The sequence below is a fragment of the Muntiacus reevesi genome, chromosome 2, assembly GCF_963930625.1.
Source record: "Muntiacus reevesi chromosome 2, mMunRee1.1, whole genome shotgun sequence".
Lineage (NCBI taxonomy): Eukaryota > Metazoa > Chordata > Mammalia > Artiodactyla > Cervidae > Muntiacus > Muntiacus reevesi.
This window is the reverse complement of record NC_089250.1, coordinates 61,708,687-61,852,865: the sequence shown is the minus strand read 5'-3', so window position 1 is coordinate 61,852,865 and position 144,179 is coordinate 61,708,687. Positions and strand designations below refer to the sequence as shown.

General features: G+C 43.4%; 2 protein-coding genes and 1 long non-coding RNA gene across 5 annotated transcripts; 2 read left to right on the top strand and 1 right to left on the bottom strand.

Moving 5' to 3' along the window:
• The first annotated feature begins 13,119 nt into the window (after positions 1-13,119).
• Positions 13,120-31,765, top strand: EIF2S2 (eukaryotic translation initiation factor 2 subunit beta). The gene is made up of 9 exons (XM_065921847.1): positions 13,120-13,278; positions 18,072-18,249; positions 19,904-20,007; positions 22,820-22,955; positions 23,666-23,766; positions 24,352-24,500; positions 26,949-27,005; positions 30,548-30,633; positions 31,285-31,765. The coding sequence occupies exons 1-9, from the start codon at positions 13,264-13,266 to the stop codon at positions 31,458-31,460; spliced, it is 1,002 nt and encodes a 333-aa protein (XP_065777919.1). The 5' UTR covers positions 13,120-13,263; the 3' UTR covers positions 31,461-31,765.
• Positions 31,766-39,363: 7,598 nt separating this feature from the next.
• RALY (RALY heterogeneous nuclear ribonucleoprotein) lies at positions 39,364-121,020 on the bottom strand. Of its 3 annotated transcripts, XM_065921841.1 has the most exons (10): positions 120,580-121,017; positions 84,685-84,767; positions 46,953-47,217; positions 45,776-45,848; positions 45,544-45,591; positions 43,385-43,551; positions 42,572-42,685; positions 42,168-42,364; positions 40,913-40,961; positions 39,364-39,717 (listed from the first exon to the last, which is right to left on the bottom strand). In XM_065921841.1, the coding sequence occupies exons 3-9, from the start codon at positions 47,206-47,208 to the stop codon at positions 40,917-40,919; spliced, it is 900 nt and encodes a 299-aa protein (XP_065777913.1). In that variant the 5' UTR covers positions 47,209-47,217; positions 84,685-84,767; positions 120,580-121,017; the 3' UTR covers positions 39,364-39,717; positions 40,913-40,916. The 3 variants fall into 3 exon arrangements, with proteins under 3 accessions (XP_065777913.1, XP_065777916.1, XP_065777917.1); XM_065921844.1 differs by lacking the exon at positions 84,685-84,767 and having other exon boundaries at positions 120,580-121,020; XM_065921845.1 differs by lacking the exon at positions 45,544-45,591 and having other exon boundaries at positions 120,580-121,014.
• LOC136159522 (uncharacterized) lies at positions 40,976-43,442 on the top strand. Its single transcript, XR_010661476.1, has 3 exons — positions 40,976-41,491; positions 42,030-42,124; positions 43,364-43,442. It is a non-coding gene; the product is annotated as an uncharacterized lncRNA (long non-coding RNA).
• Positions 121,021-144,179: the final 23,159 nt, after the last annotated feature.

Genomic DNA, 144,179 nt, shown 5'->3' with positions numbered 1-144,179 from the left:
CTCTTTCTTGGTGAAGTTTTATCTCAACTATCTGGTGATCCTTTGCTGTCCTTTCATATTTAAAAGTGTGTCATTACAAAGGTATTGGGAAAGTCTATGTTAACTGGAAGAGTCTGTCAGCTGGTGGGTTTCATTGCAGGTTAATAAAGTGGGGATATATGTTTTTTTGGGGGGAGACCCTCAAGTATCATTCTTCATAGATATTTCTTCTGGGATTATTCAATTTTAGGTTTCTCTCAAAACTAATTCTCGGCTATCCTGCCTGGAGAATATAAGCCTTGCTGTCAGCATCCTTGGAGTGAAATAGAGCAAGAGGGCTGGGCAAGTTTCATCATTCAGCATGTAGGTATCCCTCTGATCTCTGTTTTCAGTGTGGTATCCTACAGTCTCCTCAGCTGTGATCTTTAACTGGTATCCCAGTCTGGAGACTTTCTTTTCTTTTCTTTTCTTATTTTTCAGTGGGTTTTGTCATACATTGATATGAATCAGCCATAGAGTTACACGTATTCCCCATCCCTATCCCCCCTCCCACCTCCCTCTCCACCTGATTCCTCTGGGTCTTCCCAGCCCACCAGGCCCGAGCACTTGACTCATGCATCCCACCTGGGCTGGTGATCTGTTTCACCACAGATAATATACATGCTGTTCTTTCGAAACATCCCACCCTCACCTTCTCCCACAGAGCTCAAAAGTCTGTTCTGTACTTCTGTGTCTCTTTTTCTGTTTTCCAGTCTGGAGATTTTCAAACTCAATTTTTCACAGAATAAACCAGGGAGATAGAGGAGTAATTGCCTAACTAAGCAGGATGAGGAAGGGGCCTCATAGTCCAACTTCTTAAATAAACTTTCGGCCAATCCTCCACTTTTTAGACCACTGCATGTCTCTGATGCTACAGTATCTTTCATTCCTGGTGTCTCATTGTTCTGCAATGAGAACCTGCTTGCCTCTTGTTAGTATACCCCTCCTAAATATTTGGAATTCTGTTTCCTCAGCTCAACCTTCCAACTTCCAAACTGCTATCGATATCCCTCATCTGCTGTCATCTTTCTTATTTCCTTTCTTTGTGGACTGATAACATTAAAAATATTAACTCATCATTTTAGTGAATGGGGGAGAGAATAGGGATGAAGACATGTTTAATCTGTTCATATACATTGAGAATTGCAGAACTGACAAGATGCTCACTCTTTTGCTCCCATAAAAAAATGTCAGAACCAGAAAACTCAGAGATAAAATTCTGCTCTCATGAAGGTGATACAGGAAAAATATGGGTCTGAGAACTGCAGTATCTATTTTCAAGTCCTGGTATTATTATTTATTGATTGGTTGATGTTAGTTAAGTTACAAATGTTTCATCATCTGTAAACTGGTGATAATCATCCCTATCACAGCCTATCTTACTTTCAATGACTAAGATAAGATAACTGATATAAATGTATGAATATACATAAAATATATAACATTTATCATTAACTTGGCATAGTCAAATATATTTTGAGAGGCAGTGTAACAGAGTAGAAAGAGTATGGACTTCAGAGTCAATACAGACCTAGATTTGATTGCATCTCTGTCATTCATTGTGTGATCTTGGGTAAGTAACTTAACCTCTCAGTTTCATTTCCCCTGTTTATAAAATGAGTATGATATTATGAACCTGACAACACTGTAGTGAGGATTAAATGAGATAATGCATGTAACATGGGCTTCCCAGGCGGTACTAGTGGTAAAGAACTCGCCTGTCAATACAGGAGACATAAGAGACGTGGGTTCAATCTCTGGGTCGGGAAGATCCCCTGGAGAAGGAAATGGCAACCCACTCCAGTATTCTTGCCTGGAGAGTTCCATGCACAGAGGAGCCTGGCGGGCTACAGTCCATGGGTTGCAAAGAGTTGGACATGACTGAGCGACTAACACACAGTGCTAAACCACATTAGTAATTAGGATCTGAAGTCACCAATAGTCCTCATAAAAGCTTTTTATTTGCTCTTTTCCCAGGACCAAATTATAAGGTGAGCAGCCCAAGTTGAAAGAGCCCAGCATATATATTCTTTGAAGTGGTAATAGGTTATTACTGAGACCTCTTTAAGAATATTTTGTTATGAAGTAAGACATAAAATTTGTAATGAATATTAAAGGAGACCAGGGACTTTGAAACACTGGAACTACTACTCAAAAAATTATCTTAAGAGTTATAGGTTTTTTTTTCCCCCCCTATTTGATCCTTACATAAACCCAGAAGCTTGGAAGGCTTTATCATTCTGTTTAAAGATGAAAAAATCAAGGCATGAGTGAAAAAGTGACTTGCTCAAGGTTCATTAGTCATCAAGGAACAATCAGCAACTCCAACCTTGGACTTTTGACTCCCTACTCAGGGCTCTTTTTAAAAAAGAAGTTCTAGTTAAATACACATAAAATTTACCATCTTAATAATCTTTTGTGTACAATTAAGTACATTCACCTTGTTGGGCAACTAATTTCTAGAACTCTTTTTCATCCCGCAAAACTGAAACTCTATACCCACTAAATAACAATTCCCATTCTCCCTCATTCCCCAGACTCTGGCAACCACCATTCTACTTTCTATGAATTTGATGACCCTAGGTGCTACATATAAACTGCTATCTTTTTGTGACTGGCTTATTTCACTTATATAATGTCCTCAAGGTTCATCCATGGTATAGCATGCCAGAATTTCCTTCTTTTTAAGACTGAATAATATTCCATTACATGTATATACCACATTTTGTTTATTTATTCATGAATGGACATCTAGGTTGCCTGACTCTTTGGCTATTGTGAATAATGCTGCTATTGATTCCTGGGTCGGGAAGATCCCCTGGAGGAGGGCATGGCAACCCACTCCAGTATTCTTGCCTGGAGAATGCTATGAACAGAGGAGCCTGGCAGGCTACAGTCCACAGGTCACAAAGAGTCGGACACAACTGAAGCAAGTGAGCACAGCACAGCACACACTGGAATACAAATATCTCTTTGTGAATCTGATTTCAATTATTTTGGATATATGCCCACAATTGTATTGCTGTACCATATGATAATACTATTTTCAATTTCTTGAGAAACCACCATATTGTTTTGGGGAACAGCTATACATAGTGGCTGCACCACTTTACACTCTAACCAAAAAGTACACAAGAGTTCCAATTTCTCCACATTATTTTTTTTTTCCCTAATAGCTATTCTAGTGGGTGCAAGGTGGTAACTCACCGTGGTTTTCTTAAGAGTTTTTTTTTTTTTTTTTTTTTTTTTTTTTAAAGTTTGAATTTGTTTATTTATTTTTTTCATTTATTTGACTGCACCACATCTTAGTTGCAGCATATGGGATCTAGTTCCCTGACGAGGGATCAAACCTGTGCCCCCTGCATTGGAAGCTCAGAGTCTTAACCACTGGGCCAGCAGGGAAGTCCCCATTCTTAAGAGTTTTGAAGTCTTCTGTAGAGATGCCAACATACTAAGTAACCCCAAGTCATATTACAACACAATTTACAGCATTAACATCCTACTAGATTTAAAACACTGTAGGAGGCAACAGTACATAGTCATTGTCTTCAAGGATTTTATAATCTAGCTGGAAAGATTATAAAATTATTTATATGCAGTTAAAAATAAACAGCAGTGCAAACAGCATAGTCTACGTGTGTGTGCTCAGTTGCTCTGTCATGTCTGCCTCTTTTGTGACCCCATGAACTCTAACCCGTCAGGCTCCTTCTGTCGATGGAATTTTCAAGGAAAGAATACTGGAGTGGGCTGCCATTTCCTTTCTCCAGGGGACCTTTCCAACCCAGGGATTGAACCCACATCTCTTCTATCTCCTCCACTGGCAAGCAGATTCTTGACCACTGTGCCACCTTGGAAGTTCATAGTCTATATGATAAGTATTGTCATGAAAATAGAGAAGGGTAAAATTATAATAGGTTGAGCTGATTAGAAAAGGCTTTAAAGAGCACCTCAAACATTTTAAAAGAGAGGGTTAAAAAATAAATAAATAAAAGAGAGGGTTTAAATTATTTGAGATATTTTATATTATTATTTCATTTTTTAATTTATGCATTCTTTCAACAAACATTTATTGTGCTCCACAATAAGGGCTAAATACCGTGCTGGGTGTTGGGTTCCTCTCAAGAGCAAGGGAGAAATAAGATGTGATAATCCAAGGTGCTGACCAAGTACACGGTACACGAAATCAATCCTTTCTAAGGGCTGGCTGATGTACCAAAAAGACTGTTATCACCTACTTTTACAATGATTCACAAAGGGAGTATGAGAAGCACATTTCTTTCCAGACTATGTTCATACCCAATTATTTCAAATTGAATACAGCTGGGAAGTTTCCTATTCTCTCTTGGGAAGAGGGCAACATTCAAGACTAGACTTTGTAAACTAGTTATGAGTGCTCATACCTATCATCCCATCTGGGTTCTTGCGTTCACAAACATGTGCTGGCATCACAAAAGCAAAGAAAGATGAATAAGACACAGATCTTGCCCTCTAGGATCTCAAAGACAGCCACAATATGATATTATAAGGGCTGTAATAGAGTAAAGAGAGAACTTCCCTGCTCCCCCCCACTCCAAGAAAATCATGTGTGTTTGTTTGTGCTTAGTTGTGTCCAACTCTGACTCCAGACTGTAGCCTGCTAGGTTCCTCTGTCCATGGGATTTTCCCAGCAAGAATACTGGAGTGGGTTGCTATTTCCTCCTCCAGGGGATCTTTCCAGCTCAGGGATCAAAGCTTTGTCTCCTGCATTGCAAGTGGTTTCTTTACCACTGAGCTACTGGGAAAGCGCGAGGAAATCATAGGCTTCCTTTAAAATACAACATCTAAGCTGAATCTTGGTTTCCACAGTGGCTCAGTGGTAAGGAATTGCCTGCAATGCAGGAGATGTGGGTTTGATCCCTAGGTCGGGAAGGTCACCTGTAAAAGGAAATGGCAACCCACCCCAGTATTCTTGCCTGGGAAATCCTAATCCATGGGGTTGCCAGAGAGTCAGACATGACTGGGCGACTAAACAACAAGTTGAATCTTAAAGGATGGCAGGAGGAGTTAATCAGATGGGAAGAGAAGGGATGAACATTCCTAGTCAGGAGAACAGCATGTTCAAGGAACATTAAGTGATTTAGTGGAGCTGCACCTTAAAATACATGATTGCTATTGTTGTTCAGTCACTAAGCCATGTCCCACTCTTTGCAACCCCATGGATTGCAGCATGCCAGACTTCCCTGTCCTTCACTATCTCCCTGAGTTTGCTCAAACTCATATTCGTTGAGTTGGTGATGCCATCCAACCATCTCATCTTTTGTCACTCCCTCCTCCTCTTGCCCTCAATCTTTCCCAGCATCAGGGTCTTTTCCAATGAGTCAGCTCTTTCCATCAGGTGGCCAAAGTTTTGAAACTTCAGCATCAGTTCTTCCACTGAATATTTGGGGTTGACCTTCTTTAAGATTGACAGGTTTGATCTCTTTGTTGTCCAAGGGACTCTCAAGAGTCTTCTCCAACACCACAGTTTGAAAGCCTCAATTCTTCCACACTCAGCCTTCTTTATGGTTCAACTCTCACAATTCATGATGAGGAACAGTAAGAAGGATAGTGAGTAGAGAGATGAGGGGAGCTGGAGAGGTAGACTGTGAACAAACAATACACTGAAGGTAACAGAGAATTTACTGGTTTCTAGGAAGGGGATGAGCACGATTTGTTGTTGTTTTTAAGAAAACTCTGAAAGTTTCCCTGGTTAGTCAGACCGTAAATAATCTGCCTGCAACGCAGGACACTGGGGTTTGATTCCTGGGTTGGTAAGATCCCTGGAGAAGGGAATGGCAACCTACTCCAGTGTCCTTGTTTGGAGAATCCCATGGACAGAGGAGCCTGTGAGACTATAATCCTTGGGTACCCAAAGAGTTGGACATAACTGAGCAACTAACATTTTCACTTTCTGCAGTGTATTAGGTTGGTACAGAAGTAACTGCATTGTTGAACTGTGCTGTTTGATATTGGAATACATTCTTAAATAAATGTGGTTATGTTATACATCATTGTAAAGCATATATCTTGCTTTATGTTTTTTTGCTAATGAAATTATTTGCTGTTTATTTTATATTTATTTTAGACTAAGGAAATGATGTTAGACAAAAAGCTAATTCAACCGATTTTCTTATTCCTGTTCAAAATGGGTCGTAAAGCAGCAGAGACAACTTGCAACATCAACAACACATTTGGCCAGGGAAGTGCTAACGAACGTACAGTGCAACGGTGGTTCAAGAAGTTCTACAAAGGAGATGAGAGCCTTGAAGATGAGGAGTGTAGTGGCCAGCCATCAGATGTGGACAATGACAATTGAGAGCCATCACTGAAGCTAGTCCTCTGACAACTACATGAGAAGTTGACCAAGAACTCAACATCAACCATTCTAATGTCATGCAGCTTTTGAAGCAAATTAGAAAGGTGAAAAAGCTCCCTAAATGTGAGCCTCAATGAGCTGACCAAAAATTTAAAAAAATCATCATTTTGAAGTGTCATTTCCCCTTACTTTAGGCAACAACAAATCATTTCTTAATTGGATTGTAACAGACGTTGAAAAGTGGATTTTATACAACTGGCAATGACCAGTTCAGTGCCTGGACAGAGAAGCAGCTCCAAAGCACTTCCCAAAGCCAAACTTACACCAAAAAAAGGTAATGGTCACTGTTTGGTGGTCTGCTGCCTGTCTGACCCACTACAGCTTTCTGAATCCTGACAAAACCATTACATCAGAAGTATGCTTAGCAAATCAAAGAGATGCACCAAAAACTGCAAGGCCTGCAGGTGGCCTTGATGAACAGAATGGGCCCAATTCTTCTCCATGACAACACCCAACCACACGTCACACAACCAATGCTTCAAAAGTTGAACAAATTGCACTACAAAGTTTTGCCTTATCCACCATATTCAACTGGCCTCTAGCCAACCAACTACTACTTCTTCAAGCATCTCAACAACTTTTTGTAGAGAAAAAGCTTTCTAAGAGTTCATCGAATCCCGAAGCATGGATTTTTATGCTACAGGAGTAGACAAACTCATTTCTCATTGGCAAAAATGTGTTTAGGACCATGAATTTTAAATCATTATAACTAGGCTCAAACACACCTTTATTAAACAAAATAGGAACCATTATAATCAACACATTTTTCCCAACGAGAAATAAGTTTGTTTACTCCTATAGTGTAAAAATCCATGCTTCAGGATTCAACAAAGTCTCGTAAAGTATCTTACCTGCAAAAAGTTGTCGAGATGCTTGAAGTGGTAGTCAGTTACTGGCTAGAGGTCAGATGAATATGGAGGGTGAGGAAAAACTTTGTGTTAAGCACTGTTGTAGGTTTTGGGGACAGAGCTGTGATGAAATATTTCCTGCCTCCACAGAGTTACATTCTAGCATGGAATATATTTTTTCAGGGACTAAAATATTTGTGTTTGCTGCCCAGATCATTCCCTTCCCTGTGTATATGTTTTAGGAAATCTCTAAGTTGTTAATCAAAACATTGTGCATTCAAAGATCAGAAAAAAAGAAGTGGATGGTTTTAAGGTCCATTTCATTCAGGTCCCAGGTAAGCCCTAAGAAGTCATCTACGCTCCAGAAAAAGTGCACTTTTCTACTGAATAGCTTAACAATGTTCTTTGCACTTATAATTTCTCTATCTTGAACTTTGCTAGATGGAAAAACATGGCCAAATCCTGGCAGAGTTCTCTTTCTGCATCCCAAGAGAACCATTTCAATTCTTATACATTCTTTCAGACATATTGTAATATTATTGATTTTAATTATGTGAGGTTCAGTCATTTTTACCATATATGATTAAATAAACACTCTAATTTCAACTATCTCACTGTCAAAAATGTGTTAAAATTTTGGATACTATTGGATTTTCATTCATAAATTCAATAAATATTCACCAAATATTTAAGTGCCCATAATGAACCTGGCACTCTGCTAAGTGCTGGGGATTTCAAAATGAATTAGATTTTTTTACCTACCTTAAGCACTACAATACATTATCTTTCACTACATTCTGGTAGCAAAGTAAGATTATTAAATCACAAGTAAAAAACCGATCAATAAATCAAACAAATTGTGATAAGTGTTATGAAGGAAAAATGCAAGTTTCAATACCCAAGAAAGAGATGACAATCACCCAGACCAGGCTAGTGGCAGTAGAGACAGAACTGGTTGACTCAGATTTTAGACACTGACTCAATAAGACTTGATAACAAATTGGATGAAGTGACAAAAAGGAAGGAACTGAGTTAACTTCTGGGTTTCTAACTTAAGCAACTGGGTAGAGAGCAGTGCCTTGTTAATTGAGATAAGGAAGATTTGCAGTGGGAAATACTCAAGTTGTTGTAAACACAGGAACTCTGAGACCTCTGTGAGACAAGCAAATGTAAAGAAATATGCACTTGGACCATGAGGCTAGAATTGAGGAGAGGTCTGGGTTGGAAATAATGGGATTTGAGGATCACTAACATAATGATGATTATTTGGAGCCAGTATTTTCATTAGACTAGATTTCTAAATCTGTGACACAATCTCTCATAAGTCATTTCTATGTATGACTAAATAATCAAGAATTCACTTCTGTTAGCGTAGTTCTTGAAGGATAAACTACATAAGATTTCTTTGGGTGAGGGCATGGTGCTCACAATACCTTCTGTCTAATACATCAATCCCAAAATAAATTTGAGTTACAAAACGCTTTTCATTTCTATCTCAGTGACTTTCTCTTTACTCATCAAAGCTAACTTGTAAAAGTCCCAGGTAATGAATGAAAAGAACTGAATAGGTCTGGATTTCTCTATGGATTAGACTTTCTATCGTAATTATGATTTCCATAATTTAAACATCACCTACAAGGATGTATGGGCTTACTTAAGAAGAGAGAGTACTGAACTAAAGATCATGAGATCTGGGTTCTGTTCAAGTACTGTCACGATTTAATTTTAAGTCATAGCCTCTATAAGTCTGCTATTTTATGAGTCAAGAGAAGAGACTAAGGAATATTTTAAAGCCTATGAAAACATAAATTTAGTATACAATTGAAGCATTATCATTAGTAGCTTACTACTGGGAAGTTGGAGATCTGGGGTGGTACTGAACATCAATAATGGCTCAGAGTGAAGACTCCAGTAGGCTGTTCTGGATTTCTCACTACTTTTTTGTAGACTTCATAATTTAGCTTCTGTATCTATAAAATAGGAGAATCACATGATTTCCCTCACCATTATGATAAAAAAATTAATAAATGTCTATGTTTCACAATTGCACTCATCTCACATGCTAGTAAAGTAATGCTCAAAATTCTCCAAGCCAGTCTTCAGCAATACGTGAACCGAGACATTCCAGATGTTCAAGCTGGTTTTAGAAAAGGCAGAGGAACCAGAGATCAAATTGCCAATATCCGCTGGATCATCGAAAAAGCAAGAAAGTTCCAGAAAAACTCTATTTCTGCTTTATTGACTACGTCAAAGACTTTGACTGTGTGGATCACAATAAACTGTGGAAAATTCTGAAAGAGATGGGAATACCAGACCACCTGACCTGCCTCTTCAGAAATCTGTATGCAGGTCAGGAAGCAATAGTTACTACTGGGCATGGACCAACAGACTGGTTCCAAATAGGAAAAGTAGTGTGTCAAGGCTGTACATTGTCACCCTGCTTATTTAACTTATATGCAGAATATATCATGAGAAATGCTGGGCTGGAGGAAGCACAAGCTGGAAACAAGATTGCCAGGAGAAATATCAATAACCTCAGATATGCAGATGACACCACCCTTAAGGCAGAAAGTGAAGAACCAAAGAGCCTCTTGATGAAAGTCAAAGAGGAGAGTGAAAAAGTTGGCTTAAAGCTCAACATTCAGAAAACTAAGATCATGGCATCCGGTCCCATTACTTCAAGGCAAATAGATGGGGAAATAGTGGAAACAGTGTCAGACTTTATTTTTTGGGCTCCAAAATCACTGCAGATGGTGATTGCAGCCATGAAATTAAAAGACGCTTACTCCTTGGAAGGAAAGTTATGACCAACCTAGATAGCATATTAAAAAGCAGAGACATTACTTTGCCAATAAAGGTCCATAAGTCATGTATGGATGTGAGAGTTGGACTATAAAGAAAGCTGAGTGCCAAAGAATTGATGCTTGGAACTGTGGTGTTGGAGAAGACTCTTGAGAGTCCCTTGGACTGCAAGGAGATCCAACCAGTCCATCCTAAAGGAGATCAGTCCTGAGTGTTCATTGGAAAGATTGATGCTGAAGCTGAAACTCCAATACTTTGGCCACCTCATGCGAAGAGCTGACTCATTTGAAAAAACCCTGATGCTGGGATAGATTGAAAGCAGGAGGAAAAGCGGTTGACAGAGGATGAGATGGTTGGATGGCATCACCAACTCAATGGACATGGGTTTGGGTAGACTCTGGGAGTTCGTGATGGACAGGGAGGCCTGGCATGCTACAGTTCATGGGGTCGCAAATAGTCAGACACGACTGAGTGACTGAACTGAATTGAACTGATGTTTTACAGATTCCTGGATGAAAGAGGTTAGGAAAATACAAATTACTGTTGTGTTGATGTACTTATTAGCTTAATCTAAGCAGAATCTATCTCTTGGAAAACCTGAAAACACTTAGCTACCACTGCTTTCTGACTTTTGCCTGCTTCCCAGGGATTCTTGGCTTTCCCTAGAAAACAAACTATTACCTTGAGGGTAGCCTGAAATCGCTGACAAAAGTCTCTTGCAAGCAGTCAGTTCAGAGAGGCCATACCTGGTACCAGGCTGTAACAGAAAAATCTTTTCACAAAAATGGTCAACACTATTTGCTAAGCAGACCAGCATATTCCAACCAGGGAAAGGCAGTACAGTAAGGCCTCATTAAAACTTTGTGTGCCTTTGTTAATGTGAACCAACTTCATTAGGCCAAACTAAGTAACTTAAGAGTGATTGCCTATGAGCTCCTCTCTACTTCTACCTAATTTCTCTTGTTTTTTCTCACTTGTCTTTTCTTTGTCTCAGATCTTCATTCTCCTACTTGAATGGACTTTTCAGAAACTTCGTTCTTCTCTACTGTTTCCTTCTCTCCTCTTCAAGATCTCCTTGCTCAAAATGATTTGGGTATTGGTCACTGTCATGCCCCAAATATTTTTTACCTCTCAGAGACCAAGAGAATATAAATGGTATTCAACAATGGCTTTCAAGCAGAGGTGATTTGGTAATGTCTGGAGACATGGTTGGCTTTCACAATAATGGGAAGGGTGCCTCTGGCATCGGTAGACAGGGGTCAGGGATACTGCTAAATACCCTACGCTACACAAAAAACAGCCCACAACAACAAAGAACGGTCTAAAACACTGATGGTGTTGCTACTGAGAAATCCTGATATGCAGGTTATCAGTAGCTGAAAATTACTGAGGAGGCAGTGCAGCCTCCTTAGGATACAGATTCTCAAGGTGGGAAAGCAACAGCCACTGACATCAGATTGCCTAGACTTGGATCATTCTCACTGAGTTATAGGCTCCTTGGAGGCAGGAGCCTTATTTTACCTACCATGCTTAAATTATGGACTAGTATGCAATGGAGAGCGCTAACCAATCGTGGATTGTCTCACACAGTTGTTTTGAGGCCTCAAGAAGGGAACAGATACTAAGTGATATGAAGCACAGTGAGAGGGAGAAAGTGAAAGTGAAAGTGAAGCGGCTCAGTCGTGTCCAACTCTTTGCGACCCCGTGGACTGTAGCCTACCAGGCTCCTCCATCCGTGGGATTCCCCAGGCAAGACTACTGGAGTGGGTTGACATTTAAGCAGCTCCTAATTAGGGGGAGCTAGGCTAGTGTTATCAACTAGAATATGCTGTCCTACTGAATACAAACAATTTCAGAAAACACCAACCTCAGACAAAGCCACTCTGTGGCCATGATGGATCAAGACAAAAACAAAACCACCTCCATAAACTTACTGATTACTAACAAACGAACAAGAAGAACATTGCCCCAACCACACGCACCCACACACACCCACACCTCACACACACACAAAGACCAAATATCCCCCTATCCTGGCTGAGGGACTGCAGCTTCTTAACCAATCACAGCTTTAGCCACTCTTGGTTCTTCTCCCTTTTTCAGATAAGAATTACTAAAATACCCATCAGAATTACCTTCATCTCCTTAACAGCATCCAATCCAGAGAGAAGGCCTGCTTCCTGGAACCCTCCCCCAAATTACCTAATACAAGCTCCAACCCTGTAAATTCTCTCCAGCACCGTCTTCCTGGGATGCCCCCTGTGCCTCAGGCTGTGCCTCCACTCCTTATGAGGAGACAATAAGCCCAGCTTTGTTCAACAATATTAGTGTTCTAGGTGGTCTTCGGCTGAGGGGGGCACTGACAATAGTGAGAGCCCCCAAAGGCTAACTGCTTCTATTATGTCTCAAGGGGAATTGCACCCACGCATTCAAAGTCTATACAAACAAGGATTTTGAGGTTTCCGGACAGAATGCCTCTTGCCGGGCCGTTTCTCCTCATGAGACGTCTCCTTTCCCGTCTACAGGGAGGCTTTTGGTTTCCGACCTCCCAAGTTGAAATCCAGCCTGTTGGGTTAGATTTCTGAAGTAAAACCCCTCAGTGAGGTGAGCGCTTCCACTTCCAACTTCGAGTTACTCAAACACTAGCATACCCCACGGGGACACGGTGGAGGTGGTAGCAGAGAAATTAAAGCCCCAAAGAGTGCATACTACTGAGTGCCTCATCCACCTCCCTAACTCAGGAGAAACCGCCCCGAATTCACTCCACAAGAGACGCTGAACAGCCTGGGTTCCCTGCTCCTCCAAAAGCTGAGGTAAGAACAGCCACCGGCAAAATCGAACCTTCCGGGCCGCCTTCCTCAGCGTCGCGCACGCGCAGGGGTCGCTGGGCAGCCGCCGCGCTAGCGCCTGCCTCTTCCGGGCGGACTACAAGTACCAGCTTGCCGGCGCTCGGCGTCGCCTGGTAACTCGCGCCAGTCGGAGCGCGCTAGGTCGGCTTCTCCGCGCGCCTGCGCATTGGCGGTCTCTGCGCAGGCGCGTTTATAACGCTTGGGAGGCGAGGGCGGGGTATCGTTCCCTTTCGCTGATGCAAGAGCCTAGTGCGGTGGTGGGAGAAGTGTCGGCAGGAGCAGCGCTGAAGCCGGGGCCTGGGGCTGACCCGTCAGACTTTCCGTCCGTGCCGAGCCCACTCGAGCCGCAGCCATGTCCGGGGACGAGGTGAGGGCCTGAGACTGGCACTATGGCTAGGGACCAAGGCAGTGAGCCAGACCCACCCCAGTATGGGAGATTGGGCCTGCGGCCTAGCGGCCGGTCGCCGCCATGTGGGGCAGCCGGGCCTAGGCGACCCGGAGCGGTAGAGCCGGCGAGGGCTCCGGAGCCCTGGCTTGGCGGTTCCCGGTTCTCCTCAGGACGGGGGCGCTGAGGCCGGCGTCCTCCCGTGGCCGGCGTTTCCGGAATGGAGAGTACGTAGAATTGCCCTCCAGAAGAGGGCTTGAATACCCGGTTCGTGCCCCAACTGAACGAGACTGGGACTGGCGACTCCTGCATTCCTTTCGATTTGATTCTGCAGCTCCAACTCTCCCTCGCTGGGCGCTGGTGGTACTGAGAGGAGCGTCTCTCGGCTCTAGTAGAGCGACCGCGTTTCAAACTTTGCAGGCTGGCTTGTCCTGCCCAGCATCCACTTTTGTTCTTATCTAGAGCATTTTTTTTTTTTTTTTTAAAGACGTGAGAGAGGGGGAGAAGTCAAGAGGAAAACATCCTTCAGCCTGAAAAAGTGATTAACCTGGGAAAGTTTTAGGGCCGTTGCCCCTGAGCCTGCCTCAGCATAGCTCTCAGCGACGTCAGCGGGAAATCCGGGCTGCAAAGCTGCCTGGGTCTTTTTCTACTGTCTTGCTTGTACCTCAGCAAATTTCCTCAAGAACCTTTTCGGTCAGGTTTATCTCAGTTTATTTAAATTCAAACGGCCTAAAATGACATTTGACTTTTAAGTACCAGCCATAGGTATTGATTAACACTTTGAGAACTACCAATGGAAAACCCCCTTAAGTTTTTAATTTCTGTAAACATTCGAGTGGTTGGCCAGTAGGGCCTTGGAGAGCAGAGAAAAATTCGAAGCTTTTTGAGCTTTGTCATTTGAGGTGCGTGCTGAAAATGCTTTGAATTTCTTCAAGTAGTGGAAAGGATTCAGAGCAAGGAAGTAGAATATTATCCAAGTTGGTTAGAGTTAATTCCTTAAAATATAGGTAATATAATTACCTATAGGTAATTATAAAAATATAAAATTATTAAAATATAGGTAATATAATTCCTTAAAATATAGGTAATGGCTAGTTCATGGAGGAATTTGAAGACAAATTAAGGGATTTGGGTTTTATTCTGGAGGCGATTCCAAGCTCTCATTTGATTCTCATGACGCCCCTTTAAGATGTGTAGTATTGTTATGCCCATTTCAGAAATGAGAATACTGAGGCTTCTAGAGAGTTGTGTGATGCCCGTGATCAAATAGTAAGTGACCGAGTCAGTAGTATTTAGAATTCCAAATCTCCGTTTGGTGCCTCGGAGATTCTCAGGAAAGAAACTGAATCTAAGGGAAGTATGTGATCCTGCTTTGGAGGTCATGGTTAGACGTTGCTGTCCACCTGTCTTTTTTAAAGTTCTGAGAGTGGAGTTGTGTCATGCTTGTTTTGTCTCTACTCATTTTCTAAGCTTTTCATTACCTTTATCAAGTAAGCACCTATATAGCACAGAGTTCTCTGGGGTGCTATTCTGTGTTTTATATGGTAAAGTGCTCACAAGTATTGTGAGAGATCTACTTCTAGTTGGTACAGGAGATAGAAATAGAGCATTAACAGCAATTTGGAGAGCTGGAGGGTTCAGTTTTAAGCGGTGGGATTAGATGGTGAAAGAAGTGGAATATTACTGAAGGGTGAAAAGGATTTTGTCAAGCAGAGATGGCAGAACCAGCATTCCAGCAGAGGACTTTGAAAACCAATAAAGTATTAAAAAGCTTTGCATTTTCAGATCTGCCAGTCCATTTTGTAAACTGGAAATTACTGCCCAGGGAAGTTAAGTTGCCCAACATCACAGAGCAAGTTAGTGGAAGTAGAATCCCACCTTTGCCTTCCACTCTGAAGGTATATGCAGGTTCTGGTTCCTCTAATCCTGTTGGATAGAGAAGTTTTCTTAGGCCAATCCTTAACTTCTGGCTACTTTACAGGCTTGTAAGGATCAAGTGAAAAATCGGTAGGTGTAAATGATAAACTGTTAGGAACATCCTACAGCAGTAGTAGTCCTGCCTGGTAGCCAGGATAGAGGATTAAAGAATCTACTAATAAAAAGTAATTTATTTCTTTTTTCACATTTCCTGTTTTTTTAATTTTTTAATGTATAGTTGCCATAAACTACACACTTCCTTTCAAACCTGGCAAGTAAGCCCACAACTCACATAGCATAATCTCCTTTGAACTGACATCTGAAAAAGCAGTATTCTAGAAATATGAGTGCTGCTATGTGAGGAAAAGTTCCCTAATCTACAGGCATCAAAGTGCTGTCAGTAGCTAAGATTATTGCTTATTACTGGGCCCCATTCACACAGTATCTGAATAATGGGTTTTCACCCAACATGGTAAGGTGTTTTACAAAAGAAACTGAATGAAAAATGGAATGTGTATTGTTTGAAGTATACAAACACAGAACACAATACAAATAAAAATCTCCCAGAATCCTATCACCAAGAGATGACCACACAGCATTTGTTCTGCTCAACTTGCCTCTCTGGGTTCTTTTGCAGCTCATTCCTGCCTTCTTGGTGTGGTGCCTTCTAGGCCTTAAAGTTATCTTGAGTAAGGTATGATAGATGTGAGTAGGCTTCCAATTTGCTGAAGCACTTTAGTCTGTTGTCAGGGTAATTTTTGCTGTTATCCCTTTTCCTCACCTTCTTCAACCCAACCCAGTGTGGGAAGTTAAAAAGAGAAAACATTTGAAGACTTTGTTGTAGACTTAAAAAGATAGCTCAAAAGAGTCTGATTTTCCGTAAGCACACTGTGAGCAACTATTGCTTCTCAGATCCCAGCTAGTCTCATAAAACATCTGGATTGTGATAATTTGTTAAATCAGATGTAAAAGTCTTTTTAAAAAAAACACATTTAAGTCAAGACTGACCTTGTGGTTTGAGGGAGGTCTACTTTGGGTACTGTTTGGGAATTCCTGGTTTCCATATTTTTAAACTCTAGTTTTTGCTGAGTGGTGTGAATAAAATGAAGGGATGAGTATATGTCTTCAGCATCCAGAGACAGTAATTGGGAGAGATACGTCAGTGTATAATTCTTGCATATTTATAACTCTTTTCCAGGCTACAATCATAATGTTTCCCTGTGGACCTATATGAATGTTTTTCAAAGGATAACAGGGCAGTTGTGAGGATGTCCCTCTCATCTTTGGTCTGTCTTGCTGAATAATATAGTTCAAAGATAATTAATATTCTAGGCAAACTTGATACTGAAAAAAAAAATGCAATAAATGGCATGTAAGCCCTGCCAGACAACCAGATTTATAGTGCTTGGAGTGTTATCTATCCTTTTGCCAAATCTCCATATTTCAGGAATGAGGATGGATTATAGCTTCTTCCCTGGAATGATTACAAGACTGTATTTAGGGTAAACCAAGACCCAGTAGGTCAGCAGTGGGGAGCTCCTTCCTCCTGACTCTTCTGTTTACTACTCTTAAGTTTGCCAAACTATGTTCCTCAGACTGCTTTCCAGAATTAATCATTTATCCGGTTAGAGCATTCTTAAGGTAGGAGGGGAAAACTTTGAAATGAGGCTGTATCAATTTCCAGAACTCTTGCAGATCCTTCTTTATTGAGTGAGGATGATACTCTACCACTCTCCCTTATTACAGACCATAGTTTGGTTTCATTGTAGCTCAGTTTCCTTAATGTACTTGGGACATAAAGGAATTTAAGTTAATTACAATCAATTTGGGAATTTTTTTGAGTTTCATGATATGTCTTAAAGATTAGATCACCCTGAGTTGATGAATTTTGGTGATAGGAATCAAGACATACCATGCTTTTGTCACCTCTAAAGCATTGCGTATAAATTGTATAATAATTGCTAACGTTTATTGAGTATTTTTGTACCAGGTACTGTGCCAAGTGTTTTATGTATATTTACCTCTTTTTGCTGTGCTTAGTCTCTCAGTCATGTCGGACTCTTTGCCACCCCACGGACTGCAGCCTGAAGTGGCCTCTGTCCAAGGGATTCTCCAGGCAAAAATACTGAAGTGTGTTGCCATGTCCTCCTCCAGGGGATCTTCCCATCCCAGGGATTTAACTCAGGTCTCCCACATTGCAGGTGGATTCTTTACCGTCTGAGCCCCCAGGGAAGCCTATTTACCTTTTTAGTCCTATTCACCTTTTTAGGTTTGGTTTTGGTTCTGCTACTGATCTCCATTTTACAATTGAGGCGTGAAGAGGGCAAGAACTTATCTGGGCTAACAAAAGTAAAAACCAGAATTAGGATTTGAATTCAGTCAGTTAGGTTCTGGACTTGTGCTTTTAAACATTTTATCTTTTAATGTTCTAGAAGGAAAAAGCAGAGTAAAAGATTGTATAGAAGTTTCTTTTCCTCAGATAGAGATTTGTTATATGAAGGGTTGATGATGGATTTCTTTAAAGGTTTGTCTGAATTTCAGGATAAAAAAACATTTTTAAGTTTTTTTAAAATCAGGTCAAGTCTCCTGGTGTAGCAACCCAGGTTACCAAACTTAAATAAAACATGTATGACTTGTCTGGGCTTTGGTTTTCTCATTCATAAAGCAAGGGACGAAGCTTGGGTTATTATAACGCTAAACTTCCTTTTCTAAATTCTATTAATGTTGTGATAATTTATAAATTAAAAAACAGTACATGTGGCTTTTTTAAGAGTATATCTTTTAAGACTGCAGCACGTTTGTTATGTGAGCATCATTAAAAATAATCACATGGTCCTGATTTCTTATATTTTAAATAGATGATTTTTGATCCTACTATGAGCAAGAAGAAAAAGAAGAAGAAGAAGCCTTTTATGTTAGATGAGGAAGGGGATGCCCAGACAGAAGAAACCCAGCCCTCAGAAACAAAAGAAGTGGAGCCAGAGCCAACTGAGGACAAAGATGTAGAAGCTGATGAAGAAGACAGTAGGAAAAAAGGTAAGTGGTAAATGTGAGAGAGCCAATATTGTTCTGGAAGACCTCGTTCTCTTCCATCAGTGTTTTGAATTTTGTGCACACAATGACCTGAGAGGCTGTTATAGTGAAGATGAGGCCATGAACAGTCTGGGCACATGGGACCTTGCCAGATTTCTTGTAGACTTGTTTCAGGGAAGATTCCACCAAATCCACAGGACAAAGATGATAAAACTTTGTCACTCCAGGGCTGGTTTTCCAGTCTAGCCTGTCCAGAAGTCTCTTCCAGTTTTTTTTTTTTCCCCTGTCTCTTTTCCAATTTTAACAGTGGTTGTATTTGAGTGTAGGCAGAAAGAAATAGGACCAAGATAGATAGTTTTATGTCTTAACAAGTTGGAAAATATATAGAAGAAATTAAAATTACAGCCAGCATTTAGTTACTCACGCTTGCGCTCTAACATAAACACCATTTAAATGATTTAGTAAACATGTTTGTGTCTGTTGAATAGAAGACACTGTACTAGGGGTAGAGAAAATTGACATTCATTGAGCATCTGCCATGTGCTAAGCATTTTGTAAACGTTTAAAACAAAGTTGGAAAGTAAATCATTCTTTTAATAAGAATTAATTATGAATTCATAAATAGCTCCTTGAAAAACTTTGTAATAGAAGCATGTTAAAATATTCCTTGTGTACAGTAGGGCAGAACAAATGGAAAACTTACTGAACCAAACCTATTTTTACTCATTAATGGTGGATAAAATTTCATCTTGTTCATATTGTAGTCTCATTTTCATGAACATGAAATACTTTATAAGGCCTTTTGTTGGTTGATTGATTGAATAACTTGTTGGACTAGACACAGTAATTTGGGTGAGAAAGGCATAATCCCTTGGTATTTCATGGGGAGATAGACAAGCAGCAAGTAAACACCTCTGTTGGAGTGACAGAATGTACTATTATCAAAGCACCTACAGGATACCTAACCGGGTTAGGGAATTGGAAAGACAGGCTTAGAGAAGACTTCTTGGTGGAGGTAACTCCTAACAAAGATCCTGTGAGATGAAGGTAAGGGCTATGGGAGAAGGGCCCATAGGAAGGCTTCAAGGTGAGAGACCACACATACTGCACTAAGAAGTGGAGGTAGTTCCGTTGAGCTGGAACTAGGAATTAAGGTGGAATATGAGAGACTAGGCAGAAGTAGATAATGCTGGAGAGCCTTGGAAAATTATGTTAGATCCCTGACTTTGTTTTGGGAACAATGAGGCATCATATGGTCAGCTACTATATAAATACCCCCTACATGGTCCCCTATTTGATCCCTGGATCTGGAAGATCCCCTGGAGTAGGAAATGGCACCCTACTGTAGTATTCTTGCCTGGAAAAGTCCATGGGCAGAGGAGCCTGGTGGGCTGCAGTCCGTGGGGTCACAGAGTTGGACAAAACTAAGTGACTGAGCACAGCATATGGTCCTCTAGCCAGGTAGTTTCCTACAAAGCTTTGAGTTGACCTGCCATTGTGTTCTTAGAACCATAACCTTTGTAATTGTGGAGGAATGACTGTTCTAATTAATATCAATCTAATTCTGGTGACTTGATTAATAACTGAAACATTGGTTTAATTTAATGTTTTGCGTTTTGCTATTTGTTAATAATTGATAATCTTAATTATCTTTTAGATGCTTCTGATGATCTAGATGATTTGAATTTCTTTAATCAGAAGAAAAAGAAGAAAAAATCAAAAAAGATATTTGATATTGATGAAGCTGAAGAAGGTATAAAGGTAGTATTGCTTTCTTATTGAAGGTAAAATTTGACCTCTTGAAAGGTTGCTAATGGCTGATGTTTCTCCCTCTTTGTCTCATCTCTTACTAGTTTTGCTTTTTTTAATTAAGGATTTAGTCACTACTGTTAAGGTCATTTTCTTGGCATTGTATCTGACTAGATATTTTAAAAGAATTATGGTTCAAAGGAATGTAAATTTAGCTTTTACACATTGTATTGAGTGCCATTAAGATGATTACAAAATGCCACTTGTCATTAATCATACTGAGATTGGCTGAGGAGAGAGATTTCTGTGAGAAATCCTATAGAGCAAATATCTCTATGATTTCTTCTGTTAAAATTTTGGTAGCATGTTGAAGATACACAGATTTATGTATATACCTCTGAGCAGCAAAGAATGAACCCCGGCCTCTGGTGGTTGGTGGCTGATGATTTTATGGCCTGTTCTCCTATAGGAGAACCAGAGCAATCAGGCTGGTTTTATGGAATTCTCTGATCTTGAGGGGACTTGAGGCCCAGTAATAATAAACTGGATCGATTTCTAATATAAATATCTCAGAGTTACTTTGAATAAGGAGTAGAAAGATGGGTGGATAAGTAGGTGAATAGGAGGATGGGTGGAGGAAGGAGCTGAAAGTCTGTTCTTTAATGATTTGTTAATTCAGCAGATATGTATTAGTGAAGACCGTGAGTCAGGCATTGTGTGCTAATTGTTAGGGTACTAAAACGAGTAAGATACTTTCCATTTTCAGAGATTCAGGGATAATTTGGAGTTCTTTAGAACAAGATGATTTTACCTGGATTTATCCTATTCTCTCCTTGTTTGGAGATTCTCTTCTTTTCCTACTACTGTAGGGAAATTGATAAAGAGAAATGTTCAGATTATACTGAATAAATGAAGTATAAATATCCCAGGTAACCAGGTGACACATTAGAGATGTGCCACAGAAAGTCTTGGTTAACAAATTTCTGTAGTAACTTTTGTCCTGAAGAGTCACTTATAAGCTTTTAGTGCTTGGATACTTTTTTCTCTGCTCTTAAATCATAACAAGAAGTTTCAAGTATCCTTATCAGGCAAGACATGGACATTAACTTGAGGCTGAAGTGTTTTTAAGATTTGCATTTTCAGACCACCACAGGGCTTTTGAAAAATACTTTGTGCTATTCTCTACCTTTCACTGGGTCTTAGCCTTGAGGTTAGAAATAGAGCTTACTGGGATAAAATTATTATTATTATTATTATTATTGGGGGGGGATAAAATTATTAATATAGAACTAGAAGCTGACTGGTGTGTGCTAACTTATATTTAGCCTGTCTGAGTTTCTCATTTACTGATTGTCGTCTTAGAGACTAGGTTAACATCTGGTTTCTTGTCTGATGTATCCAGCTTGATACACATGGGCTGATTGGTGTTTGATGGTCAGATGTGGCACTGAGACAACACAGCTAGATTTGGCACCTTAAGGCTGCACTTTATTTATTCCTGGCTATTTGAGCTTTTTTGCTCATTAGATTTCTAAAATTGCTATAGCAAGGTTTACAGAGTAGCACAAAAGTAGATATTGATAAGTAATGCTGACAGCACACTTCAGTTTGGATACACTGATGTAAGTAGGTGAGATTAGAAGACTGGAACTAAAACTGGCCCTTTCTGCTCTTCTAGGGTTTCTGTGTCTCATTTCAAGGTTGTGCCTGGTTTACATCCATGACTATAGCAGCTAATCTTGGGATCAAGCTTTACCTTCTCTCTGTTCATTCATCATGTGACCCTAATTCTCCATGGGTTCTGCCTTTTCCCTCTTTCATGATATCATCTGTTGAAGTGTTGCCCAAAGACCTCCTTACAGCCTAGTGCCATGATGGCAGTGGTATAAGAAAAAAAAATACCTGGTTTTTTCCACTGGTCCTTGCATACAGTTCCTAAGACTCTGGATCTAAGTTTGATCACCAAGAGCCAATGATTTCATCAATGATGCCTACAGAGTGAAGCCTCCATAAAAATCTCATGGGTGGGCTCAGTAAAAAAAACCCTTGGGGGGCGGTTTTGGAGAACTTCAGTGCTGGTGACCACATTGGGATGTTGAGAGTAGTATACCTGGAGAGAGCATGGAAGCACTACACTTCTGCTTCCCTGTTCTTGCTCTATGCATGTTCTCCATTTGGCTGTTTCCAGGTGTATCCTTTATATAATATTGTGTATATGTATATCAAGTATAATAAGGTAAGTGTTTTCCTGAGTTCTTTGAGCCCTTCTAGCAAATGATTGAACTAGGGGTGTCTGGGAACCCCTGAACTTTTAAGTAGGACATATGTGTGGGAAACCTGGGGACTCTGTACTTGAAATTGGCCTCTGAAATGAAAACAGTCTTATGGAACTGAGCCTTTAAATCCATGGAGTTTGTCACTAACTGGATAGTGTCAGAATTACATTGATTTGTATGTTATCTAGTTAGTGTCAGAGTTGGAAACATGGTGTGGAAAAACATCACACATTTGGTGTCAGGAGGAAAAAGTGCTCCCACTAACTACATCAGAATACTCAGAAACTTATTTAAAGTATTCCTAAACCCCATGCCTACTGAAGACTGTCAGTGAGATATAACAATCCTTGTTAAGTGTCTTAAAAATTTCCCAGTTTAAATGACACTCTGAACCAGTTTGGTTCACCTGTGAGAGAGATTTCTAATCTATAACTTCAGTTTTGAATGTGTAATACTTTTTTCCTCCAAAGCTATGTCGGCCCATATCATTTAAAAATAAAAATAATAATTCTAGTAGCAAAATGTTGACTCTTATCTCACTTTCTTAGGACCTTAAGATTGAAAGTGATGTTCAGGAAGCAGCTGAACCAGAGGAAGATCTTGACATTATGCTTGGCAATAAAAAGAAGAAAAAGAAGGTTGTCAAGTTCCCTGATGAGGATGAAATACTAGAGAAAGATGAAGGTAATATTGGTGGGCTTAACAACTCATTTCTAGGCTCACAGAAACCTTTGGCCTAATCTCTTTCATGAATGGGTTCCTTATTTATTTTTTCTTGGCCCTTTATTTCCGCTACCTAGTAATGGAAGCTAAAAGGAAACAGAATCTAACTTGATAATCAAAGTTTAAAAGATTTCATGGGGGAAGAACTTGACGGTTGTGATTACATTATAACATACTGATTTAGATTATCAGGACAATTATTGTAACTGGATTTAAATTTTTTTTTTTTTTTTTTTTTACACTATTTTGTTAAAAGTGCTGTTTATTAGCTTCAAAGTACTATAACTACTTTACTATAGTCAGCAGATGGGTTTTTATGGATGTGTTTGTTTCTTAAGTGCTTCAAAACAGACATTTTGTTCTCTAATTATCCTAGTGCATTATTTTGTTTGTTAAATCAAGAAACAGTTCCGTGTGTCTGTATTACCACAAATTCCTAATTAGAGAGGTCTCTATTAAGGATGATTTATGAAAGTTGTAACATCTCCCTAAGGAATATGGGGTTATTTAAGAGCCTTGATGCCTTTATGATTAAGACTGTTATGAATGCAGTTGTGGGAGGGAAGACAAATGTCCTAAAGCTTTCAGTTCTCTAGATCTGCTTCTCCCTTCCCCTTTTTGTTCTTGTATCAGGCCCTACCCCTCATTCTTATAGTCTTTGTTATCTGTAGCTTTAGAAGATGAAGACAGCAAAAAAGATGATGGTATCTCATTCAGTAACCAGACAGGCCCTGCTTGGGCAGGCTCAGAAAGAGACTACACATATGAAGAGGTAAGACAGATTCTGTTGTGAAAGGGGGCTAAACTGTTCATTAGAACTCAAAAGCAGGATAAATGTCCCCTGAATTGAAAGGGCCATTGAAGTACAGGTTGATAATGAAACAGACCCAGAGAGGTCACACAGCCAATGCATAGCACTTTCTGATGCCCACGTATGGGGCAGGTAGTCATTATAGTATCATCAGAATCCATGAACTTCTAAGGTCATTGGAGCCCCCCTGGAGGGGGACAATAGAGAAGGAGGTGTTAATATGGGGCCAAGCTAGTCTGGAGTTTGTTTGTTCTGGGTAGTCTGAATTTTACTTTTCCAGGTACCACATATTTTCCCACGGTAACAGTAGAGTTAGTAGGAGCTTGTTCACTCCTTTAACTTTGAATATGGAACTGTTCCGCTTTCATAATGGACCAGTTGCTGTTCAGGGTTGAGAATTATTTTCAAGGAACTCCCAGAACATGTAATGAGTGTGTACATTTGATAAGTAAAGTTTGTTCTTAAAAGAAATGCACAAGTTACTCAAGTGGGGACTGTATACTCCTATTAATAAGACTGTACATGAATACCACTTTATCTCTATAGCTACTGAATCGAGTGTTCAACATCATGAGGGAAAAGAATCCAGATATGGTAGCTGGAGAGAAAAGGAAATTTGTCATGAAACCACCACAGGTCGTCCGAGTAGGAACCAAGAAAACTTCTTTTGTCAACTTTACAGATATCTGTAAACTGTAAGTTGGTTAATGCAGAGTCTCCATCCCAAATGCCAGGTTCTCAGTGGAGTGTATGTTAAATATCCTTAATGTGAACGTTATTGCCAGTAGAAAGAGACAATGCACAGGTGTCAGGGTTGGGTTGAGGGAGGTCACAGTTCAAGTCCGTCAGTTCTTTTGATTCATACGTCTTAAGGCTTGATTTATTAGGCATCTAAAAGTAAGGGAATGCAACTCATGCTGACTTATGAGAGGATTCTAACCAGACGGAGTGAAGAGTCAGGAGACTGAGTATAATCCTTAGAAAGAAGCCTGGGAAGCCCAGGCAGATGGAAAAGCTCATCAGGCTGGAGTGGGCCTGCCAAGCAAGTAACAAGCAGTGAGCTTTGGGAAGGCAGCTACATTTAATGTTCTGCTTCCTTGGTTATTGCCAAGACACAGTTGATGAGATTTCTACTTCATTAATTACCATCATATTCCATGCCTGTCTTACCCCCATGTCACTGTCACATGGGCCTGGCTCTTCTCAGACTTCCTCAGCTACACCTTTTTTGGCAGGTTCCTTAGGGCAGCTGACGTTATCTCCTGTTCTTTAATTTCATAAATAATATAGGCTTGTTGTCAGTAAAAGGGAAAGAAAAGAAAGTGAAGTCGTTCAGTCGTGTCTTACTCTTTGCAATCCCATGGACTGTAGCCCACCAGGTTCCTCCGTCCTTGGGATTTTCCAGGCAAGAGTACTGGAGTGGGTTGCCATTTCCTTCTCCAGGTGATCTTCTCGACCCAGGGATTGAACCCAGGTCTCCCACATTGTAGGCAGATGCTTTACCACCTGAGCCACCAGGGAAGTCAAAATAAAGAAATGTAATCACTAAAAATTCCCTGACCAGAGTAACCACTTTTTTTCATTGCTTGTAGGCATGACTTAAAAAGTTTTAGACTTTTTTTTTTGCTGGTGGCGATAATAGTATTTCTATCTATAGAAATTGATAGAAAATGTGAAAATACAGACCTGCTAAAGAAAATGAGAAATCATCTGTTTTAAGTTCATCATTAAGAGATAGGTAATCATAGTTTAGTATTTTTATGTTTAGCTACGTGGTTTTTTTTTTTTGTTTTTTTTTTAGTATTTATTTGGCTGCACCGGCTCTTAGTTGCAGCACTTGGGATCTTTAGTTGCAGTGTGTGAACTCTTAGGTGTGGCATGTGAAATCTAGTTCCCTGACCAGGGATAGGATGTGGGCCCCCTGCATTGTGAGTGCAGAGTCTTAGCCCCTGGATCACCAGGGAAGCCCCCTCTTTAGCTACTATTAAGCATCTAAATATTTTTTAATAAATTGGTATTATACTGGTTTTTAACATATTTTCCTCAATATATAGTGAAATTTTTACCCATATCATTAAATCTTTACAAATGTTTTTAAGAGTTGTACAACATATTCTGACAGTTCCTTGGTTGAACATGGTTGCTCCCAATTTTTCATTATCAGGCAGAGCTTCATAGAACAATCCTGATACGTGTATCTTGGCAGAACTCAGAATAGAGCCTTAGGGCGAAAATTCCCAAGAGGGAATTGCCTAGTCAAAAGGAATGGACATTGTTTATAGCAAACATTGGCAAGTTGCTTTCCAGCAAGTATATACCAGTTTATACTCCCACTAGCAATATAAGTACCTACCAGTTTTATTATATTTCACCAACCCTTACTCATTACATTTTTTGGGGAAAAAAAGCTTTTTAAAATTGTAATAGTAGTACCTAGTTATTGGAACAAACTCACACCATGCCAAGTGAATAGAATTAAAAAGTGTACTGAGTGGCATTACTTGTATTTGCTTTTTTCATTTTATGCTTTTTTGTTCTTATTTAGAGACCTGTATTTTTAAAGCAGGATAGAATGGATGTACCGTAATTTAACTACTTCCCAGTTGGTGAATATTTTAGCTGTTTTAAATTTCTGTTGTTGTGCTGCCATGAAATACTTCCCTTTTTAAAAATGAATTCCAAACAGGAAATATATAGGAATTCACATAACAAACACCCAAGTATTCATTGCCTTGATTTGGTGTGTTTTGACGTCTTGATACTTTAACTTCAGATCTTTTTACTTCTTTAAAAGGGGGGCTTTACAGTTACAATTTAAGGCCATCTTTATATATCTTTCTCTTTTTTATATATATATCTTTCTGATCTCTTTTACTTTCCTTCCTAGAAAAAGATCTTATCCTTAAAAGTTGGTATTTACCTTTGCTGTCCACGTCTATAGACATTTACCAGTGTGTATATACTTGTAAATAAAATGTAATATTGTTTTATGGGCTTTAAAATGTAAACAATGGTATCATGAACTGTGCTAAAATTCACCTAACAGCTGAGTGATTACAAAACAGTAAAGAGAGTGAGGTATTTAGAAGTTTGGTTACATTTCCATGAAAGATAAAGTTTATATTATTCCATTTTCTTTTTAGATTACATCGTCAGCCTAAACATCTCCTTGCATTTTTATTGGCTGAATTGGGTACAAGGTAAGAAACTGTATTCACATTTGTTACTTACAGTGTTAATGGACATTTTATAAGAACTTCTTTTAACTTGAAAAGATATGTAATACACTTAGGAAAAAAAACATCCACCTGATTGTCAGAAGAACTTTTAGGGCAATGAAGGAGGGAAACTTGTTCATTTCTATGGGAGAGGTTGGTTTCTTGGGAATAGGGAAATGGTTCACAGTGGCTCATGTGTGAACAGGTCTGTTAGGTATACCAAAGTGAGCTGAATGTCCCTTTAAAAATAAGTAATGTAGAATTAAGGACATAATGAATATGACTAACATGTTGAGCGTCCATTGTGTGCCAGACTCTTTTGGATACCATCTCAATCTTTACAACAGTTCTGTGGACTGTTAGAAAGTAGTGTTACTCCATCTTAACACATTTGGAAACAGGTTTGGTGAAGTGAGGTTGTATAGGTGGTCATATAGAGAAAGAAAAAAAAGAAAAAGTGTTAGCCATTCAGTTGTGTCCAACTCTTCGCAACCCACGAACTGTGGCCTGCCAGGCTCCTCTGTCCATGGAATTCTCCAGGCAAGAATACTGGAGTGGATTGCCATTTCCTTCTCCAGGGAATCTCCCTGACCCAGGGATCAAACCTGCGTCTTCTGTATTGCAGGCAAGATTCTTTACCATCTGAGTCACTAAGTCACACAGTTAGTTAATTGCAGTCAAGATGTAAACTCAGGTCTATGTTTCTTCGGAGCTTTTAACTCTTTTAAAAGCCTTAATCTTGTGCCTTGTTGGTAGTACAGAGGTAATTAAGGTGTTCTCGTCTCTTCCTATCTAGAAACTCATTTTGTTGGAACTGGCTGTATTTGCTGTGAGGTTAAGGAGTAATTTGCTTGACCAATGGTAGATATGTGGGCTGTGTTGTGGGAGAACTGTATTTTAAATGTATATTTGTTACAAACATAAATTAATTACATAAACTGATGGAGCAAAAGGTAGCAGTGTTTTTCCTACTTTTCAGAATAATTACAGTTTTTGTGGAGGTGAGGTAAATTATAACAAGTTGTAACCAGTGAATTTATAGTCTATGAGCTAAATATTACAGGGCTATCAAGAAAATTGAATTTCTTTTGACAGTGAATGGAAAAGATTTTCTGTGTCAAGCATTGGAATCAGTGTTGCCTGGAAATTAAGGGTTACTGTTCATGGAGGATGATAATAAACTTAGAGTTAGAGGAGAATCATAGGAGAGGTTCTTGCGAAAGTCAGTTTAATAGTAAGATAAGGAATAGATTTAATGCTGCTTGGCTGGATTTTTGTTTACTTTCTGATTTATAATTTCTTTTTTTCTTTTCACATTTTTGTACAGCTGAAATTCCAAAGTTTCTTAATTTTGATGAAACCCAATTTATCAGTGTATTTATTTGGTCACTTGTGCTTTTCAGTGTCATATTTAAGAAACTATTGACTAACACATGGTCATGAAGATTTATGTCTGTGTTTTCTTCTAAGATGACTACAATTTTAGCTCTGATGTTTAGGTCGACAATTTATTTTGCAGTTATTTTTTGGTATGTTAAAAGTGTCAAAGTTGTTTCTTTTGCATATGAATAGATAACCTAGTTGATCTTGTACCATTTGTTGAAAAAACTATTCTCTGCTCCAATGAATTATCTTGACACTACTTCAGAAATCAATTGGCAATAAAATAAGAGTTTATTTTTGGACTCTCAATTTTTTTCATTGATGTACATGAGTACTGTGGCTTTGCAATATATTTCGATCTCAGAAAACATGAGTCCTCCAGCTTTCTCCTTTTTCACCATTATTTTGGCTATACTCAGTCCTGTGCATTTCCATATGTTTATTTATTTTTACATCAACTTTTAAAAAAAATGATGTCTAGCCCAGAGCCTTGCTTTCTCAAAAGTATTACTTGTCAGCAACTACTTTTAAAAAATCACAGGGCTTTTAAAAAAATTTCTCTTTAAGCATCTTTGACCATATGAGGCCTGTGATTTCAACTGTACTTTTGGGGGAGGGGTTGAAACTGCTTTATAGATACAATTCACACATTTTAAAATGTATAATCCAGTAGTTCTAATTTGTTCACATAGTTAACCATCACAATTTTAGAACACTTTCATTAACTATATGCCACTGAATCAAAAGACTTGGTCTTAGAATTTTTAAAGATATCTGTAGCTCTTTTCATAGTTTTTATATTTATAGTGCACCTCACTGCCTTGCATGTGGTATACAGTTAATAAAAATGTGATTGTCCTTTGTTGTGTGAATGGGTCATCATACAGTGAAGGAATCAAGTGTTTTTTTTTCCTTCAGTGGCTGAGTCCAGCTCTTTGTGACCTCATGGGCTGCAGCATGCCGGGCTTCCCTCTCCATCACTATCTCCCAGAAATCAGTCTTCATTGAGTCAGTGATATTATTCAACCAGTCTTATCCTCCGTCACTCTCTTCTCCTCCTGCCCTCACTCTTTCCCAGCATCAGGGTCTTTTCCATTGCGTCAGCTCTGCACATCAGGTAGCCAAAGTATTGGAGCTTTAGCATTAGTCCTTCCAATGAATATTTGCGGTTGATTTCCTTTCTGATTGACTGGTTTGATCTCCTTGCAGTCCAAGGGACTCTCAGGAGTCTTCTCCAGCACCACAATTTGAAAGCATCAATTTTTTCAGCACTCAGCCTTTTTTACAGTATAACGGTCACATCCATAACAAGACTACTAGAAAAACCATAGCTTTTAACTAGACCTTTGTCAGCAAACTGATGTCTCTGCTTTTTCATACACTATCTAGGGTTGGTCATAGCTTTCCTTCCAGGGAGCAAGCGTCTTTTAATTTCATGGCTGCAGTCACTCTGCAGTAATTTTGGAGCCCAGAAAGATTAAAATCTGTCAGTTTCCACTTTTTCCCTATCTGTTTGCATGAAGTGATGGGGCCAGAGGCCATTCATCTTAGTTTTTTTCATGTTGAGTTCCAAGCCAGCTTTTTCGCTCTCCTTTTTCACCCTCATCAAGAGGCTGTTTAGTTCCTCTTCACTTTCTGCCGTAAGGGTGGTGTCATCTGCCTATCAGGCTATTGATATTTCTCCTGGCAATCTTGATTCCAGCTTGTGATTTATCCAGCCCGGCATTTCACATGATGTACTCTGCATGTAAGTTAAATAAGCAGAGTGACAATATCTAGCCTTGACAATACTCTCTTTCCCGATTTTGAACCAGTCTGGTTTTACACTTAATATCAATTACAAATCATTTGTTGCTGAAGATGTAATTAAAAACTGAATTTAATGTTAGGAAATAAGACTAAGTCAACTTAACTTACCACTAAGTCAACTTAACACCAACTACTTAACTTTTGAGAAACCAGCTAGTATTGCCCCTATAACTTAACCTGTGTCGTTGAATATATTTTAGTATTTAAAATATTTGAATATTTAATATTTATATACTATAAAAATAAATATAAACATTTAAGATTTAAAATGTTTGATTGGTATTTGATTCCTTATAGGAAAAAATAATAGAGATATTTGTTTTCTTTCATAGTGGTTCTATAGATGGTAATAATCAACTTGTAATTAAAGGAAGATTCCAACAGAAACAGATAGAAAATGTTTTGAGAAGATATATCAGTAAGTGTATAATTTTTAACACATCACTCTGAAATGTTCCCATTGGGCTGAAATACTCTGGGGTGACAGCCATTGGTTTTTAATGAAGCTAGACAGGCTGGCCTTAGAAGATGAGGGAAAATGATAGTGGTGGGGAACTGGGGTGGGAGGTGGCTCTTGGTAGCCAGTTGGGGGTCAGGGGGTGGGATTTGGATTTCCTAAGAAGACCCAGCTGATCAAGGCTGCTGGTTGGTTCTAGGCTGAAGGCCAAGTCAAAATCTATCTGCATTCAGACCTGATCTGACCTAGTTTTCTTACCTTCCTAATCACTTAAAATTGGCAGATCTGTTCCCACCTAAGAAAACTATTAAGTTCTCTTTTGAGTGCGTCTCCTATAGACAAAGCCAGGAGTAGGCATCTGGCAGGTGTCACTGCTTCTTTGGACATTTGGAGCCTTTTTTCAACCCATGGTTAAGTTTGTGAAGTATCACATCAGATAGCTTGTGTTTTCTTACCTCTAGAATAGCTGGCTGCAGCTAAGATAAGCTTTCAGTTTGGGTTCCAGTGTAGGATTGCAGAGTTCAGTAGAAGCATTTTAGAGGAAAGAAAACCTTTGGCTCAGGTAAAGAAACCTGTGGCTATCAGGTAATTCTGTGTGTTGTTTCTCCTCAGAGGAATACGTCACCTGTCACACGTGCCGATCACCAGACACAATCCTGCAAAAGGACACCCGACTCTATTTCTTACAGTGCGAAACTTGTCATTCTCGATGCTCTGTTGCCAGCATCAAAACTGGCTTCCAGGCTGTCACGGGCAAGCGAGCACAGCTCCGTGCCAAAGCTAACTAAATTGCTAATCACCACTGATTTTGCAAAGTGTGTTTTGGAGATTTGGCTGGACAGGTTTACCATCAGAGTGGATATACCACTGTATTAAAAACAAGATAGAAAAGCTGCCAGGTTCTTTGGCGTGTGGCTGGTTGGTCTGAAATTCTTGCAAGATGCCGTTGCTGAAGCTGTTGACATACTCATTGCCTACTTTAACAACTGTCAGAGAAACATGATGGGGTAAGGCGGTGCTTTTTTAAAAATCGTTCATAGACTTCTGTAAAATGCAAGATAAATTAAAGTTATTATAACAGTGATTCTTTCAATTTGGTTTGTCCTTCAGTTTTCTTTTCTATTAAAAAATTATGCTTAATGAATTCAGCACAACAGTTTGTGCCTGGGCAGCTCTGGTGAGGTCTCTTTATGCTTGTCCTGAGAACCTTAAGCTGGGTAGTCATTTTCCTTCTCAGTTTTTTTGGGATGCCTGAAGTAGACACAGCTTCACATGAGGATGGTTGGAACATGAGATGTGGGAGGACAGCCTGTTTTTGGTGTCCAGAGAACAATTATATAGACTTGAATTCTTTTTCATTATGTGGGGATTGTTGCCACTACCTCACAGCTGAGTCCTCCATCGGTTATCATGAGGGGAATACAAGGTGCTAAGTACCTTCCTTAGAATTTTCCTCCCTGTTGGCCACTAAGGGAAGCTTAGAGAGAGATACAGCCTTTGAGTATGTCTTACAACTTGCTGGCACACCTTTTAACAACCCTAGTTGGGCATCTGTTGGAGAGAAGGTGGTGTGGCTTATGCAGTAGAAACTCTTGAGAGTCCAAACCATGATGCTAGAGGAGGACACTTTTCTTTTTCCTCGACTTGAGTTCTGGATTTGAAAAATGGCCCCACCACAAATGTTTTTTTTCTTTTTCTGTATTAAAGTAGATTTTGAATGTGATCATGAGAAACCAAGAGGTGATTCTGATTGTGTTCCACTTCTGGGGCTTCCTCCTGGTTCTGCCTTCTGTGGTTTTGGCTGAAAAGGTATTTCTTCACTGAGCACAAGAGAAAAGATCCTCTTAAATGCCTGCTGTGATCTGTCTTGCACGCACTTGGTGAGGGTAAGGGCATAATGCTGCTCCTTCCTCTTTCTTGTTGCCAGACTATTCCAGGAGCAGTCACTCAGCCTTGAATGTCTTGACCATGTTGTGTTTGATCACTGTGACCCAAAGTATAGGCCAAGTGTTGTTAAGGTGCCTTGGTCAAGAAGTGGTAGAGGGGGCAGAGCACTTTCTCAACCCAGTAGGTCCTGAGGGACTACACACTGGCTGAGCTGCCAACACTGTCCTGATGAACTCAACTGCTGTTTATTTCATCTTCCTTCTTTTGTATCTATATCCACACAACTCCCAATGTCAGCTGTTACTGCGTGAATAAACCAAGGATCAGTGCCTCTCGTGTAATTAGCGCTTTTGTGCCTATGTATGTGTGTTTTGTTCATTTCTTTAGTCGGGAGACATGGGATTTTACAGTTTGGTGACAGATTGGCAGTTTCAACCCCAGTTCTTAAGTCCATTCTCCAAAACAGATTCTCCGGACTGATCAAGACTTCTTCAAGATAGTCCTGTTGAGGTACTATTTGGTCAAAATTGGATTGACTGTAGCAGACCCATTCAAAATGATGAGTTACCCTAGGTTAACATTCCCAGTAGCATCAGCATCTCTTCTGTCTACTGTACTATCTCAGACCAACCATAGCTCAGCTGGAAGGAATCTTCTATGGAGGGACAAAGCAAAGGCTATTGAGGGTTTCTGATCAAGAGCAATGTTCTAGTTATAAGGGAATCACACCACCATTTTCAAAGTATCTTCAGAAACTGTTAAAGGGTGTTCCTAATTGTGCTGGGGGTTGTGGGAGGAGTTTTTTGAGACCAGATAAACATGTTCCATGACTAAGTAAAGCCCTAGTGAAAGTCTTTTGTATGTGGATGTGCACTTTCACAAGCATATAAATATGCAGTTATATCTCTTGACTTCATACCTGCCCCCAGCCCCATCTACAGAAAAGTTTAAACTTTTCCTAAGATCTCCTGGCTCTTCACAGGTCCCTGCCCACTTCATGTAAACAACTGTTTTACCCTCAGGTCACCACAAGTGCTGAGAGCAGAGTTTACATGTTCATTGATGTATCCCCATACCTAGAGCAAGCATGACTTAGCTTATGGGTAGTAAGTCAAGTTTTTTTTAACTTTACAGTGTGTTTTTACATGTCAGGCTTTATAGCATGTGGTAGTGTTTATCTAATTAAGATGAATTTATAATTTCAAAGTTTTAATTCCCATAATCCTATCACCATAGAATCTTTTTATATCAAGAACATTTTCCAAGTTAGTACAGTATTTTTAAAAACTGCCTAAGAATCTATTCATGGTGTGCCATAGTTTATTGTCAGTACCCTAAATGGTGGGTTTTGATAATGCTATGAGTACAGGTCTTGAACAGTCTGGACTGGCAGCCTTCTATCATTGATTATATCATGTATTTAAAGTGCTTAACCCAGTGCCTTGCACTGTATACTATCTCTATACTCCCCTCAGGCTGAATTACACTGGTCAGAGGGGAGGAGACGCAATGGCTGATAGTACTTGTGAGCGTATCCCCTTTCCCAAAGAGAGATGCTCTGCCTTTGCCCTGCCAAGTGTGCACATCGTGAGGACTATAGGTATTACTTACCTATTTCTATGGTGACAGTGGCTTACTGACCTTGTGAAAAACTGCTCTGCTTGCTTTGAGACAGGGTGGCTACCTGTCTCCAGAAGCATCACACTCTCCCAAAGGTTTGCAACAACAAGCATAATCCTTCAAACTTTGTCCCATTAATGGTGGTGCTCTCCAGAGAAGAAAGGACCAAACACTTGCTGGGTGTCCTGTGATTGCTGTGGGTCCTGTCCCTTCAAACCTTCCCTGGTAACAGATACTCAAGAATCTTCTAATTACTGCCCCTTGCTTTAAGTGTGGTTTCTGTTTTAAACACAGTATTTGAAACCACTGGAGAACCAGCTGTTGTAAAGGATAAGTATTAACAGATATTCTTATTGAACATCACCATTTTAATGGGCACTTTTAAAAATTATATTCATTGTACAGATTTTCATGAACTTTGAAGTGAGCCAGGAACCAAATTAAACCCAAAATATTACATGAGATATTGGTCAAACCTAATATGCTGAGAAACAACTTGACTATCATTAACTGTTTTGGCCTCAAGAGTTATGACTGCTTCACTTTTCAGTCCTAGCTCACTATGACAGATGTCTCTCTCAGGGCCCAGAATCTGGGCTTTTTTTTTCTTCTGCACTATACAGCTTGTGGGATTAGTTCCCTGACCAGGGACTAAACCTAGGTTTCAGCAGTGAAAGTGCCAAGTCCTAACCACTGGATTACCAGGGAATTCCCTTTGTGTTCTTCCTAAGTAATCATTTATATAATACATAAGATAGTACTGCCTAAGTACTATCCCTAATTTGTCTGAGGTTGTGTTCTAGGTGCTTATATATATATTCACTTCCTCAGCAATGCTCTGAGGTAGGTACACTGTTATCTCCATGTTACAGACGAAATGGTGACTTAGGATAACTAACTCACCCAAGGAGCCACACAGTTGGTTAATAAGGAGTGAAGATGTGGTCCCAGGCATTTGGGCTCCAGACCCTGTGCTCTAAGAGCTGTAATAAAAGGAGCACATGGGAGGGGCTGGTACTAACTCAAGCCAGGAAGGTGTCTACAAAGGTGACTTCTGAGCTGAGCTATGCAGAATACATAGGGGTTAACCAGTGGGGTGAAGCACAAGCCGGAATCAAGATTGCCAGGAGAAATATTAATAATAGCCTGATACGCAGATGACACCACCCTTACAGCAGAAAGTGAAGAACTGAAGAGCCTCTTGATGAAAGTGATAGGGGCATGAAAAAGCCGGTTTAAAACTCAACATTCAACAAACAGATCACAGCAACTGGTCCCATCACTTCATGGCAAATAAATGGGGAAACAATGGAAACAGACTATTTTCTTGGGCTCCAAAATCACTGCAGATGGTGACTACAGTCATGCAATTAAAAGACACTTGCTCCTTGGAAGAAAAGCTACAGCCAACCGAGACCTATTAAAGGTCTAGATCAACCTAGCATATTAAAAAGCAGAGACATTACTTTGTCAACAAAGGTCCCTCTAGTCAAAGACAGGATTTTTCCATTAGTCATGTATGGATGTGAGAGCTGGGGCCAGAAAGAAAGCTGAGCGCCGAAGAGTCGATGCTTTTGAACTGTAGTGTTGAAGAAGACTCTTGAGAGTCCCTTGGACTGCAAGGAGATCCAACCAGTCAATCCTAAAGGAAATCAGTCCTGATTATTCATTGGAAGGACTGATGTTGATGCTGAAGCTCCAATGCTTTAGCCAACTGATGCAAAGAACTGACTTACTGGAAAAGACCCTGATGCTGGGAAAGATTGAAGGCAGGAGGAGAAGCGGGCAACAGAGGATGAGATGGTTGGATGGCATCGCTGAAACAACGGACATGAATTTAAGCAAACTCCAGGAGATAGTGATGGATAGGGAAGCTTGGTGTGCTGCAGTCCATGGGGTCACAAAAAGACATGACTGAGTGACTGAACTGAACTGAAAGAGCAGACATGGGAAGTGAAAGACTAGTTAGGTTATTGTAAGTCTTTAAGAGATAAAAGGGGCTTAACCTACTGAAGGAGTGGGACAAAAAGCAGGTTAGAGCTAAGACGTACTTTGGAAAAATTAACATGCTGCTGACATGAGCAATAGGGTAAACAAATACACCATTCTCCAAGATGCAGGATTCATGAAAATAAAGACATCATGTGTGTGTCTCAGTCATGTCCCAACTTTGCAACCCCATGGATTACATATAGCCCGCCAGGCTCCCCTGTCCATGGAATTTTCCAGCCAAGGATACTGGAGTGGGTTTCCTACTCCAGGGGATCTTCCCAACCCAAGAATGGAAACCTGAGTCTCTTGTGTCTCCTGCATTGGCAGGTGGATTCTCTGTAACTGCACAACCTGGGAAGCCCAAAGATGGGGAAGGCAGGGCTCAACTGAGGGTCCTTGTGGACATCAAAGTGCAGCTATCAGGTGGGTCTCTCTATGTCCCCTGGCACTCCAGGGAAAGATGGAGTTAGAGGTAGAGATGGTGGAGGCATGAATGTAAAGTCTGAAGCCATGGGTTTGGTGAGCCAGGAACTCATACAGAAAAATGATGAAGAGGTGCCAGCGTAAGAGGAAGAGTCAACAAAGGAAATTTGACTATGTAGAGGAGGAGAGCCGGAAGAGGCTTGTCACAGGAATTGGGAGAGGAATTTCAGTTTACACTACATCCACCTAAAAAGTGGCTGTGGAGATTAACTTAGGGTAAAATGTGCCTTTCAGATTAATAACAAACCCTCAGAAGTGGTTTACTGTTGTTATGTAATAATTATTTATGAAGACTGTGGCCACAGGTAGTAGAGGGATTTTGATTTACCCAAAGCCAATCAGTGGTCCAAATAGGATTCAAACTCAGAACAGCTGGCTCAGAATCTTTTGCTGTTCTATTTTTGTGGTTTCATCAGATGGCCCACTGCATATACAGTGTCCTTATGGGGGCTTCCCTGGTGGCTCAGACGGTGAAGAATCTACCTGCAATGTGGGAGATCTGGGTTCGATTCCTGGGTTGGGAGGATCCCCTGGAAGAGGGCATGGCAACCCACTCCAGTATTCTTGCCTGAAGATCCCCATGGACAGAGGAGCCTGGCAGGCTACAGTCCGTGGGGTCGCAGAGAGTCAGACATGACTGAGCAACCAGGCACAGCACGTGGGACAAGATATGACCTAGCCAGGGTTGGCTAACACCTGACACTCACAGAGCCATGTTTCAGTTGCTTGCCCATAAAAAACATGACCAAACTATCATGTTACTATTTCCTAATAGTCTTTAAAAACTGCTCCAAATCCTCAGAAAGCACTCACTCTAGCAGCTGCTACTGAATGTTTTGAATTGACAAGTGAAATGAAGCCCGAGATAGGTTAAAAGCAAGTTATGGTCATAAAGAGGAATTTGGGTTCCGCCATACAATTTGTGTTGGCCAGTGGAATGTTACAAGCATCACACGAGGAGCTTGATGAGCACCTACATATCAGTGCTTGCCTGTCTTGCTGGCATGTGGCCCCCACCGTGCAACCACTTAACAAGTGGGTGGCTATCTCGGACCAATGAGTTTCCAGTAATCTGCCAGCTCACTTCAGCCACACAAGAGCCCAGATGAGACAGGCAGAACAATCACCCAGCTGGTTCACAGCCCAAATTGCCAAGCTACAGAATCAGAAGCAAATTAATGTTCACTAAAGGCACTAAATTTCAGAGTGGTTTGTTACACAACTGAAATAAGGCCCACTTAACTGTCTAGGCCAACCCCTCACATAGATGAGCAAACTGAGACCCGGCAAAGAAAAAGAACTGCTAGGGTCACAAATCTTACTGGCAGCAGTACAGGCGGGAGAGTCTTAGTTCCCAATCCAGGAAACCCAACAGCAATGGGAATCTACTAGGATCACAACTGATACTTTAAGATCTTGAAAATATCTAGAGAATGTCAGTCCTTTGGGCAGAATCAGATATCACATTTCTTCATGATCTTTTGTTTTTCAAAGGTTGGAAAGAAAAATGAAACCTACGGAGCTCTCCTGGTCCCAGACACAGGGAGGACAGGCCTGTGTGTGCAGGGTTTTGTGGATGTGAACCTCCCGACTCAAGGGCCCAACTCTGGGCTTTCTTAGTGGCTGAAGTAGTTCTGGAGCTTTTCCAGGGTGCCAGGTTAGGGAATCCAGATACCTACTCCAGGGTATTTCCTGGTCCCAGGGTGATTAGACAGGGCCTCTGGGTAGGGCATATGCTTCCAACCCTGGCAAGGGTTTTCTCTGCTCTTCTGGTGGCCTCTATGCCTGGCATATTAAGCAAGCACGTGGCCCCTGCTGTTCTACCTGTCCCCCCAGCTCTGAAAAGTGAGTGCCTCAGTCCAGCATACTGAGTAGGCCCTGTGCAATCTGGAAGTGTTATATACAGTACAATGGACACACAGCACTAAGCTGTGGGGACACAGGAACATGGAGTCAGTCTTCGTGTAATGTTCACCAGGCACCAAAACCCCTTCTTTAGACTCTGCCCAAGTCCCAGTCCAGGGCAGCACCTTCCCTGCCTTGAACAGACAGAGGTGCAAGGAAGGGTCAGCAAAAGCTGGGCTTGACCTTCTGGGTGCAAGGACAGACCACAGGTTCAGGGACCAGAGTGCTATGCTGCAGCAAGGGCCCTTCAAGGGTACAGGTGCTTCCAGCAACCCTTTCCTCTGGACACCCTCTTCATCTCTCCAGACTGACCAGTTCCTCAGGGTTACTTTTCAGTCCAGGTCTCGATCTCTGACTCGTGGCCTCAGCTACTAGCCTCTCTCCCCTTACTGCCCAAGATCCCTGTGAAAAAACAAGTGTCCTAAGCCAGGACCCAGAAGAGGAGAAAGTGGGGAACTGTAGAGTCATTTTAAAGCTGGGAAAGACCAGACTTACTGAGACTGAGGCCTGAACCTACCACTGCCTGACCAAGAGGATCAAAAATCGTTTGGTACTTCAACCAGTGTTCTTGTGGGCACTGACACATTTGACCCTCCCCAACAACACTACTGGTCATTTTAATCCCCGTTTTAGCCATGGACACTACCGCCCAGGAAGATCAGTATTTGGCACCGTGGACAACGCTCTCTGGCAGGGAGGAGTGAAGGGGAGAACAGAAGGGCATGCAGCAGACCTGCTTTCTGGTTGGACAGGGGGCCCTCGGTTCCTTCACAAAAAAACACAACCATCCCATCTCAGAGCAAGTTGGGATCCAATCTCTTTATTGTCAAGGTCCCCTCCCTGTGGGCCCCACCCCCCTCCAAACCTATAGAAAAACCCCAAGCCTGGGAATGTCCTGGGGAAGGGAGGCAGAGTATAGGGAGACTGTGCTCTGCCCTCTGGCCTGGGCAGTGCCAACAGGGAGGGTACGTGAGGAAGGGATGCTGATAACTCCACCTGCAGAGAACGCGCCACTGGCTGATACACGTGAGGGAGGTGGTGCCTGCAGCCAGCTCTCCTCTGGGACCCGCTGGGGGTGCTATCCAGGGGTGGGTGCCCAGCTTGAGGCCTGGTACAGTGTACGCCTTTCTCCTGCGGGTGGCCATCGCTCCTGTCAGACTGAGAGAGACAAGAGAGAACTAAGGCTGAGAGGAAGAGCCCCTCTGTGCTCTAGGTAACATGGGCTGGGAAGACGAGAGTGCAATGAATGGCGCTTGCTTTTGCAGACACAGGTATGCCTGTGCCCTCACTCTGGCTTCCCAACTTTGTGGCCATGAAACCTTGGGTGAATCTCCTCCTTCCCTAAGCCTCCATGTCCTCACCTAAGTCCCCAGCACCTCTCCTTCAAACTGGCTGAACAAGGTACAACTTAGCCTCCCAGGTAAAACAAATCACGAAGACTGCCTAGCACGAGTGTGTCATGCATAAAGATATCTCTGTTGTTTGAGACCTTCCTCCACCCAAGTCTGTCATACCCTTCCTGGAAAGGGTCCCCAAAGGAATGGGGCAGAGTCTGGGCAGAGCTGGTGTGGCCTGGCTTCCCTCTAGGGTGGGGCAAAGCAGGGTGGTAAATACCAACCAGAGAGTGAGCCTTGAGGCCACACAGCAATGGGTTAGAATCTAGGCTCCACCAATGACCACCTTGGGATCCTGTGGGATATGAGCTTTATCTACTTCCCCTCTTCAGCGTGTCAGTTTCTACATCTATTACACTGGCACAATCACAACCCTGCGGGGCTGGGACACACAGGACACTTCCTCCCAACAGGATCCAACCCCAGCCCCTAAGGCTGGCATAATCACCACCCTCTGAGGACGAGCAGCTCCCTGTCCCTACTGGGCAGAGTTGGGACTGCAGCTGCAGGAGACTGGCCCATTTCCCACACACCAAGGACAGCAGGTGTTCTGCCCCTGCTAAAGGTGTTCCCTTAGGTGCTTTTCCCTCAGTCCTCAACAGGCTCGGATACACATCACCTCTTCCACCGCACCCCTCTTTCACGCCCTGCCTCTCCAATCCCTGTCATTCTGCTCACACTGGGTGGTAATGGTCTGTCTTCCTCCACTAGACTCAGAGCTCCTTACAAGTGGGGACAGGAAACGCAGCTGGACACATGCTGAGGGAACTCCTGTTGGGTAGACCTGGCTAGCCCAACCATGATTCCTGATCCACGACCCACCAAGCCCCATCACAAATGGGCATGACAGGATGGCGGGGGACCAGAGAGCCTTCATTGATGGACACAGCACTACCCTGCCAGGTCTACTTCATGGCAGGCCCTCTACACTTCACCCTTCCCCACCAGGACCCCCATACCTGCTTACTGCAAGGCCCCATCCTCCGCGTCTGTGTCCTGGCTATGCTCCTGAAAGGAGGAGACAACAAAGGACCACACATCACTCAAGGCAAGTCTGTCCTGCCCTGGGGCCCAGAGCATATATGGAGACCACATTTGGAAAGGGGGGAGGGACAGTCAAAGGGACTAAGTACGGGACCAGTCTAAATGAATAAATAAGGCTGTCTCGGGATTCCAACAAGGTAGTCTGAGGGCCCCTCAGGATAGAGAAAGGATCAGTCAAGAAGTTCTAGGTGTGGCAGGGGACACATTCTCCACAGAAAGACCTTCTCAGACTGGAGCAGACCGAAAGCCTAGTAGACTGGTGAGCTCCCCATCTTAGAAACATCTAAGCCTTCATTAGGACCTTTATGAAGACTATGCCTGAAAAGAGTAAAATGGGGTCTCTGGCTAGGTTCAAATAAGAAGAGACAGGTTGGGCACGAGGAAGACCTCTCCACTGTTATGGCCACAAACCCATCTATCCTCATACCAGGACCCAGCCATATGAAGACCCTCTCAAGTCCAGGCTCCAATACTGCCTCCACCCTCAGGACAAGGTACTTGACTCCTCTGAGTTTCAGTTTCTTCATGGGGTAAATGTAACAAAAGTAAAACAGTTCTGGGCTACTGTTAAGGTCAAATGAAGTTAAAAACTGAACTACAGGGCCTGGTGCTCAGTAAGTATGAGGCAGAGGAGTAGTAGGCACACCTCGCCTTCAGAATCTGGTCGACCTTTCTAACTTAAGAGGAGCTCCTTGCCTCAATCTGAAGAATTCCAATACCAAACAGGAAGCTTGCTAGCTCCATCCTGAGATAGCCTGAGTCAAGCTCAGGCAACAATGGCTTTTAGAAAATTCTCAGGTGGAGCAGACCCCTGCACTCCCTGTGGTTGCCCCAAGCAATCCCCCTCTCCTATTCCCTGGAACTCTGCAGGCCATGAGCCCTTGACTCTTCCCTTCTCCAACTCAGGTGGAAGATGGGAGTCTAGAATGGGCCTTGGGATATAGAGAGGGCCACCACAGTCTTCTGTGGGGTTTCTGACTGACAGCTGAAAGAGCTAAGTACTCTCTGTTCATTTCCCCCTCTTCCTCACAGGATTAGAACCCCTGGCAAGGAAGGACGGAGCGCACAGGGCGACCAAGCAGTCAAGAGGTCCCCCCCTACTCCCTGCAGCCCTCCTGCAACCAGAGGTACACAGACCAGTCCCAGCCACCCCCCAAGGCAGGCCCTCACCAGCTCTTCCTCGCTGTGTGTTAGCAGCCCCTCCTCATCACCATCGTCTCGAGCCTGTGCTTCTCCCTGGGGCGTGCCTGCCTCAGAAGCTGTGTCTTCCGGGGGGGCCGGTGGCCGGCTGCTGCCACCAGTACCGCTGCTGCCGCTGCCACCACCACTGCCGCCGCCACTGCTACTCTCGCCCTTCTTTTTGCCATCTTCAGGGAAAGGGATGAGGAAGGGAGAATAAAACTCAACCTGGGGCACCTGCCCAGGGGAGCACCTTGGTAGAACCGAGGCCTCAGCAAGGTGGATCCAGGTGGGATCGGAGGCCACAGCCCCTTCTCTGCCCCATGCACCATCCTCCCCACGCTCTGCCCTGTGCCCCTGCTCACTGATCTGGGCAAGGACCCTTGGAAGCTGACCTGGATTGGCCTTTTGCTCCTCGGCAATCTGCTCCAAGCGCCCCAGCAGGGCGTCAATGTTGGACTTGATCTGGGTCAGCTCTGTCTTGATGGTCTGCAGCTCACTGCTCTTTACTGAGAGTGGAGGGAAGTACAGGGATGTCAACTGAGGGCTGGGAGCTTGACGCTAACACTAGATCTTAGCCCCATTCTGTCAAGCAGGAAGATAGGCCAATGGCAGAGACGGTCCTCGTCCATGGTCTTTTTTTCTGGCCAGGGAGAGGCCAGAGCTGCCTGCGGCACCCCCTGAGACTTTCTGGAGGCCATTGTAGGCCAATCCTACAGTGACTGGCCAGGATTTCCTCCCCACCCCCAGGAAAGGGACAGGGATGGATAAAATGGAGGTGTGTGGTGTGTACCTCTGTGGGCACCTGAGCAAGCATGTTTCTCTGCTTATGTTATAGGATGGTATCTGTCTTTCAAGATATGTAAATGTGAGTGCTTTACAATTAGATTTCCTGAGTGCCTGGCCACATGTGCAGACCAGAATGACTGTGGGGAAGCAAACTTGTGTGGACCTGTCCTTGTCCCGACTAAAAGATGACACTATTTCCTCACTGAACTCCAAGTCACAGCACTGGACACAGCCCCACCTCCACAAATGTTAGTCTTTTCCTCGTAGAAATGCATGAAAATACTCACTTGGTTGTATTAGAGCAGCAGAACTGTGGGAGATTTGTTCCTTTATCTATTTTCCAATGTAAAAAAATGCGATTCTATTATTTTGCTAATGACAAAATGAAAATTATCTAGGAAGAAGATAGAGTCACTCACACTTGATCTTGGCTGTGCCGGTGGTGATGGCTGTGGAGCGGGCAAAGAGCTTGACAGGTATGGTGGTTTTGACACGTCGAACCAAGGGGACGGTGACCCGGGGTCGCTTCACAGGGACTGCTCTGGGCACTGGCACTGGTGACAGGCGGCCCCGATAGTCGAAGAGCCTGTGAGAGCAAATGGGCCAGAGGCTGCAGCATGGCCTGTGGCCAGCAGGGGGCACTGTGGCCTTAGACCAACACATGTAGGGCTGGTGAAGGGCTGGGCAGCCTGTACTGCATACCTTTGCCTGCTCCCAGTAAGTCCTTAGGGTGAAAAGGAAGGCCTTTCTGGACCTCAACAGCTACTGGGATCCTTACTACATCCACCTTTCCTACCATCCAGGCTAAGTAAGGGCAGGGGAGGTGACAGGGGTTTACAGCCCCATTCAACAGAGGAACAAACTGAGAACTGCCCCCAGACAGACTTCCTAGATCACCCTAATGCCCAGGCCTGCTCAGCTACCTGACTTGCCTTCTGCTCGGTCAACTTGCACCCTAAGCTCTGGTCAGAGTTTGCAAATCTCCCTAAAGCAGTACAAATGCCCAGCTGGACAGAGGTGTGGGAGTGGGAGTCAATTCCTCAACCTGCCTGAGCCTCAGTTTTCCCACATGCCTAGGGAGGATGACCACCCCAAATTCTGTCCTCTCACATCCCCACAAGACTGCCGTGAGGGTAGAACATGAGAGAACTTAGTTTAAAACACAAAGTTGTGATAGGTGAAAGGCTAGGGTACTGAGACCCTCACTCAACTCAATGGGCCTATGACCTCAGAGGCATGAGGGTGGACTCCAAGCCCCTTTCCTCATTCTGGGCTCCCAATCACCATATCCTTCTCACTCCACTTAGGGGGTGGGGGGTGGTAGCAGGAGGCCCAGTGGAGTATCAAGGTTGAGCAGCTCAGTCAGACCCTCTGTCCCAGACAGTATGCTGCCCCCCGAAGCCATCACTCAGCCCTTTCCAGGAGGGCTTCTTTTCCTTATCAGGCAGGAGCTCCCGTACACTGAGTAGGGGTTTCTCCCACCACTGCTGCTCCTACCACCTCCTTGCAGCATCACTGTCCTGATGACAGCCAGGAAACCTGCCGACAGGAGGCAATGCAATGACCCATGCCTAGGTAACTCCTTCGTTTAGGGAGCTCCTGCCCTGGGGTGACGATGGCTGGAGATGGAGAGTCTCTGGGAATGGATCCAGTCCCAGACCCTGCATTTCTGCCCCTAAGGGGAGGGGGCGGCTCTGGCCTTGGTCAGAATCTCTGAACCACAGAATCCCAGAGCTGGAAGAGCCCTGAGGGATCACCTGATGCAAGCCCATTTCAGACTGGGAGGGGATGTGCCCAAAGTCATGTAACTCCTTCAGTGGCAGAGCTGAGATCAGCACCCAGGTCTTCTGACTCCCAGGCAAGGGCACTTTCTACCACACTGCACTGTCTCCTGAATCCTCTCTCAGGTGAGAAAACTGAGACTCAGAGAGGTTCTGTTCTGCCTGGACAGCCTGGGGAAGGCTGAGAGGGTGGGAGGGAGACAGAGAAGTAGAAGGAGAAGTTTGGGCCAGCCCCCACCATGATTTCCACAAGAATGTGGCTGGTGCCATGGAGGTTGGGGTCTGGGTGGGTTTGGGGGTAGGTCATAGCCTACCAGGCACTAATTCAGACTTCCCAAGGAGGGCCGGCCCCCTGGGTATAAACACAAGGCTAAGCGGCTCAGGCTGAGTGCTGCGGTGCCTTCAGCTGGCTGGACACTCGGGGAGTTAATGAGGAAACTGCACAGCAGCGTGAGGGCTCAAATTCCCCTCACCTGGCCCCGCGCTCCAACTTGCTACATGTATATGTCCCCTGGCTGGCCAGTCCCATCAGGTCTCACCCCAGGACCAGGAGGAAGAGGGGCAGTCAGAGAGCTGGGAGACCGTGTGGGCCGGGGAGAGCTCTGGCCTGGGCACCTACACAACTGGACCCTAGTCCCAGCTCTGCCACCAACTTGTGGAGCAGCCCTGGGAAGATGACTATCCACAACTCTGGGCCTCAGTTCCCACTTGGAGGACTGAGTGGGCTGCACCAGCAATCTCTCAGAACCCTTCCAGCTTGGCTGTTTCATGCCTGGGCACGCCCCTCCCCCGCTCACCTGTCGTAGAAGTCGTCCCGGTAGTAATCATAGTCAAAGCTGTAGCCACTGGGGAAACAAAGGGGAGAGGGCCGGGGCTTAGAGATGGCCACTCAGCCCACTCTCCACAGGCCCTCATCTCCAAACACCTCCCCAAATTCTAGGCTTGGCATCCCATTACCACCAAATCTCCCTCTGTGCAAAGAGGGACCAATCCCACCCAGACAGAGACAAACAAGACAGAGCGCCCCACCTGTATATGGCAGATGCTGCTCTCTTTAGCCCCTTGGGTCTGTTGGGCTTCGGCTCTCCAGCCATGTTGATGTCTGTATGGAGGGAAGAGACAGAGTCAGATGCTGATATATTATCAGTGCCCATACACCCATCACCCCCATGGACATGTACAGCAATGTAAGTGTTTACACGAGATGCACATGGACTGTACTCCCTAACACGGACAACAGAGGTCTTCATAAATAAGACTCATACATTACATACACATAACTTTACATGTTCTTATACATTCAGACATATGCAGGCTTACAATCATACACGCACACACAGTGTTCATCAAATTATATGCATTCCCAAGCTCTCTCTCATAAGCACAGACATCAAACACACACCCTCAGGCATATGTTCACGTATCCAGGAAATAAGATCACACACTCAACTTCACTCACACTTGGCTCCAGCATCCTAAATGTAACAGACCATATGCAAATGAGACGGTGCACATTCACACCAATCTTTCACTGAACATCTTTATGTCTAGAGTAGAGTTCAACAAATCTCAGGAACTCAATAAACACTTGGTAAATCAAGTACATTCTGATACTTGAAAAAAAGCTGGCTGGGCACTACATATATACCCAGAAAGTAAGGTGTGTGTCCACATATTCTCCACGTGACTAGTTGCATACACATACCACATATTTAGCAATACACATATACATATCCCTTCTCAGACATACACAAATACACAGAAGTAAGTGAACATATACAAACACTATACCTGCTTCCAATGTGGCCACATCACACGCATGTAACACCAAGACCAAGCTTCACCTTATGCTCCCCTCCTCCTGGCTCTCAGAATGGGTTCTAACCCAAGCCAAAAGCAGCCCAACGTAAGAGGCTATGCTAGTCCACTCTCCCCTTTCTCTGGGGAATCTGCATTTTAACTGGAACCCTTTCACTGTGAAAGCAGGGACAGAAGTGTTTGCCTGAAACTTCTAAAATTCTCCCACACAGGCACTACCACAACTTAAACATAATTAACTTAATAACTATTTATGTTAAAACATCTCAGACGGGGGTAGTGGGTTATGGGGGACAAGACAGAAAACGGGATAAGAGGGGAGCTAAAGAACGTGGGTCAGCACCTGCCCAGGAGAAATCCCGGGGCAGGGCCATGAAGAGATGCTTACCCAGGGTCTGGCCGGCCAGCACTCGCCCATTCTCTCCCACCACAGCTGCCCGGGCATGACGCTCATTAGCATATTGGACAAAGGCATAGCCCTTGTGCACAGAACAGCCGGCCACACGGCCATACTTGGAGAAGATGGTCTCCACATCTGACTTCTTCACCACAGCCGTGTTGAGGTTTCCAATGAAAACCCGAGAGTTGATGGATTTGGGGTCATTCTTGTTGGTTACGTTGCTCGTCTGGATCTTCAAGGACATGTTGGCCACCTGAAGAAAGCAAGCCACTGTGAGGCTGGGATCTGGGCTGGGTTCATGGGCTGCTCATGACCCACAACCTGGCTTGTACACTGCATGACTCTGTTCCTTCCTACACACATGCCCCTGTCACATCCAGCCTCCCCACCTGTGCTTATTTCACTGGCTGGTGACCTCATACAGGTGCTTTACCTATGTTCTATTATATGATGCTGACGTGATGAGCAGAACCGGGACATTTTACATGGGAGGAAATGCAGCCAGAGGTCACAATGCCAGTGAATAACAGGACACGAATTTGAACCCTGTCTGCTTGACTCAATTCTTTTTTAATTAAGGTTACACATTGGTTTATAACATTACAAAAGTGTCATATTGACTTCCATTCTTTCAAACCCACTCCTTTAATGCTAATTTTGAATGTTACCCCTTGAAGGATCTAAATTTGAAGATCTTCCACAGTTTTTCTTCTGTTCCTTCAATGTAGAACCACAGCAAAGAGGTCACGGGGTAATTGCAAGTAATGTTTGCTCTAAAACAGTATCATATTATGTATCGTCTGATCCAGACATGGACCATGGCTGTCTTTATTAGAACCAGCCATTTTTAAAAAGTGAGTTAAACCTCACTGAGCACTAAGGGTGGCGTGCAATACTGAATAATTACAAGACTCCTAAGTGGCATCATTATCATTCATATTTTACAAAAACAGACTCCAGCAAGTTCATTAACCTGCCAGGAACAGGCATTCAAACCCAGGTCACTGGTCCATAAAACCCATTTGTATCAAATTTATCACTCTCCTTTCCAGTGCTAAATCCAAGTTAAATACAGTTGAACCAATTTTATGGGTTTCAACTGCATGGGTCCATTTTATGTAAATGTTTTTCAATAGTAAATATTACAATACTTGCCCATGGCCCATGGTTCCTGTGGTTGGTTGAATCCACAGGTGTGGAAGAACTGTGGATACGGAGGAGGCAGACTGTAAATTAAACACGAATTAAACCCTGTACTAAGGGTCAACAGTACTACAGTAAGTCAGCACATTTATCTGAGTATTGTTTTTAACAAATTAATTTCTGGAGTTATCCATTTTACACTTACTATTCAAATTCTGTTCTCTTTGCTTACAGATGATACTTTCTCTGCTCTTTGCTCTCTACACTCAGGCAATGTTTTTTATCCCAAAGGGTTGTACAAATCTCTCCTACTTCCCTTTCTGGACAGGTTAGAATCTAGGCACAGGCTCCAAAGAGAAAAGGGAAAAGGAGATTCAGTTCCAGTAGGAAAGGCCTTGGCATTTATATTCCAGGCCCAGTGTTCTGCTCACTGGCATGGGTTGGTGCAACTCCCTTTTGGAACACTCCTATCTTGAATCTGACCCTAAAACTATTGGATAAAGTGCTAAAGAACCACCAACCAATCTGCATAAATCAGCTTTAACTAACCATAAACACCTGCCTCTTTACTTAATATTTGGGGGGAAGAGGGAACTTCTTTTTAGTGAATTAGAGAGGACCTGAGTATAAGCTGGGAGATCTGTATCTTTTGTCTCACTAGGGAAGAAGGCCCTTTCTCATCAATCCTCCCAGCTTAAAAGTTGGCACTTTCTGACCAGCAGATGGCACTGTTTGCAAGGAAACCACAAGCTGGGCTTCAGAGATTCTGGGGAAGAACCTGCTCCTGCGGTAGTTCTTACAGTAGCAAGGATACGCTGGGGTCAAGTGTGCATCATCACAGGAGATGAGGGGCTGAGAGGGCACTGCTACTGATGAAGAGCCTGGTGCCAGCTTTGGAACTAGCCTGGAAGGACAGACTCCTGTTAATTAGTTTGCCTTTGCGTCCAAGCATCAATATGTATTAACCTAACCAGTGAGGGACACCTAAGAGATTGCCCACGAAAACACTTAGCATACTGTTTGCATGAAGAAGGAAATGCTCAATGTGGGTTCCACCTCACAGTTCTCAGACAATCCCTCTCCTACCAGGATGACAAGCCAGGTTCAAAGTTCAAAGGTTAATTCCTTGCGCATCCATGAGTATATAAGAAATTTGTGGGGCTCCTCCATGAGCATCAGATAACTCTCCCCATTGGTTCAGCTCAAAGTCATCAAGTTTTGGCCCAGGGAGATGCCACCTGCTTTTGGCTGGAGGGAGCCAACCAGGTCAGGTGTGTGGACCAAGACAGAAAGATGAGCAGGGGGAATGACAGTTCAGCGGTCTACTGGTGACTGCTGCTCCTGCCAGTTACCTGGCAGGGACTGGACCATAGCTGGGTCCCCTGAGACTTCTTCCTATTCAGCACTGTTAATGACCTCTGCTGCTACTGAACAGGAAACACTGTTGTGCACCTCTGCCTGGTGCTATAGCGGGATCAGCATTCATCCCTTGGCTGGTGAGCCAAGTCCTCTGGGTTTGGCTCTACCCAGTCTTTGCTCTCATCACCTAGGGTTTGGGACAATGTATACAGAAGGACTTTACAAACTCTGAAGCTCTTTATATGAAAAATTTACTCTGACTAGTTGGAACATCTCTGTTCTACAGCCATTTAGGGGCTCATTCTAGCTGAGAGTCAAGGTCAAACTGGAACACATTCTGTACAATGCCAAGGAGAAGAGGTCAGAAGCAGTATCAAACAGGGGTCAGTTTTCTGATCCACAGAGCAGACTTAGGAAATGTACATATGTGGCTGCTCTGCAAAGTCAAGGAGAAATGTCTGCCTGAAGCATGTTCCAGGCTGTATTCCCAATCTGCTTTCAAGGTCTACATACTCTTCAGAGGGCAGGCTGTGCTGCTGTTGTACATAATCTCAAAGGGCAGGAATCTTTGGGGGTTCAGAGGAATGGAGTTGGGGGTGCAAAATGAAAAGGAAGTGTGCTGAGACTAGCTCTCCTGAAACTGCCAGGTTCAGGTAAAAATCCCAAAATCAGATATGGTCTTCCAGGGTGTTATGAACATACCAATTTGTTAGCCTCATTTATAAGTTATAACCTTTGAATGTTTAGACACATGGTACGTGGATCTCCATCTGTACTCCTGTTCTACCTTGCAAATGTCAGAGGCAAGCCTGACAAAGTTGCACAGTAAATGCTCAATGAATGTTAGGAGGAAGCAGTGAGGATGATAATCCAGAAGGTGGTGAGAAGGGCTCACGGTGGCCCTTAAATGGGCAAAGACAAGGGGGAGACTACATGAGACTGAGATTCTCAGGCACCTTTTTCTAGCCTAGGACACAAACACCCTGGTCCACACACCAATATCCCCAACTCAATCCTCTCCACACAATTCTATCTTGGCTCTTCCAGGCTTCCCACTAGGTTAAGAGTTGGGAGCCCTAGAAAATACCGATATCCTATTCAGCAGAAGCTGCTTGACTTGATAAGCTATTTTCCCCCCTGGGCCAAGCTCTGCCTCACAGATTAGCTGTGTAATTGAAAGCAAGGTGTTCGCAGCCCCAGAGGCCCCATGCTTAGCAATAAGCTAAGGAGAGGTGGGGAGAGGGATTGTTTCTGGAGGTGTGGGGGGGTCTGGTTGGGGGTGGGGTGGGTATGGAGTCAAGAATCCAGCTTGTTTCCAGAGACTTCTGCAATGTCAGATTAGCAGGGACTTTAGTGAGCATGGAGCTCATATGCCCTTATTCTGAGGAAGAGAGGGGAATGGACTTGACCAGGATGCCATAGCCAGTGAGCAGCAGGGCCAAGAACCCCATGGGTCCCTCTGGCTCTACGTCTTGGGTTCTTATATTTCATTGTTCCTTCTGAGCTGCTGAGAGACAAGCCCCCAGGATAGTGAGGAGCTTGGAAGAGACAATATAGAATGCTATGTGTGAGAAAACTGCAGACTGGCTCCCAAATAAACATCTTCACCTTTACCTGCTGAAACAACTGCTGCATAAAAGCTGGGCCCTTAAGCTAATTAAAACCCACCAGGAACACAGGTTTTGAAATGCAATTTACAGCTCAAAGGGACGGGCTTGCTCCTCTAGGCTAATAAGAACAGAGGAAATTTGGCAAAAAATAAATAGTTTTTCCCAGATGAAACATTTCAGATGGAAGCTGTATTGTGGAAGAGTCAAGCCTAAAGGTGGTAAAGTGCCAAAGCATTGCAAAGGCAGAAAAGCCCTAAAAAGTACCTGCACCCCTGAACCACCCAGAGGGGCATCACATTAAGAATAGCCTCTAATTACTGACTGCAAGCTGTCAAGAGACTTTACATATCTCACCTTACTTAACTCTCACAACAGTCCTATGAGAAGGTCATTTAGATAGGAAAAGAAGCTCAGAGAGACAATGTAACTGGTTAACAGAACAAAAGCAGACCTGCACCCAGGTCTGACTCCAAAAAACCTGTGCACAGAGATGCCTTGGGTATTGATTCCCATGGTGAGAACGTGTCACCCTGAGCTGGTCACATCCTCTCCTTGGTCCTTACCCTTTTCCCTTTTCTACTACAATGCCTCCCATCTATCTGCAAAGGATTTTAGTGAAGAAAGCCAGTTTCTATTCCTGGTCCTGACACTGTTAGTCCCATTTTATAGATGGAAAAGCTGAGGATCAGCAAAGATACATGACTTACTTAAGGTCCCCTGTTGGTGAAGGGAGTAGCTCGGGACTTAATCCAGGCTTCCTGTGTGACACTCTACCTGCCACTGTCTCTACTGGCCTAAGCACTCTGGCTCTGCCTTACCAAGCCTCTCAATGCTGCCTATCAGGACCCAGCCTTCAGCCTGACCTCTGAGGCACACAACTATCGGAACAGTCCCTTCCCCAACTCTATAAATCCTCCTCAGCACTGGGTCTCCACTGCTCGTGGTCCTTACCTCCACCACCACCCCCCACCCTCCGCCATCACTCACCCCCATCCACCCAGTGCTACTTACAGCCTCTGTCTAGGCCAGTTCTGCGGGACAGCTCCAGCCTTATTCCCAAGACTGGAGATGAGTGGTCATACCAGCCTGTGGCCAGACCTCTGCCCTTAGATAAACCTGGAGACATCTGGGTGACTCTGAAGGAAAGCAGCTATCAGTTCCTGGAGAAAGTCAAGCAATTGTACTGATCAGTACCCAGGGCCTCTTTGGTCCAGAGCCTTCTGGTTACCAGGCAGCTATGGATGACAGAGCATCTATTAATCTCATTAAACTCACAAGGCCTCAGCTCATTATCACTGCCCAAATGATCATTACTGGCCAGATAGGACTAATTTTCCAAGGAGTGCTCTCTAGTTCCTGACCATTCCCACTCCCACGAGAAATCCTAGCTCCCATTAAGCTGAACACTGAGGGCTCCTGGGATGGGTGGGAGTGTAAGGGGCCTAGGTTACATGTCCACGAGGCTTGGCTCTGCGGCTCAGTCACGTAACCTGCAACAAGTCATGAGATTTCTCGGAGCCTTGTCAACCTTATTCTAAAAACAGAAATCATCTTTTTCCTGATTACCTTTCAAATCCAATATGATGTGAAAGTTCTCTATTGCCTCTGTAACATACTGGAGACAAACAGGGGATTACACTTATTTCTATTATTACCAAACTCCTAACCCCTTCACTAGGTGCTGGGAAACAGTGCCCACAGGCCTTGTCCTCTACTTGCTTTTTAAGAAAGCCTTCTCTCTAGGTACCTGTTCCTTGACCGCTTCCTAAAAGCAAAACACTGCACATGAAATAGTAGAAACAGCGCAGGCTCTGCAATCAGAGAGGACTGGTTTCAACTGTAGCCTTACCACTTACAAGATATAAACTTGGTGATGTCCTTTATCCTCTCTGGGCCTCAGATTCCTCAAATGCAAAATGGGAATTGTACCAACCTCTCGGGATTAGACCAATACGTGGCAAGTGCCCAATATAACAGCTGTGACCAGGAGATATTTACAAAAGAAACTCAAATGCCCAAATGTCCTGTGCAGAGATGAATCTAGCCTGGCAGTCTGGATCCTCCACATTCCAGCTCTAAAGCCTGACACCCACGTTGTCTCCCAATGCTCCAACTCTTAACCTGAGAATAAGATAGTCAGGGGTATAGGGCATGCTCTCTCCCCTGTCCTACTATCTTGGACCAAACCTAGAAACTTTGTAAGAGTGCCCCCTCCCCCATGACTCTATGGGCCTGGGAGAAGAAAGAACACCAGTGGGAGGAGTTCCAGGCCTTGCTGAGCCACTGACTCACCTCTGAGTCCCACCATGAGGTCTCTAGTCTTACACTCCAACACTTGTATGAGCATCTCTTAGGCAGTGAAGGGAGATCCCAAAGCAGAAACAGAAGGTAGAGCTGGGGACTCAGCCATCTCTCCCCACAGTGTGGTCTGAGTATGAACGCCCCCCCATCTTGTACTCTTAACTTCCAACCCTGCCTGTGGCCTTAGGCTGAGGTTTAGCATTTGTGACAAGCAGCTCTTAGAGCTACCAGAAGAAAGGCAACAAAGAGTGGGGAGGTACAAACTTAGCCCACCAATCCCAAGTTAAGAGTTGGGGAGCTACAAATGATTGTGAACTTCTTTATTTTTGCCAAAGAGGTCATTCTCTCCAACCCCCAACAGGAAGACTTTGTGGCTGATATGCCATATGACCGTGAGTTTGGGAGCATGTGACCACAAAGGGCCCTTCCACAATTAATCATTACCAATATTTGCTGAGCACTTACTACATGCTAGGTATTGTACTACATCTTCTGCTGAGGGAGGTGGTATATATTTGTCCATTTCACCAATGAGTAAACTAAGGGTTGGAGCTTAGCCCTACACAAGCTAGGATATGGCAGAGCTGAGACCAGTCTGTATGAGACAAGGGCTAGTGCTCTCAACCTTGGCCCAGAATGGCTTTGTGTAAGCGTGCACTGCACCTGCCAAGTCATCAGTTTCTAACATCTTCTGATCCTTTGGGGAGAAACTCATGAAGCCTTGCTAAGGGCACACTCTCAAGTCCAAGAGCCAATAAGCACTTACTGCGAGCCTGGGGAATGGACTCCTCCCCCTCCTCACACCTTAAGGGGCCGACTCCTCACAGTGATAATGTGGCAAGATTAGTCACTGCTTGCTGTTGGTTGATTATAGCTATTCTTTTCTGTAAATGAAGTTTAAAAGTCATCAAAGGGTTTGTCAGCTGTGACTTATGAGCCTCTTTCCCGCAGGGAAGTCAGGCAGTGACAAATGCCCCTCTCATTTTGCCATCCATTACAAGGCGGAAGGTGCCATGTTCCAATTACTGGAGACCCCGACAAAGTCCATGGAAAACCCTGCTCCAGGCTGCAGCCATTACTCAGACCTGGCAGGACTGCCAGCAGAGTTGCCCTAGGCCCAGACTTCACAGGCTAAGAATGGAGGAAGAGCAGGTTCCTGACTTTGAGAGTCAGCCCTCTACTCCATACTTGTGTTATCCCTGGTGGGTTTATCCTAGACACATTTCAAAAAGTCATGTGGGCTGTCTCAAAGTACACAGAATCAAGACTGTCTGAGACAGACAGACATGAGGAAATAAATAAGGTCATGCTGCTGGTGGAGTAGGTAGGGAATACGATGTTCAAGGGGAAGGGGATAAAACAGATATGATGTTCAGAGTAGAGACTAAAAAAACCTTAGAGATCATCTAGTACAATCAATTGCCTCAGTACTCAATACCCATTCTATGCTAAGCCCTGTCCAGCTAAATGCTAGGGAGCCAAAAATGAATAAAACATAGTCCCTACCACTGAGGGTAGATGAGATAATTAAGGTTTAAAGAAGTGACTTAACCAAGGTCACAAAGTAAGTTAGCGTCAGTGATGGAATGAGAAAGCAGGTCTTCAGTAAAGTCAAGAAAGTGGAATGACAGGGAGCCCTCCTGCGTGCCAGGCTCTTTGCACAGAACACGGCATAGCAGTCAAGAGTGCTAGCTTCCATTTACATCCCAGCTACACACTTACTACAGAGTTGGACTTCTGACAAGTCCTCAACCTATCCAAATCCCAGAAAAATCAGGATGATAGCAAAACTTACTGGAATGTTGAGGTGAGAATTAAGTAAGATGATACACGTACAGTGCACAGTGGCAGGCACATAAGTAATCAAGATATTATTTAACGTCAAGTAGCTCAAAACAATTTGAGGTAGGCATTATAAATCTGATTCTACAGACAAGGAGACTGAAGCTCTATTTCACTTTGACACACTAAGTAAGCCAGTACTTCTCAAAACTACTTGTGGTGAAGAACCAGTTTTTTGTTGTCTTTTTAAACTCCCAATCCATTACAGACCAATACATTTGTAAAATACGATAAAAATGTCAAATTACTGTAGAGTCTCTAAGCACTTAGTCTCAATTTCTGTACTCATCACAAACAAGCAAGTTTGCAAACTAGCATTCATCTATTCACTGGGCTACAATCTGAATAGCACAGCTCTAAGTCACGTTCTGCAGTCCATGGGGTCGCAAAGAGTCAGACACAACTAAGTGACTGAACTGAACTGAAGCTCACCCAGCTCTGTCAAGTTCTATCAAAAGCAAATCAAATCATAGTTTATTTCCTTTTTTTGAGTCCTTTATGCTGATTTCTTATTTTTCATTTTTTTGAGTCCTTTATGCTGATTTCTTATAAACTTTGGTGTTACACTAATTTACAAAAAACTATTCTGATCTCTTTTTTCTTTCTTCTCAAGTGAGAAAAGGGTAAGCAGACCAGGGACGAGTTCAAGGATTTGCCACCAAATATTTTAGGAGGTGATTTATCTTGGTCATCTGCTCCAGGTCATACTACATCCTGCAAGCCAAGATGATCTAGGCTTACTAAGGACTAACACCCTCCCTGAAGCCTGGCGGCCTGAAAGGCAGGTCTATTCCTAAAGAAACTAGTACTCCGAGACCCTCTCACCCCACACTAGAGGACATGAAGAAACCAGCCAGGAAGGGGAAGCATGTTGTAACTCTTCTTTTTGGTATTTCTAATTTTCAGTCTTTTATCATGGCTTCTCTCTCCTTCTAGGGAGTTTCCTGACAGCAAGATGGATATCAAGTTCACGGTTCACTCCTGGGTGCCACTGTACACCCAAGAGTATGACTGGCTGGGGCAGATGAGTAGCTTTTCACCAGTGTGCCAAGACATAACAATGTATCGGGAAGCTTCCAGGTGCGTGGTTAAATTCTCCTCAGTGTACAAAACTTCATTTTCTTCTGAACTAATGGGGTAGTATTATTTTTCAGCACAACCCAGAGCTGGGTAGGTCATATGATGCAGTGTATAGAGGCACGGCTGGCTCCTGTGAATAGGGGCCTGCCATCAAGCAGAAGCCAGAGCCTACATGTTTAGTGCCATGTGAGAAGCCACGTAAGATGGTCAAGAGAGTAATCTCTGAAACCAAAATGCCTACATTCTGCCACTGAACTAGCTGTGTGACATGATTTTCAGTAAGTATCTTAAGTTCTTTATGCTTCAGTTATCTCACCTACAAAATAGGGGTAGTGATACGTATCTCAAGGGTTGTTGGAGGATAAAACTATTGGAACGTCTGGCACATTATGAAGTATGCTGTTGTTATTAGTATTGTTATTGTTGGAACTCAGAAGAAATTTTTCTCAAGAGTATGAAAGGTGGTGAGTTCTACTGTAACATTAATCTAGTACTGAACTGTGATCAAGGAAAGAATACTATCACTGTGATGCAATAAATTTTAGTATCTGAAAATGTGCCTTGAACATAATAAAAGGAATCACAGGAGTAGGCACTCATTAAGCATTAAATGAATAAAGAAATAAGTATACAGAATAAAGCAGTCCCCAGAGAGTACAACTTGAGAAGGGGGTTGGGAAGAGGCCCCTAAGTGAAGGTTCTCAGAGAGGCCTCTTTGTACTTCAAGGACCCAGAAGGCAGGCTGGACTCCCCTTCTGAGCAGGATTCCCACGGCTGATAATGCAAGAACCCTCTGCTTGCTCACTGTTCTGTATCTCCAAAGGAACCCCCACATTCTGTGGCTACTCTATTCCGAACAAGGCTGCTGCAGGTTGTACCATGGTAGTGCATACACCCTCACTTTCCAGACTACAACAGAGGAACACAGAAAGGGCAGCCTAACTCCTTCCAAGAAAGGTTTTGCCCTAAGTTAAAACAGTAACTGGGGATTCATAATTCAAAAAATTTAAAAAATAGTAATAGGGGAGGAACTTGTCTGGTGGTCCAGTGGTTAAGAATTTGCCTTGCAATGCAGGGGATGCAGATTCGATACCTGGTTGCCAAACTAAGATCCGTGTGGGCTAACTACACCTGCGCTTGGTAACTACTGAGTCTTACACTGCAACAAAGGATCCACATGATGCAGTGAAGATTCTGAGTGCTGAAACTAAGAGCCGATCTAGCCAGGTAAATGTAACAAGACAGGATAGAAAACAGTGAAGTATACTTTTTTTTAAAAAGTCATAGGGGATTGATTATCAGTTTTGAAATCCAGCTTGCCTGTGGAGTTCCAGGTCCCCAAACCCACTTCCAATAGCTGTGTGAACTTGGGAAGGCCTGTCAGTTCTCTGAGGCTCAAGGCTATTCGTCTGTAAAATGGGAATAAAAATTCTTGCCTTGCGCACCTGCAATGCAGGTTGTTTTGCAGGTCTAAGGAGGTAACATATGGAAGGACACTGTTACCTGAGATTGCCACAAAAATGTGGACAGGGATATTCCCTGGGATGGACAGTTCCTGCATATCTTCCTAGACAGAGGTACCCTGGCAGTTAGCCAGCTGGCTGGAAGCAGGCGGTGGATGGTGCACAATTTGGCACTGCAGCCAAGCACTGGGCCCCTCAGGTGTAAGGGCAGCTGATTAAAATCCTTTCATGTGGAATCAATATTTTCCTCATTACCACAATCCTTCTCCTTGAGAACACCTAATGCCACCCCTCACAGCCTCACAAAGGCTTGATCTGGCCGAAAGCATATGAATTTGACATAATAAATATATATATTTATTTCCCCACATTCAGATAGGAAAAGAAAGCTGACCTCTCTCCAGGGTGCTGATCTAAACTTAACTCAGAGCTCTAAGCACCATCCCACAGTGCTTCATGTTTGACCCTAAAAGGACCACTGAGAATGACGCCACTCTGTCCCTCTGGTAATATTGATTTCACAAATATTACTAGGCTCTGCCTCTTAAGTGAACCACTGAGCAAGCCTGTCCCTTTCTCCTGTTTAAGACCCTTCAGCAGCTTCCCATCACCAAGAATCAAGCCCAACTCCTTCAACATGGTTTACCAGTCCCTTCACTAGTTATAGGTTACCAAATCCATATACAACAATCCTCTAAGAGGTTGTAAGTCACGCCCACTTTACTAAACCCTAGTGCAGAAAGACAAAAGCAGTTGCCCAAGGTGACATACTGAGCAAGATGGTATGAACTGACTTCTTCCCTAAGGGCTAGGTATCAGATTCCAAAGTATGGACTCAAATTCACAATAATCTTTTCTTGAACTAGTCTATATGATACAGTATGGGGATGGGGCAGATTTATTGCTCAGGCAAACCCTTTCATTTCAGCTTTCTTTGTTGGAAAATGCCAATCTGAACTCTCACTCCCAGAGCATCATTAATAAACTTGGCACAATAACCAAAATATTCATTTTCTTGTAATATAGTACACATTTGCATAACTAAATTCAGGAGGACACAAGTATAAAAGTAAACCAATAGATCACAACATCTTGGGGGTGGGGGTGGGGGAGGCCAGCCCTACAACCAACAAGCATAACATGCCCAATACCTAATGAACTTCTAATTTATTCAACTGATGACAGAAGCAGCTGTGGTGTCTATGGTTGTTTTCCCCTCCATCAGCCTCTTAGAATTCACTAACCCTTTCTGGCCCCCTTTCCCCTCACTAAACAAGTTTCTACACTGCAATAGCTAGTTAAAAAAAAAACTTTTTTTCCCCAAAACTTTTGCAGATGTCTCAGCTGCAGATCAACAGCATGGGCTCTAGCCAGAGACAGACGAGAATCACTTATTTATTTACTGTGTGACTTTGGACAAGCCATGAAACTCCTCGGGCCAATGTTCTCTATGCTTCACTAGGCGTATACTGGCATATACTTCTTCCTTCCACATACTGAATCACTTCCTGACTCTCACACTAAAACCAAGCCCTGCTGATTTGGCCCCCTGAATATTTTTAAAATGCAGCCCTTCTCTCTCCATTCATATTAGCATTCAAACTCATCCTCCACACAATCACAGTATCACTACACAATTCCACTGCCTAAAATCAAAGTTTTATTTTATTATTTCAAAATCTCTGGCCATTAATTTTGGTGTCTGTTCTTGTGTGCTTATTTTTTGAATCATCATAAGTAAAACAACCCCTCTACAGAACATAACTATTGTTAGCACCCTGGTATATTTCCTTCCAGTGCATTTTCTTGAGTATTTTATTTGGATTACATAGTTAGATCATTCATTCAGTTCTGTAACATAATTTTTTCAATTAGCATTATTACACATTATATATAACATATCTGCCTTACGGCCGCATAGTTTTCAATAAGCACCATTTAAAAAATATTATCAGTTTTAATAACCCACTGTTTTCCCATGAGTGGATTTATCATAGTTTAGACTGGTCATAGTTCAGGCGGTCATTTAAGCTTCTTCCAATTTCTCACTATTATAAATAACAGCATCCAAAGGAAAGTTCATTCTGTATACTGGATTATTTCCTTAAGACAGAGTCTCAGAACTGGAATTACTATGTCAAAATGTACGAGCATTTTCATGGCCCAAAGTGCTGTACCAATTTACACTGTATTAGTGTGGGGACGGGGGCGGGAGGGAGAGCAGGTGATAGTTAACAGGGAAAAGGAGATCTTCATTGTTGTTTTCACGTATACATAAAAATAACAGTCTCCCATGATTATTAAACCAAGTTTTCAATCTACAGAATTTTGATTGCCCCCAAGAAGTTATTGTAGGTTCTTAAGCAGAGCAATAATATGCTGAAAATTTATTTACTCATTTATTAAAAAATCATTTATTGAGCACCTATTTCTGTCAGACACTGTACAAAGTATAGAAATGAACAAAGTATAATCCCTGCCTCCAAATGAATTCACAGTCCACACAGTCCAGCGGTGAGGATCTCCATAAGAGCTATGACAGGAACATGTGGGAACTCAGAGGCATGTAACTTACCAAAGGGACAGGGTGGAAGAAAAAGGAAGAAGTCAGAGAAAGGAATGATCAAAAAGTTCTGATCTTGTCCACAGTCAAGCTGATGTTAGCCCACATGTAAGATGACAGAAAACATTTAGAAAAGAGGAAATAGCATAAGCAAAGTTGTAGAAGCTGGACGGTGCTTCTATATGGAGTGAGTAATAATATGCATCATGGTTAGGCTAGAGTGTAGAATCTAAGACTGGATGTTGCAAGAGGTGACAGCAGAGAACCTAGAAGAGGTCAGATCAGAAAGCGGCTGTGGGCTGTTAAGCAGCTTAGACTTGGTGGTAGTCATGAGCCAGTCCCATGGCACATGTAGGGGGTGCTCAGTAAGAAGGCCCTCTAAGTCCCCAGAGGTGCCGAGAGTCTGAATGGCACCAGACAACTCTCTGTCAGAGCACCCCACCTGGGTTACTCCTCTTGTCTCACATGTTCATCTTCTCTCGCCAAGCAGTGCAGAACTTCTGGGGTGTTTTTCACATCACCCGAGCACATTACATTTCTAGGCACATGGCAGGGGCTCCAATAATGCTCACAGATCTACTCACTGGAGGTAGCTTGTGAAATAATAACACACTCATGAAACCCTTACTGCCCTGGCAGAGCGCCTGCCAGTCTCAGCAGCTCAGTCACTGCCTCTCCTGGCAGATGTACTGCCTCAGAAAGCTGTCTCCCCTCTTCTTGCTCATTCTGCTAAATTTAAAAAAATGTGCCTGGGTACAAGAAACTATGGGCTTCCCTGGTGTCTCAGATGGCAAAGAATCTGCCTACAACGCAGGAGACCTGGGTTCTATCCCTGGATTGGGAAGATCCCCTGGAGGATGGAATGGCAACCCACTTCAGTCTTCTTGCCTGGACAATCCCCATGAACAGAGGAGCCTGGTGGGCTACAGTCAGTGCGGTTTCAAAGAGTCGGACACGACTGAGCGACTAAGCACAGCATAAGAAACTATAGAGTAAGTGATAACCAAGGAGTATATTGGGTGGCCATCGGGGAGCTCTGAGGGACATGAATCCTTCCCCAGAGTACATTCCTCAAGCCAAGGACTCCCTCAGCCCTACTGGCAGTTTAGGAGTGCCACCAAAACCCCACCACCACCATAAAAATAAAATAGGTTTTTCCAATTGAGTGTGTTAGAAGTCTCCTATGAATAGCTGACTACTTGACCCAGATAATCACAACGGTGTGATCACTCACCTAGAGTCAGACATCCTGGAATGTGAAGTCAAGTGGGCCTGAACAAAGCTAGTGGATGTGATGGAATTCCAGTTGAGCTATTTCAAATCCTGAAAGATGATGCTGTGAAAGTGCTGCACTCAATATGCCAGCAAATTTGGAAAACTTAGCAGTGGCCACAGGACTGGAAAAGGTCAGTTTTCATCCCAACCCCTAAGAAAGGCAATCCCAAGGAATGCTCAAACTACCACACAATTGCACTCATCTCACACGCTAGTAAAGTAATGCTCAAAATTCTCCAAGCCAGGCTTCAGCAATACGTGAACCGTGAACTTCCAGATGTTCAAGCTGGTTTTAGAAAAGGCAGAGAAAAAATAAAAAAATTAAAAAAAGAAAAGGCAGAGGAACCAGAGATCAAATTGTCAATATCCACTGGATCATCGAAAAAACAAGAGAGTTCCAGAAAAACTCTATTTCTGCCTTATTGTCTACACAAAGTCTTCGACGGCGTGGATCACAATAAACTGTGGAAAATTCTTCAAGAGATGGGAATACCAGACCACCTGACCTGCCTCCTGAGAAGCCTGCATGCAGGTCAGGAAGCAACAGTTAGAACTGGACATGGAACAACAGATTGGTTCCAAATAGGAAAAGGAGTACGTCAAGGCTGTATATTGTCACCCTGCTTATTTAACTTATATGCAGAGTACATCATGAGAAACGCTGAGCTGGAAGAAGCACAAGCTGGAATCAAGACTGCCGGGAGAAATATCAGTAACCTCAGATATGCAGATGACACCACCCTTATGGCAGCAGAAAGTGAAGAGGAACTAAAAAGCCTCTTGATGAAAGTGAAAGAGGAGAGTGAATAAGTTGGCTTTAAAGCTTAACATTCAGAAAACTAAGATCATGGCATCTGGTCCCATCACCTCATGGGAAATAGATGGGGAGACAGTGGAAAACAGTGTCAGACTTTATTTTTTTGGGCTCCAGAATCACTGCAGATGGTGACTGCAGCCATGAAATTAAAAGACGCTTACTCCTTGGAAGGAGAGTTATGACCAACCTAGACAGCATATTAAAAAGCAGAGACATTACTTTGCCAACAAAGGTCCGTCTGGTCAAGGCTATGGTTTTTCCAGGAGTCATGTACGGATGTGAGAGTTGGACTGTGAAGAAAGCTGAGTGCCGGAAAATTGATGCTTTTGAACTGTGGTGTTGGAGAAGACTCTTAAGAGTCCCTTGGACTGTAAGGAGATTCAACCAGTCCATCCTAAAGGAGATCAGTCCTGGGTGTTCATTGGAAGGACAGATGCTGAAGCTGAAACTACAGTACTTTGGCCACCTCATGCAAAGAGTTGACTCATTGGAAAAGACCCTGATGCTGGGAGGGATTGGGGGCAGGAGGAGGAGGGGATGACAGAGGATGAGATGGCTGGATGGCATCACCGACTCGATGGGCATGAGCTTGAGTAAACTCCGGGAGTTGGTGATGGACACAGAGGCCTGGCGTACTGTGAATCACGGGGTCGCAAGGAGTCGGACACGACTGAGCGACTGAACTGAACTGAACTGATTTTCTACATTAATAACATCTGCTTTAATGATGACAAGGATATTAATAGGATGATTATTTCAACAATTAATAAAATAGCCATTCATTCATGCTCTGCTCGTAGTGGCATGAGCTGGGGGCAAGAGGGTCTGATGTGCTGCCTAAGATCCACCTGAGGAGGCAGTGTTAAAATGATGTTTCTGTGTCATATCCCCTCCCAGGCTGCGAGTTCCTGGATGGCAGGGACCACAATCTATTTAATATCAGCATCCCTTCGGCCTTTCAGCATAGACCCTGGCCCAGAGTGGGTGCTCAGGGAGTATCTGCTGATGGGAATCCCATGTACCACAGTCCCCGCTCCCTTCCTCATTCATGCTTGTTAAGAAACAAAAAAGTAGGTAGTACAGATAATGAAGCCAGAAGACTTGGGAGACAGAAAGGAGACTTCTTTGCAAAAGCCCAATCCACTTCAGCATTTAGGAAAAGCTGATTTACAATATAATAAATGATCATTATGATTGATTAATTGTTTATTTTTGTGGTAGATGCATGACTAAGTATTATACTTCTCATTCTTAAACAACTCTTTGAGGTAAGAATTATATCAAGGTCACAATGGACCTTTCTGAGATTCTTTTAGAACTTCTGGGTTCAAACCCCAGCTCTGCCACGTATCGGCTGTATCATGCTGGGTAAATGCCTTAACTCCTCTGTGCCTTAGCTTTCTCATTTGTAAAACAGGAATAATATTACAGTACCTTCCCCATAAGGTTGTGAAAATTTGGTCAGGTAATATACCTGCAAGTGAAGCATTCAGGAATTTTCTAAATGAAATTACTGTTACTACTGGTCCCATTTAATAGATGGCTTCAAATATCCCACTCTTTAACATTTAGTGAGATTGAGAGAGAGACTACTTCATCAATAAAGCAGGACCAGAACCAATTTTTGATTTGGTGACGGAAGCTGGGGCCAGAAGGATTTTCTGTACACAGTCACTGATGTCATGCCCATGATGAAAACTCTTCAGGGTAGCCTTTGTTTTCCATCCCCCTCCTCTGTATCCTGATATGGACATTCTACAGACCTCTGTCGTAGCAACATTTGCTGCACCTTTGTCTTTACCTACCTGTCTTTCTCCATTAGACTCTGAAGTCCTAGAAGGCAGAGACTCTGTTATTAATCTTTGCAATCCCAGCATCCAGCACTACCCAGACAACCAGTAGATGCTCAGTGAATTTCTGCTAACAGGTGACAGAATCCTAGGTGGGCACTGCTTCAGTCAATGGTTTCCCAGTGTTCCTGACAAAGCAGCTCCTTAAGAATGAACTGTGCATTTCATCTTCATGGGTCGAACACAAATCCCTCATCCATCAGTAGGGCAGAAGGACAGGCAAAACAGTGATGAGAGAGAAGACAAAGGAGGGACAGAGTGAGAAGCTGGGGACCAGAGGTGTCTTTGTTCAGCAGACTCCAAGGAATAGGAGTTCAAAAGAGAGGCTGAATCTCCAGGCCAGAAACTGCTGAATTGAAGTGCTCCATGGTGGGGAGGAGGCACAGGGTCCTCACCAAGTAGAAAGCAACAACAGCTAGAAACTGCCATCCTTGTCAGAAATCCACACAGCAAAGGGAGACCCAGTCCACACTCTGAATTATCTGCTGACCCTGAGATAAGCCCAACCACTGGGCCCCACTAGGCTGGCTTCATGGAAAGAATACTGGGCAAAGAGTCTACTAATGTTTAATCCTTGGAAAAGTACTAATTTTTCTATTAATAAATATTTGAGCATATACTATATGTCACAATTGCACTAGGCACCTGTAATACAATAAAGGTTTATCACTAATTTGCCGTCAGACCCTGGACAAGTCACTACTCCTTTCTCTGAGCCTCAGTGTCATCATTAGACATGTGGACGATAATCTTTATGTCAGGATTGTTCTGAGTATCAGATGTGTTTTTGAAAAGTTTACTGCATAACTTTGCAAAGGTAAAGGTGGTATTTTTTACTAGAAGGCTTGGTAAATGCAAGGACAGCCCTCACCAAATAAATGCCAAAGACAACTCCCTCTGCCTGGTTCTGGACAGAAACCAGCAGCACATTCCTAACCACTGAATTCCATGGAAGATGGTGATGAAAGAACAGAAATTTGACACATTCTCTTCAAATTCCTCTCAGGATCTTTCCCATAATCACTGGTGTCAGTATTCATCACAGGGAGCTACACTACAGGCCTCTTGGATGAGCCCCTTGGTTGCAACTGAAACTTCATAAAACAAGAACAGACTTAAAATTTTTTGGGTCAGAGGCACCCTTCCAGACATTGAGCTAGAATTACCTGATCCCTGGTCTTTCAACTGTTTGGAAACATTTGGCAGTCATTAAGCCTGTTGTTTCCGCATTTTCCTGCTTACTAGCACAAACACATCAAAACAGAAAGCTTGATGCTCTAACAATGCTCTCTGATTAGTGGTTTGCAGAATCCTCTGTAATTTTATGATTTGCTGGCTAGAAGAGGAAGAGCAATGGAGTACAAATGGTGGTGTGGCCCGAGAGAGGGCCAGGCACCCTAAACTCTGGTTTTAGTTCTGCTGTGGACTGGCTCTGTAAGCCTGGCTGAGACCTTAAGTGCCTCATCCAGAAAATGGAGAACTAAACCAGAGTAGTGGTGCATGAACTCTTTCATGAAAAACCAGTGTTCTTCAAGATGTTAGGGTCTCCAAGGTCAAATAAAAACAGGAAACTTGGCCTCCTCTATCCCTTTCTCCCCACCCACCCCAATCACATGCACACTAAGGCTCTGAGAAGTCAAAAGTAAAGAAATGCACTTTGCATTATCCAGTCTGACTTTTCTGAGATTATTAACATCTCTTCTGAGGAAGACACACTGGAACAGATCTCTAGGGTCTCTGTCAGCTCCAACCCACTGTGATTTGTATTAGAAGTACTCAGCCAGTGCCTGGAGCACCCCTGCTTCCCACTAATTCAGTTAACCCAGTGAGGCACTTAAATGATACTCTAGCTTACAGAAATGTATTACATATAGCTCATTTTACTGTAGTGAGAGTACTAATTTTCAAAGATTCAGAATACAAGACACTTAAAACACTAAGATGGGAAACCTGCAGTTACTAAGGTCCTAATACTTGTTCCATACTGTGTTGGCATTTTTCTATACACTATATCTTTTAATTCTCAGACAGGAGATAAATACTGTTATCCTCTTATCACAGAGAAGAAAACGGAGGCTTGAGGAAATTATGTAGCTTGCCCAAGATCATTCAGCTAGAATGTGATGAACACCAGATTTCAAACATAGGACTATTTGGCTCCCAAATCTTGGGTCTCTTTGGGGCTCTGCCACCATGAGCACCAGACAATTGACCACTAATCTTCCCTGACCTTCCCTGGTCACAACTGTCAAGTGAGGAAATTAATCCTTGCACTGCTGCCCTCAAAGAGTTGCTCTAACACTCAAAAGGCAATAATAGATATGAAAGCACTCTGTAATATATAAAGATATTAATATATAAGGGGAGCATAAAATATTGTGAACAAATGTTGATATTTCCTTTCATGATTTTTTTGAGGTACTTGAGGTTCTTGCAGGCTTCCCATCATGAAGTCAATCGTCTTTATTCCAGTCACCTTCTAGCCCTGCTCCCTCAAAATAGAGTTCTTTACACTTTTCCAGTTAGGATTTCAGATAAACAGAAAACATGTCAATTTCTCAGTATTGATTACTCTTTAGGCTATTTGTCAGTCACACGAAGAGCTGAAGGAGCTGGAAGTAAAAACAGCAGAGAGGGTGGGGAGTGTTGGGAAGCCTGTAGATAAAGGAGATGCCAGATTCCCCTTAAAACGTGAAACATGCCTGGGAAGTAGGTACAAAGAGTCATTTGGGACAGCAGATCATAGAAGCCTTTGCATGAAATCTATCCATAAGATCAATAAGTATGTTGTGCACAGGTGGAGGAAGGGGCAGAGTTAGCCAGCTTCACTTTGTTCTGAGATGGAAAATACCTTGGCAGGGACCTGAGCATAGAAACAGCAGTAGATGGGTGTAGGGCTCTTCACTCATCCTCTAGCCCAGAATGGGATCACACCCTTATAATCCACAATGCTGTGGCCATCTGCTCCCTTCAGCTTCTGGCAGAGTTAAGGCCAAAAACAACAGCAGAGCATTCTTGGAACCAGGCCCTGGCTGGGGACAGATAAATAAACAGCAAAAGTCCCTGCGCTCTTAGAGGAAGGCACTGCATCAAGACAGCTTGAGCCTAACCAGAGGTTCTCTCGTAAAATAAAATTTCTGGTTCATAGGGTATATTCAAGAATTGAGTGACGTGAATGAATCAGAGGAGCTTTCTTCTATGACTTAGGAGCACCTGTGGTGTCCATCCTCATTCTGGCATGAATAATTCAGTGACTCTGGGCAAAATACTTCACTTCTGTGGACCTCAGTTTACCCACCTGTAAAGCAGGCTCTGTCTACCCCACAAATAGCTTTTTGTAGCCAATGACACAGTAGCTGAGACAGCACTCTGTAAATGGCATGAGAAGGAATAGTGGGAGCTGACAAGAACATTGGAACACGTGATCTTAAAAGTTCAGAGCCCAATCTGAGGAAGACTTGAAATAGGCTCTTTTTCTTTCTTCCCAGCCAATTTAAGTTGCTTCTTCTCACAGTCAAGTCATTATTTGCATTTCAAGTGAAGGGAAAGGGAAACCAGGCTTATAAGTATGGAACAGAAAAGCTGCCATCTTTCTACTTTTCACTATCTGTTCAGAGCCACTGTACTGCAAAAGAGAGCACAAGATTTGGATTTCTGATCCCTAGCTTTTCTTAATCTAAAGCTGTAAAACTATAAACAAGCCTCAACCTCTTTCAGCCTTAGTTTCCTCATCTGTAAATGGCTGAGAAATTTCCTAAGTTATAAGGTTAGGCTTAAGATTCAATTAATGATGAAAGAGTGTTTTGTAACTCACAAATGCCACACAAACACCAGTCATTACAGAGCTGTCTTCCCATCAGCTCATTAGCTACACAGGACAGTGGTTATCACTAAATTGATAGGTGAAATCATCAAACTCAAGAGAAAATCCTGATGGTAACACAGTTCAACTCTGACTTCCTCCAACAAAAGTAATTACTCCTTTCATTTATTATAGGAGTTATTTATTAGTTTGCTACCCTCATTAAACTAACATCTCGGGGAACAGAACTACATATATTTTATGCATTTTTGTATCTCAGTGTCCAACAATGGCACACCAAAAAGATGCTAATCAATACTGGCAGCAGAAACACATCTAGAACATCCAGGACTCCTAATTCCAGGTATAGAGTTCTTCTAAGAGAAAGTGGCCCCAACCTCATAGGCTGACTCATCTTCTCATCCCTTCTTCAATTCCTCCACCCTAGCAAGACTTTCCATTACTGAAGAGTCTCCCAGCCTCTGTAGGCAGTGATCCCTCAGGTTTGATTACTCTCTTCATATGCTTCTTTGCCAAGCTAATTCCTATTCAGCCCTCAGATTTGGAGGCCTTTCTAGTCACCCATAATACTGATTCAGGTATCTCCTCTCCATCCCCCTTCCCACCCCCTGTCTGTTTTATCACAGAATTCTGGCACATAACATATATCAACAAAAGTATCTGTTGATGGCTGAATGAATGAGATACTGGATCTAGAAATCCAAAAGTGACGCAGGGGAAAGACTCCTGGCCTGGAAGTCAGGAGGACTGACTGTTTCTAATTCTAGCTCTACCACTTCTGTGGTTCAGTGATCTCAGGCAAGCCCCTCTTCTTCTGTGGACCATCTATGAATGAGCTACCATCTATGAATGATCTCAAAAGGTCCTCTCAGCACTGACAATAGATGAGACTTAGACTCATGCTAGGTCCTAAGGGTGAGAAACCTCTGAGGCCAGCTGTGTGCTCCAGAGTATGGGAGGCCCCAAATCCACACCCCATGAGCGGCACCAGCGCCAAGTACATGAACTGTGCTGTCAGCAGCCTCCCAGCCTGTTGGTTTACTTAATTCCTCCTGATGAAGTGCCAAGAATAAATCGTAGGTGAGCAGCAGAGCATTTTAATGAGTCCAGAGCCTAATGAATCTTTTCCTTCCTGTGTCAATTAGAATTTCAAAACTAGGATCCCCAAGGACCAATTTATTGGGAACAGAGAGAAGCCTTTTGTTCATCAGCTGCTGCCTGAGCTACTTGCCCTGGCCCTGTATGTCTGCTATGTAACAATCTTGCTTACTCATAGATATGCCACCTGGTGAGACAGACTGCCTCATATTTCTGGGGTCTGAACTTGAGGAAGGAAAGGAGGGGTCAGGTCGACTTCTGGGGGTGAGTGGGGAGGTAGTGAAAGAATCAGAGCAGCACTGACTTGAATGTCACCTCCCAAGGATACTAGTCTTCAAAGAGCTAACAGTAGTTGATCAACTTGCTATTCATCCAACTAAGTATCAGGTATTGTGTGAGACCTATTTGTCTAAGGTATTTTTGAATCCTCATAACAACCCCCAAAGTAGGTATCAAAGGCACTACTTTCTTTTTCTGGCCACACCGTGAGGCTTGCAGGATGGGATCTCAGCTCCCTGACCAGGGATTGAACCCAGGCTGTGGCAGTGGAAGCCTAGAATCCTAACCACTAGGCCACCAAGGAATTCCCTCAACAACACTATTTTACAGACAAAGACACTGGCTCTAAAAATTTTAAAGAACTAGTTGAAGAACTAGACAAGGAACACAATCAGTAGTTGGCAGACAGGGATTTGAACTCACATTTGTGCAAACCCAGAGCCTGGGCTCTTTCTATCAAATCACAGCAACCTTGCCAGAGGGCTGGCAGGGCCAGTGGCTGATGTCCTGAATGGCAGAGATGGCCTGTGGGCAGCCAGTCAGGTCATGTTGGACGCTTGCCACCATCACACTTGTCTTTCTCCAGGGCACAAGCAAGATTGCCTGTGAACAAATCCTGGTTCTTCCACTCAGTGGAGCTGGCAACTTCACTATTACCAGAACATAATCCAAATCAAGTCACCATTGACACTAACCCCAGACTCCTATCCCAGAAATCTTTTTGGGGGGGGGGCTGTCCTGGGTCTTTGTTGCTGCAGGCGGGTTTTCTCTAGTCGCTGTGAGCAGGGTTTACTCTCTAGTTGCAGTGCAGTGGCTTCTCACTGCAGTAGCGTCTCTTGTTGCATAGCAGGGGCTTTAGAGCATCTGGGCTCAGTAGTTACGGCTCACAGGCTCGAGCAGTTGTGGCATACGGGTTTAGTTGTTCCACAGCGACTAAGTGCACTGGCGGGCAGATTCTTAACCACTGGACCACCAGGGAAGTCCCCAGAAATCATCTGACTTATGAGGAGTTGCCAATCCTTGATTTAATACCCCCAGGCACCCAGTTGTCTTGCCTCTCATACTGTCCTCTTCAAATCACACAGGGCCAGCCCAGTTGCCACTGCAAGTCATCAACAGTGGCACACTCCAGGGTGAGAAAGTAAACAAGTCAAGTTTCCAAATGGCTATGAAATGGAATTTTAGGACTCTAGTGGGAAAAACACTTAAGTGTGAGGTCAAGACAGTTTGTCCAAATTTACACAGCTAGAAAATAGCAACAACTGGAACACAGGCATATACACAAACCTAACATGGTATCTGTATCTGCAAAGAGCAAGAATAATACAAAAAAATGAGATCAGTGGCTTAAAAATATTTAAAAATTTTTAATTTCAAGATAATTATAATTAACATCTCCATTTTACAGATAAGAAAATTGCTCTCTGAGGTCAACTAACTTATCCAAGAGAAAAAGAGCTAAGTGAGGGAGAAGAGAATAAAGGAATTAAATGGGATCCAAGTTAACCTTGGATAAATAGCTGCAAGGAAGCAGGGAGGCAAGGGAAGGGAGGCTGCACCAGGAGTGTTACCAATCCTGGCCTTGTACTAACTTGCTACATGGCCCTGAATATTAGCCTCATTTTCCCATCGACAAAATGGACTGCAGGACCCTGTATCTGGCCTCAGCTGTCCCCTCTCCAACCTTACTCCCAAGGGGCCAAAAACCAAAACACCAAACAGAAACAATATTGTAACAAATTCAATAAAGACTTTTAAAAATGGTCCATATTAAAAAAAAAGTATCAGGCACTTGTTGAATGGACCGATGTATGAGCTACTGATCTCTAAGGTCCCTTTCAATCCTGGCACGCTATGATTAACTTATGAGCTTAGAGAACTCAGAAACTCGAAATTCAAGCCTGGGTGAACTTAAGTTTAACCTGTCCTTTTGGCTCCAATTTTTGCAGGGTCTTCAAAAATCATCTCCAAATTTAACAATCACATCCTAATACACAACTGCACTCATGAACAGACAATTATATGTCACTTAATTCAACAATGCTAGGTATGAAACACAGTATTTCCTTAACGTGGAAAATGAGGCCTTACAGTTTAGTCTCAACTTTCTTTGATAACTTTAACCCTAACCACATTCCATTCCTGAAAGGCTATGCTCTGGCTACACTGGACTGCTTACTCTTCTCTAAGACATACATGGAGGTTTGTACACCTTTGGTCCTCACTGGTCTCTTCACTTGGAAGCTACAGACTACCCTTCTCAACTGCCAAATACTTCATCTTTCAAGACTATCAAATATCTCATCTTTGAAGTTCAACTCAAAGTTGAACTTTTACTCAGAAAAAGGAAGTTATATTTCACTAGCAAAGACAAGTTTGTTGTTGTTGAGTCGCTCGCTAAGTTGTGTCCCACCCTTTTGTGACCACATGGACTGTAGCCCGCCAGGCTTCTCTGTCTGTGAGATTTTCCAGGCAAGAATACTGGAGTGGGTTGCCATTTCCTTCTCCAGGGGATCTTTCTGACCCACGCAGTAGGTACCAAGTCTACTGCATTGGCAGGTGCATTCTTTACCACTGAGCCACGAGGGAAACCCAGGGAGGCAAATTAGTTAACAATTAAGAAGTCAGTGAGAGAGGATTAAAATCTGGCCTTGGATGAGAGCACTGGGGATGAGAAAAGCAAAACAGCTAACACAAAAACTCATAATAAAAGCAGTTGCCTACTTTGCCCGAGTAAAACTCTGCTCAAAACAAACTTCCTCCAGGTGGAACTCTGTGACCTCTTTGCATCCAAGATGGTCCCAGGGGTAACCAGAAACAGGGAAAAAAGTCTCCATGACCGGGTGAAGGAGAAGAAGCAAGTCTAAGATTAGCAAAGGTCAAACTCCAAGCCAGTGACCAAGGTTGTAGGAGACAGGTTAAGGTCCTGCTGATGGATGCCAGCTGCAGAAGCTTCAGGAAGGAGCTGGGTCTGTGCCCTGAGCAGAAAGATGCCTTCCTGAGTTGGAAGAGCTCTGGCCAGCTTTAATGCCAGAGACTCTGATCATGTTCAGTGGTGTTTTGTTAAGGAAAATTATTCAAAAACTGGAAGTAAGGCAAAAAGAAAACTGTGTGACCTTTACAGTCATGTTAGGACTTTTTTTAGTATGCATCTGAGAGTCACATGATACTCAGAGAAGAGAATTTTGTTGGACTTACTGTTCACAAACAGGGCCCAAATATTTTAAAACTCTGCCAAGTTATAGGTTAATGTATAGAAAACTGAGAAAGTGCACTTTTTCTAAGTAGAGAAGACAACATGAAATGTTATGTTTTCATTAGGACATTAATTTTGGATCTCATTTAGCAACCTCATTTTAATCCTTTTTCCACTAACATAAATCCAACTTCTCAACAATTCTCGTTCTGCTAGTTCCCACAATGAGTTAAATACAACTTAACACACGCTCACCACATAGATGAGAATTATGCCCTAACAAGGTACACACATCCACAGGCCTGCCCACCTACACCTCACAGGAATGAGATGCCAGGAGGCAAAAGAAGCCTGACATCTAGGCACAGGACGTTAGTGAAAGGGTACATGTGTTCACTTATGAAATGACATGAAGTTCAGTGTTGCCAAAAGTGCACAAGGCTGAGAGTCAGACCTGCCACTAATTCACTGTGTAACCTTGGGCCTATTACTGCCCTGTGCTGGGCCTCAATTTCACAATTATAAAATGGGAAAGTTGACCGAGGTCAGTGTTGTTTTATCGCAACCCTGCAGGTTGATGTCAGATGCCTGAGGCTGTTTCTGATGAGGGTAAGGGGGAGGCTGGATCAGTGGCCTCTGGGGCCACCATTGCCACTTCTAACAGAGCAGCTGTTTGAGACATTGAATTATGTGTTTAAATAAAGGACTTCTCCAAAAAACTGGTAACTGTTAAGATCTCTTCCTACTGGCCATAAAATCCCATCATTTTATGGCAAATGATCTTGGGGAAAATATCTCCTCTTAGCCTACATTTAAAAATGTATCATTTAGAAGAGGGTCTCATTAAGAAGGCCCTAGCAGCTGAGTAAGAAGGAGTGAGGCAAGGGACCAGTGGGCAGAGGAGGGCTCTCAGAAAAGGGCAGAGACTAAAGGCCTACTCCTTTTGCAAATGAAGATTGATGGGAACCCAAGGCCACAGACAAGAACTCTTCCAGGAGGGCTGAGACTCACTGACCTTATCAAGACTAAGGATGTGAACTCTAGCCCCTCACTCTGCCAAATAAATGCATATGCCTTCAGTTTCCTTATACAAGGAAGGAAGGATCTCTATAAGGCACTTTGTAAACTGAAAAGTGATGACAGGTTTGAAGACCTATCAGAGCAATCTTCTTTATAACTCTTTTATATATGTATGCCTCTGCCTCCTCTCTTGCCAGTTCCCTGAAGGAAGCTCATCACGCTTGAGATATTCACACCCCCTGCATTTCAGAGTTGGGCATACAAGGGGCTTATTACTTGAGTATTCCCCTCATTCAGCTTTGAAAATGACAAAGACACTTCTTACTACAGAATCCACGTTCCATGTTGAAGACGGAAACCTGGCCTCTCACTTAGTGACTGGACGTCTGGGCCACACACTTGGATCCTAGAGAACTTGGTCTGAGGCAGGGTAGAGCAGAAGAAATTAATGGGAAAATGCACCGAAGGCATGGAGATATTACCAAATGCCAATTTCTAAAGCCACCGAAGCCCCTTTCTGGGCACTCATGAACACTTTACCCTCCTGGAAAGGCAGAGGCCAGAGGCAGTACGATACTCAGGAAAGAGCTTACTGTACTAAATGCATGGGGTCTATGGAGGCAGTAGGACCTGAGTTCAAACACCAGCTCTTTCACGGACTAGGTAGATGACCTCTGACAAATTCATTTACTTCACTGAGCCTCAGCTTTTCCTTCTGGAGCTATTAATAACTTAAGGAGTTACTAAGATTAACAAGATAGTTTTAATTTAAAGCAGCTATCACAACACCTGGCACACAGTAGGCACTCAATACACATGACTTCCTTCAAGAGGGAAAGAACCAATAATAGCAAAAGATGACTGAAGAGATTTACATGACAGGTGGGGGTTGGGGGGAACCTAGAGGCCAAACCCTGGCCAACAGCAGATCAGAGCTGTGAGTGGCTCAGAATGGGAATGGGCTGATTTGGAGAGTCTGTTGTGCTATTCTAAGAGCATCTGGATCCTGTACCAGCCAAAGCAAATCAAACAGGAGTGCTTGTGAAGAGCTTGTTTCTAAAACAAGTGCAGGCTGTGTTATTGACACACACCCCAGGGGAATTGAGAAGACTGTTGGCAGAGATGTTAAGAAAACTGACATGCTTTCAGTTCCAATCTTTGCTACTACATACGTAGCTGACCTTGGCTCTAGAGGACAAGAAAACCCTGCACAAGAGACAGAGATTCTGGTTTGAGCTTGACTCTGAGCAGGTGGTATCATCTCTCAGGCCTCAGTTTTTTTCTTTTCCAAATAACAACAATTCTTTATGTGCCTACTATTATCACTATCCTCATTTTCAGATGATACTATGGCTCAGAGAGATTAAGTTAATTACTGGCAGGAATTTGAATTCAAGGTCTGCTGTCAAAGCAGAGAGTCAAATCCAGCATGCAGGATTTCAGCTGCCCAACAAGAGATCAAACTCATGCCCCCTGCATTGGAAATGAGGCATCTCAACCACTGAACAGTCAGGGAAGTCCCTTAGTAGTCTTTCTACTCTAGTGCATCATCTTTCAGTGTTAAATAAGGCGGTCAGACCAGGTGGACCAAGGCATTTCTGGACTTGAAAGTTGTATGATTCACAGTGGCTTGAAACAGTGGTTTCAAGAGCATTCTAAATATTACTCTGGTGCTAGCCTGGCAAGTTAAGAAGCCTTCTGTAAATGAAATCCTCAACACCAAGGGCACAAGCTGGATACAAACCAACGTGAGAGCCAGTAGTGGATGATGAAATTTTAGGAAACCCTAAGAGGCCCGTGGAGAATACACTACCTAATTCATTTTAGAGATGGGGATATGGAGGCTAAAAAAGAGAAACAGCTTTACTGGCAACATCACCCAGAAAGCAGGTACTAGAGCACAAGCTGGGCTCTGTGCCTCATGGTCTCTCTCATACTCGATAATGACTCAGTCTCCAACCTTCCAGGCCATTCTGATTTTATCATTGTTTTCTCCTTCCCCATCCCCCGACCGCCAAATGTTGAGAGATAGGCTACTGCCCCTGCAGCCAACTCCCAGACACTTCTCATCATACTTAGATAATGACTCTTTCTAACTGTCCCTGTTGAAGCTGTAAGCAGGACTGAAGGTGAGCCTCCTCTTTTGCCTCACCCCCGACTCCTTTTTTGAACACAGACCAAGTGCCTTTGGAGGCACAGAACTGGAAGAGATACGCCAGCAATTATGGAACACCTTTCTGTTTCATTCCCTCTTTTTGGAGCTGAGGAAACTGAGGTTCAGAGATATTAAATACTTCCGCAAGGTTGAGTCAGAAGAAGACTTAAGAGCCTGGGTCACAATACTCACCTTCTACTACAATCTGACACTGAACACATGATATCAAAATTTATTCCAACCACCAGTGGCTGAACACCAATCCAAGCCAGGCATTTTCTCATCATCTCCTATTAGCACCACAATAACTGTATAGGCATTCCTCCCATTTTGCAGAGGAGGAAACTACAGCTCAGAGAGGTTAGTCACATAGGAAATGAATGTCCAAGCAAATTCAAATCTTTGGCTTTATAGCTTCCTCTCTTTTCCCAGCAGCATGTGGCCTGAGATTTTCAAGATTTACAATGGAGGTAAAGATGCAGTTAATTAAACTTCCTGAAGATCAGTTGTAATGTAGATAACGCTGTCTCTTGCCCTACGCACTTAAGTAAAATAACTCTTGACATATTATACTAATTGGGGGGTGGAGAGGGAAATGAAGGTAGAGGGTAACAGTAGAGACCCAGATAACACAAAATAATGGATAGTTCAAAAGAAGCAATTTCTGTTTTTGTGTTAATGTGATCTTTTGTAGAATAGTTTTGGGGCTTTTTTCCATATCTGCCCCATTAAATCATAAGTCCTCTTTTTCCATGTCCTACTCATCTCATGATTCCAGCATCACATCTGCTGATGGACCTTGGCTTCCTGATTTATGATTTCCCAGTTTGAGTTTTTGATCTCTTGGCCTTATTTTTAAGCTCAGATCCTACCTCTCTGCCACAGTCAATGGCCTTAAAACTTCCCTCTAGGAGCTGCCAGCTCCTCCTCTGTCAAGTTTGTTGCTCCAGCGGGACAGAATCTTAATGAAAATTGGGGAAGGAGGGGGACACAGGGCCTAACAGGACCCAGAGTCTTTTGCATACTACTCCTTCCCTCTAAGTGAGCTTGACCTTTTTGTTTCCTACGACAGTAACCCTCAAGAAAACCAGCTGCCTCTGGAACCAAAGTAATAAAATGTGGGCAAAATTCCTGGGTGGGGAGAGAACAGGGACAACTGTTTCTAAGCTGAACTGCTCTGGGGGCTTCCCTCAGAGTTTCTCCACAGAAACCCCTGGTAACCATTGGATGACTACACTGGCAGACAATGAACCCCTGCCTTACATTAAGTTACAAAGTCCACTTTGGTCAGCCGTTCATGACCCACACCTTGAAGCGTACTGCCACTGCTCCTGCCCCTTCTCCAGACTGTCCCAGTCCCTAGGACCATAGTTACTAACATTAATAGTCCCTTACATGCATACAGTATCTAACAGTTTCATACAGCACTTATTTGAAATGCGTCTTTCACAGCTGCTGGATAGAAATTGTTATTTCATGTCTACAGACAACACGTGAGAAATAGATTCAAGGGATTAGATCTGATAGACAGAGTGCCTGATGAACTATGGATGGAGGTTCGTGACATTGTACAGGAGATAGGGATCAAGACCATCCCCAAGAAAAAGAAATGCAAAAAAGCAAAATGGCTGTCTGAAGAGGCCATACAAATAGTTGTGAAAAGAAGAGAAGCAAAAAGCAAAGGAGAAAAGGAAAGATATACCCATTTGAATGCAGAGTTCCAAAGAATAGCAAGGAGAGATAAGAAAGCCTTCCTCAGTGATCAATGCAAAGAAATAGAGGAAAACAACAGAATGGGAAAGACTAGAAGTCTCTTCAAGAAAATCAGAAATACCAAGGGAACATTTCATGCAAAGATGGGCTCAATAAAGGACAGTAATGGTATCGACCTAACAGAAGCAGAAGATATTAAGAAGAGGTGGCAAGAATACACAGAAGAACTATACAAAAAAGATCTTCCCAACCCAGAAAACCACGATGGTATGATAATTCACCCAGAGACAGACATCCTGGAATGTGAAGTCAAGTGGGCCTAAGGAAGCATCATTATGAACAAAGCTAGTGGAGGTGATAGAATTCCAGTTGAGCTATTTCAAATTCTAAGACGATGCTGTGATGCTGTGAAAGTGCTACATTCAATATGCCAGCAAATTTGGAAAATTCAGCAGTGGCCACAGGACTGGAAAAGGTCAGTTTTCATTCCAGTCACAAAGAAAGGCAATGCCAGAGAAAGTTCAAACTACTGCACAACCGCACTCATCTCACACGCTAGTAATGCTCAAAATTCTCCAAGCAGGCTTCAACAGTATGTGAACCGTGAACTTCCAGATGTTCAAGCTGTATTTAGAAAAGGCAGAGGAACCAGAGATCAAATTGCCAACATCCGCTGGATCATCGAAAAAGCAAGAGAGTTCCAGAAAAAAAAATCTATTTCTTCATTATTGTCTATGCCAAAGCCTTTGACTGTGTGGATCACAATAAACTGTGGAAAATTCTGAAAGAGATGGGAATCCCAGACCACCTGACCTGCCTCTTGAGAAACCTGTATACAGGTCAGGAAGCAGCAGTTAGAACTGGACATGGAACAACAGACTGGTTCCAAATAGGGAAAGGAGTATGTCAAGGCTGTATATTGTCACCCTGTTTATTTAACTTATATGCAGAGTACATCATGAGAAATGCTGGGATGGAGGAAGCACAAGCTTCCTCCAGGAATCAAGACTGCAGGGAGAAATATCAATAACCTCAGATATGCAGATGACACCACCCTTATAGCAGAAAGTGAAGAACTAAAGAGCCTCTTGATGAAAGTGAAAGAGGAGAGTGAAAAAGTTGGCTTAAAGCTCAACATTCAGAAAACTAAGATCATGGCATCTGGTCCCATCACTTCATGGCAAATAGATGGGGAAACAGCGCAAACAGTGACAGACTTTATTTTCTTGGGTTCCAAAATCACTGCAGATGGTGATTGCAGCCATGAAATTAAAAGATGCTTACTCCTTGGAAGAAAAGTTATGACCAACCTAGACAGCATATTAAAAAGCAGAGACATTACTTTGCCAACAAAGGTCCATCTAGTCAAGGCTATGGTTCTTCCAGTAGTCATGTATGGATGTGAGAGTTGGACTTATTATAAAGAAAGCTAAGTGCCTAAGAATTGATGCTTTGAAACTGTGGTGTTGAAGAAGACTCTTGAGAGTCCCTTGGACTGCAAGGAGATCCAACCAGTCAATCCTAAGGGAAATCAGTCCTCAATATTCATTGGAAGGACTTAAGTTGAATCGGAAGTTCCAATACTTTGGCCACCTGACGTGAAAAAAACTGACTCATTTGAAAAGACCCTGATGCTGGGAAAAACTGAAGGTGGGAGAAGGGGACGACAGAGGATAAGATGGTTGGATGGCATCACCAACTCAATGGACATGAGTTTGAGTAAACTCCGGGAGTTGGCAACAGAACGAGAAGCCTGGCATGCTGCAGTCCATGGAGTCACAAAGAGTTGGACACAACTGAGTGATTCAGCTGAACTGAACTGAACATTGAGGAAACTTTTAAAGGCCACAAATGAGTACCCTTATTTGTAACCGTACTTATTTGGTATCTGCCTTTAAGCCTTATTTCTTTGATGCACTCAAATTTCTGCTTAGAATCTCAGTCATTAACAGGAACTCGGTAAGGCCTCCAAAGCCATCCGTCTCTGAAGTCTGTGAGGTGGGCAGTGGTCTCCTCTAGCTCTGTATCAGGCAAAATCTCCTAGGAAAGTGAAGAAAGCTTGATTTTCCATGTATCACCTCACTACCAACTAAACTGTCCCCATCTCAGGCCTGCCCCAGTCAGCATCGGGGCACATAGCCTTTGTATGAGGGTGAGGGATCTCAGGCCCACCCACACAAATCTCAGGTGGTGGTGGGGCACCTGGGGCAGGCAGGATTCAGGCTGCTCTGTGCTTCAGGTCAAGCCCTAGCCCCCTTCCTACGGGTGGCGCAACACTGCGGACCACTTGTCTCCCCCACTGTGCCTGGGTCAGGCGCTCCCTGAAGCTCCAGATAGTTCTCCAGAGACTACTACTCAGGAGCATGTGACAGTCCGCAGGTCAGTCATGCCTGAAGAGGAGTTTCATTTCGGATGCGAGTGCCTTAAAAAAGTAACCTAAGACTTGAGAAACTAGAAAAAGAACAAACTAAATGCAAACCAAGTTAAAGTTAGGAAAAACAAATATTAAAGTAAGAGCTCAGTGGAATAGAAAAACAATGAAACCAAAAGCTGGTTCTTTGAAAAATTCAACAAAATTAAACCTTCAGCAAGGCTGACCAAGAGACAGACAGAGAAAATACAAATTGCCAAAATCAGGAATGAAAAAAGGGCTATTACTACTAAAAGGATGATCACTACTGACCTTCTAGAGTTTAAAAAGATTATAAGGCAATACTATGAACAACTTTAAGCCACAAAATTAAACAACTTAGATGAAGGAGACAAATTCCTAGACACACACAAATTATCGACTCAAAAGAGAAAAAAAAAAAACAAAAAAACGGTACATCTGAATAGACCTATTAAGAGAATTTTTGAATTAGTAATTAAGATTCTTCCAACAGAGAAAAGTTCAGGTCCACAAGGCTTCAGTGGTGAATTCTATCAAACATTTAAAAACAAAGACTTCCCTGGTGGTCCAGTGGTTAAGAATCTGCCTGTCAATGCAGGGAACTTGAGTTCAGTACCTGGTTCAGAAAGATTCCACATGCCTCAGGGCCACTAAGCCCATAAACCTTAACTACTGAGCCCACGTGCCTAAAGCCCATGCTCCAGAAGGAGGGAAGCCACCACAGTGAGAAAGAAGCCCGTGCACCACAACTAGAGAAGGACCAACTGCAACAACAAAGATCCAGCGCAGCCAAAAATAATTAAAATAAGAAATATATTTTTTAAAAAATCAAAAAAGAAATCACAATCCTTCACAAACTCTCCCAGAAAACAGAGGGAAGATTCTCCAGCCTAAGAGACCAGTATCACCCTGACACGTTTTAAAACCTAAGATATAACAAGAAAACTAGTGACCAACATCTCATGAATACAGGCAAAAATCTTCAACAAAATATTAGTAAGCCAAACCCAACATCATACAGAAAGGATTATGCACTATAGCCAAGTGGGATTCATTCTAGGAATCATGTTGGTTTAATATCCAAAAATCAATTATCATTGTGCCATGTTAGTAGAATAAAGGATAAAAAAAACACACAAACAAAATTCAACATCCATCCATAATAAAACCTCTAAATAAACTAGAAATAGAGAACTTACTTAGCCTGATAAATAGAAGTCTACCAAAAAGCCCTGCAGCAAACATCATACTTACTGGCATCACACTACTCAGAAAGACTGAATCCCTTCTCTTTAAAACCGGGAACAAGGTAAGATTGTCTGTTTTCACCAATTCGGTTCAACAACATATTGGAGGTCCTGGCCGTTACAATCGTGCAGAGGGATTTTTTTTTTTTAATGGATGTTACATTATGTCATTCATCTACTCAAAACTATCCAGCGGCTTCCTATTTCACTGAGAATAAAGCCCCACGTGATCTGAGTCCTTGTCTACCCTTGTGACTTCTCCATAATCCACTCCTCCTATTGCTCAATTCATCTCTAGCTACACTGACCTCCTTTGTTCCTCAAAACATTAAGCATGCTCCTGTTTTAGGGCCTCCAAGCTTACTGAACTCTATGCCTGGCATGTTATTCCCCAAGATATACACACAGCTCACACTACTTCATCTTGTACATATTTCTGTACAGATTTTATTTTCTCATGGAGGCCTTCTTTCATCACATGGTCCCTCCTATTCCCTTTTCCTGCTTTATTTCTCTTCATACATATTCATTTGTTTATATTCCACTAGAATTTAGGCTACAGGAGAGAAAACTATTTTCTTCATTGCTACATTTCAAACACTTAAAACTGTGCCTGGCACACAGAGGACACTCAATAAATAGGCACTGAATGAATGGATATCTTTAAAAGGAAAAGAAATCCATATTTAAGAGAATGAATAAAGGCAGGGGTTGGGGCCAGGGGGCTGGGGGAAACACTGTCCCAAGAGGCTGAGAAGGACTGGGGTTTTACGCCACAGCTAAAGAGTCAGTGCAGAATAATAGAAAAAACTTGGCTTTTTAGAGCCAGATTCTTCTAAATTCTAAGTTTATTAGCTCTTCCAGTCACTGCCTGTGTGTCCATCTCTAAGTCTCCATAATTTGTAAAATGAGAATATCACCACTTGCCTTTCAAGGTGTGATGAAAACGAAATCAATTTATGTACAGCATTCAATATAGCATCTGATACTATAGCAGACACTGCAAATAATTAAACATTCTTTGATACTACTGGCCTTCAAGAACTATCTTAAAAATCACCTAGCCCTACCTTACTGAAGTGTACAGATGTCTACAGGGCTGTTGCCCTTAAAGTACGGCCTTCATACCCATTTTAACTTCTCTGTCTTTATCATTCTTCTTTTACCTCTCCCTTACAGTTGGCTTTCAGCTCTCACCTCTAGCTGCTGCTAATATAGCAGCTCCTCCTCCCCTTTATATGCCCTGTTCTTAATATTCTGGGGGTTTAGAAACCAGATTGTTAAGCTTGTTACAACAACACATAAAAATAGGAATAAATTAGCACTGTGCAAGATCTTAAGGATGACAACGCTTTGCTACCTTTTGTTTTTTAGCAGGATTCTGGAAAATTGAGGATGTTAGGTAAATAAGCTACTATGTGAGTATCAGTATTTTATACAGTTTTTTACATGGAACCATTCATATTTGAAAAGAATCAACAATGGAACTACTTCACAGGGCAGTTGTCTTAAGAACAGTAAAACCCAAGCTTGATGCTCAGGCCATGGAAGGCCAGAAGCTAAAGAACATTAGATTAACCAAGACAAAAAGAGATGACAGCAAGTGTCTGGAGATTTAGAAAAGGAGGGAAGGCTGGCCAATGCGGATTTCCAGGAGCCTCAGGTTGGGGCACAGATCCCTCTGTGCACCCTCAGGCAGGCAGCGGGAAGAGAGTGTCCCTTACTACAAGAGTACGACTACAGGGTACGAAGAGAGTATGAAGACCTGTATCACTGGCCAAGGGCAAGAGAAATGGTGGGAAAAGTGAGATGATCACGGCCTCTGATGGGACATGAGGCTACAGTATACATGAGTTTTTCAGTAACAGCAGTGAGGGGTGGCAGTAGGTAGGGAACCTGGGGCCAAAATAGGAATAGCCCTCCTGGTCTAAGATAACAGTAGGTAACGAAGCGACATCCCAATGGAAGCAGTCAGTGAGCACAGACACATGCTGGGGATGGACTCCTAGAAACAGCCACGCGATCTGCACCGGCAGTGGACTTGGAGCCAGGTTGAGACAGTGTGTTTACACCTGTGCTCCTCGGCTTGTATGCTGCCACGCAGCCTGGTTCTGTCTCTGTGCCCTGGAAAGACTGAATTTGCGGAACTTTTCAACTTTTTTCCAGTAGGGCCTACAGTAGAAGGAAAGGAAGAGAAGGGCATGGGAGAAAATTTACAGTGTAGATTTCCAAGGCAAAACCTTCCCTTTTGCCTTTGGGGAGTGGGGTGGCTAAAGGTCAGGGACTGAGATGCCAGAGATACCTATAACGCTTTCTTCTCACTTCTCTCACTTCAGTTTTTACAATTCACAAAGCTTTCCAACTTGCATTTCTCATTTGATTCTCTACAACATCCTATATGGTTGGTGTACACAAAATAAACACGTGAAGGTACATGGAGGCACTCCAACTTAAAAACAGGGAAACAGATTATCCAAAGATAACTATTGAGAGAGACAATACACCCAGGTTTTCCAACTACAAGTCAGCTCACCAGGTCTCTGTCTATGCTACCACAAGTGCTCATGGGGTCCCAAGTGTTACAGATGTTTTCTTCTCCTTCCACTCATATTTAAACCTGGGTCTCCACGTGCTTGGAGGTTCTTCCTTCCAGCCTCTTGGCCCACCTCACTAAAAATGTCATTGCTCAGAAGGGACCCCCACCTCCTGCCTGCCTTGCTGGGCCTTTCAAATAACTAGGCCTCCTTCCTGAACCCCTAAGAAGGTCCATCTTCTTGAATTTTATAAGAAAAATCATGATTCCAAGGAGATTAGCAGTCCAAGGAAAGCATGCCAAGACAGAGAGAACAATGGTATTCACAGACTGACCTGGATTCTAAGATCAGCTTTGCGGATTTCCAGGTGTAAACCCTGGGCGTATTACTTCAGTTTCCTAAGCCTCAACTCCCTCACCTATAAAATAGGATTTTATATAGTATAAATGAGATCCATAATACAATTGATTCTTAATATGTTGATTTCCCTTACTGTTTCACCATCTACAGTCTTCCTTCTAAAATTCCCTGGACTTTCCCTTCACAAAGCCCCACTCTAAAACTCTATCCCCAGCTCCACTGATGATCCATATTCTGCAGGACTGATAAAACCACAGGATTTCCCGAAGTCGACTCTGGGCTTGGTAGGTCACACTCAAGACTGAAATCAGGAAAGTCTATGAAAGGCTATGAAGTCACGTTAAGAGAGTTTGTGGGAGAATGGGTTTAGCCAGGTTCAGGATACCAGGTAGCAGAAAGTAGCAGGCAGAAGCCAGAAGGAATTGAGAGTGCTTTTGCTTTATTCATGGCAAGTGATCCCAGACTGTCTGCCTACGACAGTCTCTTAGGCATGGAGTAGGAGAGTAATTACCTGTAAATTATCTGTACTAAGGGTAAAAATAAGCCCCAAACTAGTCAGCCTGTATCCTGGCCCAAGTTTGCCCAGGTACCCTCACTCACCAGTACCAAGACTGAGCTCAGCCGGCAAGTTCTTATTTTGCGTTACAGCGTCAGCACCAACTGCCTCAGGGAAGAGGGCTCACCTAGAACAGAGAGAAGTCCGTCAGGGTCTTGCTCAGAACAGGCCTGAGCTTAGGTCAATGCATGCATTTGAAGTTCCTGCCCTTACAGGTCTTGCAACGTAGCAAAAAACAGGTTAATAAACAGTTTCAGGTTGTGCTAAGGGCTATAAAGAAACATAAAACAGATCAAGGGAAAAGAATGACTATGAGTGAGAATGAGGTCTATTTTAGATAAAAGTCAGGGAAGACTTCTCCAAGAAGCAGTCACTAGACAGAGACCCAAGTAAGGGGGTGAGATCTTCAAAGATCAGAGGGAAGAGAGCTTCAGAAAGGGGAAATAAGCACAAAAGCCCTGAGGCAATAATGGGCAAGAGGAAGCTTGTTACACTAAGGAACAAGAAAGTCTACAGAACTAGAATGCAGTGATAGAAAGAATGAGGTTCCTCCAGGCTTCCAAAACCTGGAACCCAGATGGGACAAACTTCCAAGCACTATGAGGTTGACTTTAGGTTTCTCTACTTACCCCGTCCTCTGTTGGGTAGGGACAGAGAAACTCCTATATATTACTTGGAATGTGGGGTAGAAATGACTGGGGTAAAGAGAAGAGTAGCACAGTGCCAAGCCTTGTTGTAAACCCTTTGTTTGTATTAACTCATTAAATCTTCACAAACTCTTGTAAGGTTGGTGTGATATTACATTCTTCGCTTTTTCTAAGGGAAAACAGATACAGACATGCTAAGTAAATTTGCCCCAAGTCACACAGCTAATAGATGGCAGACTTGGGACTTCAACCCGAGAAGTTCAACCCCCAGGGCTTGCCTTCTTAAGCACACTTTATACCACTTCTCAAAAAACAGAAGGAAAAAAAAGACAGAAAACGCAGGCTCTAAGTCCTGGCTGACATGACTCAAGCCCTCATTTATACCCAAGCCTGGGATATTCTCCATTTACTTGCAGTCCAGACTTTTTACTAAACACTAGTTGAATGACCCCTGAGTCCTTTAGCCAGGTAGTTCCAGAAGATACTGTGAGCACAAAGCTATGATAATCTCTACCACCACAACAGTCATTTAACTATCATTAACATTTAATGCACAGTTTGAAATAGTCTAGGTACTGGGTTAAGCACTTTACATGTACTATTTTATTTCAGAGAAGAAATGACAGCTGCTCTAAGACCTGGGTAGAAGGATCTGGGGACGGGGCTCCAGGTCTGAACAAAGCAGCGAACACAAGGAACTAAAGGATCTCTCTGCTGCTCTGTTAAAGCCCAAAAGCAAGTGGCAAAAGTGGAGGCACTAAGGAGTGGGAGGTAACAGGAAAGGACTATCAGCACCTCCAATTAAATAACATGTCAACAAATTGTGAACCCTCCTCCCATTTCCCAGTCCCCATGGTTCAGCAAATGGTGTAACAATTCTCTCAAGTACATATTTAGACTTCAAAATGTATCAGGCTCTTCAACCCCTTCTTCCCTCATCCCCAAGTCCTTGAAGAGTTTTTTTTTCCCCTAACACCTCTACATCCATACCATCTTTATTCCCTGCTGCGTCAACTTACTCTTGGTTCAGGATCTCATTATCCCCTGCCTGCACTGCTGGAATACTTCTTAGAATTTACTGACATTACAAGGACAGGCTGTTAGAGTAGCCTCTTCCCTGGTCTCTCTTTCCCTAGTCTTCCCCTGCCCCTTCTACTCTTATCTATTAGAGCCCACACTTTTAGACTCATGTTCCTAATGCCATTCCCCTGCTCAAAAAAATGGCATGGCTCCCAATCACCTCAGCCTAGCTCTCTAGACTCTTACACCACGGGTCTGGTCATCACTTATGACTGTGGGCCTTCCAGTTACCATACTTTTATCCATGTTGTTGTCTCACCTGGAACGACTCTCTTCATTTATTCATATTCAAATTCATCTTAATCTTCAAGGCCTAGCAATTATGTCAAATTATCCTGAACCCTTCCTCACCTCTCTGTTGTGTTCTTGAAATACCTCTGGCTGTGACTACAATCAAGCTCTGTCCTCACCATCCACTAAGGCTTCAGAACAGTTCCTCTGTGTTTCTTTCATGTAAACATTCCTACTGCTTCCAGATAATGAAGACCTAGTCAGTTAAGATTTCTGTTCAAATTTCTACTAGTCTTACTATGGATCTATCTCCTAACAAGAGACCTGGGTTTTAATCTGAGCCTCAGATTCCTTAATTACAAAACAGGGATACAATTCCCATCCTATCTACAACACAAGGATTTTTTAAGAATCAATATGATACTATAACAGGAGAGGAAAGGGGAAGAGTGAGGGTGGGAGACCCAGCCAAATCTTTAACAGCTCTTTTTATCAGCTGCAACCCCCCCCCCCCCAAGTCTTCTATCCAATCAATCAAAAAACAATTCCTGGGTCAAGATAGCCACGGTTACAACTCTGGGTTGGGGATTATAGAGGACACAGGGATGAAAGAGACCAAATCTTATCCTTGGGCTCCTAGTAGTCCAGGGCAGGACTGTGTCAACGTCCTTCAAATATACTAAGAATATTAGGCAGGCTATGGAAAAGAGAATGTAGGTTCTTAAAAACTAAAAACAGTTACTGTATGATCCCACTCCTGGGCATATATCCAGAGAAAACTCTTAATTCAAAAAGATACATACACACCCCAGTGTTCATAGAAGCACTATTTACAATAGCCAAGACATGAAAGATGTGGTTTGTACACACACACTGAAATTTTTATTTTTTGCTTTTCTTATCTATTTTTTAAAAAATCCAAAATAGGTCAAAAAGAACAATCATGAAAACTCCCCCGGTGTCATAGTGGGTAAGACTCCACCTGCAAATGCAGAGGACACAGGTCAGATCCCTGGCCCAGGAAGACCCGCCTGCCGCGTAGCCACTGAGCCGGCGTCTGTGCTCTAGAGCCATGAGCCGCACCAAGAGAAGCCACCGCAGTAAGGAGCCCTGGCGCCGCAGCTGGAGAGCCCACGTGCAGCAACGAAGACACAGTACAATCAGAATTTTTTTAAATAAAAAAAAAAAATAGAACAATCATCAAGAATACAGGTACCAGACATAAGACCAAAGGGTAGATAGGAAAGTATGCCTTCTTCAGAAAGTTTGGAAGACTTGTGTTTTAAAAGCTGGACTTAACAGAAATAGCTAGCTGAGTTTTCCCCTGATCCAGCTTCAGCTGCCCTACCTCCCAACACGGCACAGCTGACTTGCCTCCCAAGACCTTCGCTGAAGGACTCCATATACACACAGCCTGGTACAGCAGTACTCAGGTAACTGGAAGGATCTCAGCCCACTGTGGTCTCATTCCAGACCTGTCTTCACTGTGTGAGTTCTGTCACCTCTTGAAAATATGGTTATGTCAGCACAAGACAACACTGAATCTTTACAATGATTAATAAAACCACAATGGAATATTACTCAGACATAAAAAAGAATGAAACAGTGCCATCTGCAGCAACATGGATGAACTGACAGATTATCATACTAAGTGAAATAAGCCCAAAAGAAAAATACTGTATGATACCACTTACATGTAGAATCTAAACTATGATGCAAATGAATATTTACAAAATAGAAATAGATTCACAGACACAGAAAACAAACTTACGGTTACCAAAGGGGAAGAGGGTATATGAGAAGAATAGGAGTTTGGGATTAGCAGATACAAACTATACATAAAATAAACAAGGTCCTATTGTATAGCATAGGAACCTACATTCAATATCCTAAAATAAATCATATTGGAAAAGAATATGAAAAATACACATTCACATAACTGAATCACTTTGTTGTATACCAGAAACTAATACAAAATAACACAACCTTATAAATCAAATATACTTTAAAAAAAAGAATATTATGGCAGAACCTAACAATTTCAAGAGCTCTATGTATTGAAAAAGGGCAGGGTAGGGGGGGAAATCAGTCTGACTACAAGTGGCCTCAGAAGCTTCATTTGAGCAACGGCTTAGGCCAGGCCTTAATGCAGGGTGACAGAAAGACCTGGGCTACTGCTGGACTAGGTGTTATGTTGGCAACCCTCCTAATCCTAATACCCGGTGAAGCAAGTGATGGAATGCCCACTTTATAGCCAAGGTAACTGAATATGAGTCTTCCCTGGTGGCTCAGTGGTAAAGAATCCACCTGCCAATGCAGGAGACACAGGTTCAACCCCTAGGTTAGGAAGATCCCTTGGAGAAGGAAATGGCAACCCACTTCAGTATTCGTGCCTGGGAAATCCCATGGACAGAGGAGCCTGGCAGGCTACAGGCCACGGCGTCACAAAAGAGCTGGACACGACTTAGTGACTAAACCTGAAGATGCGTGAGGAGGCTAAGTGTATCATTCAAAATCAAATAGCTGGTAAGCAGCAGAGCTAGGATTTGAACCTAAGTCTGCTTTACTTTACTCCAAAGTCTATGTGCTTGCTTCATGATCTGCCTTACTCATGTAGCAACATGAAAGGAAGACCATATAAACACTGGAGCTCTTTCTACCTCAAAATCCAATGATTTGAATGGGGGTAGGGGGAGGGGAAGAACTATACAAAAAGATCTTCACAACCCAGATAATCACAATGGTGTGATCACTCACCTAGAGTCAGACATCCTGGAATGTGAAGTCAAGTGAGCCTTAGGAAGCATCATTATGAACAAAGCTAGTGGATGTGATGGAATTCCAGTTGAGCTATTTCAAATCCTAAAAGATGATGCTCTGAAAGTGCTGCACTCAATATGCCAGCAAATTTGGAAAACTCAGCAGTGGCCACAGGATTGGAAAAGGTCACTTTTCATTCCAATCCCTAAGAAAGGCAATCCCAAAGGATGCTCAAACTACTGCACAACAGCACTCATCTCACACGCTAGTAAACTAATGCTCAATATCCTCCAAGTCAGGCTTCAGCAATATGTGAACCGTGAACTTCCAGATGTTCAAGCTGGTTTTAGAAAAGGCAGAGGAACCAGAGATCAAATTCCCAACATCCACTGGATCATCGAAAAAGCAAGAGAGTTTCGGAAAAACATCTATTTCTGCTTTACTGACTATGCCAAAGCCTTTGACTGTGTGGATCACCACAAACTGTGGAAAATTCTTCAAGAGATGGGAATATCAGACCACCTGACCTGCCTCTTGAGAAATCTGTATACAGGTCAGGAAGCAACAGTTAGGACTGGACATGGAACAACAGACTGGTTCCAAATAGGGAAAGGAGTATGTCAAGGTTGTATATTGTCACCCTGTTTATTTAACTTATATGCAGAGTACATCATGAGAAATGCTGGGATGGAGGAAGCACAAGCTGGAATCAAGATTTCCAGGAGAAATATCAATAACCTCAGATACGCAGACGACACCACCCTTATGGCAGAAAGTGAAAAAGAACTAAAGAGCCTCTTGATGAAAGTCAAAGAGAGTGAAAAAGTTGGCTTAAAGCTCAACATTCAGAAAACTAAGATCACGGCATCTGGTCCCATCACTTCATGGCAAATAGATGAGGAAACAGCGGAAACAATGGCTGACTTTATTTTTTGGGGCTCCAGAATCACTGCAGATGGTGACTGCAGCCACAAAATTAAAAGATGCTTACTCCTTGGAAGAAAAGTTATGACTAACCTAGACAGCATATTAAAAAGCAGAGACATTACTTTGCCAACAAAGGTCCGTCTAGTCAAGGCTATGGTTTTTCCAGTAGTCATGTATGGATGTGAGAGTTGGACTATAAAGAAAGCTGAATGCCAAAGAATTGATGCTTTCGGACTGTGGTGTTGGAGAAGACTCTTAAGAGTCCCTTCACTGCAAGGAGATTCAACCAGTCCATCCTAAAGGAGATCAGTCCAGAGTGTTCATTGAAAGGACTGATGTTGAAACTCAAACTCCAATACTTTGGCCACCTGATGCAAAGAGCTGACTCATTTGAAAAGACCCTGATGCTGGGAAAAGATTGAGGGCAGCAAAAGGGGACGACAGAGGATGAGATGGTTGGATGGCATTACCAACTAAACAGACATGAGTTTGGGTAGACTCCAGGAGTTGGTGATGGACAGGAAGGCCTGGAGTGCTACGGTCCATGGGGTCACAAAGAATCAGACACGACGACAACTGAACTGAACTGAGGGGGAGGGGAGAAGAGAATGTTTACTGCTGCTGTGACCTTACAGCAGGTTTAGGGTCTTCTTAACTGTAACAGCTCAAGGATCTGACACAGTCTGGCAAGTAGAAGACACTAAGTACTTGGGGAACCTGTGACTGAATAAAACACCTGCCCCATCGACCTTTGTTCTAAGATCTAGAAGGTCCAACCAAAATCTCAAGCTCCATGTTCTGACTCTGACCTCCATGTTCTGACTTTCCATGTCATTTCACCTTTCTGGATCTTTTTTCTGTATCTGTGAAATAAGGATCATATCATCTACTTTCCTGCAGGATTTTCTGATGGATCAAACAAGATTGTCAAGAAACAGTTTAACTATTTAAGTCTATTTTTAAAAAAATAAACAGCAGCAGCCAAAAAAAAGAGGTCATTAGGAATCAATGAGAATAACTAAGGCTTTGGGCCTTAATGATGAAAAAAATGAAAGCATTAGTCATTCAATCATGTTTGACTCTTTGTGACCCCATGGACTGTAGCCTACCAGGCTCCTCTGTCTGTATAATTCTCCAGGCCAGAATACTGAAGGGAGCAGTCATTCTCTTCTCCAGGGTATCTTCCAGATCCAGGGATCAAACCCTGGTCTCTTGCACTGCCAGCAGATTCTTTACCACCTGAGCCACCAGGGAAGCCCCAATGATACATAATAAGTAATAGCAAAAGTCCATTTTTCCTTTCTCTTAGTCTTTTTTATTGTTTGATTCATCTTTTGTGGTACTTATATGAAAAAAAAAAAACCTATCATTGAGTCACTTATGCCAGGCCCAGTAGTCTTGTACAGGTGTGAGAGTTGGGCCATAAAGAAGGCTGAATGCCAAAGAATTAATGCTTTCAAGTTGTGGTGCTGGGGAAGACTCTTCAGAGTTCCTTGGACTGCAAGGAGATCAAACCAGTCATCAAGGAAATCAACCCGGAATATTCATTGAAAGGACTGATGCTAAAGCTGAAGCTCCAATACTTCAGCCACTTGATGCAAAGAGCTGATTTATTGAAAAAGACCCTGATACTGGGAAAGACTAAAGGCAGGAGAAGGAGAGGGCAAAGAATGAGATACTTAGAGAGCATCATCGACTCAATGGACATGAATTTGAGCAAACTCTGGGAGACAGGGGACAGAGGAGCCTGGCGTGCTGCAGTCCACAGGGTTGCAAAGAGTCAGACATGACTTAGTGACTGAACAGCAACATCCCTACAGAATCCCTGATGTTTAGAGTAGAGCAAACTCCAGGGACTACAGGAAGACTGACTGAAAAAGGTGTTTCTGAAGAGACATCTTCCTTGGGATAGAGGAAGGAAAATGAAAACTAGTTCTCTAGGCCTCCAGGGTGACAATTAAGGCACGAGTGAGCAGTCAGAGGACATTAATCATAGCATAACAGCTCCAGGTTCAATCAGGCAGGGCTCTCCTGCAGGTAGTCTCAGACCCATTTCTGCTACCATCAGCACATGAAGGTGCACAACTGCTCAGATAGCAGGGAGTATAAGACTGGCCACAGAGCAAACAGCCTTTGTCCCAGGAGCCACATCTGCCAATCTATTTTAGTTCTATTCAGCCTGCCCCCTAACATCTTGGCCTCAAAACCCTAACTGCCTCAATCTTTGTGAGGTCACCTCTTCCCAGTCTGGACCAAATCCCATGGTCTTGCAGTTCCAAACTCCTTCCAAAGACAAGAATACCTGACCTTGACTCTGACTGACTCTATTGTGTGTTGCCTATGCCCCGGCATAATAAAACCAATTGGCTGTGTTACTGTGGGGGTTAAAAAGATGACCTCACAACATAATAAAAATGTAGCCAAGTCACAAAATGGCTCAGTAAAACCCTCTTCTACTCCCCAGTAAAGACAGGTGTCAGGATGCACAGCATATCACAAAGAGAGGCCTGAGAGGGCAGCTGCTTTCTTAATGACAGGTGACATTAGGGCTCTTGAGCCCAATTCATGTCCATGTATGAGAACACTATACATGCCATAAATAGATGAAACTCAATCCAGGCAGTCTCTAGGCTGCCTGGAGGAATGTCCAGAGAATACAACAGACATGCAAGACAATCATTCTTGCCTCTGCCTTTTCTGGGCAGCTAACAGCTTTTCTCCCTCCTCAGCTGAAGCTGTCTCCAGTTTCCCCCTTTTCCTTCCCCGAAAAACCAACCCTGCAGGAATCATCAAGGGAGGCACAAGTAATTACTGTTTTCTTTTCTCCATGCTAATGAGACAGTTGGATGGTTCCCCTTCCCCCTCCGGAGCTGGAAGCGAGAATCTAAGGCTTTATAATCTGTAACCAACAAACCAAAGCTGGGGCGGGAGAGTGCTCTGCAGATGAACGGTGTAGAAGATGGCTTTCTGTCCCTGATGAGACCGGAGCTGGAAGATGCACCACCATTCTATAGAAGGGGTGTGAGACCAGAATGAGGAGAGAGCTGTCCGAAGAGGAAGGCAGGCAGGCAGTGGCAGGGCCCCAATCAGTCTCCTTACTTCTAACCAGAGCACTTCCCGCATCATTCAGACTTCCTATAGTACAGATAACTTTGAAGGTGTCCTCAATGTGGAACCTAGAAATGCAAATTTCAAGTTCACATATAAGTTTTCAAACAGGTATTTAAAAAGCAATGACAATGCTCTGCATAAGTGGATTCAGTCCCAGAACTGGGGCTCTGGGGTGGAAGGCCAGGACCTCAGAGACAATGCCAATTTTACCCCAAATGTTAAGCCACAAATAGATGGTCAGGCAAAAACACAATCTGTGAATTTTAGCTGAGATTCAGTGTTGTTACATGAAGACTGTAGATAACAAGGGTGGGGTTAGGACTAACTTTAAGAATGAATTTCAGGCCTGATGCTTAAAGGACCACTTTAGAACACTAGGACCTCAGCCAGCTAATCCAATCCTCGTATCTGACAGATGAAGAAATCAAATCTAGCACTACTGGACGCATCACAGGGAAAGACCCAGGGTGAAGCAGCAGACTGAAAGATGCTACGGTTCAAAGCTAGCCATGACCTGCCTGCCTAGCCATGGTCAGAAAAAAAGGAAGACAGGGCCTCCGAGGAAAAAGAGCCAGTATGCGCAAAGGCTGTGATGAGAAGAAAATGGCTCAAGTTTTTAAACTGGAATAATCTGCAGAATCTTAACAAAAAAAATTTTTTAACCTGAACACAAACTCCTGTCAGCCTCTAAAACTTCTTCCCTTCTCTCTCATTTCTATCCTAGCTCTATCACCTTAGGTTGGATTCAGCAACTCAAATTCAGCCCTCAAACAATTCTGACTCCTGGCAAGAAATATTTAATTCCCATCCCCTACCCATAGGGCCTGGGCATCAACCCTCCTCCCTGCTCTCCTGTATCACAGAGTTGATTGTGGAGTTCCTTGTCGTATGCCAGGACACTACCAGTGCTGACCACCAGACTTCACCTTCTAGTGGACACAAAATCACGCACCACATTCTACAAATAGGCGCAGGACCATATGGACTGTCTCCAATCACCCCTGCCTCACATCAGCTGCCTAACACCTAAGGCCCTCCTAGGACTAAGGCCCAGCTCTGAATCCAAGGCTAGGCCTTCCTACCATCAGCCATTCTTCAGAGACTGCCAGCCAGCCTAGACTTGTACTTGAGTTTGCCACTCTCCCCATCCTTCTGAAGGGAAGGCAGCATGGCAGAGTGGAAATAGCAGGCATACAGATCTGGGTTTAAGCCCTGGATCTGGCCACCTAAACTGGGTATCCTTAGGCATTATTATTTAACTGCCTTCCTGAGCTTTGATGTCTGTTTTTCCCACCGTTCTCTCCTACTTGGGGAGAGGGACTACTTAGGTATTCCTCTGTATCCTCAAAGAGTCAGTCTCTGTCTACTGAATGATCCTCTAAAACTCAGTTCCCACATCTGTAAAATGCTGTGATAATGTCACCTATCTCAGAGTTATGAGAAAGAACAACAAGAAAAAATGTAAATTGTCTGGATCAGTGCCTGGCCCCTATCCCTCTACTCTATCAAGGATGTCAGGGCCAAATGTTTGCCTGTACTGAACTAGATGGCCCAACCTCGAGACACCATGCCTTGCTGAACCCTAAGGTCAGCTGGACCTGACCTCCAGTGTCTGTTCCACTCTAGTAATTAGACTGAGTGCCAGTTCCTGAAACCCTGCCAATAAAAACAGCTAATGACATGACTATTCTCCTCATAGTCAAAGGCAGTGAATCTGAAACAAATGAGGTGTGTACATACACAAATACTCCAGATTGAAAGGAGAGGGGTACACAGGATAAAATGAAAAAAAGGGAAAAGGCTGTGTTTCTAAGGTGGAGTCTTAAAGAAGAAAGTTCAGATCCCAAGAGGTGGCTAAAGTCATCTGAGGGGCCAGAGACCGAAACAAATTGGCTCAGGTCACATAGAAAGCTGAAGGGAGAAAGGAGTCTGGAACCCACCACTGCGGTCTCTCATCTAGGAATTTTTCCTGTCCTCCAGGGTAGACACACATAGTCCTAGGAAAAAGGGAGTGAGGCACTGGGGGCTCAGGGTAGTGGCAGGAAGAACATAAGAGATCCCAAGTGGTACTCGTTTCCTGCTTTGAAAGGTGACTTAAGAAATAAATCAATTCAGCCTTTTGTTTTGCAGGAACTTAATACGCTCTGGAAGTTGAAGGGTAGAAATATCTGGCCAGAACAAGTGCCAGCAGTTAGGGAAGGGGAAGGGCATAGTATGTCCTCAAACTATCGTGAGCCCCTCTCCCACAACCTCCGCCCACCTGTCCCCAACTTCACAACTCAAACTATAAACTATGTTCCAAGTTTTCTAGGATATCTATGGATATCTATTTCTTTCCCAGACATAACCTGGGGGGTGAAGCATAGATAAGTAACAGAATAAGAGTTCTGTATCATGAGGAAAAACCTGATCGGTTCTTTGCTTTGTTTCATTCAATACATTCACCTGAACTTCTGGGAAAGTTATGTGATTTGCCCAAGGTCACAGCTAATAAGGGCAAATCAGACTTACCCATGTCCTGTGTCCTTTGTGATATGGTGACTTTCAGAAAATTTGACTCTTACAAAGTTGTGAGAGGTAGGTAGGGCAGGTGTTCTCTGTTAAATCATACTGCCCCAGCTTCTGAAAAGTCTGATTTGACACCCCCAATTCATTTCAGGCTTACTCCTGACATTTATCTCCTCTTAGAAAAGTTTCATAATTACTTTCTAACTCAGAGATTAGCAAACTTTCTGTATAGGGCCAGCAGTCTCTGTAGTAATTGACTCTGCCAAGGTAATATGAAAGCAGTCATAGAAGAACAAATGAGTGTGGCTGTGTTCCAGTACAACTTCAAGGAAAGAGGCAGCAGACTGATTCAGCCCACAAGCCACAGTTTACTTGACATCTGTTCTAACCAACCTACTGTCTCCAATCACCCTGTCTCTCTCAATCCATCACACATAAATCCTATCACAACCCTACAGCCCCAACGGACTCCCTTTACCTACAGGATAGTTTAAACCCTATTCTCATCCTCTATCGTACCCTTCCCTGCTCACTGTATTCCAATTACAGCAGACTGTCACCTAGCAACTTCCTACCTTCCATCACGCTATTCCCTAAAAGCTGCAATGCCCCTCTCCATTCCTCTGCCAATATTATCTATTCCGGGCAAGTTCAAATGCTAACACCTGTGGGAAATCTTTCATTGTTCTGTCTTACGTAACTAGTCATTATATGGCTGTCCCTCATCCACTGCTGCCTCCCCACTCCACCCATAATTCTAAGATTCTTAGGGGGCACAGAGTGTGTCTTACTCAACTCTGTGTCCTTTGCAGTACTTAAAACCCAGTGTCCACTGACTGAATAGGCTTCCAGGCTACGAGACAGTAACTAGAATATGGGGATCTTTGGTGCTAATAGAACCGTGAGATTACTCACAGCATCAACAGAGCCTTCAGGCTAATTCAAGGACTGTCTCCCTCCCTCCCCAATATGTTCCTTGTCTGTCCAGGAAACTAGTCAAGATATGGGTCAAGACCAGGCATTTCATTAAGTTGCTTCTAGCCTATGCTGATACATGCGAAGAGAAGAGGAAGCCTATTTTCAGAGCTCCTTGTCCCTGACCTCAAACTGTAACCTTAATACCAGCCATCAACTGATCCCAGACACACATGTAGCCCTAGTTCAGAAGACAGCCTTCTAACAAGTGCAGGTCCCCACAGGCAAGTGGTTTCACCCAGGGACAGGCTCGGGGCATGCAGACCAACCGCAACTGAAGCGAGAACTCAAAGGTATACGGTAAGAATCATCAGAAGCATCACCTCGAATGCAAAGGGACCACTGTGGAGATTCAGGGGTCCTGTAGCCTGCAAGTGAGACTATCCTAGCTTGAGGAAGCTGTGAGGTCAAAGACTAAGGGCTGATAGGGAAAAACAAAACAAATACACAAAAGAATTTTTCTCCTAAGCCCAGAACAGAACATTCCATCTGGGTAAGTAAGCTTGTCACAGGCATGGGGTACTTAGCATATCTGCCATTCCAGGATTACAGCTGTCAAGTTTTAATTAGGGTAATTAGAGTTAAAAATGTAATTTCATTTCAGGGGTATTCTGAACAGATTCCATTAATTTCTTTTTTAAAAAGAACACAGGAAGGAGGGGCAGGCATGCAGAGAATTCTGGCATCAGAGAAGTAAAGCCCTGTGCCTGGGTGGACAAGCTTTCAAACCATTGTCAAGAACCCCCAGCATCTCTGCAGGTTTGGCCCAGAGGGCAGAGGTTGCTGCTCTTCAGCTTTCTTCCCTAGTTTCCTCTCAGAAACTGTTTCGGTCAGCGTCTGCTAAGAAACCCACCCGTCTTCTCCCCACCTGCTCCTGTGTTACTACCACTGAGTGGCTACTATGATAGTCCTAAGTCTAGCAAGGGGCACAGCTGTCAACCTGACTGGTTATGTTACATGTTCGGCACTACTCTAATGCCCGCCCCCCGCCCTTATCAACTGCTCCTGGACTCATCTTTGTGGTTTCCTTTGTGCTAGTTCCCTGGTCTGGAGTGTTCTCCTTGTGCCCCTACTCTTACTCTTCCTTCAGAGCCAGATTAAAGTTATCTCCTCCAGAAAATAACCTACCTTCATGCCTCTGTGATTCCAGAGTACCTTGGATATGCCTCTATTAAGGCACACAAAGAATACTGTGGTTTCTCTGACTCTGATGTTAGACTGTGAGGTCTTCAGGGCAGGGACTGGGTCTTGATCTAGGAATCCTGAGCACTAGTACAAGCCCTGACACACAGAAGATACTCAACAAATACTTACCGGATGACCAACTCCTAGGGGAATTTGGTCTGAGCACTAAGCCCCTGGGTTCTATGCACAGAAATATCTGGTCCTGAGTCCCTTCTCCCTCTGTGCACAAGGCCAGTACAGAAGCCTGACGCAGCCCTCCCACTGAACCCAAAGGATGATTGATCTCTCCCATTAGAGCCTACTCACTCCTTAGGGATCTTGGAAAGGCAACGAGAAAGCCAAAGCAAGCAGAGCATCTTCCCTTATCCTCCTCAACCACTGGTTTTAAGAAATTTCCTCCAGTGTTTGAAGGGTTCTGGTTTCCCTGGTGGCTCAGTGGTAAAGAACCAACCTGCCAAGAAGGAGACTTGGGTTTGATCCCTGGGTCGGAAGATTCCCAGGAGGAGGAGATGGCTACCCACTCCACTATTCTTCCCTGGGACATCCATGGACAGAGGAGGCCTGGCAGGCCACAGTCCATGGCACTGCGCAAGAGTCGCACACAACTTTGTGACTAAACAACAACAATGAAGGGTTCCAGGGAGAAGGTCTCAGCTCCAGTTCAGTCTACAGAAGGGTAAGGAACACCCCTGGTTTAAAAAAAAAAAAAAGTCCAGCAGCTTGGTTTAGGAAAAAAAAACTCCATCAACTTGGAATCAGTGTTATAGATGCTCAAAAATATTGTAGTGCAGTACAACAGAGAACATGCTATGTGACACAGGGCAGCCAAGTCACTTCACTTTTCTGAGCTTCAGTTTCCTTTTCAACCTACCCCGGTAAGTTGTTAGGGGAAATGAACATACAAAGAGGCTTTATCAACATTAACACTAAATGATTTTTCCATCTGAGGAAGGGGCCTCTATTACATACCTAGCACTATATTACATGAGTTTATAAAGATGAGGAAAATATATCAAAGGGGGATACACATACATTAACCATTTCCCCATTTGCTCAGGACAGCCCTGCCTGCTGGTCCCTAGGGAAAAGGGCTACACCAGTAGGACCTTTGTGTCGACAAGCATAACCAGATCTATTTCACAGTAATCAGATTCTCCCCAGCTAGGAGCGCTCCTCCAGCTTCCTTCCAGGCTCTGCAGGCCTGGCTGCAGGCCCATATCGATCCATTTCTAATTAGGAGCTGTGTCAGAGCTTCTGACAGAAGGTCAGGACCTAGGCTGCCTCTGCTGGCCTCTGGCCAAGCCCGAAATGCCCTGCCCAGGGTGGACAGAGAATGGACACTTTTGTGGTAGAAAAGTATCCCAGATTGAACTTATCATAAACCAGCAGGAAATTTTACAGCTGAAAAGATCCTCTATGAGCATGAGCTTTGTTATATTACAGTTGAGAAGGCAAATGTCCAGAAAAGATAACTTGTCCAAGGTGGTACAGAAAGGTAATGCAGATCTTCATACTTCCAGTTCTTCCTCTCTATCAGTGTTTCCCAGCCTGGCTGCACAACAGAAGGACTCTGGGGACTTGTTAAAAATACAGTTCTCCCAGCCCCACCCTAGAAAGTCTAATTTGGAACATCTACAGTGGCTCTGGCTCTTCTGCCAGTATATAATCACCTTCCAATAGAAGTGAACCCTGGTATCACAGGATCCAGTTTGAATCTAGACTGAAATACACCTTGGCACATAACAGTATCATTCAGAAGCGATCCGCTATTGTTTGATCCAGCCCTCCCCCACCTGCCATAGTAACAGTTACTCTAAAGGCCTTAGTCAAAGCATCTGTCATAAATGGTTCTGACTTCCTAATGGTCTGCTAGCGTGGCTGTCAACAAAGACATTTCCTTTCAAAACTAGCCTGAAACTAACATGTCTCTTACGAAAATTAGAAATAATTATTGAGGGAGATTTAAGGAATAGTGAGAAATGGTGTGGTACTGAGCGTGTGGCACTGGGGCATGGGCAGATGTCAGTGTCTGTACCCAAGGCAGTATTTGTGTGGATCATAAGGGACAGGGCAGAGTGGTGTCTGTAAGACAGGTTTGCAGATACTTGCACGGCACACACAATTCTGGGTATCTAGGTAGAAAACAGTGGGACAAGGGTATGGGAGGACAAGTGTGTGGGTACAAGGCAGGAGGAGGAAGTAAGATGACCTCAAGGTATAAGGGAAGATAAGTATGGATATGTACAGAAGAGAAGAAATATGTGCACCTTTGTAACTCAATTGTGTGTTTACGTGTTGCAAAGCACATAAACCTATAGGGATAGAAGGGAGTATGTGTGTGTCTGTATGACCCAGACACCTGTTATGCATGAAAAAACAGAGCCATGAGCATTTCTGACTCATCTAGCCCGAGCTTTGCCTGAAGGCTCATTCCACTTAAGGGCAGGCCTGTCTGCAGAAATCCTCATTAAAACTGACATTTTGACAACTACTAAAAAAAATAAAATGATAACACCACCTCCAGCATTGTGGGAGGTTAAAAAAAAAAAAATCAATGCCAATAAAACATAAGAGACAGATGAGACGCAATTATGCCATGATTACTTCTCAGCTTCACAAGAGGAGGTGTTATTTGGAGTTAAACATTGTGTAGTTGATTCAGGTCTCAACCCTAAGGCCTGGATTTCCTGGGTTGCCTGGGGAAGAGGGCAAGAAAGAAGAAAGTAGGTAGAAAAAGGTAAAGAGTTGAAAAAAACAAAAGATTGGACAATTGGGAAGATGAAAGGGAAAGGACTGACAAGAAACCAAAAATAAAAGACAAGGGCACCTCGAGAGAGGGAGAAGGGAAGGAAAGGAGAATAGAAAGAAAAAAAAGGTAGAAGAGGCTAGGAGAAGAGAGTTTTCTTTTTAGGCTAGCCTGGAATTTTGGGCATGGGTAAATCAGTAGGTAGGGCCTGACTTCTGCATTTCCTTCCTCATTGCTTTTCCTCTAACCATTTCCTCCATCTGGAATGTTCTTCCCACCATCCTTGCCAACTGATCTTCTAAATCTTCAATAGTCAAGTGCTACCAGCTTCTAGAAACTTCTAAGATTTCTCTCAGAAGTTCTCTCTCAAGAACTCCCATAAACTGCCAGAGCACTTTGTCACATTGCACCTATAGCATTTAACGTTCAAACTTATACCACAGGAATCTGTGCAAGCATATTTCTGTCATTCATTCTGCAAGTACTATCTGTGCCAGGCCTGCTTCAGAGACACAAAGGAAACAGAAATAAACAGCACACTGTCCCTTGGCCCACAAGGTCTCAATTTCATGAATGAGAGCAGATTCAGGGGTGACACAGCACCAAAGGACAACTACGGAAGTACAAGCAAAGTACAGAAAAGATCAAAATTAACTCTGCTTATGGAGTGACCAGGGAAAGCTTCACTGAGGAGGTAGCATTTGAACTGGTATGAAAAAATGAGTAGGAATTTCTCAGGCAAAGAGGACAAGGAGCTGAAGACTTTCCACTCAGAGGGAACAGTCAAAACAAAGTCATTCCACTGAACAGGAGCACAGGGAAACAGTGGGTGTCAAAACACCGTGCTGCTGACAGAAGGCAGCAGCGTGAAGCGGCACCAGACTATATGAGCCTTGTAGCCAAGTCCATAGTTGAAATTTAATCCTTTCCAACCTGGATTGGAGGTGGAGAAGAGGGGGGTATTTTAAATACATATAATCTCCCTTATTTAGTTGCCCTACTTTAGAGCAAGTCCTCCCAAAACTCCTAAAAAACAAGTCCAACCCCTGGCTCTGCCTACTGCAGTGGCATCACAAGAACTTCCCGTGGAGAAGGGCCAACAGTGGGAGAAAAAGAAAAGGGGTGCAGAAAGGGGGTAGTAGGGTGTGCAGTAGGTGGTAAGGCTCAAGGAGGAAAGAGCTGGACGGGAAGAAAAAGAGGAGGAAGAGAAGGGGCAGCGAAGGTACAGATCTATCTTGGCACTGAGGCTCTTTGTTGCTGAGTTGTCCTCTCTATCTTTCCAGGTAGAAAAAATAAGGTCAACATGATGCTAGTGACAGAAATAGACCCTCTGCACCACGATGAGGCTGAGCATATTACTAACCGCCACCTCAACCCCCCCTTTGCTTAGGACAGCACTGTACTAAGGGGTGTTCACCCAGCTCTACCAGCGATCCCAAAGTATGCCAGAAACCCCAAGCCCATGCCCTCAGAGCATGAGGCAGGAAGCACCAAAGGTCTGCAGTTTGAAGCAGGAGCCTTGTTGCTTAGGATCCTAGCAGAGAGCTGTGTTACATTCTCTGGATTTTAGTCTCAGCAGAAAAACAAGGGGAGTAAATGTGATGTTCTCCAAGGGCTAAGATATTACAGAAGCTGTTACCCACAGAGGATGATGTTTAATGTGGGAATTTTCCCAACCTAACTTGATAGTCTTAACTTCATTCTTTCTACTCCAAGCTATGACCAGTTTGAAGCCAAGAAGCCAGACTCAGAATGGCAGCCATCCCTGACAGTATCATCCATTTAACCCTGTCCAAAGAGTAAACTCTGGGAGTTGGTGATGGACAGGGAGGCCTGGCGTACTGCAGTCCGTGGTCCGACAGGACTGAGCAACTGAACTGAACTTAAAGACTTGCTCCTGCCCAGACCTGTTTATCTCGTAGGTCACAAAAAGATGCTTAGGCCCAAGAATTTGTTTTGTCTGACCAAACAAGTTAAAAAAACAAAACAAAAAACCACAGTTAACTGCCAACATTTAAAATCAGATCTCTTTTTCTTCTAATTAGATTTCTAGCTTCTCTTAAAAATACCAAAGATCTAGCAACACCATACCCTCTGTGGTGAAGGTCAAAGGGCCTATTATAACCCTGTAATTTATTTAATGCCTTTTCACTTAATCTAAAAAATTTATGCTAACTTATCATCCATTTAGGGTTTACCTGGTGGCTCAGTGGTAAAGAATTCACTTGCCAATGCAGGAGACACGGGTTCAATCCCTGGATCAGGAAGATACCCTGGTGAAGGAAATGGCAACCCACTCCAGTATTCTTGTCTGGAAATCCCACAAACAGAGGAGCCTGGCTGACTACAGTCCACGGGGTTGCAAAAGTGTTGGGCACTATTTAGTAACTAAACAACAACAATCATCCATTTCATAACACGACAACATAAGCATAAACTTTTAAACTACAAGTAATAACGTTTAAACTAATCCAACTACAAAAAAATATTTGAGCGTACCAAAACTTATCATGTGATTTCATGCATCCCAGTCTGAAAACTCCAACACAGTACATCCATTCACTTAAAAAGTACTTAGGTCCTGTGGTAAGTACTGGAAAAACATTAACTATAAAGATAGGTGTGGATCCTCCCTTCGTGGAGCTCATGGTGCAGCCATATAGAACAGGAGGCACGAAGAAAGAGGCATGCTGAGGATCTCAAGTATATTCCACAACCGAGGGACCCCTTAAGGCGAGTTAACTTCTCTAGACCTGTTTCCTTGTCTATAAACGGGGAAGATTTAATTAGGCAGTTGCTGCTCAAAGTTCTTTCCAGCTCCAAATTCTACTAGTATCATAAAAACTTAGCCCAATACCCTTTTCAAGTTCCTAACACTTACTAGCTTCCTCCCTTTATCTGGGAAACCATGATCAGTTGTCATGGAAATTACCATAGTGCTCCACATACTGGATGATGATGTTACAGTAATTACAAGAAACCAAAGGGGACAGGCAGCAAGAACAGTCACTTACTCAGAAAGTCACCTGCTTTCAACACACAGGAGCTGCTCTCACTGAAGCCAGCAGCTGGGGGGTGGGGAGGTGGAGACCAGGAACTACCTCATAAGTGAAACAGCGTTGCTTTGTATTTAGATGTTGTGGCTTCTTCCGTGAGACAGCAAATTTCATCCCAGCTTGGAGTTGTCAGATGCAAATTAAAAAAAAAAAAGCCAATATTACAAGGACAAGGTTCACTGAGCCTTGATTAGTTCGCCGTCCTTGTGAAATCCTAAGAGAACCCAGGAGACAGACTTTCTAGACATCAGGGAGACCAAAAGTTACTAGCAAAATGAAGATAATCCACCTAGTCCCATGGACCAAGACTGTAACTGGGTGAAGTTTCTTCAAAAAAGGAAATGGCAACCCACTCCAGTACTCTTGCCTGGAAAATCCCATGGACGGAGGAGCCTAGGAGGCTGCAGTCCATGGGGTCGCAAAAAGTCGGACAAGACTGAGCAACTTCACTTTCATCCAGTGCTGAGTTGGCCAGAGGGACCAAGTAGGTAGCAAAAATAAGTACAGCTGACCAAGTGTTTCAAAGAAAAAAGTGCTAGCCTGGTGATATATGGCAACTGGCACTGGGCTTGGATAGCAAAGAAACAACAGGAAATGGTGTGGGCTCTGACAAACTTGAGAATAAATATTCTCTACCTAAGAGAGTCAGCCAGTAAGGAGCAGAATGTGGAATGAGGGAGAGAGAAATGAAGAACACGATTCTGTAAACTCAAGCATTCTGCCAAAATGGTATGCGACCAATTATGATATAAGGAGCCCCTGGTGGAAGGCTCAGGGAGTGAAGCCTTGCAGAACAGCTGAGGACCCCTTACCACTCCTGAGAACAGGAAAAAGCTCATGGTCAGCATCTGGGTCCAGCCCCTGCTACTTCCTCCAAAGTCCTACTCCCTCTTCAGGAGAAACCAGTCACATGCCAGGGCCTTTGGTCTCATACACAGTATCTCCACTGAAAGCCCTAATACCCCCAGGCTGGGTTCCAACTCAAAGTAAATACACTACAGGCTAGACACAATCTAAGATGCTGCCAGTCTGCAAACTCTGATCCAAAAGGTAAGATCCTCTGAAGATATAGAACAGAAAGGATTTAGGAGTCCTCTGTTTTTCCAAGGCGCTATCCAGGGTCCTAGATCACCTGGATCCTGAGTTTACAATTCACGACTTCAGAGCCTTCTCTGGCTTGGGCTTCCCTGGTGGCTCAGACAGTAAAGAATCCGCTTGCAATGCAGGAGACCAGAGATCAATCCCTGGGTTGCAAAGATCCCCTGGAGAAGGAATGGCTACCCCCTCGAAGTATTCTTGCCTGGAGAATTCCATGGACAGAGGAGTCGGGCGGGCTACAGTCCACGGGGTCCCAAAGAGTTGAACATGACTGAGCAACTAACACTCCTCTGGCTTGCTCTACTGTCAAAGTATTTTCTTTAAAGACTTTAAAAATATATTCAGTTCAGTTCAGTCGCTCAGTCGTGTCCGACTCTTCTGCAACCCCATGGACTGCAGCACACTGGGCCTCCCCGTCCACTGTCAAAGCCAGAGTTTACTCAAACTCATGTCCACTGAGTCAATGATGTCATTCAACCATCTCATCCTCTGTTGTCCCCTTCTCCTCCTGCCCTCAATCTTTCTCAGCATCAGAGTATTTTCAAATGAGTCGGTTCTTCACATCAAGTGGCCAAGTACTGCAGCTTCAGCTTCAACTTTGGTCCTTCCAATGAATATTCAGGACTGATTTCCTTTAGGATTGACTGGTTGGATCTTCCTGCAGTCCAAGGGACTCTCGAGAGTAGTCTTCAACACCACAGTTCAAAAGCATCAATTCTTTGGCACTCAATTTTCTTTATAGTCCAACTCTCACATCCACACATGACCATAAAAACCATAGCCTTGCCTAGACAGACTTTTGTTGGCAAAGTAATGTCTCTGTTTTTTAATATGCTGTCTAGGTTGGTCATAACTTTCCTTCCAAGGAGCAAGCGTCTTTTAATTTCACAGCTGCAGTCACCATCTGCAGTGATTTTGGAGTCCCCCAAAAATAAAGTCTGATGCTATTTACAATGTTTCCCCATCTATTTGCCATAAAATGATGGGACCAGATGCCATGATCTTAGTTTTTCTGAATGTTGAGTTTTAAGCCAACTCTTTCACTCTCCTCTTTCACTTTCATCAAGAAGCTCTTCTTTGCTTTCTGCCATAACGGTGGTGTCATCTACATATCTGAGGTTATTGGTATTTCTCCTGGAAATCTTGATTCCAGCTTGTGCTTCCTCCATCCCAGCATTTCTCATGATGTACTCTGCATATAAGTTAAATAAACAGGGTGACAATATATAGCCTTGACATACTCCTTTCCCTATTTGGAACCAGTCTGTTGTTCCATGTCCAGTCCTAACTGTTGCTTCCTGACCTGTATACAGATTTCTTAAGAGGCAGGTCAGGTGGTCTGGGATTCCCATCTCTTGAAGAATTTTCCACAGTTTGTGGTGATCCACACAGTCAAAGGCTTTGGCATAGTCAATAAAGCAGAAATAGATGTTTTTTCTGGAACTCTCTTGCTTTTTCGATGATCCAGCAGGTGTTGGCAATTTGATCTCTGGTTCCTCTGCCTTTTCTAAATCCAGCTTGAACATCTGGAAGTTCATGGTTCATGTACTGTTGAAGCCTGCTTGGAGAACTTTGAGCATTACTTTACTAGTGTGTAAGACAAGTGCAATTGTGCAGCAGTCTGAGGATTCTTTGCCACTATTTTTGGGAGTGGAATGAAAACTGACCTTTTCCAATCCTGTGGCCACTGCTGAGTTTTCCAAAGTTCCTGGTATATTGAGTGACGCACTTTCACAGCATCATCTTTTTGGATTTGAAACAGCTCAACTGGAATTCTATCACCTCCACTAGCTTTGTTCATAATGATGCTTCCTAAAGCCCACTTGATTTCGCATTCCAGAATGTCTGGCTTTAGGTTGGTAATCATACCATCATGATTATTATCTGGGTGGGGAAGATCTTTTTTGTATAGTTCTGTGTATTCTTGCCACCTCTTCTTAATATCTTCTGCTTCTGTTAGGTCCATACCATTACTGTCCTTTACTGTGCCCATCTTTGCATGAAATGTTCTCTTGGTATCTCTAATTTTCTTGAAGAGATCTCTAGACTTTCCCATTCTATTTTTTTCCTCTATTTCTTTGCACTGATCACTGAGGAAGGCTTTCTTATCTCTCCTTGCTATTCTTTGGAACTCTGCATTCAAATAAGTATATCTTTCCTTTTCTCCTTTGCCTTTCACGTCTCTTCTAATCACAGCTATTTTTAAGGCCTCCTCAGACAACCATTTTGCCTTTTTGCATTTATTTTCCTTGGGGGTGGTCTTGATCCCTGCCTTCTTTACAAGGTAACGAACCTCCACCCATAGTTCTTCAGGCACTCTATCAGATCTAATCCCTGGAATCTATTTGTCACTCCACTGTATAATCATAAGGGATTTAATTTAGGTTATACCTGAATGGTATAGTGGTTGTCCCTACTTTCTTCAATTTAAGTCTGAATTTGGCAATTAGTAGTTCATGGTCCGTGCCACAGTCAGCTCCCAGTCTTGTTTTTGCTGACTTTATAGAACTTCTCCATCCCAGGCTGCAAAGAATATAATCAATCTGATTTCGGTATTGACCATCTGGTGATGTCCATGTGTACAGTCTTCCCTTGTGTTGTTGGAAGAGGGTGTTTGCTATGACCAGTGCATTCTCTTGGCAAATATTAGCCTTTGCCCTGCTTCATTCCGTACTCCAAGGCCAAATTTGCCTGGGTAACTATTATATTCAAGGCACTCCAGTGATACAAATGCCCTAAACTATACTTCTCCTGAAATCTGAAATTTACTACCTATGCTAGTTGTACATCAACCTGGACTCCTGTTCCCGTCTGCCACCAGAATTACTACAGACCCAAAACACTGCTCTGCTTGACTTCACTCCTATATACGACATTCATTTAAAAGCATGGTTAGTCAACGAGATAAAAGTTTAGCAATGAGATGAAAGTATCTCAAGAGGATACCTTTTAAGACTTGTCTCTCTGGACTCCACAACTAAAATTTCCTTTTCTTTGCAAAATAGCACAATTGCCCCATTACAGTCAGGTGTCCTTGGAAGTAAACAGTACAATGCTAAATGTATGCTCTCCTCTGAATCAAGACGGCATTCCCCAAGCTTCACTCCATCATTATTCTATCATCTCCAGATTCTATTTCCATAAAAGCAATAACACCTTTGCCAAACAGAAAAGAAAAAAGACTAACTGCCCTTGAAATAGTAACTCAATCCAAGGAGGGAAGGTTTATTGCTAGAAAAACTTTGTTTCTTATTTATCAGATCCCTCAAGCTGGATTTATGAGCAGGAGAACACAACAAAAATGGTTTTTAGGAAAAAGCACCTGGCAGCAAAGACAAACGTGGCTTAGAAGAGGGCAAGACAGGATGCAGGGAGGTTAATTAGGAATCCTGCTGCTGCTGCTATGTCGCTTCAGTCGTGTCCGACTCTATGCGACCCCATAGACGGCAGCCCACCAGGCTCCCCTGTCCCTGGGATTCTCCAGGCAAGAACACTGGGGTGGGTTGCCATTTCCTTCTCCAATGCATGAAAGTGAAAAGTGAAAGTGAAGTCGCTCAGTCGTGTCTGACTCTTAGCAACCCTGTGGACTGCAGCCCACAAGGCTCCTTGGTCCATGGGATTTTCCAGGCAAGAGTACTGGAGTGGGTGCCATTGCCTTCTCCCCCAATTAGGAATCCTAAGGGGGGAATTAATGATCCTCTAGCCCCACAATGGCCAAAACTGGCTCTATGTCTGAAACAGGTTATGGTGCTCAGTCCCTGGCTGACTATCTGCTCCTTGAAAACAAGGCTATTCATGTGAGTATCACTCACAGCATCCAGTATCACGCCGTCAAATGGCGGCCACTACAATGGTCACAGGAACATAGAGAGCTACTCCTGTAAGGGCCCTCAGTGCACAAAAAGAAACCAAGGCTCAGAGACCTGGAAATGATTTGCTCAAGGACACAGAATGGGTGAACGGTGACAGGAAAGAGCGGAGGTTTTGAAGACAAGATGGTCTGTTCAAATCCAAGGTTGCTGTGAGGCCTTGGGCAAATTACCCAACCTTTCTCAGTCTATTTTTCTAGAGCTGCTATGGGGATTCTAAGAGATACTGCCCTCTAGATACAACCACAAATTTACAGGAAATACAGAGGATAGAGATACATTAAACACACCACAGATAATGCAATGAGCAAAATTTCTACAAGAAAAACAATCCAGCTCCTTCAACAAATAAAGGGGGGAGGGTTTCCCAGGTGGCTCAGTGGTAGAGAATACACCTGCCAATGTGGGAGATGCGAGTTTGATCCCTGATTGGGGGAAGATCCCACATGCTGCAGGGCAACCAAGTCCATGCATCACAACTATTGAGCCTGTGCCCTAGAGTCCTGCAACAAGAGAAGCCACCACAATGAGAAGCCCGTGTGCTGCAACTGGAAAGTAGCCCCTGCTCTTTGCAACTAGAGAAAAGCCTGCGCAATAACAAACACCAGCACAGCCAAAAATATATAAATAAAATGTCAAAAAAAATAATAATAAAGGGGGGAAAGTGAACTTATAAGTATCTGGAGTGGTGATGGCTGCACAATGATATGAACATACAAAATGCCACTGCACTGTATGGCTAAAGTGGTAACTTTTATATTGTATATATTTTTTACCACAATAAAAAAAAAAGTTTAAAAAAATTTTTTAAAGGAATACATTGTGAAATACTTAAGGACAAAATATGATCATAGCTAAATTTCAAAGCACAGGATGAGGAAAAGCAGATAAAGGCATAAATGAAATAATACTGACCATGAATAAATAACTCCCAAAGCTGAATGATGGGTACAACAGGCTTCATTAACCTACTCTGCCTACTTTGCATATGTTTGAAATTTTCGATATTAAAAATAAAGAAGATTTGCTTAGGTTTAAATCCTGGCAACTCCATTTAGTAGCACTGTGGCTGTGGGCTTATTTCTTAACCTACTGGTGTCTCAGTTTCTTACCTATATGATGAGGAACCATAGCACCTACTTCTAGGGTTGAGATAAGAATGATTTTTTATATTTAGACACATCTAAAATTTACATACAATATACGAAAATCTTATATGTAAATATCTTATATATGTGAATTCTCTAAGATTATATATAAATATTTATTATCTAGCTTACACACACACAAATGGCCCAGCACATAGTAACCTTTAGTAAATATCAGCTCTATTAGTATGAACACAAGGAACTAATATAGTGTCTCAATACAATGGGCACCCAAATCATGGCAGCTGTTGTTAATATAAACGGCCGTTAGGTCTAGAACCCAGGCCAGATTTTTAATCAAGTATTTGACACGTCTCCTTGAAAGACCAGGTCAATGACCCACTGGCAACTCTAACATCTCTGGTGTCTCCTGACAAATACCCGAAGACCTAATACAGGATCAGGAGCTGACTAATGTTTAACATGTTTCTTTAGAAGCAGGCAAGCCACCTCGTTTCCCAAAACCAGGTAATTTATGGTACATTTTCTAATATTTGCTGACAGAACAAAGAAGAAAGGCTCTAAGACATGATCAATGTTCACACCAGCTTTCAAAGTGATTTGGTAAAACTATAAGAAATAAACACCCAAATAGGGTGCACCAGGCAGGATAAGAGCTGACAAAGAAATGGCAATTTTTCCCTGAGCAAATATACAAGTAATAGATGAATGCTGAGACTAAGCTCTTTAGGTCTTCACACTCTCCTTCCTACCCTCCTCCATTTTAAGAGAAGACAAACTCTCTTTCAACATACTTCAAGTACGATTGTTTGCTGGATTGCTTCCTTGAAATGATAAAATTATAGACAAAGAGCTCATTCTAATCCTTCTATCAATTTAAATACAAATTGGCTTAGGAATATTATTACCTTTTCCACCTGCTCTAGGAGACTATGTGAGGGTATCACGCACTCCAATTATGGGACACGTCCTCCCCACTCTGATCAAAAGCAGGAATATGGATGCCACTTGATCTATTAGTAGTCACACATCTCAAGTTTCTGCTCAAGTTGCTCCCATTGCACACAGTGTTCTCTATCTCCAGAGCCTAAATCACCTGTGACCATACTTTCTAGAAACAAAGGGGAAGAGAAGAGAAGCACTGCATGAGAAAAGGTATCTGGGTGCTGCTTCTGTAATCTGGGAGATTTGGCCCAAACACAGAAGCACTGGTATTTCATATTATAAGCACAACCAGAAGGAATACTAGAAATTAAGATGGTCCTGGACAATACATGGTCACTACCTTTATCCTACAAGGCCCAGTGTAAATGCTCGCTTCTCCAAAAATGTTCCCTTGGCAGAACAATCCCTCCCTCCTCTGAACTTCCCTATCACTTTACCCCTTTATGGTACTGTTAGAGTTTATACCGTGTTTCTTACAACTCTCTTGTGTAACTATACACCAAACAGAATAAAAAAAAATGAAAAAGAGAGATAATGCTAAGTGTTGACAAGGACATGGAGCAACAGGAATTCTCTCATGCACAACTGATGAGTGTGATCTGATATGCCTCTGAAAACTGTTTGTCACTAACCACTAAAGCTGAACCCTATGGACTTGAGTTATGTGGCTGGAGACCACTCACTGTTGTCCCTTAACAGTTCTGCCCACAGTGCTTTGCTCCATCACTGCCTCTGTCTAAAATGCTTCCAGCATTCTTTCTCCTAACCCAAGGCTGATCCAGGCCACTCTTCCTGGTCACTCCAGCCCAAAGAGATCTCTTCTATAGCAAACTCTGCTATTTACCTATTTCCTCTGACAAACGACTTGGATTCTTCATGTATTAACTGTATCATCTGGTTTTATAATGTACTTTTAGTAACATCTAACCTGCTCCTCACAATACATTGTGAGGAAAGCAAGATATAGATTATTAACCCTATTTTATAGATGCTTCTGAATTGTGGTGCTAGAAAAGACAGCAAGGAGATCAAAGCAGTTAATCCTAAAAGAAATGAACACTAAATATTCATCAACTGAATACTTTGGCCACCTGATGCAAAGAGCTGACTCACTGGAAAAGACCTTGATACTGGGAAAGACTGAGGGCAGGAAGAGAAGGGGCAACAGAGAATGAGATGGCTGGATGGCATCACTGACTCAATGGACATGAGTTTGAGCAAACTCCAGGAGATAGTGAAGGACAGGGAAGTCTGGCATGAAACATTCTATGGGGTCAAAAAGCCAGACATGACTTAGCGACTGAACAATAATAGATGAGAAAACAAAGTTTCACACAGGAGAAAATGACTTTTTCCAGTTTTTCTGACCAAATTAGTTCCAGGAAACAAAAGATCTTAGTCTTGTAAACCAAACTGTCTTATCAGCTACAACTTCATGATTACCTTATCTCTCCAGAGACCACAGGTTCCCTGAAGACAAGAGACTGTTTTACACATTTACATCCCTTACAGCACCAAGGGAGGCACTCAGCAAGCTCCATACAGTCTGACAGATTGCTTTCAATACTGTCCCCAAACTATGAGACTGAACACAGGCATATTTCCTCTTCCTCCAGACCTCACGGACAAAGCTAAATTGTTGGAAGAAATCGTGAACAAAACACGGCATCCCAAATAACATTTCTTTTTTGAGGGAAGGGACAAGGAAGAGCCCTTCAAGACAGGGTAAGCTCAACGTCTCCTCCATTTCGTAGGGCTCCATGCTGCTAAGTGTTCAAAGAAGGCTGGCAGAGGCAGTAGCAATGGGTTTTAAAAGCCACAGAGTAGTCATAATTAACAAGTCAAACATCGATCAAATGGGAATTCCCTGACAGTCCGGTGGTGAGGACTCCACACTGTCACTGCTGAAGGCCTGGGTTCAATACCTGGTTAGGGAACTAAGATCCCGCAAGCTGCACAACACAGCCAAAATCAAAACAAAAAAACAACTAATGCCAGAAACCACACCTCAATTCTACTTGCAAGCAAAACAGAGAGTTATATTATTTTAAGACTGCATATAAAATTTAAAATAATTAAATCTGAAACTTAATTTTCTTCATCCTTAAATAAGCAGCTAGACATCATCAACTGTGGAAATCAGTCAAACAACTGATGTGAGAAGAATAGGGCAAGCACTAAGCAGATGTCTGCACCCCCAAGCCTGAAGGACAACGTTGCCTCTTACCCTAAGGTTCTTGACTTTACACACTGGCTGATAGACACCTCAGCAACAGAGGAGAAAATCTAGATAACAAGCAAAAGAAAGGAAAAGAGGGAGGGAAGGTCAAAAACAAATTGAAACACTGAAAGTGAGATATTCAAATAGGCCTCATGGCCTAATGCTACACCCATCAATGCTGCTATTTTCAGTTTGAACCCTCAACCAAAATATCCAGGCCAAGGCAGTAGAGGTAAGTAGAAGCTAGGATCTGTTGTATTTATCTGAATGTAATTTGAAGGCAGCAATCATGTCTTGTTTGGTTTGTATGTTCTCCATAGGGAGAACTCATAGTTGGTACTCCAAATTCCTGGAACAAATAGTTGGACTTCGGGATGGAAAGCAGCTGACATAACCCTGCTACAGCAGCTAGGTACTTAACCTACTTATCATGGTAACTCTACCCAAGACCCTAATTTTAGTAAAGTTAATTTTAATTGGTGTGGAAATCAATTTAGGATGAGTCTTTAAGGTATGAAGAAAAGTTATTCTTGTGTTCAACTGATTCAGGCACATCATTATTATATTGAGAGCACTGTTTCTCAGTGCCAGCTTACTGCTATTTGGAAGAATAAAGTCTCAAAGACCTTTTAACATGGTCTGTGTAAGCAGAGAACATTTGATTTCTCAGTCCAGCATGATCATACCTTCCAGAAAGGAAACCCAGAAGCAGAGCAATAACCCAGACCTAGAGAAATAATGAGTTATGGACACAATTCTTTTCAATCTACTACTGCATTTGCTTTCACTAACATGAAGAATTACAAAGGAAAACTAGACAAACAGATCAACAAACACCAGGCAAACACTACCTTTAACTAGGCTTAGTGAAATCCTTCATAAAACAAACAAACAGCAGATAGCTAAATATCAGCTAAATGCCTCTAGAACGAAAACCTGGCCAACAACACTAAGTCTGACCTTCTAAATGAGACTACTTACTTGGAATAAAGCAATGATTCTTACCTTGACAAATAAACAGAACTATTCTGTCTCTACAGATGGCATTTTAAGGGCCAGGTAACCTCAGCAGACGTTATCTCATAAAGCCAAAGCTCTAAGGAAATGCACATTTCTGGTCCAGTGTTTTTCCAGTCCTAGTGGTGTTTGGGAATCTTACGGTGTTTTTTTCAATTTTCCTTTTATTCTATGATTTTAAACAGCTTGCTACATTTTTGAATATAACTTTTTAGTCGTGGGATCCAAGTTTGCCCCATGGAACAACAGCTCCAAGTTTACAGTGGAACTCAGTAGATAATTTGGTAAATTCATCTCACAAGCAATTTTTCAGCAATTTGTCCACTCTAAAAAGCAATACCCATCTGTTTATATACTGAAAGGTATCTATGAACCCAGAATTTAACCCTGTGAGATAGTCTCAATACTCTCACAAAGCCCGTCCTCCTTTCACAGATAAATTCTCAATCCACATGTTGAAGCTGAAACTCCAATACTTTGGTCACCTGATGGGAAGAGCTGACTCATTTGAAAAGACCCTGATGCTGGGAAAGATTGAGGGCAGGAGGAGAAGGGGACGACAGAGGATGAGATGGTTGGATGGCATCACCGACTCAATGGACATGGGTTTAGGTAGACTCCAGGAGTTGGTGATGGACAGGGAAGCCTGGCATGCTGCGGTTCATGGGGTCACAAAGAGTCGGGCACGACTGAGTGACTGAACTGAACTCCCATAAAACCAGACATTCAGACTGTTGAGAGGTAAAAGTATGACCCAATATTATCCAATCCAACCCTAGTGTTTTACAGACAGGAAGACTGAGATCAAGGGAGTATTAGGTAATTACAATTAACATGAGTTTGGCAAGTATCAAAAGCCCACTGAATGCTATCCCTGCTCCCCCAGTGGAACAGCACTGGGCATGGTGGGAGGATAGTCAGATTTGCACTTCAGTCAATGGAAAACTCCAAATACATGTGTCTGAGCCTAAGAAAATCTGAATATTCAACCACAAACTCCAGACCCCTACCCCAACATAGACAGCAGGAGACAGCAGACAGTCTGCATGGCTTCTTGGAGATGCAGACTAGAACCTTGAGATAATATATCCAATCCTTCCTCCCCTCCTCCTAAGAGGCACAGCATATTTATTCACATAGAGGCCATTATGAAGTGACAGAAAGACTGAGGAAATGGAAGGGCTGCAGAAACAGAAGAAATAACTAACAATACTTGAGCAGATGCCTGTCTTCAGGTTATTCAATAGTTAACTCCCCACTAGAAGAACGTCAAATCCTTTTTGTCACCAGGCCTCACCCTTCAGCCCTCTGATTATTTTATGAAGCAACAAGGAAAGGGGCTTGGCCAATCCCATGCACTGAATGAGTAGCCAAGGGCTAGACCAAACATCCTCAGGCCCACGACTAGACTCTCAATGTACCCCACTGCCCCTTTCTTTCTCGTCCTGAGAGTCTGTAAGCTATATCCCACCATGAGTCTGAAACTTTCCTTACAGTACCAAGGGGGCAGCTGTAGGACAGCAGGCTAACATTAGTGCTGCCATCTTCCTCCCTCTAGTTGTACATTTTATATATATAAAGCTAAAATTGAATAAAAACTAAGTTTTCAGGCACTCGTGAAAATCCTATCTCCACCTCTACACCCCTACCACTGCCTAAGGAAGAAAGGGGAGGGAAGGGAAGAGAGGGAAGAGAAAGGAAGAAAAGAAAACACCTCTCCAAAAGATACATTGGCTTAAAATTCAACATTCAAAAAAAAAAGATCATGGCATCCAGTCCCATCACATCATGGCAAATATATGGAGAAAAAATGGAAACAGTGAGACTTTATTTTCTTGGGCTCCAAAATCACTGCAGATGGTGATTGCAGCCATGAAATTAAAAGACGCTTGCTCCTTGGAAGAAAAGCTATGACCAACCTAGACAGCATATTAAAAAGCAGAGACCTTTTTTTGCCGACAAAGGTCCATCTAGTCAAAGCTACGGTTTTTCCAGTAGTCATGTATGGATGTGAGAGCTGGACCATAAAGAAAGCTGAGCACCAAAGAACTGATGCTTGTGAACTGTGGTGTTGGAGAAGACTCTTGAGAGTCCCGTGGATTACAATGAGATCAAACCAGTTAATCCTAAAGGAAATCAGTCCTAAATACTCATTGGAAGGACTGATGCTAAAGCTCCAATACTTCGGCCACCTGATTCAAAGAACTGACTCATTAGAAAAGACCCTGATGCTGGGAAAGATTGAAGGCAGGAGTAGGGGATGACAGAGGATGAGATGGTTGGATGGCATCACCCAACTCGATGGACGTGACTCTGAGGAAGCTCTGGGAGTTGATGGCCAGGGGAGCCTTGCATGCTGCAGTCCATGGGGTTGCAAAGAATCAGACACGACTGAGTGAACTGAACTGAAAACAGTCTTACCTGTCTTCTCCTCAGCTCCCCAGATTTCTCCTCCTGGCTTAGTCTTTTCTCTGAAGTCGAGACTTAAACAATTTCTCCAATGAACTTCCACCCTTACCATCCATGGATGGATTAGTTTCCTTCGTCCATGCTCTGACGGTGCTTGTTTCTGTCACAACACTTCTCACACTGCCTGTTTCTTTGCCTGTCTTCCCCGAGACACCCAAATTCCCAAGCTTAGTGCTGTGTGTGGCAGATGCTTAATAACTGTTCTGTAAATGGAAAACTTTCCAGTAACGAGGTTCCCGATGAAACACAATCTCAACAGGTAGCCTATTCAAATGTTAGCCGGGTGGCCAGCTGGTCTATGACTTTAAGTCCATCAACTATAAGATTCTCTCCAATAAACAATTCAGAACTTTCTGACTTTATTATTCTACTCAGGGGTTTGGGCTTTAATATGTAAGCAATATTGGGCCATCAGATTTTTAAGGCAAGTGCAACATGATCAAATCTGTTTTTGTTGCCCTATTATACATCTTTGGAACACCTCCCAACCCAACCCTCTGTTGGCTTCAAATCAAAATTCCAACTACACTTCACAAACATAAACACCACATGCTACCGCCACACCCCCCAAAGCACACAAAGACACAGAAGCAGTCAAACCAAAGGGAATTTTGAAAGACTAAATGCAGCATTTAGTTCCATCTTAACCACCTGCAAGCAATGAGGATCCATAAAACCCCTCTAGAAACCCAAAACCTAATTCCTCTTGTGTGCCTTTATGGAAAGAGGAGGGCAGGGAGAGGGAGCATTTCATAAAGGTAATACATTTAACCATCCTGAGTAGTTCTGATCTGAGCTGCTGCCTAGCACTGCTATTCTTGATCACTGCAGCCCCATTCACCAAAAGCCAGGATGACCAGAAAGGAAGACGAAAACAGGTGAGGCTGGGAAGTCCCCTGGGTTCTATTTCAACAGCAGGAATTCCCTTTGGAAGATACAGAAGGGGCAAGCAGAAATCTGCAAAAAAAAAGACTTCAGTGATAAGGAACTTTAATCTGCAGAGTTGGGGAAAGGGGGTAAGGAAGCTTAACCAAAGGGGCACAAGCAGGCCTGGGTTCTTGTCTGGGAACTGCATGCCACACCCTACTGCAGATGAGACCTAATCACCATTTTGCATTTACAGAGCACTCTGGGCTTAAGGGAGGCACTAAGAGTGCCTGCTTTGCCAGTCACAAAAGGACAAATATTGCATGATTCCATTTATATGAAGTATTGAGAGTAATCAAATTCACAGAGACAGACAATAGAATGGTAGTTGCTAGGAGGGAAAAAGGAATGGGAAATAAGTGTATGTAGCTTCAGTTGAAGAAGATGAAAAAGTTCTAGACACAGATGGTGATTAGTTGCACAACAATGTAAATATATTTAATGCCATAGAACTGTATGTTTTAAAATGGTTAAAATGGTAAAATTTTATCTTATATGTACCTTTACCAAAAAAAAGCATACCAGCTTTAAAATTATATTGTCTGCAGTTATCAATTACATGACCCTGAGCAAGTCATATAAACTCTCTAACTCTTGTTTCTTCTGCAAAATGGGTTTAATAATAGTAGCTAATTCACACAGTAACTCTTGAGAGCTAAATGAGATACTTCACACAAAGTCCTTAATCTAGTGACTGGTACATGGAAAGTACTTAACAAATGTTAGCCTACTGCCACAATGCACTTCTCACAGCCATTTCTCATAGGCCCCACACAACCCTGTGAGAGTTTACAGATAAAGAAAGTGAGGCTCAGAGAATCACAATGAGTGGCCAAGTTCACTGTGACAGAGCAAATCAAATCCTTTGCCCATAAGAGATGTCCTGTCCTCTCCACTTGTTAATTTGGTGATCTAAGGCAAGTGCCCTAAACCTTGCTATGTTTCAATTCTCAACTAGAGCTGTAAAAAAGGAAATATAAACCAAATGCTACCAGCTACCTCACAGAACTAGATGAGAAATGAAATCAGATAATGGTTACAAAAGAGAACTATAAAACATAAACAAAGCACTATGCAACGAAAGTGGTAATTTATGAGAGTGCCTGCTTTACCAGTCACTAAAGGACAAATATTGCATGATTTGTTTTGCAGCGCACAAAACCTGGCCTCCTTTTAATGCTGGGACTAAACAACTTCCTGGTGATTTCATTTCACTCGGGATTCCGGGTCTTAAGGCCTGAATAAGTAGTTTAGTGTTCTTTCAAAAGGTGGCAAGCTATGGTACCCAGAAACAAAAATATTACTGGGAAAAATATATATATATATTACTGGACTGGGAGTCAGAAGACCGAAATCCTAGTTCTGATTCTGTCACTAAAGCAGTCTGTGACTTTAGACAACTTACTTACCCTTTCCGAGGTTCAGTTAACCGGAAAGAGGGAAAAGGCAGGAAAAAAAGTTAAGACTAGAGAGGACCCCTTGGCAGCCCTATTTACCACTACTCTTAAATCCACGATCTTGCAAAAGGGATCCTCCAGACTCCAGAGAACTACAGCAAATATCAGGAGACTCGAGACCTGGCCTAGGAACACCCCTGCCTGATCTTTAGACACCAGACATCAAACACACTGGAAAACCAGAACACTTGCCAAAGTTAATTTTAGTCCACTTTTACCCCTCTGGGCCTTATCTGAAAATAAGAGAAATAAATCTCTAGTTGAAAGCAGCAGAGTCTGAGCAATTGACTTGAGCCACTTTCTGCTCCCCCTTCTTTTAAACACTATAGAATGGGCAAGATGTGGAGGAACATGCCATAAACAAAAGATGGACCTCACTGCTTTAAATGACCTACGCCTTCCTTGAGCCAAAACCCCAGGGAACTTTAGTATGCTGGAAATCTGGAGTCCTCTGTATCCATCCACTTCTAAGGGGCAATATTAGCAAGAAATCTGTAAGAACTTCCTTTCCCTCCGGCCTCGCACAGATCCAGGATGGAATTCCATCCATAGTGGACACTGACCCGTGAACGAGGAAGGACGGAGACAGGTCTCTCATCTAATGATGTGACTCCAAATCCGTTCTGCACTAAGAGATTACACAAGCGCACACTAAGAAATAAATAACAGACACCAGCACTACGGCTTTACACTTCGGTGGCTACACACTGTGATTTGGAACATATTCTTTAACCTCTCGGAGCCTTGATTTCTGTTTTTGTAAATGGGGGTAACCTCAGAAGGCCGTCTTGAGCATTCTATGGAACAGCTGCCGAAGTTCCTGCGTCAAGTCCGTTAAATGTTACCTGTTGGTATTAAACACTTCTCTCACACATCAGTTTCCTCCCTGAATCCACAAAATACCCTGCAAGGCGACTTTCTTTCTCCCGGTTCACTGAAAGGCAAACTGAGGCTCGGCCGGGAAGAGGCTGCGTGAACTGCGGCGCGCGGCCCCAGCTCGAGGGCCTGCTGTTGTTCCTCTAAGAAGCCCAAGGTGTGCCACGAGCCCAGGACCGGGAGAGGCGGGGACCGAGGAGGCACTCAGGTCCTTAGGGAGCCAAGCGGGTCCAGTTTTGCGCGCCTCGGGGACCCCGCAGACCCAGCCCGGGAGGGAGAGTCGGAAAATGCCCCAGCTATGGGCCGGAGCCGGGGCCGGGCCCGCCCGAGGCCTCCCCGGCGCGGCCTCCACTCCCCCCTCCTCCCCTCGGCGGGCGGGGCGGGGCGCGAGCACAAAAGACTCCAACTTCCGAGCGGGCGCAGGCCCACCCCGCCAACTCCTGGCCCAGGCCCGGCCCGCGGAGAGGAGGCGGGCAGGGAACGCCAGGGTGGCCGGGAGCGGGAGCGGGCGGGCCCGGCCGGCGACCCAAGGCGGCGGGGCCGAGTGGAGGGGAAGGTGCGGGGGAGGGGGGGCTGGGAGTTACTCCGGCTCCCGGACTCCCAGAAGGGCCGAAAAGAGTTTCTAAAAATAGGCAGCGGTCCGCGCGAAGAGGTGGGTGACCGAAAAGGAACCAGGAGCACCCACTCCCCGCACCTTGAAGGAGACGCCCGCGGCCCCCACTCACCCGCTCTGAGAGGTCTGGAGGAAGCCGCGCGGCGCGGAAGGAGGCGGTGCCGCCGCACTCGCGGGCGGAAGGGCGGGAGCGAGGGAGGGAGGAAGAAAGCGGCCCCGGCCGCAGCGTGAGGAGCTGAGCACACGCGCGGGAGTCGCCCCCGTCGCCCCCTCGGTTTCTCTCGGCTCAGCCCTCCCTGCGCCCGCGCTGCTCGCGCACCCCGCCGCACTGACAGCGGTGCGAGCCCAGCAGCCGCGAGTCCTTCCCTTGGCCCGGACCACTGAGGCGCGCGGCGGTGGGGGTGCCCGGAGCGGCTCTCTCAGCTCGGCTCCGCCCGCTGTTCCGGCCTTGGCCCTGCCACCCCTTGCCCCCGCCGAGGTCTCCAGAGAAGAGCCTGGAGACGCTCGCGCGGCGTCCGCAGCCCCGCCCTAACAGCCTGGCTCCCGAGACGCAGCTGCTCTTCCCACCCCCTCAACCTAGCTTTGGAAAAGTCCAGAGCTTCGGCGGGGAGAAGAGAAAGGAGGGGTCGGGGCGGGGCCTAATGGGGAGGAAGGCCTGAAGTGGGAGCCCGAGGAGGCGGGGCTAGGGCGGGAGGAGATAGACGCTCTCTTAAACCAGTACGGAGCGTAAGGGGGGGCGGGGCCGATAGGGTGCTAAGGCCGAGAAGAGAGGCGCGCAAGACAAGTATGGAAGGCAGTGGCGGTCTCGCAGACCCGGGAAGGCCGAGCATGAAAAAGAGGGGGAGTGGGTGGGGCGGCGCCTACCCAGAGGAGGGGTCAAGAGTGGAGGGAGGCCCCGGCGAGCTTGGGGGAGTAGGGGCCTTTAGAGGAGGGTGTTGGAGACGGGGGCTGAAGAAAAGCCTAAAAGGGAGGAGAGATTGAAGCGGGACAGAAGGAGGCGGGCCCGGAAGCCGAACCAGGAGGAGGGAACCCGAAGGTGGCCACTTGAGGAGGAGCCGGAAGGAGGGCGATGGGGGTGGGGCGGGAGGAGGAAAGTAGGGCTGGAGGCGGGCGGAGCTTGAAGAGGGGGCCCAAACAAGTTGTCGGTGGGCGGTGCCGGGAGGATGCGGAAGAGAAGAAGTAGGAAGGAACGCCAGGTCCTTTCACTTTCATGGGAGCCTGGTGCGCGGACAGGGCCAGGGTCCACGCTGTTGGTTGGGACTGGGCGCAGACGCCGCCGTGAGGGGCGGGAGGAGGTGACACTTACACCTGAAAAACAATGTTAAATTCGAGTAACTTAATCTTTCCGGGGTGCAGGAAATGTTATAACTGGATCTCGATCCGGATGTTTGTCCTGCCTCCTGAATATTTCTCCTACCGAAAACTCACCTAAATCAGTAGTGCAACCTCCGCGGAGCAGTGGGTGGATTCCCAGAGCACGCGAGGACCGTAAGCGCTTCAGCTGTAGACTTCCCTGAAGGCTGGAAAGATAAGATTCTCCATGCATCGTCTGACTTATGATTCTGTGATTGTATTTTTCACATCCCAGTAAGAGACTTTATTTTGGGGGGCTCCAAAATCACTGCAGATGGTGACCGCAGCCATGAAATTAAAATACACTTGCTCTTTGAAAGAAAAGCTATGACCAACCTAGACAGCATATTAAGAGGGACGTTACCAACAAAGGTCTGTCTAATCAAAGCTATGGTTTTTCCAGTAGTCATGTATGGATGTGAGAGTTGGACTATAAAGAAAGCTGAACGCCAAAGAATTGATGCTTTTGAGCTGTGGTGTTGGAGAAGACTCTTGAGAGTCTGTTGGACTGCAAGGAGATCTAACCAGTCCATCCTAAAGGAAATCAATTCTGAATATTCATTGGAAGGACTGATGCTGAAACTCCAATACTTTGGCCACCTGATGCGAAGAACCGACTCATTGGAAAGACCCTGATGCTGGGAAAGATTGAAGGCAGGAGGAGAAGGGGACGACAGAGGATAAGATGGTTGGATGGCATCACCGATGGGACCGATATGAGTATGAGTAGGCTCTGGTAATTGGTGATGGACAGGGAAGCCTGGCATGCTGCAGTCCATGGGGTCGCAAAGAGTTGGACACGACTGAGCGACTGAACTGATTTTTCACATCACTTCTCCCAGAACCCACCTAAGAGACTGGATTCCTGAGCACAGAGCCAAGTTTGAAATGAACCCCTCCTGATTCTGCCAAACCAGCAGTTAAAGCTACACTTGTGTTGTTTAATTACCTCCGTTTCTTGCTTCAAAAGGAAGAGAAATCAAATTTGAAAGATGGTGACAACTGAGCCCAAGGCCAAGAGTGTTCTTCCCCCACCCCTTCTAACTGCTGGTTTCTTATGCCTCAGGTCTCTGCTTAAATATCACCTCCTGGGAGTTCCCTGTTGGTCCAGTGGCTAAGACTCTGTGCTCCCAATGCAAGGGGCCTGAGTTTGATCCCTAGTCAGGGAACTAGGTCCCACATGCTGCCACTAAAAGATCCCCCATGCAGCAACTAAGACCCAGCACAGCCCCCCCAAAAAAAAAGTTTAGGAAAAAAAACCTCAGAAAGATCTTCCCTGAACAGTCACCTTAAAGATGTTCTCTAGTTTGCCAAACTAGGCTTCTTGTTCATGTCTTTCATGGCAGTTCTTAGTCTTGTCATTTATTGATCAGTTTACATGGTTTTGCCCATGTTCTGCACTGGAAGGGAAGTTCCATGAGGTCAGGAATCTTAGACTGTTGTGTATATCACTGTGTCACTAGATCTAGTGCATAAACCCAGTGTTCATAAAACACTTGAGGGAATGAATGAGTCAATCAAAAACCAGTTAATGAATCTGGTCCCTGCCAGCCTCCTCTGCTGTGTTTCTGGCTGCTCCCTGGTGCCTCACCTCCCTTTCTGTGTACTAGCCTTACCATGTTTGTTTGACTAGACCGCAGTCTCTTAGCTCTCTCTGATATAGCACATTCTCTACTTGAATTGCTCTTTCCCTTCTGCCTAGATGCCTCCTGTTCAACACTCAACTCATAGATGACCTCCTCTGAGAGGTCTTCTCTGACCAGCCCCCACCAGGAAAGTTGAAGCACTCATCCCTTCCTGTTCATGGCTTCAATTATAAAACTTCTCTATGCTGGTGACATCATCTTCCCTCCTGGCATCCTGCTGGCACTGAGGATTATGATCATGGCCTATAAAATCCTGTGTGATCTGCCTCCTCCTACTCTTCAGACCTTATCCCCTATTGTATTCCTCTTACATCTCTCACTCTACTCCAGCCACATGGCCTCCATCATGTTCTCTGGCCATGCCAAACATACTGCTGACCTTAGGGCCTTTGCACTGGCTCTTGTGTCTGCCTCAAATGCTATCTTCCCAGATACTGGCATGGCTCGCTCCTCCTTCAGGTCTCTGCTCAAATGTCACTTTCTTAGGGAAGCCTGAGGAAATGAGCCACATTTAAAATAGCAGTACTCCACTCCTCTGCACCTCCTCACACCCTTTCTTAGTGAATTTTTCTCCATAGCAGTTATCACAACATGAAATATTACATTTATTGTGTCTCCTACCCCCTACCTTTCACTGCAGTGTGATCGCCACAAGGATTTTGTCTGTTTTGTTCATTCCCCAGAGCCTAAAACAGTAGGTCCTCACTTAACATTAGTTGAATGCATGGTTATGAATTCAACAAAGAAATGCTAGGAGTACTCTGCATCATCCAGAAGAATCCCTGAAGATTAGAGTATAAAGGGAAACGTTTCTGAGGAAATATACTGGCAACACTAGCTAACACGGAGCAGTTACTAGTTGCCAGGCAATCTGCTAAGTGCTTTTCAAGCTTGTTCCCACAACAACCCTATGTTCAGTTCCATTCAGTCGCTCAGTCCTACTCTTTGCGACCCCATGGACTGCAGCACACCAATCTTCCCTGTCCATCACCAGCTCCTGGAGCCTACTCAAACTAATGTCCTTGGTGTCAGTGATGCCATCCAACCATCTCATCCTCTGTTGGCCCCTTCTCCCGCCTTTAATCTTTTCCAGCATCAGGGTCTTTTCCGAAGAGTTGGTTCTTCGCATCAGGTGGCCAAAGTATTGGGGTTTCAGCGTCAGCATCAGTCCTTCCTATAAGGTAGTTACTATTATAATCCCTATTGTACAGAAACTGGCAAAGAGGTTAACTTTCCCGAGGTCATACAGTTAATAAGTGGTGGAGTCCAACTTTAGAGCCTGCACGCTGAGTCACTATACTGCCTACCTTCTGATTATTAAAGGTCTACCACTATTGGTCTCACTAAGGGTGAAGCGTGAAGATGAGATATCCTTTTCTGAGCAGTGTGGTGCCTAGAGTTGTGGCAGAATTTTTTCTTAGCCACTATATTAGGGTTCTCCAAAGAAACAGAACCAATAGGATATGTTGAGATATATAGAAGAAGAGATTTATTACAGGAATTGGTTCACAGTTATGTGGGCTTGATCTGCCATCTGCAAGCTAGAAAACCAGGAAAGTCAATGGTATGATTCAGTGCAAGTCCAGAAGCCCAAGAGCCAGGAACACCAATGTCCAGTGTCCTGGGCAAGAGAAAATGGATGTCTCAGCTCAAGCAGAGGAGCGAATTCATCCTTTCATCTTTCTGTTCTATTCAGGCTTCAACAGATTGTAAGATACCCACCCACATTGCCCTTCTTTACTTAGCCTACCAATTCAAATGCTAATCTCTTCCAGAAACACCCTCACAGTCACACCCAGAAATGTTTTACCAGCTCTCTGGGCATAATTTAGCCCATCAAGTTAACACATAAAATTAACCATCACAGGGACTTCCCTGGTGGTCCAGTGGTTAAGACATCACCTTCCAATATAGGAGGTGTGGATTTGATCCCTGGCCAGGGAACCCATAAGACCCCAGGAGTCTTGCATCCAAAAAACAGAAACAATGTTGTAACAAATTCAGTAAAGACTTTTTTTTTTAGTTTTTTAAAAAAATAAGCGTCACAACCACCATGAGAGAAGCCAGATAGAGAACAAAACCCATCACACACAAGAGGGCAGGACGAAGAAAATGTTGCTGGATAAACTGAGCCAGAGACCTGATAAAGACATACCTGAAGCCTGACATACCTCCAGACTTTTCTGTGCACCAGTGTATCTTTAGAGGTTGAATAATTTGAGTAGGAATTTTTTTTTTCTAACTTAACAACAAAAAAGATTTCCTAATGGAAGCAAATGAGTAGGGTTCAACAGGTGGAGGTATTAATGTCTCACATTTTTATGAGGTATTTGTTTACAGAATGCTGGAGGGTATTCCAGACAGAGGGAAAAGCAAGTATGCAGGCAGGAATCTAAGAGCTTGAGGTTTCTGCAGCACAAGGTATAAACTGAGTTAGATTTCCCTGGTGGTCCAGTGGGTGAGACTATGGACTCCCAATGCAGGGGGCGCAGGTTCACTGCCTGGTCAGGGAACTAGATCCCGCATGCCACAACTAAAGGTTCCATAGGCCTCAAGTAAGACCTAGTGCAGCCAAATAAATAAATAAACTTTTAAAAAGAAGTAAGGTAGAACTAGTATCTGGAAGAACTGATTTCTCCACTCAACTTTATAGGCAGTGGAAATAATTGAAAGTTTCTGAGCAGAAGTTGCTTTAAAATGGTGACATGTCAAGGTTGGAAGAACTTTTGAAAGCAATCTGATTTGACTGTAGGTTCTGTTTTTGTCCCCATCTCACAAACATGTGAGAAAATGTGGCAGGCCGATGTCTTATAGATGGTAGGTGAAGGAACAAAGATTTGAACGTAGGGTCATCTGAGCCCCAACTCATGCTGTCAGTGACCTCCTGTCTCCACCATTGGAATTAATTTCTGCCCTCTGAGCTCACCCAGAATGGGCAAATCCTTTTTCAGAGATTTGACAGTGACATTGGTAGAGCTACCCAGATCTGAATTAGGAAGATGGATTCAAGGGGAGGGAAGAGTAGAGAGACTCCGCCTTTGTGGGAGGCAAAGAAAAAGGCAGATGAGGAAAGCAGGCGAGAATGAAGAGGAGGGAGCAGATGACAGAGAAGTGATGAGGAGAGTTAGTAGGACCTGGAGAAGGAACAGATGGCGATGGAGGGATGTAAGAAGGAAGAAATTAAGGCAGACACAGGCTTGTGTTTAGAACGGAGGTTGCCAGATCAGATACCTACAGGGCCAGGCGAGTACCATAAATAAGCAAAGTGGTCAGGTTTAAGATAATAGGGAGTCATGAAGTCTGTAGCAAGCCTAGAGTTCATGCCCCTTCTAAAGGAGGTACCTACAACTCATGTGGGAGTATAAGCTCCCAGTGTGGGCAGTTGCCAGGTGTGAGGAGAAAAATAAGCTCTAAATTCAAATTTTTACACAAAATCTGTTGGTTTTTAAATGCTGGAAACTAATTCAAATTTTAAAAAGAAAAAAAGCATGGTGCTGGCCGAAAGACACATATCTTAAGGCTGAAATTGGCCTGTGGGCTGCCGGTTCATGCCTTCTAAGCCGTTTGGATCCAAACCCTTGTTCACTACTTAGTAACACTATGTGCTCTTGAGGAAATTGCTTCACCTTTCAAGTCCCAGGTTCTCTTTTCCCCTCTAATTTAATTGTTTCTAAGTTTAAATATAGTTGATTTACAATGTTGTGTTAATTTCTACTGTACAGCAAGGAGATTCAGTTATATATATATATTCTTTTTCATACTATTTTTCATTGTGGTTTATCACAGAATATTGAAGAGTTCCCTGTGCTATACTGGAGGACCTTGTTTATCCATCCTATATGTAATAGTTTGCATCTGCTATTCCCAAATTCCCAATCTTTCCCTCCCCCACCTGACCCCCATTGGTAACCACAAGTCTGCTCTTTACATTTGTGAGTCTGTTTCTGTTTTGTAAGTATGTTCATTTGTTTCATATTTTAGATTCGACATATAAACAATATCACACGGTACTTGTCTTTCTCTTTATGACTTACTTCACTTAGGATGATAATCTCTAGGTCCATCTATGTTGCTGCAAATGGCATTATTTCATTCCTTTTTATGGCTTAGTAATATTCCTTCATATATATATATATATATATGTAGCAAGCCTAGAGTTCATCCCCCTTCTAAAGGAGGTACCTACAACTTATGTGGGAGTATAAGCTCCCAGTATTATAGCTCTAGGCTATAATATATATTTTATATATATATATATATATATTTGTTGTTGTTGCTGTTGTTGAGTCACTGAAGCACATCTGACTCTGTGACCGCATGGACTGCAACACACCAGGCTTCCCTGTCCTTCACTATGTACCAGAGTTAGCTCAGATTCATGTCCATTGGGTCAGTGATGCTATCTAACCATCTCATCCTCTTCTGCCCTCTTCTCCTTTTGCCTTCAATCTTGCCCAGGATCAGGGTCTTCTCCAGTGAGTTGGTTCTTCGCGTCAGGTGGCCGAAGTATTGGAGCTTCAGTTTCAGTCCTTCCAATGAATATTCAGGGTTGATTTTCTTTAGGATTGACTGGTTTGATCTCTTTGCTGTCCAAGGAACTCTCAAGAATCTTCTCCAGCATCACAATTCAAAGGTATCAGTTCTCTATGTCCCAAACTCACATCCATACATGACTGCTGGAAAACCATAACTTTGACTAGACAAACCTTTGTCAGCAAAGTGATGCCTTTACTTTTTAATATGTACAAAATCTCACATCTTCTTTATCCATTTATCTGTTAATGGACATTTAGTTTCTTTCCAGGTCTTGGCTATTGTGATTAGTGCTACTATGAACATAGGGGTGCATATATCTTTTCAAATTGTAGTTTTCTCTGGATATATGCCCAGGAGTGAGATTGCTGGATCATGTGGCAACCCTGTTTTTAGTTTTTTGAGGAACCTCCATACTGTTTTCCATAGTGGCTGCAGGTTCTTATTTGCAAAGTCCCAGGTTCTTATTTGCAAAATGGGGATAATTAATTCCCTACATCCTGGACTTCCCTGGTGACCCAGTGGCTAAGGCTCTGAGCTCCCAATGCAGGGGGCCTGGGTTCAATGCCTGATCAAGGAGCAAGATCCTGCCTGCTGCAACAAAGATCAAAGATCCCTCATCCTGCAGTTAAAACCCAGTGCAGTCAAGTAAATAATTTTTTTAAATTCCCCACACCATAGGGTTGCTATACTGTTTTTTTTTAAACAAGATAAATGTATGTAGAACACTTAGCATTCAGTGCCTGACACAGAGCAAAGCACCCAGAATGGTTTTATCATCAGTGTGAAAGTTATTCTTTCTCCTGTAACTCATAAACTCACAAAAAAAGTAGAACAGGAAAGATCTCTAAAGACATCTTATCCAGGGGTCTTTAAACCTGTTAAGCTACAGAGCCCTCTCTTAAGCCAGACCTTTCACTGAAAGGCAACGCATAAATGGATGAGAGAGGGGAGTTGGCTTTGTTTGAAGTTTGGGCAGGGAACCCAGAGTGCTGCCTTCTAAGCTTCCCCATCCCAACCACCAACCATCCTCCTTAAACAGTGGTTACTCCACAGGGTGTTGCAGAACCAACTTTTGAGAGTCATCATTCTGTGCCAGGTGGTGCTAGTGGTGAAGAACCTGCCAATGCAGGAGACATAAGAGGCATGGGTTCAAGCCCTGGGTCAGAAAGATCCCCTGGAGGAGGGCATGGCAACCTACTCCAGTATTCTTACCTGGAGAATCCCATGGAGAAAGGAGCCTGGCAGGATGCAGTCCATAGTGTTGCACAGAGTCAGACATGACAAATGACTTAGCACACATCTGCCTAATCTATGCCAGGTCCCATTTCACAAATAAGAAAACTGAAGTTCAGAAAGGTACAATGATTTGCCTAAGATTGAGTAATGGGGAGGGATTCCTGCTTCCCAGACTAATGCACTTCTCAACTGGAATGACACTCTCCTGGTCCACCTGCTTGAGAATGAACCCTCTGGGGTAGGGAGTAACCCCACTAGCATTGCTACAGAGCCCCAGGATATAGCCAGGGTTCTCAGTTCTCAGGCTAACAGAAAGAGAAAAGGAATTTATCAAGAGGGTATTGGGGAGCTCCCAGAACTGATGGGAAGGCTGGACAACCAAGTTCAGAGAATTGAAATGATGGATGGGATCAGGGACTTGGATGTTACTAGGACTCTTTCCTCAGTCATTGTCTTTCATTGTCTGTGTGTAAGCTTTCCTCCTCAAAGCTGGACAGGTGGCTGCAGCAGCTCTCAGCCCTCAGAATCTTCAGCTGCTCCACTAGTAAGACCAAAGCTTTCTGCTTCTGCTCTTGACAGGATTTTAAGCCTTGCTTAAGGGAAGAACTTGGATTGATCCAACAGGTGCTCATCCCTTTACCAGTTATCTGTGGGAGCAGGGCCAGGTACTGTGACTGGCCCACCTTGAGCCAGGTGCCTACTCTGTAACCAATTATTGTGAATAGGGAGGTGGCGTGAATAAGGAGACAACAGTGCCCGTTGAAACCCTATGGTCAGAGAAGGGAAGAAGAATTTCTCTCCTCCAAGAAGCCTATCTTATCTCCTTTGCCAGACATACTTGCCGTTTGCTAAGTATAAACAAAATGATTCACGCTCCAAGATCCGTTGCCCTTTGTTTATAACTATTAAGGCATGCATTCTGCTTAGCTAGGGGATGGAGGCCTGTCTTGTCTACTTCTGCATCCTACCAGCACAAACAAGAACCCCCAGTGAGTGCTGTCAGGTTAAGTTGGACTGAATTGACCTTTGGAGACATTTAGTCCCGCTTGCCCATTTTACAGATAAAACAATAGGCCTAGAGAGGGGAACTCACACATCATGTACAATGAAAAGAGGAAAGTTGCCGAACTAGGGCTGGAACACTCTCACCTTGATTTCTACCCTAGTACTAATTTCTCACCTTGATTTCTACTCTAGTACTAATTTCTACTTAAAACTGTATAAGTGTAATCCTTGCCCATATGGGTGTCTGAGACCTGAAGAAAAGACATTTCTCATTTTGGATGCACCTGCTGGCAAGTCTTAGGAGGCTGGACCTCCCAAGTATACAGTCATTGCTGACATCAGAGCCAGAAATCAAATAATCAGGACTCAGTTCCAACCCCAAACCTGTCTCTTACTAAACAAGCTCCTGAAGCTAAATCCCAAATTGCACCTCTATAAAATGGGCATAAGTTATATTTACCTTGACACTTGCTGGGAAGAATAGAAATAATGTATATATTGTCCCCAACACATAGAAGTTCCTCAAGAAATGGTATTGTCTTCTAATGATTGTTATTGATGATGAGGATGAAAAACAAGAGCCCTCACTTCTCAACGGGAAGAAAATCATCCCTGAGGTTGGTCTCTTGGAAGACATGGTTTCAAATCTTCTCTATCCCAAGCAAATTCCCTTTGGAAGGGAACAAAGGAAAGCCCTTTGTTGAGAAGAGAAAGAAGAGCTGGCAGGCTGTGACCGTCTCTACCTCTCCCTGAACCTTGCTCTGTTTCCCCTACTCCAGACTGCTCCAGCCCACTGCCCTGCTGAACTCAAGTCACACTCACACTGGTGTGAGACCACCAGCTTTGAGACATACTAGCTGGGAGGGAAGGAAGTGCATGTGACAGAATGAGGAGACTCCCATGATAGTAGACAGCAGGTTTGGAACACCTGCTCCTGACAGCTCTCGGTTATGGAGGAAGCTCTCAAAGGTCACTGCAAGGTTGTGTGTGTCTCCTTTCTCACTAGCTCAACTCTCAGAGCCTTGTCTCTCCTCTCTACCTTACTACTTGGTCTCCAAATTAGGTTTCTAAAAAATATTTCTTTGGCTGTGCTGAGTCTTAGTTGTGGCATGTGGGATCTTAGTCTTAGTCACTGGACCACCAGGGAAATCCCCAATTTAGTTTATTTTTTAATAAAACAAAAGACAGGCTGGCCTCTTTAAAATATGGCCTTTAAGTAGGGAGTAAATCATTCCACATCTTCCCTCTCAATGCCTCCCTTACCAGAGCCTGCCTGTCTCTGGCAGGTGATAGAGTTCTGGCCAATAATATGCAAGTGGGAGTCACTTGATGTTACTTACCAGAAAAGTTCTTTTTTTTTTTTTTTTTTTAAGAGACAGACTCAGCTGATATTCTTCAGCCTTTTGCACTTACCTTCATGTTCTGCCTGGAACACAGATGTGATGGAGAGAGGCACAGCAGCCATCCTGAAATCTTGGGAACAGAAACTGACTTGATAAGAATGTTAAAGCAGAAAGAGCCTGGATTCCTCCAGACTTCTTATGTGAGATGAATGAAATTCCATAAAAAGTATGTGCCACTGTTAATTTTCATCTGTGCAGCACATTTCTGACTCATACAATATAATATCTGTAATACTCAATAAATATTAGCTATTGTTATTTTACCTGTGTTACTTTCCATAATCATAACCATGAGTGGGTGGTTGTGCTGTGGGTGTTATCACCCTTAGTTTAGAAGTGGAGGAAGTCAAACTTCTTCCCAGAGTGGGTTGTAAAGTTTCAATGAGATGGGCAGCCATAATAACAGCAAACATTTATCCTTGCTCGCTATGTTGCTAGCACAGTTCTAAGTGTTTCACATATCTTAACTCACTTACTTCTTACAGTAAGTGTAAGAAGTGGACAAAAACACTTTTATTCCCACTTAAAAGATGAGGAAACAGATTCAGAGAGGTTAAACGATTTGCAAGGTCAGATACCTAGCAAGCTCTAGGTTCAGGACTTGAACTCTGCAGTCTTGGGATTGTGTCTGGCATGTGTATACGTGTTTAATTTAAAAAAAAAAAGAGTGCAGGGATTTCTCTGGTTCAGTTCAGTTCAGTTGCTCAGTCATGTCCGGCTCTTTGCAACTCCATGGACCACAGCACGCCAGGCCTTCCTGTCAATCACCAACTCCCAGAGTGCACCCAAACCCATGTCCATTGAGTGGATGATGCCATCCAACCATCTTATCCTCTGTCGTCCCCTTCTCCTCCTGCCCTCAATCTTTCCCAGCATCAGGGTCTTTTCAAATGAGTCAGCTCTTTGCATCAGGTGGCCAGAGTATTGGCGTTTCAGCTTCAACATCAGTCCTTCCAATGAACACCCAGGACTGATTTCCTTTAGAATGGACTAGTTGGATCTCCTTGCAGTCCAAGGGACTCTCTAGAGTCTTCTCCAACACCACAGTTCACAAGCATCAATTCTTTGGCGCTCAGCTTTCTTTATAGTCCAACTCTCACATCCATACATGACTACTGGGAAAACTATAGCCTTGACTAGACAGACCTATGTTGACAAAGTAATGTCTCTGCTTTTTCATATGCTGTCTAGGTTGGTCATAGTTTTTCTTCCAAGGCGCAAATGTCTTTTAATTTCATGACTGCAGTCACCATCTGCAGTGATTTTGGAGCCCAGAAAAATAAAGTCAGCCACTGTTTCCACTGTTTCCCCATCTATTTGCCATGACGTGATGGGACTGGATGTCATGATCTTAGTTTTCTGAATGTTGAGCTTTAAGTCAACTTTTTCACTCTCCTCTTTCACTTTCATCAAGAGGCTCTTCTCTGGTAGTCCAGGGCTTAATAATCTGCCTAGGAATGCAGGCAATGGCAACCCACTCCAATACTCTTGCCTGGAAAATCCCATGGACAGAGGAGCCTGGTAGGCTGCAGTCCAAGGGATGGTGAAGAGTTGAACACGACTGAGCAACTTCACTTTCACTTTTCACTTTCATGCATTGGAGAAGGAAGTGGCAACCCACTCCAGTACTCTTGCCTGGAGAATCCCAGGGACAGAGGAGCCTGGTGGGCTGCCGTCTATGGGGTCGCACAGAATCGGACACGACTGAAGCGACTTCACAGCAGCAGCAGCAGAAATGCAGGGGATGCAATTTTGATACCTGGTCGGGTAACTAAGATTCCACATGCCAAGGAATAACTAAGTTTATGAGCTGAAACTATAAACCCATGTGCCTCAGCTAGAGAGTCCAGACACTGCAAGAGAAGATCCTGCATGATGCAAAAAAGGTCCCACGTGCTGCAACTAAGGCAGCCAAATAAAGAGGTTTTTTTAAAAAGAAAAAATGTGTGTAGCTCATAGATGTGTAGCAACTTGTCTAAAGTCATATAGCCAAGGGACTTCCCTGGCGGTCCAGTGGTTAAGACTTCACCTTCCAGCACAAAGAGTGGAGGTTCGATCCCTGGTCCAGGAGCTAAGATCCCACATGCCTCGTGGCCAAAAAACCAAAACATAAAACAGAAGCCATGTTGTAACAAACTCAATGAAGATTTAAAAAAAAAAAAAGATGGTCCACATTAAAAAATCTTAAAAAAAAAAAAAAGTTAAATAATAGTCATACAGCCAAAAAGAGGTGGTGAAATTGAACCCAGGATTTGGACCCAGGACTGGCTAACTGAAGACCCACATCATGAAGGGAATCCCTGTGGGTGAAGAAGTGTGTGGCCTGCCATGTTGAAGAGTCACATGTGTTTCCCCTGTGAGGCAAGGCTTTGCAGAGAGAAAAGCCTACAAGGCTGCTGCCTTATCCAGATGAAGAATCTGAGGCTCAGAGAGGAACACAACTCACCCAAGTTCGTCCAACTAAAAGAGGGCAGCAATGGGCCAGGAATCCCACTCTACTGCACGACAGTGGGGACATAAGTGGTTTGAGGAGCATTGTTCATCCCTGATTGCAATAAGCCTTGGAGACAGAAGCATATAAGCAGCAAAGGAGAACCTAACCATTACTTATATTCATTAAAAGGGCATTAAGTTGAAGGGACACACGCCAGCCATCAGTTACCAGCCAGTGCTCTGACAGCCTCACCACCCTCTGTGAATCCAGCTGGGCTTGTGGGGGCCACATAGAGCAGCCCCTCACTCCCTGGCTCTTTACTAAAGTGCTTAATTGTCCGAGAGAAAACACCCAGCACTCCTGCCCGGCTCCGGGTGAAGCTGCAATAAACTAACTGAAACTAAATGGCTTGAATCTTCACAGGGAAGGCAGCCACTCGCAGGAAAATATAGAACACATGTTCATTCAACAAGTATTTGTTCAGCATCTTTGATGTGCCAGGCACGGTGCTATGAGCTATGAACATGACCACAACCAAAGCAGGTGAAAGGCCCTGTCCTCGTGGAGATGGTGTTTGTGGGAGGATGGAAATCTACCCTCTACAACTCACAGGCACAAAAAAGTATAGGTTCTTTATTTTTTATGTGACAGGTTTTTTTTTTTTCTTGTGCCTCATCTATTTATTAATAAGACAAAATACAAACCTGATTATTAATAGTAATTTAGTCTCTTCCAGTTTGAAAATCTCAAATGAGTTAGTACTTAGTATTTTTTGAGTAAAAGGTTCCTCTTTCTGTGCCTCTACCCCTTCCTTTCTTCAAGACGGTGTATAGGTGTTGACCAATCCACACATATGGATCCTTGTGCTGTTCTTGGACTGTGACCTAAGAGGTCAGGGGACAGCATATGGACCTCACTGATTCAGCAGTAGAGTGGAAAACCCTAGTATATCTTGGTTTGGGGGAAGGAAAACCCAACTGCAGCCACCTGGCAGAGCCCAAGCCATACCTCCTCAGCACACCAGCCATGCTCCAAGCATAATTACTGCAGCTATAATCCAAAGGACCTGGCCACTGGAGCATGCTTGGCGCATGTGCTGGGCAAGGCAGCAGTACTAGTAATGCAATGCCCACAAAAATACCCTTCAACCAATGAGCAGCCAGCTTCTTCACCCATTGTATAGAATAACTCTGAGGGGTGTTCTTAATTGCCTTCCAGAGTTCCCGGTGGAATTCGGCTCCAGTTGCCTCAGTGGTGATTATTTGACCACACATGATTTTGTTGGCAGCCTTTCCTTCTCTGTCTCACTCCCCACTCTACTATCAGCACTTTCTGGCATCATCCCCCACCCCCCACAAATAAACTAGTTGGTCTCAAGTCTGGACCCAGGATCTGCATCTGAGGGAACCCTGAGACATCATCCATTTAATATTTTTTTAAATGTCATATTCATTATATATTTTATTGAGAGATGATAGATAATAAACAAATATGATAGAAGCTCTTTTTTCTCATGTTATCAAGAGAGATATTTAATCAGTGCATTAAAAATATTAGTTCAGGGACTTCCCTAGTGGTCCAGTGATAATCATAACATATGATTCATGCATATCTTAAACATTTTGTTCTTGTTCAGTCGCCAAGTTGTGACCAACTCTTTGTGACATCACGGATTGCAGCACGCCATGCTTCCGTGTCCTTCACTATCTCCCAGAGTTTGCTTAAACTCATGTACATTGAGTCCAACTATCTCATCCTCTGTCATCCCCTTCTCCTCCTGCCTTCAGTCTTTCCCAGCATCAGTGTCTTTTCCAATGAGTCAGCTCTTTGCATCAAGTGGCCAAGGTTTGGAGCTTCAGCTTCAGCATCAGTCCTTCCAATGAATATTCAGGGTTGAAAACACTTTAGTCTAATTTAAAATAATAAATGTACAGTTAGGTGACAATTTTTTGACATAGGGCTAATCTCCAGAAACTCCTGCATTGCTCACTAAGGCTTCTGAGCACAAAAGTGAATGCAGATATGCTTGGGGAGAGCTTGGAAAGGCAAGAGACTGACAGAAGGGAACTGATCAGTGGCATGGCACAGCCAGTCCTAGAACTCAAGGTTTTCAAGTCTGGAGACTTGTAAGACGAAGGCATGTCAAGGGAGGATACCCCCCCCTTTTTTTTTGCCCCACGATTTAAATGGAGTCAAAATTGCAGTGAAACTGGCTGGTCACCAGCCTTTCCAGGAGTCCAGGGGCAATGGGTGATCATGTTTCCCAGCAACACTACTCCAAAGAGGGGGGCAACTGCTGTGTAGTGTCACACTGCAGGCCAGCTACTCTGGAGGAATTGGACCTGACCCACCCACTGACCCACAGAGACAAAATTCAGAGGGCTCCCAAAAAGGGGGTGAGAGGGAGCTGCCTCCCGGAATAGTGTGTTACTTTATGGCAGGGCCACAGGACATCCATGTGGGAGGTTTTTCCAGATCACCCCACCTGCAACCATTGTACGGATGGACCTCCTATGGAGCAAAGTGGAGAAAAGGCTTGGGACAAATTTTATATTTCTCATAAGGAGCATAAAGGGCTTTCCTGGTAACTCAGTGGTAAAGAATCCGCCTGCCAATGCAGGAGACATGGGTTCAATCCCTGAGTTGGGGAGATCCTCTGGAGAAGGAAATGGCAACCCATCTAGTATTCTTGCCTGGGAAATCCCATGGACAGAGGAGACTGGCGGGTTACAGTCCATGGCTGCAAAGTCAGACATGACTTAGCTACTAAAGAACAACAACTTAGTGATTAAACAACATCAACAACAAAAGGAGCACAATAATTCACACGACTTAAAGTGGTTTCATGGTTCCTAATGATCTTCCTCAAGGCCCTCCTAGTGCTCCCCATCTTTATTCTGGAAATGGAGCCATGATTATGTGACTCAAGCCAGGCCAGTTAGTGATATCTAGAACTTTTCCTATCAGAGCTGAGAAATAGATGTTCTCTATCCTCCAGGAGCTACTAAAGCTGGAAGGCTATGATGCTGGAGTTGCCAGAGGCCACATTCTCCTCCAAGTAGAGAAAGACCAACTGTGAGAGGCAGGAATGACTCCAACAAGCAAAAAGCAGCAGAGAGAAGAGAGAGAGAAAAGTCTGACTGTTTGCATGTCTAAATCTAGTCCTTGCCGGGGTCAGCTCCTCTCTGTACTGTCCATGATTTGGTTACGTGAGCCAATACATCCCCTTTTCATGCTCAGAGTAGTTAGAGTTGAGTTTCTATTGCTTCAAACAAAGAGTCTTTGACTAACACAGATATTTTTGGTGATAGAAAAGATGAGGAGCCTTCAAAAGGCCTCCAGGCAACAGATGTTCACAGGCAGGAGCTGGGACAAGAGAGGAAGAGCCATAGAGAGACTGCACATAGGAAATACCTTCTGGGGACTCCTAGGAATACATATACCCCTGCTTAATTCTTTTCACACACACACACACACAAACACACACCAGGAATAAAGGGGGAAAAGAGCCTTGAGGAAAAGATAATTAAAACACAACACTCGAGTCAGGTACTTTTTTTTTTTTTTTTTGCAACTGTTTTCTTTCTTTTTATCTGTATCCATTTTCTCCAATCACAGTCATTTTTTGTCTCTAGCTGTTTTTTGGGGGGAGGGGGGCGGGTTGTGCTGGGTCTTTATTTCAGTGTGCAGGCTCTTTATTACAGCATGCGGGCTTCTCTCTAGCTGTGACAGCTGAACTTAGTTGCCCTGTGGCATGTGGGATCTTAGTTCCCCAGCCAGGGATCGAACCCATATCCCCTGCATTGGAAGGCAGATTTTAACCACAGAACCTCCGGGGAAGTCCTTGAGTCAGGTACTTGTTATTTAACCTCCTTGTAATGCCCAGCCCCTCAGTGTATTCTCTCACTCTATAAGACAGCAAAGAAAATATACACTTTAGCTATTATTCTGACTCTTACTCGCTCTCTTGCCTGAATCATTTCTAAATTAATTTATTACCTTTTATAACCTTATATAACCGTAAAAGCTAGAACAGATCCATTCTCTATGAGGAATGGCACAGTTCGTATCTCTTCTCAAACAGAAGGCCTCATGTGCATGTAAAAGCTGGAACATAAAGCACTGGGGTTATTTGTCAATCCAAGAGCAGGCCTCAGCCTGGTGGGCAGAGGAGGGAGCTTAGAAAAATGAACTTGGGATCCATGTGTTATTTCTTTTTTATTCTTGGGAAGAAATGTTAGTTAATTGAGAAAAATGAATGTAAGTTTTTCTAAAGCCCTGTTCTTGGAGCAAGGGGAGGAGTCCATTGTGTGAAGAGTCATCATTTGAGGCTTAATTGTTCTTTAATACTTCGAGATTGAAGGGGAAATATGGAGGAGGCTTTGTAAAGAGGTCTTGAGGTCTTGCATGAGTAAAAAATGCTAAAAAGAGACACCATGGGCATTTTGATAAATGAAAAGATTAGATTGTTTTTTCAGGAGTATCTCTTCCTTCCCCTCTTACCTCCATGGATGGAGTATACTTCCTTACACCTTGGCTTTGGGCTTGGCCATGAGACTTGCTGTGGCCAAAGGGTTTGAGGTGTACTTGTGCAGCTGAATACCCTCTCTTATAATTCAGCCATCATCAGGAGAAAATCCTGTTCTGGTTAGCCCACTGGTTTGGGGAGGAGAATGAGAAAAACATGGAGCAGAGTCACCCAGCTACCAAGAAACTCACAACCCCAAACCAAATGCTATTGCATCGCACCTAGAGTTTGAGGTTAATAGTTTTGTGGTATTACCAGCGCAAAAGCTAATGGATACAACACATTAGTGTGATTTCCCTTGAACAGGAAAACTAGTGAAGACTGGCAACATTTGGGTTATTTTACTAACAAAAAACGCTCCTGACATGAGTGACCCTTTTACCTTTTATTACTACTGGTGGAAGTGGAATCAGGAGTTGGGGAGAGAATGATGGAGTTTTAGCCCTGGGAGCTCACAGCACAATTTCGCCTATCTGATCCAGGTCATGGAGTTTGAAGCCAGCATATCCATGGGTGTGGTTTGTTGGGAGAGGCAACCCACCATAGGCCCTATGCCTTCATGCATATTCTTGCTGGATATGCGAAGAATGCAAGGCACTGATTGCCCTCTACCCAGGCCATTTCTCAGGATTGTGTTTGTAGGAAGCAACCTTACAGAGTGAAATAATATCTTCCCCAGACAAAGAGTTGACTCATTACTGTTGACGATAAAAGTGGTAGATTCTTGAAGCTCAGTAGTCTCTCCTGTAACACAACTTAGCTGTGTGTGCAGGCCCACCTGTATCACCTCCTTGGGCCTTGGGAGACATGGGGAATCAGAGTAAGCCTGACTGTCTGGATACACTTTCTCTGTAAGGACAGCAGTCCTGGCTCTGCCTGAAGGCTCTGTTTTCTGCTAACACCTAGGAAGCAGGCTAGCTTCGCCGCTTGCAAGTAGGGTAAATTCACAGACCCTTCATGGCTCCTGACTTGAGTCATCTCTCATGAATGTTAACTATCCCAAAGCTCTACACAGGAATAAAGTTTGTGAACTCTTTCAGAGAGCAGGATCCCCCCACCCAGGGCAACTTTTCAGCACCAACTTGGGAAAGAGAACTTCATAAATTCTCAAATGTAAAAGTTAGAAGGGACCATCATGATCAGCAGAAAAGCTTAGCACAGTAATTCCCAGAAGGTGGGATGTACCCTTGTGGGTCACGAGATGATTTTAGATGATATATCCTCTTTAAAGACATATTTAAACAAAAAAATAGATTAACAGAAATATAAGTTGTTATTCAGTCATTAATTCGTGTCTGACTCTTTGTGACTCCATGCACTCGGCACACTAGGCTTCCCTGTCCTCCACTCTCTTCTGGAGTTTGCTAAAATTTCTGTCCATAGAATCAGTGATGTTATATAACTATCTCATCCTCTGCCACCCTCTTCTTCTTTTGCCTTCAATCTTTCCCAGCACCAAGGTTAGGCAAGGCTAAAAGTATGTTTAAGTTAGGCTGGGATTATTTAAAGGCTGGAATCAGTAAGGACTCTTGACCACGGCAACTACACATAGCTCTTCTAGGTTGCTTGGGCTTCCTTATAGCGTGGCAGATTCAGGGTAGTCAAACACCTTGCACAGTGGCTCAGGGCTTCAAGAGCGACCCCTAGGAGAGGTCATTAGGATAAGTCCTAGTTCAATATGACTGAAGTCCTTACAAGAAGAGGAGATTAGGACACAGGCTCACATATGTGAAGACACAGGAAGGCCATCTATGAGCCAAGGAGAGACTCCTCAAAAGAAATGAATCCTGCCAACAGCTTGATCTCATACCTTTAGCCTCCGGAATTGTGAGTATATTTCTGTTGTTTAAACCACTCAGTCTGTGATACTTTGTTGTGACAGCCCTATCAAACTAATACAGGAGTCTAGAGCAAAGCAAAGAGATCTTAGATGTGACACTAACAGCGTGATCCACAAAAGGTAAAATAGATAAATTGGACTTATTACAAACTTGCTCTGAGAAAGACCTTGTTAAGAGGATGAAGGCACAAGCTACAGACTGGGAGAAAATTGGTGCAATTCACATATCTGACAAGGGACTATGCCGAATACATAAGAATTTCAATACTCAACAGTGAAAAAAGATCCAATTAGGAAATGGGCAAAAGACATGAATAGACATTTCACCGAAGAAGATAAACAGACAGCAAATAAGTACATGAAAGATGTTCAACATCATTAGCCATGCGGAATTGTAAGTCAAAACTGTAATAAGACATGCCTATCAGAATAGCTAAAATGAAAAATAGTGGACTTCCCTGGTTGGTCCAGTAGTTAAGAATGTGCCAGCCAATGGTGCAGGTTCAATCCCTGGTCTGGGAAGATTCCACATGCTGCAGGGCAACTAAGCCCATGGATCACAACTACTGAGCCCACAACTACTGAAGTCCATGCACCTACAGCCTGTGCTCCACAATAAGAGAAACGACTGCAATGAGAAGTCCTCACACTGCAACTAAAAACTAGTCCCCACTTACTGCAGCTAGAAAAAGCCCACGCATAGTGATGAAGACCCAGCAGAGCCAAAAATAAAAACTGAAAAAATAAAGATTAAAAAAAAGAAAAGTGACAATGGCAAATTCTGGTTAGAGTGCAGAGAAATCAGATCAACGTTGTTGGTAGAAATGTAAAATGGTACGGCTACTCTGAAAATTGTTTTGGTAGTTGCTTACAAAACTAAATATACAATTATCATACAATCCAAACTGTTTGGAAGAGCCCCACAGTAGAAACAGCCCAGATGTCTTTCAGTGGGTGAATAGTCAAAAAAAAGAAGCTGTGGTGTGTCCATGTCACGGTATACTAGTCAGCGAAGGAACAGACTGTTTATGCATGCAACAACCAGGAGGAACCTCTGGGAATTAGGCTGAGTTAAAAGGTTAACCTAAAAAGGTTACATACTTTATGATTCTATTTGCACAGCATTCTTCAAATGACAAAATTATAGATGTGTGAAACAGAATAGTGGTTGCCAGGAGCAAGGAAAGACGAGGAGGGGGAGGTGGTGTGGTTGTAAAGGGCAACACACAAGATCCTTGTGGAGATGGAACTGTTCTGCACATTGACTGCGTCAGTGTCCATATGCTGGTGGTGGTTTCACACCACAGTTTTGCAAGATGTTACCATTTGGGGAAACTGGATAAATGGTATAATGGAATCTTTCAGTATTATTTCTTATACTCACATGTGAATCTATGAATATTTTGTGTTAAACGAGAGAGAGAATGGAAAAGTTTTCTTTACTATTGTAATAAGATCTCCCTGTTAAGCAAAAGAAAAAAAGGATCAAAAGAGAGTGTTTGCTTGCATAGAGAAATCTGGGAGGATACATACAAAACTAATTCAAGTGATTCCCTGAGGGATCCCCGAGGGTGGGGAGAGGTGGATGCGGAAGGGAGCAGGTGGGAGAAGTATATCCATTTTGATAATGTTGGCCTTTTTAGCTTTTGAGCCATGTGAAAAACAAGAAAAACAAACAACAAAAAAAGATTCTTCTAGCTGCCGTATGGAGAGTAGATTTAGAGGGACCACGGGGAGACTTGAAAAGGCCAGAAAGACTTCACCTAGCTAGAGAATAGCAGAGTTCTTCAATAGCACACCCTTCAATGCAGCATAATCTGCCTTTTGTGGGTTTTTCTTTTTTTTAATTTAATTTATTTATCTATTTTTGGTTGTGCTGGGTCTTCGTTGTGGTTCGCGGGCTTCTTCTTATAGTGATTTCTTTTGTTGCGGAACATGGGCTCCAGGGTGCGAAGGCCTCAGTAGTTGCAGCACTTGGGCTTAGTAATTGTGGCACACGGGCTTAGTTTCCCCATGGACTAGGGATTGAACCCATGTCCCCTGCATTGACAAGCAGATTCTTATAGGCTAGATCTCCAGGGAAGTCCCTATTATTATTACTTTTTTAAATCTTTTGGCTGCACGCATGGCATGTGAGATTTTGTTTCCCCGACCAGGGATTACACCTACACTTTCTACATTGGAAGCTCTGGAAGCTCGGAGTCTTAACCACTGGACCACCAGGGAAGTCCCATAACCTGCCTTTTAAAACAAATCTGTTGGCCCCCGCTTAGAAAGGTTTTTCACCCGCAGGATTAGGAACAGCAGCCTAGCATGACCCTGAAGACATTTCACAATGTGATTCCCAGCTGATCTTCCCAGGGTCATCCTCTCGCCACCCCTTGAATCATGATGTTCTTTTTATCTGAACACTGGAAGTACCATCACACCTCTGTGCCTTTGCCCATGCTGTTCCTTCTGCCTGGAATGCCCTTCTGGTATACATCATCCTTACAATCTCCGACTCCTTAAGACCAAATTCAAGGTTCTCTGCCCTTGGAGGCTTTTCTGACCCATCCATCTCCTAAAGTCTGATACACAATTAATTGCTCTCTGTTGACTAACTGCCATTTTATCCCTTGTGACATTGGCATACACTCAGGTGTGAGTTTAATTAATTGTTTTTATTTTATTTTTTAAATTTATTTATTTATTTTACTTTACAATAATGTATTGTACCCACCTCCCTCCCCATCCCATTTCTCTGGGTCATCCCAGTGCACCAGCCCTGAGCACCCTGTCTCATGCATCGAGACTGGACTGGTGATTCATTTCATATATGATAATTTACATGTTTCAATGTCATTCTCCCATATCATTCCGCCCTTAATTGTTTTTGAATAATTAATTGATTTGCTTAATATCCTTCTCCCTTGCTAGACTGCCAATTCCAGGAGGGTAGGAACCAGGTCTGTCAAATAATCTTACTGACTGAGGCAGCGTCTAGGACCCTGGAGCTTACAGCTAAGGGGTTCTCGGAAAGGCTTGAGATCTTGAGCCCCCATATTCTTTCTCTCTTTTTTTTTTCAGCTGTGCCACCAGACATGTGGGATCTTAGTTCCCAAACGAGGGATCGAACCTGTGACCCCTGCAGTGGAAGCACGCAGTGCTAACCACTGGACTTCCAGGGAACTCCCTTGAGCCCCCATTCTCTAAAGAAGCAGCATTCTGAATGGTGATGCCCAGAGCATGTTCTAATTGGCACTGGAAAGGACTGAACTGTCACCTCCTTGTTCAGCTCATAGGCTCCAATCAAGCCTATGATTGGATCCCTATCTAGCAAGCCACTAATCTCCCAGTGCTTCTAACAGATGTAAGGGGTTACAGCAGGACTGAGAGTAGGTGGGGGAGCCTAGAACCGAATGTCCCACACAGTAGCCACTAGCTGCAAATAAGTAAAATTAAACTAATTAAAATTAAATTCAATTAAAATTCAGATCTTTAATCAAGCTAGCCACATTTCAAATGCTCAACAGCCATCTGTGGCTAGTGGCCACTGTATCCGACACCACAGAATTAGAAAATATTTCCATTATCATAGGAAGATCTACTGAGCGTCACAGTCTAGAGAATTATACTCCCCTTACTTTTCTCTTCTTTTTTTTTCTTGGTCACACAGCTTGCAGGATCTTATTTTCTTAACCAGGGATTGAACCCATGACCACGGCAATGAACATGCCAAGTCCTAACCA

Bases quoted from the DNA above. Each gene is read 5' to 3' on its own strand.
- RALY (XM_065921844.1), bottom strand. From the start codon at position 47,208: ATGTCCTTGAAGATCCAGACGAGCAACGTAACCAACAAGAATGACCCC. The intron at 45,849-46,952 runs GTAAGCATCTCT...CCCTCCATACAG, and splicing joins GCTGGCCGGCCAGACCCTGG to ACATCAACATGGCTGGAGAG. The intron at 42,365-42,571 runs GTCAGCTTCCAA...CTTTCCCTGAAG, and splicing joins GGAGCAAAAGGCCAATCCAG to ATGGCAAAAAGAAGGGCGAG.
- EIF2S2 (XM_065921847.1), top strand. The intron at 23,767-24,351 runs GTAAGACAGATT...TTATCTCTATAG, and splicing joins GAGACTACACATATGAAGAG to CTACTGAATCGAGTGTTCAA. The intron at 24,501-26,948 runs GTAAGTTGGTTA...TTTTCTTTTTAG, and splicing joins TTTACAGATATCTGTAAACT to ATTACATCGTCAGCCTAAAC.